This window comes from Haemaphysalis longicornis, unplaced genomic scaffold, assembly GCF_048455015.1.
Source record: "Haemaphysalis longicornis isolate Haplotype H1 unplaced genomic scaffold, Haemaphysalis longicornis Haplotype H1 scaffold_5, whole genome shotgun sequence".
Taxonomy (NCBI): Eukaryota; Metazoa; Arthropoda; class Arachnida; order Ixodida; family Ixodidae; genus Haemaphysalis; species Haemaphysalis longicornis.
This window is the reverse complement of record NW_027526385.1, coordinates 2,334,115-2,475,859: the sequence shown is the minus strand read 5'-3', so window position 1 is coordinate 2,475,859 and position 141,745 is coordinate 2,334,115. Positions and strand designations below refer to the sequence as shown.

Genomic DNA, 141,745 nt, shown 5'->3' with positions numbered 1-141,745 from the left:
TATGTGCAACAACGCTTTTATCAATTCGGTGTTGACAGGAGCTGTGGGCACAGTTTAAGTGGGAGACTATTGTTGGCGCTACATTTGCTGCCCTTACCAGCGTGTGGTACAGCGCTGTGCTCTCGCTGTTTATTAGTTACCAGCGCAATTTTTACAACGGTGTGTGAAGTTGGTGAAATGAAGTACAGTGTATCTCCTGGATTGGTCGGTGCTTCCTGCTTCGGCGTGATTCTTTCCAGGCCATCACTAACAAGGGTGGCAAAGTTGTGCTTGTGCCAGAAGCCAAATTTTTTGACACTTTGTGATCAGTACTTCTAGCACTGCAGTGTACCTTGTAACTATGGAAGCTCGGAAAAGTTGGTACAACATGACCAAATATACAGAGTTGTAGGCACGACGAAAAGAGGCATATTAACACGCGTTTACTCCAAACATCTTTTTGTCACATCCAATATAATTCAGGCCTCTTTTGTCCCAGCTGTGCTGATTTCACTCCCCAAAATAACGCACCTAGCTGCTGGTCTTTGTATGCACAGAAAGTATGGTGAGGTTTCAAAACATTTCAGGCTGCTGCGCCAAAACTATGCGGACAAAAACGCTGGTGTTCAGCGGCGCGTACTAGAGTGCACCAGAGTGGAAGATCAAGTGCACTGGGCACCAGTAATCTAGACCCAAGAGAACTCTTGTCAAATGAGGGCCTTCAAAGGTATTCCTTCGGCCTATTCTTCTCCCCACAAAAGCCACAGATTCTATGATCTAAATGGGAGCGCAAGCAGCCTTCGTGCAACAGTACTATTTAGACCTTTGCCGGCAGAGTCTTCAGCCAGTGCCCACGTTTGAGGACACAGACCCATTCTTCCCTATTGAGCCACAGCAGATCAAACCTGATATGGCGTGATATGGGGCGCGCACACACCTTCCAAAATAAAAAGAAAGTAAGAAGTGCGGTTACAAAAGCCGGCGAATTTAAACGTGCAACACAATCCTCCGAATCCTCCACTCGGAGTGGTTTTGCCTTGCCCGCAGGTGCGCCGTAGATAATACAACACCGAACGACAGCCGATGTACCAAGGAGGAGAGTTATCAGCCTGCGCTTACGGCGCGTACAAAAAGCGCGTGCTTTTCATCGTAAACAATGAAAAGCACAGCCGACCTAAACATGAGTGCCGCCGGCACGGCCGCTTTGCACGGCCGGCATGGTACTTCGTACTAGTTTCGGCGATCAACAACGACGACCAAATCCAAGAAATAATAACAAAAAACAGGTGACGTCACTTCCGTGGGGCGCTCCAGCCAGCCCGATCGGGCTAGGCTGGAGCATAGAGTTTCTTACAATATAACTAGAGGGGAAACTGGCGCTGCAATCGTACGCCTCAATGGGCGTGATGGGTAGTTGTGGATTTGGATTGGCGCTTGATAGCTCGTGGAACTTGCTATGGATTGCAGGCAGTTTCGTTTTCGTTTTGGATTTACATGAACGCATTTGCCTACGCGCGGTGTTGGGAGGAGTGATCAAAAATAAGTTTCTCCTTGAACTGCATGCTACGCGTGCCCTGACGCCGCCCTGAGCGGAATGTTTTAGAACCAGAGTTGCGAATTGGGTGGGTTATCAATGCATTGCCGCACAGCGAGCATGAAAACACAAATGACGGCGCTCTGTGCGGCGAAGTTGTCTGCTAATCAGGAGTTGCGGCGCTGCTCATTCGGCAGAGCAATGTATTGTCAAAGCTGACGACGGTTGCGAATCGCTTGGAACAGCCACACCTTTCGTGCGAACGCCGGCTCCTACGGCGTAGAACATGGTAGCACAGCAGCACCGGCGGCTGATAGGAACGCAGCTTGATGGATGTCACTAATTCAGGCAAGAATAACTTCTCCAAAGTTAATCGGTTTCTTTTTTCATGAGCACAAAACTTTTCACTTCCTATTACATACCACCAGCGCCGAAACTTTTACAAGTAGTTATTAAAGAAGTCCGCGTCCTGCTGTAGTTGGCGGAAAATGGCAAACCTGCTCCACAAACCTCCTCGACTCCGCGTCTGCTTTTTATTTAAACGCGCCGTTTTTTTTCGTACAAAACCGGTTTTTCGTCACTAACTTTCTTGTTTGCCATGTAATTTGTAAACGGAGAACCGGGCAATAACAGCTTTTTTGTCAAAAAACACAATTTGCGCAGCCATGAGCCCGTTTTGATCCTACGCAATCCGGTTCCAAAACTACCCATCATTCCCATTGAAGCGTAAGCGCCGCTGCCATGTTCCCGTTGACACTAGCGCCAGTTTCCCCTCTAGTTATTTGTATGAAACTCTATGGGCTGGAGCACCCCGGGGGAAAGGATCCCCGGGGTGCAGCAGCCTTTGCCAATATTTTTTTGAATAGCGGTAACATTTACAAATTTCAGTTTAGACGCATGGTTTCTAAAAATTTATTTAGTTAGCCACACAATGGGTATAAAAGTGAAACACACACTACTCGAGTCAGGGGGGTAAAGCGAGCTCCGAGACCGTACGAATCGTGGGCGCTGACATGATACAATTTTCATGGTTGCCAGATCAATTGTATTCAGTCTTCTAAAAAGTTGTTCCGTAATTATTTGACTAAACCAAAAAACTGAAGCAAAATAGTTACAAATAATCGCTTCAGTAATTAAAACTAGCTTTATAAAAAACTTCTAGTGTAACTAATCTCTTATTAGCGGAGAAAGAGTAAGTGTGTAGTTCAGTTTTGGTTTCGATTTTCTTTAAGTGTGCTAGGAAGTGGCGAGGCCCTTGCGCCTGACTGCATAGTGTGTGTGCAGTCTTCAGCTCAGATCTGCATGCGTGCAAAACGTGTACAACTGGTACAACTTGGATGCACGCGCTGAGCAAGTGCCTCCCCGGGCGCTTGCGAGGCTGTCATTCTTTCTTCACGTTAAGCACCCTATCTATCGACGCCGGAACAGCGATTCTGATCTGACCTTGACTACCGCAAGTTCACTACAGGCTACGGAGTGGCAGCCGGCGATCGTTCCCGTTGGAAGAGAAATAAAAGGAGCTTTTATAATCGTTCAGTTCCAGTTGTTTTATTCATGGAACTTCTTACAGCTCTTCGTGCTTCGAACGTTCGCGCAAACGTTCGTGAAGGTAGAACGAAAACATAGGTAACGAAATGCGGTTTCTTTTTTAATCAGTCAATGTTCTCTCCTCACGCCATCTGTGCGGTAAATTAATGCCCATTCAAGACTGCGCATTCAGCCCCGCAAACTTTCCCTTTGAAGTGGTGGAAAGCAGCTAGAACTTGACGAATACAGACAGAAAAGAAAACGGGACACGCCGCGGACTGTATTTCGCATACTCCCTTGGCATGCATTCTTCCACTCCATTGGCCTGCGATCGACCGCGCTCTTTCGTTCCTGTGCTTCAAAGCGCCGCGACTCACCGGCAATATCAGCGTTGGCCCATGCGATGTCTTTTTCGTGTGTCAATAAAGGTTTTACATTGAGCTAAAGCCACAGTCAGTTCACTACACTTCGTTTGAAAAGCATTGAGCGACTCGCAAAAGTCACAGAATGGCAGATAAAGCGGCACAGCGCAAAATGCACGGAGATCATACGGAGATTCATTTCTGTGCGCCCAGTACGGATCAGCTGACTCCTTGGCGTCCTCGCGCATGCGATCAGTCGCATTCGAGCTTGCGCGCAAGTGTTGCGTGAGCGTTGCCACATCTTGCTCAAATAGTCTCAGTACATACAAGTCGCACGTACGCTAAACCAAAAACACGTCGGTTACCTACCCACAGGAGATAAACTACGCAATGCTGTTGACGCCGCCTACACAAAATCCGCCTGGCCGGCCTGGCCAGCGGTCCGCCATGTTACAATTTCTCCCGGCATGCTTCGCTAGCCGGACGCGGAAACGCCACAGTAGCACGTTGCCAGATTACAACCCATCGCTTTCGTCGTTTTTAGTAAGCAAAAGCTCAGCTGGCAACCTTCAAATCGTTGTATCATGTCTGCTACCATGTGTCGTACGGTTCCAATGCATTGGCTCAGCGGCGCGCTTTCCCTCTAGAGTATATTATCTCTATGACTCGAGTGCAGCGCCAGTACTAACTCTATGGCAGCGCCGTTAAGTGCACTTGTTTGTTGCTTAATGCTCACATTTAAATCCATAAAAAGCTTACTTTCGCAAAAAACTTTAAAGCAAAAAATTATTTTGAACGTTATAAACGTAGCACTATATTTTTAAGTGTCTGAAAGCAAACATGGTGATTACAATAAAAGGTCGCTGCGGTCGACTAGCGTGCGGTTTTTACGCGCGGTTTCATCTCTGCGACAACGCGCCGTTGTATTGGATTTGAACGGCACACTAGCTGCATTTCGAGGTATTTAGTCGATCGGCGCTATTCGGTAGGATTTAGTTGCTGTGCTGCTAAACTGGTCGTGTGCGTGAGCTTGTGTTTATTCGAGCTGAAAATTTGGTGAATTTCCGCAGAAACTTTTCAAGATGGGACGAAGATCAATCAATACCACAAAAAGTGGGAAATATATGAACCCCACAGATCAAGCAAGTGAGTATGAGCCCCAAGGATATCGATGCGTCTGCTCTATGTAGTCCTGCTACGGAGCCCCGGTTGAACATTTTCTCTTGCTCTGATATTTATTTATCTAGTCAGATCGTTTGATGCTATCAGAAACCTTTATTCACGTACAGGCCAACGATTGAGTTTATTTTCTGTAGTATCGGTGGTCTGCATCAAACGAGGCGTTGTTTTGTTGGGGCCCCGTCGATCACCGCTCGATCGTTAACAAGCAAAGCTGGTGCTGGGTTTATATCTCACTGGAAACGGGAGGAAAGCAGTGAGTTCTAATGCTAATCATCAGACACCGGTGGTTTCTTCTCATGGTCTTATTGAACGGCCATCGCGCTTGTTGATCATGCGATTCACGCATTAGCGTCGCATGCCCTCATCAAGTCTCCGTTTTCGGTTTATTGTATTTCAGGAAAAGAAGCTAGGAAAAGAGAACTCAAGAAGGTAAGGCCGTTTTCGAAGTAACTGCCAGTGTGTGTGCTCTTGTTGAAACAAGACCCCTGCGCCACTAAAGCACACGAACTACTACTGCTACCACTGCTAGATACAACTACTGCTACTACTACTTGTTGTGTTACAAGCAAGGAACCAAGAATCTGACATAACTGAAACAAGAAACCCTACTCTGCGAGCTTTTGCAATACAAATGCGTGCTGTGGCTAGCAAAAAAAAAGTTATTTTAGCCGTCTGTTTAATAGTACCAAGGAAGCTCAGGAAGTGTACTTGGTACATAGTTTGTCCATGGTTCGTATTAACTATGAACTGACAGGACAGGGTGACAACAAGCGCAAACTTCCAAACAATATTTAGAAGCATTTTGAGCTCGAACGAAATTGAAAAAAACTTTCTTAGGACCAATGATGGGCCTTTATGGCCACTTCAAAGCACAAAACACTAGTTTCTGTCGTTCCTAAGAATTTAAGTACAGAGATACTTAATCATCACTATAATCTGGCTAGTTGCATATGTCACCTGCAGAGGAACGGTCGAGGTTATATGGAAGGGGTGTGTGGGGTGCATTGTGTACATTGTACGAGACAAAGTGTGCAGTCTTACACGGCATCTCTGGATGTATTTCACTGTGACGTATTCTCCATGGAGGGGGTGGTGGTAAAAAAAAAATATGTTTTTTACCACCCCCCACCCCCATGAGAGTGTAAATTAGTTTGTCGTAACGTAGGCTTCACTTCTTAATCACGTTGGATTCAACGCCTACCAAGCAGCATGCCTGTGATGGCAAATGTTGCTTCCCATGGCTCACAGAGCGGCAGGTGCTGCTGTGTGAGGGGCTTTGTAGGGATGCGTAGTTGTGTGATGGGTGTGCAGGATAAAAGGGTCCTGTGTGACCACCACCATTGGGTCCACTGCAGACAGCTGGTTTTGGCTGGTCAGGGGAGACTGGCATGGCCTTCTTTGAACGTAAATTACGGCGTTGTGGTGGCTACTGGAGGAGATCGGAATGCTGGTGGAGGAAAAGGAGAGGGGGGGGATGCAGCATAGCAGGGCCACCACCTGTTATGAACAGAATTTAGCTTAACCCTGAGGCTAATAGTAGCTTCAAAAATTGGAAGGCATTATTAATGCAGGAGCATTCTTTGTTAGATCCTCCCAGAAATCTCTCTATCTGTCCATAATGCATGAAACAAGTAGGCTTTCCACCTCCCCCCCCCCCCTCCCCCAAGAAGAAAAAAAAAACTAGTAGGTGGGTAAGGGCAAATATGGCGTCAAATGGAAAAAGGCATTTAGGCAACACCTATTAAGCCCACAGTTTAGGCCCCCGTTCTTGTTGTTATCTCCGTCAGGAACCCATGACAAGTGCAAAGCCGCAAATTTGCATATTGTTTTTTTTATTCAGCAAGACATGAGCCTACATGCACACAATGAACGTACAGACTCCGGAAGACCACGAAATAGAGTTCTGTTAAGGCACTGATAAAGAAAAAGTAACAGTAAATTTCTGCTAGGCACTTGTGTTGTGTACATTTCATGTATGCAGCACTCATCAACAACAATAGCACATGTAGCCTGAACCACTGGTGACTTTCCATTTCTCCATTACTTTACACTACCGCTTGCTTCCACTCAATGCAGTGAGTCTATTTAATTAAGCACGTCAGCCTCTCACCCCCCCCAATGTGTAGTGTGTCCCAGCAACTGCAAGGATCACTGCTGTGTTTGTGATGCGCAGCCGTCACCTCCAACGCTTTGCACACAAACATGGAACTGCCTGCTTCCATTGCGCAGTGGACAGTATGCTCGCTTAAAAATCAAAAGAGCCAGTTTATGTGTAAACAAACCATGAAGGAAGACATTCGTGGTTTGTTTATAAACTGGCTGGAGATAGCAAAGGTCTTTCTGTCAACTGTTCGGCTCCCTTCTCCAGTAGGATGAGCCGTGGATGGACGACAGGGAGAGAAATCACCTTGCAAGTAGCTGGAGAACATTTCATGTGAAAACTAGCAAATGTCTACCACTTTTGGTGTTGGAAGTGGCAACCAGCAGCATGTGCAGAGAACTGGCCACGCCGGTTGAAAACCGGTTGGGTGTCAATTTTATACACAATATTAAAAGGCCCCATAATTTTATAAAACGTTCTTTAATAGAGGACCCCAGGGCAAATGTGTGCAGAGGCGTATGTGCCAATACCCCTGGAAAGAACACCTGCAGACTCTCTCTTGGGAGTTTCCACAAATTTCTTCAATGTGAATGTATCAGAGGCTGTGGCAACGTGGCACGTGCCATCACCCCAATGCAAAGGGGAGGCCAAACGCAGTCAGTCAATCAATCAACGAGTGCATGAACAACTGTGTTTCCACCCAGTGGTGCTGCACCAAGTGGGCTTTGTTGAGTGTTGTTGCCTGTGCCCCGTTGTCTCCACCAGAACAAGAAGCAGCGTCAAATGGTGCGGGCGGCCGTGCTGAAAGGAAAAGACCCCCAGCAGCTGATCTCGGACCTGCAGAGAATCGATGAGATGGGTGAGCACCGAGGCTGTTCTTCTCTCTCTCAACCAGAGGAAGCAGCAGTAAGGTGGTTGGCTGGGCAAGTTGGCACGAGTTGGTGGTGTAAATTCAGCGCGAAGGACGGGACACCAAAGGGAGGATAAGCAAGATGAGCGCTGACTCTCAACTGAAATTTCCAGCACAAATTCTCAGCTGAGAGTTTGTGCTCGTCTCGTCTTCCTTCTGTGCCTCCTCCTTCACACTGGATTTGCACCACGAGTAAACAGGGTGAAGTGCCGCAACCACAAGTTTGCCTAAAAGTAGTGTGGTGCTGTGCCATTTTCTTTGCTGCCTTTCTTTTCCCTTCTGAAATACTGTGCATAGTTCAGCTCAGCATATTATGTAGCATTGCATTACTGTTAGCATTAGTGGGGCCTAGCTTAAGCTTGACACTGAAGCTAGTACTGTGTGTGCGTAAATTTCCCAAATATAGGACAGGGATCTATCGACTGCAGCTCAGACATTGCTGTAATCCTTTGCAGTTTCTTTACTTGAGGACTTCTTCCTGTATTGACGTATCCTTCGGTGTACAATAATAAGAAAGAGAAACCTGTGTTTCCTCTCGCTGCGTTAAGAGCGAGTAGATCAGTTGCCCAAAAGGAAAACCCAATGATCCGGTAAGCCTAAGTGCCGCAGTGAAATCCCATGAAGCTGTACCTGGCAGGAAGGCAGAATACTTTATTTGAAGTGGTAGTACGCAGCTTAAATGAACCAATCACAACAGTAGCCACAGTTGCCGTGGGAACCGTTGCCTCCCTTGCCCCACTGCCAACATTGGACAAGCGGCGCCAAGAAATGAAGTGGCCACGCACCGTTCTTCGTTTGGGTGCAAGTTAGAAACACTGCAATAGCTCATGCAGTGTATCGGTCCACCGAAGTGACGACTCAGATGTCAACCTGGGTGCACGTTTTGAAAGAAGATTGCGCTTATTTCGTGATGTTGTCTGCTTTTTCTCACTTTGTTTTTTGGTTGGCGGTGCAGTAATTCATTGGCAGATCAAGTCTGAAAAATCGCAAGAACAACCTCTGTCACGTTCAGAATACAACCTGCGTGAAGCACCACTTACACTGTGTGGTGGAACAGCTGGCTGTGGGGGCGAGGCGCAGGGGCAACTTCTGTTGTCGCTTTAAAGCGAACCTTTCAGTGCCTCACTGATGGAGAGGTTGCCCCAAAATGCGCTGGAGAAAAGCCAGCTTTCTCTGATGATGATGATGATAATGATGGGTGAAGTGGTAGATGGTTGAAATGCGAAGCTTTCTATGGTTTAAAGCCAATTACTGAAAAGTCCGAAATCCAAATCGTTACGCCCGAAGTGCACTGCCGGAAAGCTATCTTTGCACAATGGGAAGGCCCCCAAAAAAGGAAGAACACTTCCTGCCATGGTTGGCATTGATCCCTCGTCTCATGAAGCCAATGCCTATTTGATTTTGCCATTCCAACGGGGTTGAAGCAGTTTGGATTTTGGTCTTTGACTCAGGTGGCATGGGAGAAAGCTCTGTGCTTTAACCATTCTTCTCCTAAGAGAGGGGCTTTGATTTTTTAAGTTGTACCTGAGTGTAGCTGAATACACTCTGGTTGCATTAACAGTTAGAGCTGTCTTTTTTTTCTTTTTTTGACGTTGTGCTCTACACAATTGAAGTGGGGATGTGACACAACCAGGGTAATTTCTGCTGTCGTTGTAAAAGGGCAGGGGCCTTGCTATGCGGTGATCTTTGGGGGAAGGGCTCTGCAAACACTGTTGATGTGGCAGCGATGATGACGGGGTACTCCTTTTGTTGTTTCGCAGAGTACAACGTGTCCAACCCGCCGGTGCTGAGCGAGAAGGTCCTCCGGGACAAGCGCAAGAAGCTCAGGGAGACGTGGGACCGTGTCTTGCGACTTTACGTAAGTGCCTGCTGGGGGGGACAGCGGGGGCTTTTTCGTTGTTGTTGTTGACGCACCTGGGTAAAAGGAGGCCTGCAGCGGCCACCCAGTGTGAGCTGATGAGAGGGGAGGGGTTCATGGAACCAAGCTTGCATTGCCTGACCAGCAAGATGGAAGCAGCGTAGCACATTGTAAACATTTTGTGAGCTGTAAATCCGTGTTGCCCGTGTGCCTGTGTTGGGGTCCCAAGCTTGTCTTGGGCCAGCTCCTTTATGCTCGCATTGCGGGCATAGCAACTGAAGCTCCCAGTCTATGTCAGGTGAAAGGAGGCAACCAGGGCTATGCAGGATGGCCCACTGTGCTGTGTTTTAACGGCGAGGCTGTCTGGGGGCTCGCAATGTGTGCCGGTTGCTGGGCTAACAGATGGGGCCACCGCCTCGATGTGCACCACGTGCCAGGGGGTGGCGAGGGGGAGGAAAGGAGACTGTCAGAGATAGCGCAGCCATCAGACAGGCTCTGTTTCATCAGATTTCACAAGTGTGAAACTGGCTTCAATTTTGTCACTTGGTGTCCTGACGGTTTTCCCCTCCTGCATTTAGTATATTCCAACTTGCCAGATTTTTATGGCTGACCGCAGCTGTGCGTTTCCTTCAGGGTACCCTCCCTCTCTCTCTCTCTTCCTTTCTCATTGCTATGGCATTGTGCTGCTGAGCACAAGGTTGCAGATGCAGTGTACTATAAGGTAGAGGTGCGTCGTGTGGGGGGAAAAGCAATGAAGAGCACAGGTCTCTTTTGCAGTGAAAAAATTGTATGGAGTCCTGTTGCAGCCCGCACCACCTCAAAGTTTTTCAACCAAACTCAACAGTTGTGTGAGGGGATTTATAACACTTTATGCCATAAAGGGAGAAATAAGACCATTTAGAGCAATAAATAAGGATTCATTTAACAGACAAAACTTCCGAAGCCAACTGTTAAGCAGTGGCTGCCAGAGGCGCTGTGTACAACAGCAGCTCTCCAGCAGAAATTTTCATTGCAAAATGGCCCCCCCCCCCCCTCTGATCGGCCCCGGACGACACACCTCTCTCTTCTAGTACACTGCAGCGCAGGTTCTACCTTGGCCGCAGCAGCAGCAGGCATCTTTCTGGCAGAGGCAAGAAATAAGGACACCCGCGTGTCAAGATCCTTATCCCTGGATTAATCCTCAGCCCTGCACTGTATACAGTGTGTCTCACAGACATCACAGCTTTGGCAGGTCAAACTCTTCGAAACTTTAGCTTTGTTCGTATAAAGGAGGATGCACTATGTGCAGTGTAAGTGCAGCTTTGAGAGCAGCGTTCAGTTTCTGTAAAAAAAATTGATGCAGGTCATACCTAAAGGTATATGGAAGTTGTGCTTCTATGTGGAAGAAGCAAAAAAAGAAAAATCAGGGGTTGGTTGTTTAGGCAGTCTGTGCTTAAGTGCCAATCAATAGGCGCTAAATGCTGAAGGCTGGTAGAGTGTATCAATGGACTGCCCACTTTGGCACACCCCGCACTGCAGGTGTTTCTCCAGCAGTGCTCAGTGAAACCCAGATGGGGAGCAGCGTTCATTGAAGTGCTTTTCTTTTACGCTCCCCGCCTGCTGGCCTTGCCCTGGTGCAGCAAAAGGAAGACCCCGAGCACTTCTCTGAGCTGAAGAAGATGGAGCTGGAGTATGAGGACAAGCGCAACACGCTCATCAAGTACTACGGTGAGGGGGCGCAGGGGGCACAGTCAGGGGCCGTGCCCCGTGCACTGCAGTGCACTGCAGTGCACACCGTCAGGGGCTCGGGATATGTAGCTCCGATCTCCGAGGGGCTCATCACACCTGGCACCCATTTTAATGGGACGAACGTCACGGGTTGGGGGCCGGTCGAGTTCCAAGTTAGAACGTGCACACCAGGGTGTCGCTACATTAAAAACAAACAAACAAAAAACTAAAAACGGCTGCAATTTATAAAATAGAATATCTGTTAACATTACAGTGGTGTGTACCTGATGTATGAAAATTTCATCTATGGCTCTTGGTCTGCGAGCTCAGTGTGTGTTGAATGCAGGAAGAATTTTGGTTGTAGAAAATTTGGTGGGTAATACGTAGTTGGTTAGCTGAGCATAATAAGAAACGAACAAGTAACAAGAATGCTTGTTTCCAAGGGTGCTTTCTTGCATGTAGAGTATTTCACTGTCGATTTGCTTGAGTAGTGGCAGTGTGCCCCAAGGGTTGCTTGTGAAGCAGTGTGGCTGTACCAAGATAGATGCCGGGCTTGAAGCTGTGGTATCAGTGGTGGCCCTGTACCACTACCCTGTTTTACTTCGGCCTCTCAGTGCTGCTGCAGGCTCATTTCTGTGTGCATTTTGTTGGTCCTTCAGTTTGTCCTCAAAGCCTGTGTCTGGATCGCTCACCAGATGACTGAGTTCTCATAATTCACAAAGCTTGTGAAGGTTGAGACACCACCATAGCATTAGAATCGAAGGAAATCTGGGTGGCAAAGTGTGTGTGTATGTCCCCATTTTTGGCTTCTACTCGGAGGCTGTTTTTAGGTGGCCAGTTGAGCGTAGGGTTGGTTGCGCCTTGTGCTTACACCTTTGCAGAGTGCTACTCCATGTAAAACGCTGGGAAATGTGCAGTGGTAAAAACAAAAGCAGGGGACTGTGTCGAGTGTGTGCGGGAACGAGGGACTGGCCAGTTGTTGTCCCGTCCTTGTCAGCGGGGGTTTGTCTTTACCCCGTTTGCCTTGTGCTCCTCGCTTGCAGAGTCTGTGAAGTTTGCCCAGCAAGTGGAGATTGACCAGATTCCCCTGCCAAGCGCACCCAGCACCCCGCAAGTGGGTGAGTTCGCCATCCTGTCGGCCATCGTGCGGGAGAGGAAAACACAACGAGCAGTGGTGACCCCAAAAAGAGCACCAGCTAAGGTGGCCATAGTGTCCTCTTTGCAAAAGTTTCTGTCCCTGTATAAGCGCACATCTTTGCCTCTGGTGTTCACCCTTCCGTCAATGCAATGCGTGTAGTGTTTTGCTTTCTTTGGCTCGTTTATGCTAAAGTAAAGAAATGCGAGTCCTGGTTCAACCCTTCGTAGCTACACATCTCCCAGGGAACGACTCCATGTTATAGCCATTTTGAACACCTAGGGCATTGAGGAATGAGCTTAGCTATCCTTAACCCTCTGAGTGGCCAGATGCTCCTTTCTTCAATTTCCGTCCAGTGTGCCATTGTGGGGTTGCCTAAGGGCAGTTCCGGGGCTGTCCTGGGGCAGGCATTGCTGCAGCCATGGTTATGGGAAATGAGTGCCGGGCAGCCTTTCAGGCGTAGTGGGAGGTGCTGTCCTGGTGTAGAGCAGGGGCACTCGTCTCTGTTGCAGCCCCCTCGCTGATACCCCTGCCCCTGGACATACCGGCATCCATCCTGAAGAAGCCCCCCCTGTAAGTGCTGCTGGCCGGGTGGCTTTCTCTCATCCGCTTGCTCTGTTGAACTCTCACATCACTGTGCAGCCATTATGAACCATGCATTGGTTGCCCTCTGGCGACAGCTTTCACATGTGGCTGCTCAAGGGAGCCATGCGACAGTTTTTTTTCTAGCCGGTACCCATCAAGTGTCACTTTAGTTCGTGGTGCAGCTTAGATGAAAAAATTTTTGCCAAAGTAACTACATAAATAAATAAATAATTAAGATAAATAAAATGGTGTACTCCCCACATGCCACAGTGCTGTGGTATTAATGCAACCTAAAAGTGTGAGGGTTCCGGCTAGTTCGTAAACCATTAGCAACACAGCGCGAAAAAAGAGACCAAGAACGAGACGAAGACGACAAACAAGCGCTGTCAGCGCTTGTTTGTCGTCTTCGTCTCGTCCTTGGTCTCTTTTTTCGCGCTGTGTTACTAAAGGTATTAATGCACAAAATATTTAAGAGCGATGCTGCAAATTTGGGTTTTGGAAGTTGTAAGCCTGTGGCAGTGCTGTCGCTGTTGTGCCAAATGCAGCAACTTGTGTTCTGTGGCATTTTGTGCACTATCCTGATGAAAATAAACATCATTTTGCACCCAGGTGCTCCAAAAGTAGGGCCTGCACAAATAGTGACGAGTGAACAGTTTACAACAGGCACGTGCCGAATACTGGTTTTCTTTTTGCCTTTGCATACTCCCGTGAAATTATACACTATCCAATATTCTGTTTGATCAGAATTCCACCGTTTTCAAAATTTCAAATTTTTTGGCACTAAGGTTAGGCTGGTCTTTTTTTTTTTTTTTTAATTAAAAACATGACCCGTGTTGGGTGCACTCTCTGCACGAGGACAGTGCAAGCCCTCTTACTTTTATTGTGTTGGTGATGTTCACCTTGCCCCTCTTTGGCAAGCTGGCACTTGGTTGCTGGACATAGTGTGGTTGAAGTGCAGCCATGAACAGCTCTGGGATACAGCGCAGCATTGAGTAAAATCCTGCGGTTGGAAACATAACCGTGTACTGCATCCCGTGGTTGGGGCCCCTCTTGCATAGCCTCTGTTTTCGCGGTGCCTCCTGTGCCAATTTGCCACGTGAAGGTCAGGCTCTGCCGTAACTGAAACTCGGTAGACATGACTGCTTCCCCTGTTCCCCGCAGCCAAGAACTGCCCTTTGGCTGCGTAAATACCTGGGAGATTTTCGCTCGCTCGGGCTGGGGTTTGTCACGGGCCACAGGTGGCTCCCGGGTCACGCCTTCCCCCTCGGGGAGTGAGACTGGGTGACGCCCCCCCTCTCCCCCTGTACAGGGACCCCCTGGCCAAGGCACCAGGCGTTCCCCCTGGGCCGCCCCCCGAGCTTTCAGACGACGAGGAGATGGAGGAGAACGGTGGGTGCTTCTTCCCTCTCGCCGTGCTCACGGCGCTCTAGCTTGTGTTGCACGATAGAGAAGCAGAGAGGTTGACTTGGTGGTCACATATGCGGCACCGCTAAGGGCAATGGTACAGGGCACCCACTACTGGACGGTCTGTCAGAAATTTGCAGGGGGGGGGGTTGCAGGTGGACATGTTGAAGTTACATCTGAGTTAAGAGGTGTGTTGTAGTGGAAGGCTCTGGATCCATGTGAAAGGACCAATCCTGGTGAGTGGCTGGAGCTCACCCAATGACCACTGCTGCCTTCAGAAATCTCGTGTAGGTGACAGGCGGGCGACACACGGTGGGGCAGCTTGCCGTGCAGTTGACTGAGACGCCTGTGGTGACTTGGCAGATTGCAGGTTGCGATGCATGGGTGTTACGCAACGAGTGGCCCCTTTTGGGTGCGGCTGACAGCAGCGCGTGTCTTTTCCACACGGCCCCCACTCAGCCTGGCTCCCGTGAACCGCTTCTTGCGTCCTTTTTCCCTTCTTCAGCTGCTGTAGCTGCTGAGCAGGCTTGTCATTCTTGCACCGCCGTTTTGCTGGCCTAAGATTCGTGACAGGACAAGGCAGCAGGTGTGCAAGTGGGGTCGGGGGGGTCGGGGACCTAGTTATCGGCGGCCTCGAACAGCGTGGCCTCGAAGCTCGACTCATGCAAGGGCCCTCGAGTCACTCCACTCAGCCCTTTGTCCCACATCCGGACAGACATGAGGAAACAGAGACAGCTCTCTGGTTTCAGTGTTGACTTCTTGCAGCCCTCCTCTTCACCCGTGCCTCTTTTCTCTGGCCCACGCTGTGGTGGGTTTCAGCGGCAGCAGCTCTGCCCCACCGTGCCTGCTGGTATGTGAATCGGAAATTGTTGTGGCCAAACAGCGTAGTGCCACGGCCCGACAGTGCGTGAACAGCGAGGACAGGCCTCCGGTTGTGGGAGCATGTGTCATTTGTGTGTTCTGCTGTTTTGTAGCCGCCACTTGCCCCCCCCCCCCTTCGAGTGGGGCCTGGGCTTTGCGGGGCCCTTTTAACGGCTGCTGCTTCTTGGCTGCTGCCTTTCAGAGCCACCTGCCACCAACACGGAAAAGGCAAAGCCCACAGAAGACGACGATCGCTCAGGTGACCACTCACTTCTACAGAGTTTCATAGCACTATAAAGTACGTCTGATTACAGCCAGAGATTCGTGGTGACAGCAGTTAACTTGGAGACCATTGGGTTTACGAAAAGAAATCTAAACTTTGACAAAAACTTGTCTGGTCGGGTACAAGATTCATAGTTATAAGCATGTGATTGCCGACCACAGGTTTATTTAAAAATGTAAAGAGATGGAAGCCTTATTCACTGAGCACTGGGTTTACAGCCTGGTACGGTTGGGACAAAATGGGTGTGATGATTGTTGGCCTGTGCTCCTGTGCCTATCTTGGGGAAAAATTGGTGGGTTGGCATTGGGATTCTTTTTTAGCTTGTTAGCTTGCGATCATAGGGTAGATTTAGAATTATATGCCGTAATGTGTAGCTAAAAATAATTTGCAGCTATATGTATTAAATATGTATGAGCTTTTCTCAGGTAATGCAGTTAACAGAAAACATTTAGGGTGACAAAATTTTAATTGCGCCGCAGTAGTGTGGCGTTATCAAGTACTTGTCTAGTGATGCAATGCAGCTGTTTATTCCCCATTTTTCAGACTTTGTCTATAGTTCAATATTTTTTCAGCTTCTGTCAGGCTGGAAAAATGCATTGCCTTCTGTGTATATGGTACCAGAGTACTTGGTGAAACACCACAAAATGGAAGTTACAGACGCAAAAATTATTTTTGTTGGTACAGGGACGTTCTTAATGGACATGGTACACAGATGTCTACTGCCAGGGAAGCAAAATAAGTTCCACCTGCATTGCACCCTTAGTCACCTGCCAGTGTAACAGATGTGCAAAAAGGGCTCCTGTAATAAGTGTCACTGAGCAGGTCTATGGTACAAGTTAGTGGGTTCATAATCCTGAAGCAAATTTTAACAGTGTGGAAATAAACAAGACAGCACCTATCCGTGTCTCTCTGTGTCATCCCATTTCTTTTTTCAGAGCTGGTAAAATTTGCTTCAATAACTTTGCACTTTTCTTTTTAGCCACTTGCTATTGTAATATCATTGAGCCATGCTGCAAGTGCTACAGTGGGTGCATGCAGGTGTACCATTCAACAATGTTTTTGTTTTATCACGTTGTCTTTGTATTTTTTTTAATAATACTCTTTGCTCTGCCTGATTCGCCAACAGAGTACTATTAGATGCATTTGTTTTTCCCATTTCCTCAACATTAGTGGGGCATGTGCGAGGAGTGCTCCCATGTTGGCTCCTGTGCAGCTGCAGTGTTAGCAAGAGCCCGCTTGAATGAGTGTCGCTTCCCTGTAGCACAACTGGCAATGCTTCTCCCACCAGATCCTTTGTCCGATTCCGGTGGGTCTCACGGGGTATTTCGGTTGTAAAAACGCTCTCTCGACACATCTATGTTTCCTGTGACGTCTCAGAAAACTGGCATGGGGCACCGTTGTTGTCCAGAATTTGCAGGAGGCTGCAGTGGTTTGCGTTAGGGGAAGCTTTGGTGTAAAACAGCCTGCCAGGTTCGTTACAAACTTACCTGTGTTGAAGGCCACAGACATGCCACAGCATATTATCTGTACTGGTGCACTCTTTAAAAGCCTGCAAAATTGTGTGTGTGGGTTGTTAAACCCAGCATAAACAACCTGCACAATCTGCCCTTGTTTTTTAGAGCCCTGGCTCTCTTGAGGCCTCGGTGAACGTGCCCGGAACCCCGGCTTTGCCTTTATTGAATGGGAGTGCTAGGGTGGGAGTGTGCTTCACACCCGTGGCTTCCCTTGCAGCTCCTCCAGCCAAGCCAAGAAAGATCCGCTTTGCCGACGAGGGTCCCGAAAGACCCCCTGGTGTGGACGACGACTCGGACGTCACAGAGTTCCTCAAAGAAGTGAGCACTGGCTCTGTCTCTCTCGTTTCAGAGCGAGCCCTATTGGCGCATTTGAACAGTGGTGCCTGGCGAGCGCCTCTGCCTGCCTTGGGAGCAGTGGTTGCGGGACGCCTGTTGAGCGTGTGTGGCTGTGGGAGAGGGTGTCAGAAGAGTCGGCTGCACTGGCCTGGAAGGGGCTGGCATTGTGCCATTGAGGTGTGCTGGCCACCCACCCGTGCTTGTTCACCCGTGACACGGGACTTGGCACTGCCCGCCCCGAATCACTGCATGGTGCGGAATCGGTGCCAGCACGTGTACAAGGGCGGGAACCGTGACACCACTGCCATTTGGGTTGGCAGTCGAAGGAAAGGGGAAGGGAGGGGAGCAGCGACTGAGGTGCTAGTCCTTCTCGAAGGCACGTGCAAACAGTTGACCGTTGTTGCTCCCTGTTCATGTTTACTGTTCTTCCACATGCACATTGCTTGTGCTTTGGCTGTCCCACCGCTAAGCTGTGCCGGAAACCGAGTTGTGGGGAGCTGCGGCTTAGCACCGTAGCAGGGGCACTAAAGGACAACAGCCCAGCAGGGCTGCATGGTCAAAGGGGAGACCGTGGGCAAGTTTAAATGTCGTACCAGAGTCGCAGTTGTAGTTCCTGTGATGCAGACCTCTGACAGGCTGGGTAGAGTACGGAGAGCACTCAAAAGAGGGCTGACTCACCACCTGCTTCCTCGCACGTGCCCTCACAGGGACCAGTCTGTGTGACTGCAGGCTTCCAACAAAAGTTGCTCAAAGTAAAGATGGGCGTGCAACTGTGCGGATGCCCAAAGTTCTGTCTGGGAACACTGCTTGAGTTCTAACAGGGAGATAACGCACTGGGGCATTTCGATTATCCGCTGCCAAGGTGGAGGCTGCTTGTTAAATGCAAGCGTTGGCATCCTCGCAAATGCAGCCCATTCGAATGGGAGACAGTTTGCCTCTTGCAGTGATGTGTTGGTTCAGCGGCTAGTGTGAGCTGCTGCCAGCCATATTGTTTTGCGAGCATCAGCTGGTTCATGTTTCTATTTGTCCTTACATAGGCATGCGAATGACCAGCAGAATAAATTTGTCATCCAGGTTGCACACCTAATCTGCAGTGCTCTTGCAAAAGATTTGAGCGAATGGGAAGAGTGACCTGTGAGGGCCAGGTGTCACACCCCGCATCGTAGCGCTGCTTGTGGAGTGGTGGCGCACTTAATGTCCCCCCCCCCCCCCCTCCCAGGTGGAGAAGACCCACCGGGAGGCGGCCAGCATGGCGCCCCCGATGCCTCCCCCGCTGATGTTCCGGCACCCTCCCCCCGGCCTGCCGCCCCCCTCGCTGCCCCCGATGGGGCCCCCCCCGCCGATGCGCATGGGGCCTCCCCCGCACCGGCCGCCCCCGCCGCCCATGCTGCGGCCACCCGTGGTGGCCCCCTCGGTGCTGTCGGCCCCGCCCAGCCTGATCCAGCGGCTGCCCCCGGAGGAGCAGCGGGGGGGCCCCCTGGCCCAGCAGCAGCAGCAGGCCACCATCGAGGCCAAGCCCCAGCTGCGCAACCTGAGCGCCGACATCATGCGCTTCACGCCCACCTCCCTGCGCGTCAAGCGTGAGCCCGGCAGGAGGGCCGCCAAAGGCAAGCTCTGCTCCCTCTGCCGGGGGTGGGGGGCAGCAAGGGAGCCGTTTAGGGGGACTAGCAACTGAACCTGCTGAACACCAACTTAATCTCAGGACTCCGTAAAGTGAAGCTTGAGTTTCAGAGTGGGAGGCACTAGTAAAGTAGGCAGTGTTTGTATTTCCATGGTTTTTCTTTCGCAAATTGCAGCAGCAGTCGCTGGCTAGTCAACTGGCCCCACGGTTGCCCAGTGCACCCCCTGCTCAGATGGCCAGTTGTGGTCTGGTTTTTGATACATGCAGCCTATGGGGAGTTTCTCAGCTGGTGTGCATGGCTGCTACTAGCTGTGCGGTGCAGGGGAGGCTGGGGGGAACTGCGGGGCACAGCTTCCGCCTGTGGTTAGATGGATACAGTGGCACGATTGCCGTCGGACAGTAGGAGAGGCAGTTTCCTTGTAAGCCGATGTGCGCAGTTCACTTGCAGTATTTATACCGAGCTCAGTGTTTAACCTTGGCAGAAATGATATCCACAATGGGGGCGACGGTGACAGCTAAGTCCATTCTTCGCCTCCGAATATTTCATCCGTCCATCAAGGTACTGTGTTTGTTCCCCCACCTCTAGTCCCATCACCAGCCGAGGTCCATTTCTTTCTCTTAGTTTGAGCCACGATGTCTTTTCAAGTCTGTCTCCTGATCTTGGACGCTTGTTTCCTTCCCTTCGCCAAGCATCACTCCTGTCATCCCTTGCTCCATGGCTTGTTGGGCTAACCTAAGCTCTGTGGCCAGGTGTTTGGCAGGGCACCAAGTTTCTGCCCCACAAGTCTCCACCAGCAGAATGCACTGGTTCGGTACCACTCATTTCGGTGACAGAGGAAGCCCACTGTTCACCATTTGAGGTTGCTGGCCAAGTGCACCTTAGCCCATTCCAATTCTTCGAGGAATATATTTGTCATAGTTGAGATCTGCCCTGAAGACCTGTCCAAAGTAGTTATATTCATTCACTCCCTCAAGCATTTCGCTACCTGCAGTAGCAAAATGTTTGAGCGAAAAGCGAGCGAAAAGCACTGTGGTATCTTCCACTGAGCTAAGTTTAGGAAGGACGTGTAGTGAAGGGCATACTTGGAATAAGGCCATATGTAATTCACAAATGTCAAGTGGCTCAGATATTCTCCATTTACCCATAACACTGATCTCATCCAGTTGAACATTTTGAATATCCCTTCCAGACAAGCTGGTGTAAACAGTTATGGCGAGATGGTGTCTCCCTGTGACGTGCCCTTCTTGATTTTGTGAAGGATTATCCTGCATCCCTTGTGTGGGTCCCACAAGAGTTCTGTGTAATGTGGTCTTTTTCTTTTTTGATTATGTGATTTGGACCGCTATTGTGTTGCTGTTAAGAAAAATGGGAAGGGGCCACGTGTCACAAAATTTGGGATGCCACGTCACGCTGTTTAATTGAGCCGGTTCTCTTCTTAATTTAAGGGTGTCATGTTGTGCACGCTCCATGGTTTTCCCCCTTTGGCCTGTGTGCAGAGATCTCCTCGGCGCCCACCGTGTCGTCTGTGACGGCCCCCACCAAGGACGACGCCTACGAGGTCTTCATGAAGGAGATGGAGAACCTGCTCTGAGGCCCAGCATCCCCAGCCCTGTAAATAAACGCCTTCACCCCACCCCTGCCGACTGTCGCTCTGCTCTGTCGGGCCCACCCCCGCTGGAAGAACAGGGAGAGCACCAGTAAGCGGGGTCAGGGGGGTCCTGACCCCTCCATTGTACACAACATTTCTTGAAAGTATGAAAACGAAATGGCCGCCAATTCAAGATGCGTGCCACCCTATTAATTTCTCTGGATTTACGCCACTGCCAGTAAGGGTGTGCTGGTTACATGCGAGGACCTTTAGACTTTGGGCCTAGCAGGTGCGGTTCCATTTCAAAACAGAACTATCCCCTGGGAGGGAAGCTTGGTTCTGACTGAGGGGGAGGTGAATACTGCACAAGCATGGATGTGGATTGCAGGGGAGAGACACCGTGTGCCGCCTGCGTGTGCTCTCGTTGCTTTGTGGCTTGTGTCTTTACTTGTGCTGGGCTCGTGCAGCAGGTTTTCCTTGGAGAACAAGCAAGGATGGTGGTCCTTCCGAGACGAGGTTGCACGTTCCTCTTGGTTCCCATTGTTGGGGCATCGATCACAGGCTCCTATAAGTTGTCTCGATGTGGAAGAATAACCCTGGGACAGAACCTAGGTGCAAGTCTACTAGCATCTTTTGGCAACTAATCTAATGGCAACTTCATGCTCAGGTATTTCTGTGCCCTGCCTTCTGTTTTGCATGGAAGTAGTTTGCAGCCCCCATAGGAAAATTCGCACAGCTTGTAATGATTTCGGCTTTTGTGTAACTGTCAAGGAGGGCACCTACGAGGACCTTGTGAAGGAAACGGGGAACCTGCTCTGAGCAGCACAGCTTAGTCCGCAGTGAGATTGGTGATTTCCGCAGATGTTTTGGATCGTATGGGCTCAACTGCTTTGAAGTGGGGTGTCTTGCCAAAGCGAAATTTCTGAAGGTGGCTCGGGATGTTGCGTGCACTGCAGCGTTGCTTAGCTCCGCGTGCTTGCTCCCTCTGCTGGGTTACTCACCTGCACGCGTGACTGCGGCTTACTGGTGCTAAGCAGATGTAGCTGGCGAGCTGCGGCTGCCAGCCACCTCACTAACCCCCTTGGCTGCTCAAGGCACCATGGGTGGATTGGTGGCACCGTCCTGTTGTGGCTGCCACCACAAACTTGGAGGAGCACACACCCGCTTATCTGGGTGCCTCTTTGGTGAATGCCTCTACACGAAATGATTGGTCCAGTCAAGGGGAAGTGATGCCCCTGTACAATAATGCCAGTGTAATGAAAGGGTTCAGTGCCCTGTCTTGTTTTACCACTGCAAGAAAAGTGCCTGACAAGCTCTCAGTGCCGAATAGAATTGAGGAGCTGCTTTTCTTGTGCTGCGGTGGAGGCTGCAGTCTCCCTGCAGTCATCTTCCCTTCCCAACTCGTTTACTAAGCACCGCACGGGACGTCACCTTCCGAGGACAATGACAGAACAGAGTGGGCAGCATTAAATTGCTTCAAGGTGCACGAGAACACAGCGGCAAACAAGGGCTGTGCAAACAAGTTGTGTTGGTGCACAAAGTACCATAGGCTTTTGGATCACCGTTTCCTGCCTCTCAACCTCGGGGCATCAGGCTTCTGGAGGCATTTCCCGGCACGCACAGAACTTGAGCAAAAGTGCCACCCGGGTGTTTAGGCCTGTTGTGTGTTGTGGTCACCGTAGTGAAGTCGTCTCCATGACAGACCACGTGGTCAGGGATTCAACTGTTATAGCGGGGCTGTTGTGCATAAAATAAATGAACTGTACTACCCCTTAACACTATAAGTGCTAAATCCTAAAATTTGTTCTCATCAATGTTTGCGTGCGTTTTTCTTTTTTGCCACAAGGTCCCTGGATAGCACACCAACTTGCTATACAGTATGTTTAGTGTAATTGAAATGTTAAACGTATGAGTGTTTATTTTTTAGCGCCACAGTAGCGTAATCATTTAGGTTTGCACAGAATATTTAAATTCCTACATTTTATGCTTTTTTAGCGAGTGAACCTAACCAAGAATTTTGTATTGCAAAATTGTGAAGCATGTGAGCATACCCATTGGTTAAGTTTGTATAGGAAGTCCTTGAACGGAAGAGAGTCTATGGCGTACTGATGGAATGAAAACACTGTGGCCATATGATGCAAAATTGCAGCCAGCTCAATGGTGGCTGTGTACTTATTCTGCAGTCCGGAAAGCAAGATCAGCCATAAGAGGCTTCAGTACGCTCAACCAACTGGCGGTTTAAGTTTTGTGTGCGTTCTTTAAAGCACAGAAGAAACTGGCTTCACTGAGATATCTATGAGAGCTGTTGATGCTTTCAGTGCCCACAGCTTTGTGACTGAAAATTTTTCGGTTCACGCAGTGAGAAGTCTTTCTTTTTATCTCAAATAATTTCTTAGCCAAAACAGAAAAAAGTTGGCCGAGATATGGCACACGGTGTGATTGTCACTTTCTGTGTTGCTAGAAAATCCAGAATTTGTAATTTTAACTCCTGGTCCAAGCTATGGGAAACAAGCTGTATAACAAGCATCGTTTATCACTTGAGATAGTGATTGGAGCTCGTGTTCCTCCATAAAATAAAAAGAAATATAATTTTGGCACTCCTGTTAGAGAGTATAGAAAGTTTCCATCTGATGTGGCTGAAATGGCAGGCAGTTTTTTTGGGACATAGGAGCTGTGCCGTTTGGTGGTGGTGGTACACTGCATGTAGGTATTTTGGGGTCGGACACTGTGTTGTGCACCAGCACATTATGGGGCCAGGGGAGCAAGGGGAGAAGCTTGAACGAGTAGGGAAAGGTCCGAGAATAGATGACTTTATTCTAGCAGGGAGGCCGAGCAAGGGTAGGGGAACATGGTTGAAATAACGCCTGTTCACGGCACCTGGAGCGTTCATGCCTGTTGGTATACCACGCGCACAAGTGGCGGAGACACTGAGTGAGTCGTACAGCAACTGCAGAGGGCACAAGATGTTTGGGGAACACAAAGGGTGCACTTCATCTACACAAGGGGCGACCAAACCCCGTTTTTTCTGTAATGTTTGAGGATGGTCCGTGATGCGCTGTTGTGCAGAAGTCGTTGGGCTTACTGAGCTTGTGAGGATCGTCGCAGCTTGTTGAGTAGGCTGCACACGTGTATGCCCACATCACGTGAGAAAGGGTGGGTGTGCTAAATTGCTGCCACAGTAGGGGCACCCCGGACCAGTAGGTTGCCGAGGGGTTGTCCATTTGGAGGTGCATAGGCTTTACTGGCGAACTCTCCTGTTCCTGGTAGGGGCTGCAGAGAAGCGAGGCTACAGCAAGCTCTGGCCGATGAAGGTCTCAAATTGACCGTGGGAGAGTTGTGCAGACACTCCCGGGCAGCATTATGTGCCAACCAGTTTCCGTCTGCTCCATATGTGTGTGCATTAGGAGTACAGACCACGTCTCGCATTTTGAAGAGAACGTTGGTGGCCATAGAAATTCTCGCCGAGTGACATGGCTCAGTGCTGATGCAGAACTCGGGCCAAGGGCGTCCGCAGAACTTTTTGCAAGGGGGGGGCATCCATCAGCAGGGGGGGGGGTGTACGGTTGGATAGCACCAAAAAGGCATTATTTGTGGTTACAAAAATTACAAACAGCTAATTAGAACCAGACTTGGAGAATATACATTGGATTTTATTACCAAACAAAGAAATAAAGTTAATAAAGGAAATGCGAAAAGTTACTGTCACTTTGTAAAGGAGAGTGGTCAGTCTCGCTGTGAGAGGGTTCTCAACTCGCGCCAATTGCACACAGCACAATACGTTCACATACACACAACTGCACTCCGTCAATCTTCCTTGAATAGCAGCTGCAGACGCCTTGGGTTTTTCTGGGCAAATTGCAAAATGACGTGTGATGAAGTCTGTTGAAATGGCTCACAGGATAAAGATACTACTGGCCTCCCTGACTTTTAATGCAGTACAGGCATACAAGCATTTTGAGGGGCTGATGTATAGGTTTGTTTTGGGGCTTGGGTGGTGCCGACATTTCGCTATTTCGGAGGAAAGGGTGTACTAGGTGATGGGATGGCACAGGAGGATGTTACACTTTCCCTACTAAGTGTAACGGTGAAGATTTTTTGCTAGATATAGCTGCAAATTTGTCCAAAAACTGAAGTTCTTAATTGTGGTCAGACTGCATAAATCTAAAAATCTAAAGTTTAGAAAAAAAAAAAGTCAAACTTTCCAGAATTGTTCGCTATCTTCAATAGCCAGCACAGGCAGTCTGTTTCACCACCGTCATATGACCGGCAATGTTAGTCAGTGCCTAAAGTGCAATGTTGACCGCAGTGCTGAAGGGCGTTCCATACGGATACGCAGGACCTGAGTGTGCTAATCATTTGAGTAGCGTGGATAGTTGCGCTAGTTGGTTCGCGTACATAATTGAAAAAAATTTGCGCTAAAGGATGAGACAAAGGAGGGAACGTCGGTGTCGTTTTCCAATTCCCTTCCGTCCTTCAGGGCAAAGTTATTTTAATTATAGGCCAACCAAGCTGTGCAGCTTTTTTGTAGTGCATAAAAATATCCGGGGGCGGGGAGGGGGGGGAGGGGGGGGGGGGGCAGTTGCCCCTTTGCCCCCCCTTCCGGACGCCCATGTCGGGGGCACATTTGGTACGGCTTGAATAGAGCAGGGCATGCCGAAGAGCTGGACTTTTCAGTGAGACCATATGCTTTGGCGAGAGCCATCAGGCTGGGGGATGTCAGGCAGGCCCGTGCAGCCGCTGCTGCTGTGCCACTGAATGCAGCTGCGTCGTGTTGAACATGCCACTTCCATCAACGGGTTTGCCATTGGCCAGACTGCGAGCACATTGTTCCTGTGCAGCCTGGTAATGGTGAGAGTCACCGTCTGAGATGACTGTTGCACCCGGGGTGGGACATTTATTTGTGCAGAAGTGCCAGCACTAAAGCTACTGCTTAACATATCCCACTTCAAAATACATTGCCCTCGAGGTACATAATCAAGATTGTAACAATAGCTTTGTCATCATCTGGAACTGGCCAGACGAATACACAGTGACAACACTGCTTGGCCAAACCTTAACTAGAACCAGAGGCGGTATTCCGAGTTGTGTCCGTTTCGAAAATGTCCATTTCGCACCCTTCTTGAGTCTTGACATAGTTGCTCTTGCGAGGCCTCTGATCAATGGATATACAGGGTAGTAGGACGATAATTGGAACACTTTAAACTTCTTGCCTGGGTGAACCGCCGCTCTCTTCGCGCTCGAACTTCACAAGAAGGTCGCATTTTGTGGTCTATTTTGTTTGACAGCGGAAACGACGACGGTGCTTACCTGTTTATTCTGAAAATAAATAGAAAGCATTTTCACCTATGGGAAAACGGCGGCCGATTTGAACGTGCAAACCAGTGCAGGCTGATCTTGGAATGACAGCGCCACCTCGGGTATGCAGAGCGAAATGGACGATGGGGATTTACGCTCTACTTCCACGGCAGGAAGGAGCCAAATGGGTAGCAGACGAGTTACTTCGAAGAGCTCTGCAGAAAATGTGAAAGCAGGTTTCCCGATTGTCTGCTGTCTCATTTGGCTCCTTCCAGGAGAGGTAGCAGACGATCAGAAAATGTGAAAGCAGGTGAGGGAACAAATTATCGACAACGATGAACCATGGGAACATTTTTTTGTGATTGGTATCAGGTGTTATCCAACTATTTTGGGATCATTGTAAACTAGGGACGTAGGTTTTCTGATCGTCTGCTGCCTCATTTGGCTCCTGCCTACCGTGAAACCCCATCGTCCGTTTCGCTCTGCATACCCCAGGAGGCGCGGCCGTTCCAAGATGAGCTTGCACTGGCTCGCACGCTTTCCTCCATGCTAGCACGTTCAAATCGGCCGCCATTTTCCCATAGGCGAAAATGTTTATTTCGTAGTGCCTAGACTCTAGGAGTGCCGTCCGACGGCGCTGCAAGCGTATATCCCGTGCCGTCCGGCCGGTCCGGCGTTTGAGAGGCTCTCAGCACAGCATGCCAGCACGAAAGAAAAGAAAAGTGCTCAGTTCCTTATGACGCATCAGCCAGCTCAACATCGGACGCTCGCGGGCGGTTGCATAAGCCGTTGTGTGAGCAAGCGAGCCATGTCCGCGTACTCATTCCCACTGGCGACTTAGCCCGCCACGTCGCAAAGCGATGAGGCGGCCTCCGCTATGCTTCGCTTTTAGTCGATTTGCGACAGCGGAGGCGATCGCTCGTCCCTCGCCGCGCGACGACATCGCAAAACCGGATAGTAAATCAGGCTGCAGAGTCACCTGACGTAGTCGGTAAAAAACGTTTGTTTACATCCGCAATGGCAAACGGTGGCGAGCCACCGCCCGGGCCCGGCCCGCCAAGGGGGGCCCGCTCGGCCGGCAAGCAGCATCCCGTGCTCACCGGCTCTTTGGCCAGTGGCTTTAGCCACTTTAGCGCCGTCGGACGGCACTGCAAGGCCCCGCTAAAGAGCCGTCGGACGGCACTCTAGACACTGCGTTTTTATTTATTTTCAGAATAGTCAGGTTAGTACCGTCGTTGTTCCCGGTGTCAAACAAAATAGGACCCAAAATGTGACCTTCGTGGGCAGTTTGAGCGTGAAACGAGCAGCGGTTCGCTCAGGAAGTCTTCGGTCGTCTGCTCACAGAACAGGGAGGTCTGCTTTCAGCCAATCAGGGCTCACTTGAAACGGTACTTTGAAACGGATATGAAATAGACAAAACAACCACGAATGAGGCCTGGCCTACTAGTGTCACTAAATAAGGTTTTAATGACTCTAAGGCCTACCATTCACGCAGCTGTCGGTAAAATTTGGGGGTGGAATTCAGGAATCGACCGCGGTGAAAGAGGGAACATGCTGGGCTGGGCAGGTATGGGTAGGGCTGCCGGGGAAAGAACAAGGATTTTGCAGGTTAGAAGCTAATGGATCAGCCATGAGAAACTTGAGTAAAACCACCAGAAATTGCGAGTAAAGAGAGGCTGGAGCGTTCGCGTACTAATTTATTAAATCATGAGAGTGATTTCAAGAGTTGTAGTTTGCACAGGAACTCTGGGTTTGCACGACAAGCGCGTTCTGCACACATCTGAGGAATCGTGCCGTTATTGGCTTTCCCACCATGGTAAGGACAAACAACCTAAACGAGGCTATGGGTAGTTTCAGTTTCGGTATTTTCTCATTTTGGTGACAGCTTACGTTCCGTTGTATCACGTCGCTGCAATCCAATCCAATCCACCAAGTTTGTTTTAAAAAGTTGTTGATTGCATATTTTAGTTTTAAATCGAAAAATTATTACGCCTCAAAATACGGCATATAAAAACTTGCATATAATACTGTTTGTGTACAGAAAACAAGACTTGTTTTCAAAATTTATTGGGTGTGCGTCCTCAGCTGACTGCGTTACTGCAATGGTGCGCAGGCTAATGGCGTCTCCGAATTGCCGTTTCGTGCTCGTCTGTTATCGTCACACTTCTGGCCGGCCCAGCTGAGCAATGTGACAGCGCCTCTTCGGCTGGAAGCGGTTTACAACGGCGGCGATCCAATGAGTGGGAGCCGTTGGTTCGTCAGCAAGTCCAAGGAGGCCCGCCGTGAGCGGGCCCGAAATCACAACGACGACGAGCGACGCGGCGGCGATGACTACGTCCCGTCGCACCGACGCGGTTCCGACCGGGCCCGCGAACGTTCTCGCGCGGCCCACACAACTTCAAGCCCCGACCGCAAGGACCCCGGAACCCGGACTACCAAGAACTCGGACGGCGGCCATACGCAGCTCGTCTTCCGACGCCAAGACCGCGTCAAAGTCAAACAGCGCACACCCGAAGGCTCGCCGCGCCGCGATGAGCTCAAGGCGCCCTCGTCCAAGTCGCGCAATCGAGATTCAAAGAAATCAGGTTAGTGCGACTAAATTGTGTGCACTCTGGATTCAATTTCGAGCCTACGCTTCGCGCGACGATAGTGGAACGAGACCGTTGTTTAGCGTACGCGTTGCGTCACGTTGTTTGGACGCCCACCCTCACTCAGTTCCGTACTATCTCCCGCTTTTGATGCTTGCGTTCATTATCTGTCCTCCGCCTAGATCGTCAACTTGTGGTGTCGATGCCTCTTTCGGCGCCTGTTCTGACGTCGCTGCTCGACGTTGTTTTCGACCAGCATCCCGATAGTAAACACGCGCCTCTCCATTTGCTTTGGGATGGGCGCAGCGCTGCGAGGAGGGATTGTGCGCGTTGGGATTCGGAGACAGTTTCCCTACGGCTAAACGCACCCGTCAGCGCTAGGCTCGGAGAACGTTGGACGTTCGCTCCACGTGGACGCATTCGAACGTTGGTCACGTCAAGAGCCGCCCGTAGTCAAATAGAAACCGTGATCGCAACGGCGTGCGCCTTCGCGCCGACTCCAGCTGCTACGAGCGTTTCAGAGTAGCGCGGAAAAACTTTTTGCTGTTTTCTTTTTAACGTCTGCGTTAACGCGGAAAGCGCTGAGCTGGCGTGCGCTACCGTCTCACGTCGTGGTAGTGACTTACCTTCTTGGCGTACCGTGAAAGAACAAGCTCTGGCAAAACTGCGTGTGCTAACGTTTATGGTGCATAATTATTTTGAAACGCTCGAGCGTTGACTGACGCGCAGCCGAAAAGCGCCGTCACGAGGTATTTTCGTAGTAGATACGTCAACAGCTGTGTGCGCTGCACCTGACGAAATATAATTTTTCGTTCGAATCGCGCCTGTGTTGTTGCGAATGTATTGAAACGTTGTTTTTAATAGTAATCGAGTGCCGTTGGCGTGAATAGAAAGGCCTCTTTCCCCCCTTCTCTCCTCCTGCCCCCCGAGAGCGCAGGCCGTGAGCTTTTATCCGTGGCCTGACACAGCCAATCAAAACACTAGAGCTCCCATCATGGGCTGAGTGATGCAGCCATTGTGGTAGCGACACTCCAACACTCGCCGCAGCCGTGAACACACACAGTGCGTGGCAGGGCTTCTGGGAGCCTCTATGCGTTTCTGGGGATGTGGCGACGAGGTAACTGCATTTGTGCTCTCTGCTGTCGCTGTCTCTGTTGGTTGTGCCTGTGTCCTTGGCAGCTACACCTGTTCAGTGGCCCCACCGTTGGACTCTTGCGTTCTCCTGCCATAATGACAACATCGCGGTGTAAATTGGGACAGTGAGTGTGCTTGCTGAAAGAAGGGCCTCAGTCAGAGGAAGGTTGTACTTTGCATTGGGATGCACAACATGTACAGCAGGGTGTCTGAGGACGCTTCTCTTAATGGTGTAATGCCGTTTTTTTTCTAATTGTTGTGAAAAAGTCATCATTTTTCGGGTATTTATTGTCATCCTGATTTTTCGAAGTCTGAGTGGGGAATTGAGCAGCATTTGAATGTAGGTGTTAGTTTCTAGATGCCTTCCTAGTGACACCAGTGTGTTGTTCCGAGGTGCTGTGGTTGTGAGGGTGAGGCATAGCAGGTAGCTCACTCAGCACAGGACATTTGGGGGTGGCAAGCAAGCACAAGGGACATTGCTGCTTCCGAACAGCTTTTTAGAGCGTGCTCTTTTTAAAAGCACCTGCACTTACCACACAATCTGCGCAAGTTTTTTGTTATACCAGTGGGACAAGCAGCTGTGTGGTGCTAACACCACACATTTAGAGCTCTGCCTCTGGGTCATACCAAACAGTCTGATCTGTGTGCTGGGCTGGTGGCCTTGTACTGCGCATTTGTTTTGAAGGGAAGGGGCTGTCCGGGTGCGCTAATCCGACCAACCAGACACCAGAGCTAATGTGTTGGCCAAACAGAGCACTGAAGGAATATGTTTTCTGTTTTTATCAGTTTTTGGTGTACTACTCATAGACAGTAACAAAAAAAAAGTGCTTCATTGTGTAACCAAAATAAGAGTTTACGCAGGGAATAAGGTTTCTTTTTTCTTTTTCTTCCCTGAGACCGTATGGGTGCTGGGTAATGGATGTGAGTTCCCATAATTTTGGGCAATGGTCGAAGGGTGCATTTTGTCCGGGGGGCAAGACTGCATGTGTCCCCCCCCCCCGGAGTCATCCTTCTCCACACAAAGGGGCTACATGGGCAGCACAGAACAAAATGCAAAGCGTGCCCTGTTTGTGCTGCTGATTTGTTCCACACTGCTGATAGCAGCCTGCACAAGGGGATTTTGCATGATTGACGATCGTGCATGGGCCGGATTGCATTTTACCCCGTAGCAAAATTTGTGCTGCGGCCGCAAGCTAGGTTTCCAGTTTTTCTGCCACCAGAACCGATTTGGACCTAGAAAGACAACACGTGTGCGTGACACTGAGTCTCCACTGCAATCACTGAGCAGGTTGCTGGGGGAGGAAGGAACGTCAAAACTTTGCACAAAGCACAACCCGCCCACGAGGCTTGCGTGTGCAGATCGCAGCATTGTGTAGATGTCCGCAATTCATGAGCAGTGCCGTTGTTTGTAGTGCTTGCTGAAAACGACACATGGGCTGACGTTGGCAGTGCACAGGGCACCTGTTTCCTGCTAGCGGCCCCAGGTGGGCGATTTGAAAGCCCCCGCACTCTGGTATTTACTTCTGTGCCCGGCAGCTGGACAGTCGAAGGCAGACGATGGCAACAGCGCAACACAGAGGCAGGGCCTTGGGAACTACCGTATTTTCTGGTGTATAATTTACGTTTTTTTTTTCTGAAATTTTCTTTGGTGCGTCTTATCCACCGGTGCAACTTATGTATGGAATAAATCCGGTACGTGGTGGCTGCGCCTGGTCTGCACTCGAAAAGATGCCTGTGTGCTGCGTGATGTCAGTGCACGTTGAGACACAGCTCTGTGGTCTAAATGAATGAATTATTTGTGAGCGAGTTGGAAGAAGAAGGCTTTGATGGTTTTGCATAAATGCCATCTGTGTGTATCAATAAACCATTTTTGAGAAGTTACTTCTGTGTAGACTTTGGACCGTATATGCACATGCCTAGCTCTGCTTACCAGGGATGCGTTCAGAGTCGGCAGCCTCTGAATTCTTGTGCTTTGTATGGGCATTGTCAGGCATGACCTCTCATTTGTAGCCTCATTGGAATGACCGCTGTTTATTCGTAGCTGTGGGCTTGGCTGATGCGAGCTTCGGTAGACATTATTTTGCTTCTTTGAAGGTCTGCTTGGTAATTTTGCAAGTTTGCCCGTCTCCGCTAAGGGCACAGTAGTAGACAAGGGCACTGCCAGCTTTCGGCCGAGGTAGTGACGGTGCTCAGCAAAATGGGCACACTTCAGGTGGAGCAAGGGTTGCAGCTGAAGAAGAGCAAAATGTGAACGGTGGAAATGATGCAGTTGGATGCCGGAACTCTCTTAACCTTATCAGTAGCCAGGGAAAGGTGCTGAGGTGGAATTGGAAGTGGAGTGTGACAGTGCACGTCTCCACAGAGGACGGTGGAGAGACGTGCACAACACACTTCCAACTGTGTGCTCTGTTGGGTACGTCTCAGTTTTCCTTCTTCTAGGAGCGTGTGTCGTTCACAGTGTCGACATACCAACTGGGCCAACATGGTAGTGCCCTATTGGTTGACCTGAAGGATGAGATGGATGCTGTTTTAGTCAGGCCCTGAAAATGCACAGCTGTTGTGCTTGGGTAGACAGTTGACATGTGCAGACATGGTCCCAATGCAGACCCTTGTGACGCATCAGGAGGGAGGGGTAGGTTGTGATATAATACCCCTGATTGCTGCACGGGGTTGCCCTCCAGTGAAGCGAACTCTCCAGCGCTTGCCGATTGAGATAACTTCAACAAATGTGGGTTTTGTGGAACTGTACAGCATGGCTTTGTGATGTCCAGAAACGCTGTCTGCCTATCTATGTACCATTGTTCAAAACAAGGGCAACGGCACAGATATGAACTCCGTCAATTCACCCGAGTGAAGGCTGTACTGTAAAGTTGTGGGACTGCTGGTCGGAAGATGTTTCCTGAGGTTTCAATGTGCTGTACGTTTTGTAGCATGCATGTGTTAGGGAGCAGCCAGTAACGTGGCTGCTGTGTGTTGGCTTGGTGATTAATCCAAGGTTTTTCAGAAAGCCATTTTGCAAAAAGTGTTCTTGATGACACATGCTGCGTAGCCAGAGGAAGTTGTTTTTGCCCTCGTGTGATGAGGATGGGGATGATGAGGAGGTTGGGAGCTTTCCCTTAGCAGTGTGTTGATTGACTGGCACAACCTTTCCCTTCAGCGGTTATAATTTCCACCCGTGCCTAGCAGACCCTATCCCCTTCACCCTAAATTTCGTCTATGCAGGTGTGCGTACTGTCGGCAGGAATTCAGTGCTAGCACACCCCAGTGCGTGTTAGTTGATACTCCTGCTGACAGACAGCAGCACAGCACGCACACCATGGGGCGCATTGCGATACACAGGCCCCGTTCGGAGGAGCCTCGCGTCGTGCGTGCTGTCCCAGCAGCAGCTGTGTTTGCGAGCACCGCACGTCTCCCTGCAGGAGGAGGAGGAGGGGAGGAGGAGCTGTGGGGGGGCTCCCTGCACGTGTACAGCGAGGCCCCCGCGTGGGCCCTGCGGGAGCTGCGGGAGCGCATGACGGCCTCGTGGGTGGCCAAGCACCAGGGCCACGTGCGCCGGGTGCTCGAGGAGGGCCTCAGGCGCGCCCGCATGCCCCACGACGCCCGCCTCGAGCTCACCGCCTGCCTCGCCACCTGCGGCACCCTGCTGGCCGGGGACCGGGGCCGCGAGTGAGTGCTGCTGCTGCCGCCGCCACCGCCAGGGGGGGTGCCCACTGGGCTCAGTCGCACTGTTGGAAGCGCAGAGGACCTTTGTGGGGATGTAGCTAACAGGCTGTATGAGTAGACTCTCGTGTTTCCTGGCTTTCACTCGTTAAGCACAAGCTGTGTTGGGATTCAGCAGGCATTCGAGATCCCCAGCCTGAAATAATCCAGAGCCTTCCTTTGGGGCGCACCCCATAGGCCAGGTGGAGCTTTGGCATGTCGGGCCCCCCAAACATGACATTGGATGACACGTAGACAACACTGATGTGTTTAAACATTGCTCGAGCAAAGTGCTGCAACAAAAAGCTCCACAAGCGGAAGCATTGGCAATTGGCGGAGGATGGTACACCGCGGCTGTACTGAGCCAAATGGTGACAGAAACATGCCGTTTCTCTTGACGTCTTAAGACTGCCAAATTTACTGCATATGCAGGCAGCGCTTGCTTGACAGTATGCTCTTGACCCACCTGGTGCAGGCCGGTGGAATTTACTGACGTGGTGCACTTTTGTGTGCATGAGCTGTTCTTCCTTTCTGCCTTTTGGTCAAGAACTGACACAAAGCAATCAATTTCTAACAAAATAAAAACACTGAATATGTTATAATAGCAAACAATACAAACCCAGTCATTTGGCCTAGAACTGAGTTTGTGGGAAGTCTTTTTTAGTGTGTGTGTGTGTGTGTATTTTCTCTGGTTGTGGCCGGAGGGCTGACGTTGTGCGTGCCTCCTGTTTTGACTTGCAGCTTTGTGGAGTGGCTGCTCAACCTGTACGACACAAACATACCAGACGAATCCCGGATTTGCCTACTCAAGGCCCTGCTGGAGGTGAGGGGCTTTGCCTTGCGCTCTGAATGCTGCCCAATGGTGTGGCAGGCTTGCTGAATCGATGCTCTTGAATAAAGCAGAAAGGTTTGGACCTCGCACCGGCGGTTTGTGAGTACGTCTGGCGCTGGTGTCTGCAGTCGTGACGAGAAGCTCTTGTGAGGGTTGTCTGGTGTGCGTGTCCCCTGCACTCATTTGTGGACGGCAGCCTGGACCAGATCAAGAGCCCTGTTGGGTTTTCCTGCCTACTGTCACCCCCTGCACTTGATTGAGCCCTGCTTGCATTAAAGGAGTACTGGGTTCCTCTTAAGTAAGAAGTGCGCCACCACAGCTGCCTTGCCAGAAGGGGACACGGGAGCACGTTGTTTGCTTCCCTCCAATAGCTGTGCAGTTGTTCTGTGTCCAGCCTTCGTAACCATGCGCGCACGTCTCTGGGGGCCCTTGCACCCGTGCATACCACATTCCACGTGCTCTCTGTGTGGGCCATCTCTTCTGTGCGCACAAACGAGGGACGTCTTCTTTCCCTCTGCTTTGTGTTGATATGCACGAGTAGTGCTGCCGTAGTGTTCAAGCAATGGTGAGTGCTATCTAAGCGAGTGCCTGCAGCTCTAGGGTGTCTCTCAGGAAAAAAGTAAACTTAAAGGAGCCATGAAGACAAAATACAAGTTGGGTTTATTAAAAAGACAGCTTATTCCCGATAACAATAATACCAATATCATCGCAATCTTCGAACAAATAACAGAGATATTAAAGAAAACGTGTGAAGCGTTGCGACCCCCTAGCCAATTTCCTGCAACTTTTCTACAACGTCACGGAACCTTGTTTGTGCGATTGGCGGCCGCCAAACTGACCTGTTGCGACGACTTATGACTGGACGTCTGTAATGGGGCCTCTAGTTCCATTTGACCGCATCACTTGAATGCTAACATGCTGTTAACACACTGAAAATTATGTTTTGTTGGCCCGTATGACGTCATTCTTGCTCATAACACGTCGCTGTGGTGCAAATTTGAAAGTTTGTAAATACTTTTTGCTTTTTTTTTCCGTTAAAAAACATCTTTTGTGGCTGTAATGGAGCTGAGTGAGATACTGAATCCTAGTTCTTTCAAATTAAACGAAGGTGTATTTTGTCTTCATGGCTCCTTTAAAAGCGGAAGGTGGTGGTATTGATCTCTGTTTTCATCCTCCCAGGGAAGAGCTCACGGCAGCATTTTTGCGTGCCTTACTCCCAGCTGGGATCTGTTGACGTTGACACTCGTGTGTCCTGCCTCAACTTGCAGGTGCTCAAGGGAGACCCTCAAGTGGCTGCTGACATGCTGCAGGTGAGAGGCTCCCTTCTCCTCGCCCGTCTGTTCTTGCCACGGGGAAGCAGGCAACGCCAGGTTGCTTACTTCCTTGGGGGGGGGGCATTGAGTGCAGAGGATTTCTTCCCACGTCACCTCGGCCGAAGTATTCTGTGCTTGGGCTGTCAGTTGGTGAGATGCCTGCTGGGAACAGAACTCCCGCTGTAGAGATGGAAGCATTATTTAGGGCTACACACCTGTCATCGTTCCTACAAGAGGCTAGCAGCAAGCAAGGCTCTCATGATTTGGAGCGCAACAAAAAACACGGCAGAAGAAACAGAGTGGACGAGACAGGCGCTAACTTCCAACTATTTCCAATCCAGAAAGAACTGCTGCCCTACGGATCGACGCATTCAAAAGCAGTAAAAAGGGCCATCGCTTCGCTCACCTCGGAATCTGCGTTGCAAAAATCGTGGGCTCACGAGATGCAGGACAGTTTTATCAATCACATTGGCAGGCTTCACTCGGCCGGTTTCCCTGGCACTGTCGTCGTCGCTGTGGCAAAGACGTTGCTCAAAAAAGTGAAAAGAGAGAAGAGGGCCAAAGATATATCCTGTCCGCAAAAAACGGATGTCATGCCGTACATGCACAGAGTGTCTCGCAACATGAAGAAGGTCGCCGAAAGATACGGGATCACCCTTGCGTTCTCTGCCCCGTGTAAACTTGCGTGCCTGTGCTCGCGCATACCGGGTGAACGCAGGAAGAAGGCATGTGGAAAAAAAACACTCAAATCGCTACGTGGATTGTGCTGTTGGCATTGTCTACGAAATTCCGCTATCTTGCGGAGAGTTTTACGTTGTCCAAACGAACCGTTGCGTCAACGAGAGAGCCAGGAAACATGAATTGTCGCTTGGAAAGGATAACGGAGCACATTTGCCACCCACTCTCGTGCCTGCATTTGTGAGCCACGGTTCAAGGAGATAAAAATACTAAACAAAAGCAAGAACAGGGAGGCGAGGGAATCAGCGAAGTGTATCATATCAGGGAAAGAGCCGATGACTGTGTAAGTGATACCTTGATTGCTCTGTGCAATAGCGAAATGGGCTTTCTGAAAAATGTGCTGTAAACATGTCTGTCTTTGTTTCATCTGTGTATGTGTACGATCCTTCTCTCTCCCCCTCTCATTTCCTAGGGAATATAAGCACGTGCGTAGCTGAATAAAATGGTTGGAAGTTAGCGCCTGTCTCATCTACTCTGTTTCTTCGTCAGTGTTTTTTGTTGCGCTCCAAATTGTGGCAACTATTCACCAAATAGCCCATCAAGAAGTTCTTCCAAGCAATACTCTATTTGCAACTACGTATTTGGTTTAGCAACCAACCTACTTGTGTTGAATCAAGACTGGATCTAGTGAGATGTACTTTATTGAAGTTCACCTAAAGAGTAGACACACTTTGATTGTCTTTACGCACACTGCTTGAGAACACATGTTCCATTGTTCTGGTCAGCCGCTGGTTTTCACTGTTTGGGAGCGCACTGGTGCCAAGCCTTTGACAAGAGCACGCTCGCCTCTTAGTGCTACTGAGGCTGCTGGGAATGGGTGAACGTAGGCCCTACATCCAAGGCAGGCGCAGAGGCAAGGCCTAGTTGCATCTACTATGGCCGTAAATGCAGTGCAAAAAACGTGCTTGCACATTTCAAGCGTGCAGTGTAGACCATTTATAAACGTAACCGCTTATAGTGCGGGACCGGATATAACGCGGGTTTTTGTGACTACCGGTTTGCCTCCCATAGAACTCAATGCATAAGCATACCGCTTAAGATGCAGTTGGCCGAAGCACAATACCGTTTATAGTGCAGTTTTTCGGCGGGTCTGCTGATCGACCGTTGCAGCTGGGGCATCGTTTTAGGTTAGCAAAAGAAAAAAAAAAAAGATGAAATCGGCCATCTGACGCAGCACGCACCCCTTGCTCTCCTCTAACTTCGACACAGAAGAAAAAAATAGGCACCCTTTAGTTCGCGCGTACGTGATAACCACAGCTGTCCTTGCTTGATGCACTTCGGAAGATAGCGACCGACTCCCCGTCCACGCGTGGCAAGTTGTTTCTATTAATCGTGAACCGCATGGCCCATTTTCGCACACGAATTGTGCACATCGGCGTTGCGCGTGCGTTTTTTTCATGCTCGCGTCTACGATTCCGCGCTCGCGGTGGCTTCTTCGCGGGGCAGTGGGAGGAGCCTGACGACTTGCACCAATGGAAAGACGCGCACCTAATGGCGGGAGATTCGAAGCGCTCCGAGCCGGCTAGCCGCGCCAGAGGTGTTTAGGCTAAAGTCCCTCGATCAGATGAAGGCTTACCACCGCGGTATTTTTTGATGGGCACTTTCACAAGCAGCGTATGCGGTCACATTATCAGCTCTTTTCTTGGATGAGCATCTTCGCTTGCGCCTCGTGTGGCATTTAAGCGAACGGTTAGAAGTGGTCGCTGGAGCTGCCTGCACCGCTTAACGGCCAGTGCCGACGCCATGTTGCCGCCTCTTACCGCACCGCACACATTACGCCAGTTGTATCCGCGCTGACGTCGCCGCGCTTGCGGCGTGCGCTGCACGTTTTCGCGAGAAATCGCTCCATGCGGTTCACGCTTTAGAACGTTGTGCAGATAAGCCACCGCTCTTTCCGAACAAGCGAGCCGCGCGAAGATTTCCACCACCAGTACGTTGCGCTGATAAGCAGCCGCCTTCGGCATCGTGAACACCAGGTGGGGTAAAAAAAAAAATCCCACTGGCCTTTTTTATCATGTCCTGCGGCATCTTCATAGACGCAGAAAACGCAGCCGTGGTCTTTCAAAACACAAACACAATGGAAGTTAAAGCCGCACTCGCCGTTTGTAAGACCGCGCTTTTGCGATGTGTGAGACCCTGCAGCAGCCTCTGATGTTAAAAATAATACGAAATAAGGACCCTGCCTTCGTTTTTAGGTGCTGTGTGTTTGGGTGATAAAAAATTTAGTATGACTTGGGAGGTAGGTGGCAATGTGGCTGATTTCGCGCACGTTTTGGTTATAGTGCGGTACCGCTTATAGTGTGGATTTTTGCGGCTCCCGCGACATATGTTATAAGGTTGCCCAATGTTCGTGAGTGGGCTCCGATCCCCTGAGAGTTTCCAGCTGACCAACGTGCAGGGGTCGCAGTAAGTGGTGCCCCCCTTTGCTGGTGCAGACGGTGATGGGGCGGGCGCAGAGCATGCTGGAGTCGGCCGAGGAGTGCGAGCTGCTGCTGGCGGCGTGCGCGCTGTCCCTGTGGTCAGCCGAGCAGGACCCGGAAGCCTTTGCGGCAGCGCACTTCCACGACGCCGTGGACATCCTGGTGGGCTGGCACATCGACGCCCCCTCGGAGAGCCTGGCCCGCCGCACGGGCAAGGCCCTGCGCCAGCTGGGGCCCTTCTGGGCCGCCGACCCGCCCTTCTGCGCCACCCTGCTGGGCCAGTTCATCGAGGACCTCGAGGCGTACGCCGAGGACCTGGCCAGCGTGAGCACTGCTGGGGTTTGAGTCTCGCCAGGGCTTGGCCCGCTAGCCGAAGGAGCGCCTGCACTGTACCACGCTGCTTCGGTTTAACCTCGTTTGAACGGGGCTGGCTTGCTTGCCAATCGCTGCACCAGAACCGCTGCCCACAATCGCGAGGGGGCCGTGCACTGCTCGCAGGGAATCTTGGCCAGTCAGGTGAACGAGCGTCGGCGTAATGCACCGTTGCGTGGGTTTACCCCGCTCCTCACATTGCGGAGAGTTCAACTGTGTAAAACTGGGTGAGTTGACGGGCCTTCGTGGTGACAACAACAGTGCCAGAGAAAGAGGAGACTCTGTTCTTGGCTTTCGTAGCCTTCGCCTCCTCTTGGGCTGTTGTCGCCACGGAGGGAGTGTGGCCAAGTGGTGTGGCGCCACTGCTGAGGCTGCGCACCACATGGGTGCTTCTCAAGATGAGCGCCGGAGAAGATAGCACACCCTGGCTCAGCCGTAGCTAGGCAACCGTGTGTGTACCCTGGAAGGGGTTCAGTTGCTGTAACCAGTTTGACTAGAGGCATCGGCACCGGGCTTTCCCACAGGGAGGTGTCAGCAGGCTCTGGGGCGGTTGAGCAGCTGGGGTGCAGCCCAAGTTTGGCTGCGTGGGCAGCTGAGACGGCACGCATCCTTGGTTGCCGTGTGTGGCTAGCCTTGTGTAGGATGCGCCCGCAGCAGAGTCCTGGTTCCTTGGTGTCGCAGAATCCTTGTCTGTCCCATCCTGCTGCACTGTGTAGTCCAGCATGTTGTGGGCATGCAGTAGGGAGTGTCCATTGTGCCTAGAGCTGTTGCAGGGGCAGTGGGAGGCATTCTGGGGAACTGGCTCCAAATACCCGGTATAGCGCCTTAGCTTTCTCAGGTTCAAATTATGGTGTCTTACTGGTTCCTGTACCGTGGTTAAGATTACTGTGAGAGCTGTGGACGATGATGCCTCATTCCAGTATAGAGTTCAACCAACATCAATGGGCTGGTGAAAAAAGGCTGCTTAAATGGGCACTGGAGTCAAAATACAAGTTTCCCCAGTTCGATAGATTAGCCCACCAAGAACACGAATATATCACTCTCACAAGTAGCCTTTTTTTTTTTTTTTTTTTTAACTAGGGTATAAAATAGCAATGCTATAATAGCAATATACCGTATTAACTCGCGTAATCCTCGCACTCGTGTAATCCTCGCACCCCTAATGTGAGCCACCAAAACTTGGATTTTTTTGGTTCCTCGCATAATCCTCGCACCCCCAACTTTGAAGCGGCGAAAGTTGCTTGCTCGCGAAACCCGCATGGTGCACGCGCTCCTCAACGCGCGCCCTCCGCCGGCGCCTCTCCGTTCGGCGGAGAGCGCTGTGTATCCAAGGCCATCCAGGCGCCCTAACAACCTGCATGGTTACTCCCTGACAGGCGCCCTAACACGCTACTCACACTGTCCTTGAGCCGGTTTCGCGTGCGCGCAACTAGACGGTGTTCGCGCTGCCCACTGTCGTGTCGTCGTGTCGCCGTCGTGGTCCCGTCGTTGAGCGGAGTCAGTGAGTCACTCGCGTCAGTGGTGGATAGCTCGCTGCCATTTTGAGAACTTTTTGATCTCTTTGTTGGGAAGAACGCCAGCTACACTGCCGCTTTCAAATTGAAAGCGATAGAGTACGCGATCGAACACAGCAACCGCGCCGCTGGCAGGCACTTCGGCATCACCGACTTCAACGTGCGTTACTGGAGTAGGGCACGCGCATGACGACGACGAGATAGGGCGCGCGCGAGAAAGCAAAGGCGGCAATTTCATGATCGCTGATCGACGGGAGACTGTTTACGTTGGAAATAATAAAATAAAAAGAAATAGCTGCTGTTGGCAACACTGAGCTTACATATACAAAAAAACGACCGCTACATTTAGCGGGACTGGCAGAAGGCAAATTGGCAACACTCTGCACTGATTTTTTTTTTTTTTTTTCCCCGCATAATTCTCGCACCCCTATCTTCGCATTGACTTTTCCGAAAAAAAAAGTGCGAGAATTATGCGAGTAAATACGGTAATAGGAAATAGCAATAGCAGTGGCAGGCACTGCTGCCACTGACTATACCATGCAACGTGCACCAGGAGTGCTTAGATTGTCTGCCGTGTGCAATGTTTTTCCTGGCTGCCGTTGGATGGAGCTACGTGTCCATACTTGGGGTGGTGGTACCGCTTTTCGGGCAAGCGTGAGAGCTTCCTCGAAAGGTTGGTTCCACACCAACATTAGCGTGGCCTCAAAAGGACATTGTTTTTCTTCAGCAAAGCATCAGTACTGATCCCATTTCCCATGAAGGAACACTTTGCCTAGTGGTCCAGAGCTGCAAAAGACGTGGGAGTTGTGGGAAGCATGACTGATTTGACAGAAAGAAACTGATCAAACTGCTTGGCACGGGTTAGTGTTATATTTGGTTGCTTCGACACCGCTATACATCGCTGCTGCCTTGCTTGCTTCCAGTTTATTGTAAGGCAAACAGAGCCTGCAGTTGCTGCTTGCATCACATTTGATCAGCGTTTGATTAGGGATTTCTCAGCAGTAAGGGCATCTTGTGGCACTGAATCAGCGCTGAAATGGCTATGGGAAGGTGGGACATTTGTTTTAAACGAACCTCCTGGTTGCCTTCAGTGTCCCTGTAACTGGAACTGTCCAGTGAGCACCAGAAGAAAACAGTTCTAGAAGGCCAGTGTTAACTTGCCACATTGAAATGCAATTTGCAGCGTTTCTTTGTGTCGTGAATTGACTTAAGTGTTCTTCATGTTTTAGCACTGTGAAGAAAGTGCGGTTGTTTGCCGGCTTTTTGGGTGGTGTGCAGCAGCCAGCCAGGAGATTTGGAACCCTCTCCCGATTTGTACTGCTTGTCATTTGGGAGCCGTTTCGCATAATGTGATCGTGTTGGGGACGTAAGCAAGGGCAGGCGTACTGTGTGTGGGCTCTTTGGTTTTGCCACAAGCTGGGCCAACTGCAGCCATAGCAGGGGGAGACTACATTAGAGACTACGCTTACAGCTGAACTACAGGGAAATTCGCATTGCATTGACAAAACTGCATTGAAACTTGGAAGCTACAAATTAAAATCTGGAAGAAAAACTGGGAGAGGTTTGCTTAAGCTGCGCAGAAAAATTGAGAGAGCCTTTTACCAATCATGGAGAAAAAGAAGGTTATTAAAGCCAAGACCTCTGTGTAAAAAAAACTTGTTTGGCAGAAGCATATTTGCATTGGGAACAGCACCTTGTCGGTGTGTGATTCCAGAGCTGTTCATCTAGCTGAAGTGTGTGCTCCAGCGAAGTTCATTTTGATGCACGGTTAGTGTACCGCCCTCTTGATGCTGATCTGAGGCAGGCTGAAGAGAGCCGTGCCGTGTGTTATGTTTCAGCTTTCCCCAGACACACAGCCAACCTTGCACGCGAGGGTGGTGGGCACAATTTTTTCCCCCTAGCATTTTGCCTTCCTCACGTAAGTGACTGCACTGCTGCCTGCCCTGCATTTTGTTGACTGCTGCAGCAGTGACCCGTCGTACTAGCACTCTCCCCTCCCCCTTACGCTTGCTTGCACGCATGTTTGACGTCGCCACCCCCCTGAGGTGCTGGTGCTTGACCTGAGCCTGGGTGGCGGCTGTTTTGCCTTCTGTGTTGCCCCCGTAGCACAAGAGGAGGCTTTCCCGGCACCCGTCCCGCCCGCCCATCCTGAGCGTGAGTGTGCATGTCCGCCTCTTCTCTCGGCTCGCGTGCTGGCGCCGGCATTTTCCTCTCCCCTGGCTCAGCCAGCCGCTGAGGGGGCCACGCATGTTTCCTGTGGAGTGCCTGTCGGGGGCTGCGACTTGGGCTGTGAGGGGTTTCTATGGGGCTGGCACAGCCTGTGGGTGGCTGCGCTCCTCGAGGGATGCATTGGAGCAGTTTGAGGCTGGCTACGCTAGATGGTGGAAGGCACTTGTGAGCACCCCTGCGCTGCATGTTTATTTATTTATTTATTTATTAACATACCTACATTCGCCAAAGGGCATTGTTGTAGGGGGGTGTGATACAGGAAAATAAACACAAAGAATCACACGCACGGCATAATGGTAACAAGGAAAAAAAAAACAAATAAAAACCAGCGCAAACAGAAGACAACAGTGACACAATAAAAAAAAACAAAGAAAGGTTTTAGATAATATGGCCATGCTAAAGTGCTGCCAGGGCTTCGCATACCGAGATTACACCGGACACAATGGATAAATACAGATAACAGCAGTACACTAAAAAGAGCAAAAAAATACCCATTCAAGTCATGTTGTGCTCGTGTGCAAGTGCTGCCAAAGTGCAGCGGGAAACAGTTCAGTGGGGGCGGCAACAACGTTCCATTCTTTAATCGACCGGGGGAAAAATGACGCTTGGAATGTAGATGTGCAGCCCAGGGGCAACGTTACTAGAATAAACTCAGTTTCGGAGCTCCGCATCTCCGCCAGCGGAGGAGGGTGGGCCAAATGGCGGTCGCGAGAACTAGCGGCGCTGCAGTCAAGTCTTGCGCTACTCTCGGGGCGTCGTCTGCTACTGCGGCGGCGGCGGCGGCGGCGGCGGCATGCCGCGGTGGACTGCCGCGGAGTTGCTCGCGGCGGCTTTCTAGTAGTGCTATGGCCAAACTTAAACAATTATCATCCTTGCAGTCGACAAACTGCAAAATTAGTCATCCTTCCAGCTGACACCCCACATCACATTTGCGCACTGTTTACGTAGATATGCATACGGTCGTCTCTATGCATTGACTTGCGTGCGTTGCTCATTGGTTGGCTGATTCGACGGTGGGCCTATATTTGAGCTGTGTAGATTGCGTGCAACTTCCATATACGGGAGTTTCTTAGCGAGTGAGCATTTTCAGCGTAGTTCCGATAACTACTGAGCTGTCTTATCTCGACCAAAACCGACCCAACACGTTTGTAAGATAGTGACTTTATGTTTATTTTACTTTATATATAATTTATTTCACACACCTTTTGTTCGTTGCTTCGTCGTAAAAACTCTCGAAAATCCACTGCTTTGAAGGCAGCGTGACAGTTGACAATTTATCGTTAGTGTGACACCAGGGCAACTCTGAGTCACGGCAGCGTTGCTAATAACCGCTTGCCTTTCGTCTTGCTGTTCTACTTCCGGCGGCTCCTCCGCCGAAGAACTAGGCACTGGACTTTTGCGGGACACCGTGCGTTTTTGGGCTGATTTGCGCCTTGATCCCGAAAGTTTCGGCTTCGTTATATGGGGTGGAAGTGCTGGGAACAAACGCGGAATGGGACCGGGCGCAGCTCCCACTTTCCGCGTGCTATCAAAATTTCTTGTCCGGCAACAACATGATGGTAGTGCTTTACAATGCCGTCATTTTCAAAATGAATGTCACAGACTTTGCATTCCGCAGTTAGCCTTTTATCTTTGTGATGTAAAGCTTGCTCCCACCTTTTGAATTCCGTAGGACCTTTGGTGGCCCGAAGAAGTGGCGTGAAGTGGAGTAGCCATTGCGGTAGCCGCTCTTGCACCACGGCGCAAAGCAAGTCGGCATGCCGAACCGTGGATGAATCTCTTACTCCTCACTACGCTTTGTACATGACGTACGTGTCTTCGTGCAAGCTCCTTCGCATGGCCGAAAAGTTCCAAAAATGACCGACGAGCAAAGCGTACACACTCGCTGCCAACGTTACTAGTAATGTTGGTCGCTGCAAAGCACGCGCACTTGCACCGACGATCTTAATGAAAACCTTCTGGAGTGAAGGAGGCGCCCGCTATTGACGCCGATGCTCGCCAGGCAAAACAACACGTGTTTTGCCTGGCTTCAGGCAAAACACGTGAGGGTGGTCGTTTCGGCCCGCATGGCAGTACGACAGTTTTTGTGAACCTCATCAGTGGGAGGTCCCGTTAACCAACTTTCGGTGTAGAGTTCCTGTGCTGAATTCTTATGTGCGCCGGGCTGGTCTCACCTTCTACGGCCTTTCGAATTAATTCCGGGTGAATAAAAATCATACACCCCTTTGTTGCTTCCACCAAGTACATGACTTTTGGAATGTTTCAAGCGAATATGCATTACGCCCGCGAACGGCTGAATGCATATTGGATCATATTTAATCGCATACGGCTAATATGAAATTGCTTAAACAACTGCCTTATGCAGCTCCTTTGGAAGGTAGTAGGGTTGTTATTTTTTGACACCCCTTTCCTTTTACGCAACCAAAAAATGCTTTCAGGTGGTTATGAGACATCTTGTGCGTGAGCAAATTCTACAGCTTCCCTGTTTCCACAAGCCTGTCAAAAGTTGCCATGACACTTTTCATACGTATGGGGAGTCCTAAAAATATGGTTTTCTTGAGGCCCTCAATTGCTGATTTTCCTTGTGCATCCTGGAGTCCTGTTATGTACAATTCAGCCTTTAAAAAAGTCCTCATTTAATCCTCATTCGCCTTTCGCAGAGGTGCCTTGTACGATCAGGTGGAGGGATTTCTTGAGTTAAAAACATAAAAAAGGTGGTCAAAGATCCTTATGAACTTAGGCGTAGAATCCGCACCTTTAAATTGTGGATTAAAGCTTTAACGTGATTTCGCAAAAGTCAAGTGCATCTGCGAGAGATGAACTGAGCGTCAGAACTGTAGGTGAACTTTCATATTCGGTGATCTAATGTCTTCTATGCACCACAAACAGCGCTGAGGCCGGAGGAGGTGAGACGAGCCCGGCGCATATAAAAGTTGAGAATAAGAACTCTACATCGGAAGCTGGTTAACGGAACCTCGCACTGACGAGATTCACAAAACTGTCGTGTTGCTGCACAGGCATAAAGGTGCGGCTTTTACAAACGTGTTGGGTCATTTTTCGTCGAGATAAGACAGCTCAGTACTTATCGAAGCTACGCTGGAAATGCTCACTCGCTAAGAAACTCCCGTATATGGAAGTTAAACGCAATCTGCACAGCTCAAACATAGGCCCACCGTCGATTCTTAGCCAGCCAATGAGCAACGCATGCAAGTCAATGCGCATACAGACGATCGTATGCATATCTACTCAAACAGTGCACAAATGGGATGCGGTAACGTCGACTGGAGGGATGAAGATGTTTAAGCTTGTCGACTGGGAAGATGATATATGTTTAAGTTTAGCAATAGCAGTACTAGAAAGCCGCCGCGGTACGTCGGGGCGGCGGCCCGCCGCGGACGGCTGCTGCGGCGGCCCGCCGCAGTAGCAGACGACGCGCCGAGAGTAGCGCAAGACTCGACTACAGCGCCACTAGTTCTCGCGCCCGCCACGCGGCCCGCCTCTCCGGCGGAGCTTTCAAACTGAGTTTATTCTAGTAACGTTGGCCCAGGGGCAGGGGGGAAGTGCCCGACCGCAGCATTGCTCCTGATGTGTGGCGACCAGTGCATTGGTTGGCGTAAACTGGGAGCCAGCCAGAGGGAATGCCACTGGCAGTTGTGGAGGGGCATGGGAGGACCGCCGTCTTCTGCAGCAGTGTCCCCAGATCAGGCCATGAGCGGGGAGGACAGGCTCCCACCGGAAGGGTTCCCCCCTGCATGCTGTTGTGGTGCCTGTGTGCACGTGCAGCTGCAGTGGCCCTAGGTGCTGATGCTGCTGTCGTGCGTGTGTCCCCCAGGAGGACCCGAACGAGTGCCTGGACAAGATGGCCTCCCTGCTGCGCGTCTACGGCACGGTGGTGCACAGCCTGGGGGACCAGGCCATCCAGGTCATCACCTGGGAGGTGCTCAGCGACGTGAGTGCAATGGGGGGTCTTAGCGCCATCAAGGGATGCAGCACAGGGCAAACAACGCGTTAGAGCAGCCTGCTGGGGTGGCAGACGTTTTGGGGCAATCATGGGCTCGGCTGGTGCAGGACGGATGAAGCTGAGGGCGGGGACATGTTTTATACCTAGAAGTTGCGAGAATGCAGGCTCGCTGGCATTGTTGGCCCCATCTGCCCCACAGGAGCCTTGTTGCTCTGGGCAAGCGGCACTGTATTGAGGGGCCCATTTCCTGCATTTGTCCCCCATTGGGATAGCCTAGCGCCAGTGGCTGGTGTCCAAATCATGGCCGTCTTCTCACGCCATACGGTGGCGCAGACGTTCCCGAGGATGTGCGAGTCGAATGGCGTGGTGTGTTTGACCCATTAGGGCCCTCCCCTTTTTGAGAAATGCTGCCGCCAAGCGTGCAAGTTCTGCCGGAGTAGACGGTGCCACCATCCTTGCGCTTTTGGGCAGCAATTGTGCAGTATGTAGAGGAAGAGGCTTGGTTCGTGGTACCGGAGCCTTGCTCTAATGCCTCCCTCCCCCCACCCCCTTCCCTTTGTGTGCAGAACCTGCACGCCCTGGCCCAGTGCGTGCTGCAGGCAACGGAGTTCTCCCCGCGCAACTCGCTGCTGGTGTCGGCCAACCAGACGGTGGTGCTGGTGTGCAACCTGACCGGCCAGTGCCCCCCGTCCCTGGTGGAGCTGCTGCGGCTGCAGGCCACCCTGGCCCTCTCCGAGGCGCACCTGCTCTCCCTGCTGCGCCTGCTCGGCTCGCTCGTGCAGCACCTCGGCCCGCAGGTGGGACCGGCAGTGCGTTGGCGTAAAGGGAAGCAGCAGCAGCCCGCTTTGGAAACCCTTGGGGCCCCGCTGTCGGGCCCTGCCCAGAAACGCAACACGGCCGGAGTGGTCCACTGTCAGGTTCTGCCCGACTTGGGTGTCCAAGGTTTCATACTAATATATACTAGAGGGAAATCTGGCGCTGCGATCGTGGGCTGCCGTGGGCCGCACCATTGCAGCTAGCGATGTTCCTCGCCTACTTGGCTTAGCTAGCCCTATGGCTTCTTTTTTGTCTCGAAGCCATAAAGGTGACTTTTTTTTTCTTCTGCATTGTGCATAAAGCTTCTAAATGATTACTGACAAATAAATCTTTCTGGAAGCTCAATGTTATAATAGCAAAACCAATTTCAACAATCTTTTAGAGTAATATTATTACATTTTTGCAGCCAGAGGCAACTTTTCAGCCTGTTCATGAGCCATGCCAAGGACAAGTGGAACGTGCCTGGCCGGTACATGGCGGAACGCTCACTGAAGCGCGGCTCCCCTAGACAGTGTCGCCAGATTTCCCTCTAGTATATATTAGCATGAAACTCTATGGACTTGGGTGTCCAAGCTTGAATTTTGCAGTTTTTCTCACTGCGATGTGCTCGCATTCTTTGTTACATGATGCGCCATCTCTTGAGTGAACTTTGTTGAAGTTTGCTTCTTTTTGCACGAGGGTGCAGCACAATGTTCAGCATGGAGCTTCTGGGTCCCCGAGCGTTTTCACGTGTGTGCTGTTTGCTGAGAAGCATGGCTGCTTTCCTTTCGCATGTGTGGTACGGTGGTGCACTTCGCGAAAGTGGTGATGACTTCAGTGAGGAAGAGAATTATGTGCCTCCATGAGATGTGCTGTTTGTAGCGATAGGAAAACAAGAGGAGGCAGGAGGAAAACATGTTTTCTGCAAAACCTGCAGTAACGACCCTGGTCTCCACCCAGGAGAATGCGTCGAGTGTTTTCATGTGCTGCTCGAATAATGGAGGAGGAGGAGGAGGCAGCCTTTATTGTGGCAGGAAGACTCTACGTCAAGTGGGGGAAAGGGGAGTAGAAGAGGGGGGGTTGTAACTTGGGGCTGCTTAAATGCGCACAGTTGGACCCAAAACAGGTGGGCCCCTTGAGAAGGCTGGAGAGGCCGCATGGGGCAAGGAGAGCGGGCTCACAGACTGCTCGCGCTGGACTAGAGCCTGCATGGAGGGTTCCAGTGTTTGAGGGTCGATGTAAAGAGAGGTTGCATTTGGAGGAGGCTTGAAGGTTCTGCAGCGCGCGAACTTCGGGCAGTGCCAAATTAGGTGCTGGAGATTGGCAGGCATGGGGGAGGCGCAGAAGGGACATCGAGGCGGTAGAGACGAGGTGTACCATTTACGGAAGGTCTCGGGGGTAAGGCTAGCATTGGCAAAATATTTATGAAAATTTTGGCTGATCTTGGGAGCATTCGCATTGACTGGTCACCAGGGCACGAGGAGTAATCACCAGGGAACCAGGCAGCCCACTCAGCTGCGCGGGAGTGTATAACCTCTAGTCCTCCGCTGCTACCCGACTTGGCTCCTCTACCTACTGAGACATTATCACCAGCGATACAGCTTGTACGTTACAAAAAGGAAAAAAAAGACCGCCTCAAGGCCCTGACTCCAACCGGCTTTTTATCCACCCTGCTCCCAAGATCAGCCGAAATATTCAAAAACAAGTATTTTGCTAATGCTAGCCTTACCCCTGAGACCTTCCGTAAATGGTACACCCTGTCTCTACCGCCGCGATAGTTGCAAGCAGAATGCAAGAGAAAAAATCAATATCCTGCGAGTTTTTTTTTGCATACTTTGTAGCATACCTTGCGTCCCAGAAATTGGCAAAACAGTTTCAGGCCAGGACAGCCAGAAAGTGGGTAACAGCTTCGAACTGAAAGCGGTTAGCTTGGTGCGAAGCCTTGTCTCTGTAATGATGCACATGAGGGAAGCCTGCTCGTAAACAGAGAGTTCTTCCTGAGGTGGTTGGGGGCGGTGTTCCAGATCCCCCTCCCGCTGGTGTCGGTGGCCTTTGAGAGCCGGTGGCAGCGCTGCCCGCGGCCCCGGGTGCAGGCCCAGCTGCTGGCGGTGCAGCACGCCATGCTGCGCCTGAAGAGCGTGGCCGTGGTGGAGGAGGCGTACCGCTGCCTGGCCCACGCCCTGGCCGCCTCGCGCCTCTCCCCCGCCGCCCTGGCCCCGCTGTGCGCCCTCAGCCAAGTGGCCAACGCCCGCCACTCCATCATCGGGGTGAGTTCCCGAGGGTGGAGCATTGCTGCAGGCACACCCTGGACGTGACACACGAGTCGGTTCTGTCATTCTTCGCATTGGATCTACTTGTAAGAAAAAGCAGACGATGTGACATGTTGAGCGCCATCTCCTTTCGAAAGGTGCGTGCGTGTTGACATCACTTTGGCACAGTGATGCACTTGTGCACTCGACTTGTGCCCAAGTCTAGTAGCGAGTGCGTGCCCTGCGAAGAGCAGTGTCTGTGCAACAGATGCAGCCCAGAATCACAGCCCGAGCCTGATATGGAGAGGCAGAAAGGCCAGAGCTGTGTCACGGAGTGATGGTTGCTGCTCTGTGCGATACTCCTCTCCTCTGGAGAGTGTCGTCCACCTTGTTCAGTGATGCGTTTTGCAGACACAGGTGTTGGCAAGCTGTAGGCGGCATGCGCCCTGTGGAAGGTAGCAGCAGAAAGATGGGGGAGAAGGGCGTGTGTAGCCCATGTAGCCTTTACAAGATGAAGCTTGGGCAACAGTGCTGAGAAGAATGGGGGGGTGTGCCTCGTGTCCTTATACGCCTCACCAAGGTGGCAAGCAACACTCTGCAGTGGCATCTCTTCTCCCCCATCAGCAACTGAGCGCGGTGCTTGGTTTTTGTTTAAGGCACCGGCTTGGTAATGTGCAGCTAAATGTTTGCTGTGCCTCGGGTGCAGTTCCGATTTTTGGGCCGGAGGCCGGACTTTTGTGTCGCAGGTGGGCCCCTTGTTGCCTAGGCGGGGGCTCACATTGGTGCGTATGCGTGTCCTGCATTGTTGCCTTGTCTTGATTTTGCTTGCGGTGTGTCCTTAGCCCCTTGAGGGTCGAATTTTTTCGGCAAATGCGACCCCGCTCCCCCTTCTTGATTTTTGTTTGTTTTGCTGGTTTAAATTCTTCGAATGAATCTATTTTGAGAAAAAATTATCGTAATTTTTTTAGGGTGACCATAAAGTGACAAAAAAATTGTTAGTGTTGTTACATACATGTGGTTTATTCACGAGTAGCGCAAGAAAAAATATAAAATAAAACTAGAGAGTAACAAGCCGGTACCTTTTGAGTTAATCAAAATCAGATAGACATCAGTTTCGCGGGTGCAAAAAGCGGGAAGTGCCTGGAGGACAATACTGGAACTAGCTGCTGTGCGTACGCACGCTCGGCCGGATGTGCGAGCGATAGACGGCGCACCGCTCCTATAAAATACAAAAAGAAAAAGGAGAAAGAGCCTCATCAGTTTCGCAGGTGCCCTTGGTCTGTGGCAGGCGCAAGAAGCGAGAGGCGCCCGGTGGGCGATGCCCAGCACACCCCCTCGTTACCGGATGCGCAAGCGATAGCTGGCGCGCCACTGAAGTAAATCAAAAAGAAAAAAAAAGAAAAAGAAAAGCCATCGGCGCAAGAAAATAATTTGACGTATTTCGGCAGTGTGGCAGTACATGCCAAGCAAGAGAAGTTGGCGAAAAAAGCGCGCTTTTTTAACATACAAGCAATGACATACATATATGTTGTTATTGACCATTTTGAAGGTGTTTGCAGAGGACGTGTATGTACGTCCGTGCCCCTGAAAGGGTTAGTGATGCCCCAACACTCGCGTGTGCACAAGAGCAGAGGCTTCTCCAGCTGACGAGAGTGCTGATTTGGGCAGTCCTTCTTCAGCACACGTGCAGTGCAGGCTGTCGCGTTCAGTGGGGGGCAGTGTTTTCAGTGCGGGAGCCCGTGTTCATACACAGCTGCATGTGAGGACATCGCAGTCGTTTAGCATCGTGCATTTGCTGCCTCACCAATATTTTAAATTTGCCGTTTCTGTGGCGGCATTGTGCGATAGCTTGAACGATTTGCTTGCCTCAGGCTGCTAGGGCCTCTGTGCATGCTTGCTGCATCCGGCAGTGGTGTTGCTCGGTTTTGAGCATGCAAAGCTTGCGTGCCTATAGTTTGGGCGAAGAAGGGCCTCGCTGCGTGTTTCGCGAGCGTTGTGCCGAGCGTGCTTTAAAGGGGCCACGCATTGTTTCTCCGTATTTGTCAAGCCCCTGGAGCCAGGTGCTTCTCTGTCTTTGTAAAATGCAAGCTCCGTTATTTTTGCCCCCTCTGTGTTGAGAGCCACCGCACGTAGCTGTCACATTTTCTACGATCATAACCAGGGCGGGCCGTGCCGTATGAGGTCTGCCACATGACCCGAGTCGCCTGATGCCTCGATATCAGAGTGTAAAGCACCTCAGCAGTAATGTGCCATTGTAGCCAATTTGAAGTTACTGGCTTTCGTTTGTTTCAGCGGAACAACGCAAGTATTGCCACTAATGTGGCCTTTGATGTTCTGCACTCGCGTTCTTTTCCACGGCGAACTAGTACACAACGCAGGAACAGAGGGCTCCTGCACGTAAACGCTTTTGCTCTCAAAGTAGTGGTGCGGAAGAAGAAGTTGGCATTTCGAAATGGCTGCTCGCTTGGTGTGGCCAGCTTTGTCGTGTTCTCCGGCTTTAGAGGGGCCAGGAAGGCAGAATACAACTTTGCAGTCTTGGGCAGTGGCTAGTTACTAGTGATGCATAACTGTAACTGCTTACTGATACGTTAGGGGAACTTGTAACTGTAACAGTGTTACTTTTTACGCAGTAACTGTAACGGGAAATGCCGTTACAGTTACTTCCTTTGTTATAAAAATTGATGCAACCGCAACACTCGTTAACTCTTTCCTTACGGCGCCATAGGCCATCGGACACGGAGTTCTGATGATTTCAAACGTCCCACGAAAGCTAAAAACGGCGCCTGGCGTACAACTAACGCCATCTGGCGTATTTATTGACGACTCATTTTTCGATTTTATTATGTTTTGTTGATATTTCCCGTGCAGAGACTGCGCCAAGAGTGAAATTTGAACCCGCGATAGTGGCGAGTTGTGTGAAAATGGCGTCTGTGTTATTTGGGCTGTATTTATAAACAAAACGGGCTTCCTATGTGACTACTGTGACTTTACACATTGATGTGTAGGGTCTGGACAACCTACGGTGGAGATATTTTGCCAAATGCGCTGCGTCATATCGCGTTATCACCTTCATGATAGCCTGGCACTCGTGTCAGATTACTGCTACGGAGCGATGCGCGACACTTCTCAAGACCGCTGGATTTTTTTTTCTGGTTTTTTACCACTAAAGTGAAAAGGATTTTGTGTCAGAACACAAAAAAGTGTGCTTGGATGCATGACCGACTTACACTCGAGTGGCTTCGAGGAGGGGCACAGCCGTCAGTTCCGCTGGGTTGATGGGCCCACAAAAATAGAAAACTTGGTGTACGGCGTTGATGTATATATTGAATCATAGCCAAGAAATGTAGGAACAATTTGTATATCTTAGAATTCGTAAAATAATTTTTACGCTCATTACAATTGCCTGTATACGTTGCATGTATACTTTTTTGTGCATTTTTTTTTCTGATTATTTGACTAATAAACTGTAAGTAATTGTACCTTTCACAAAACTGCTGTTATGAGTTTGTAAGAGCAATCTATAAGCTACAATTCTATGCATAGCAATGCTAAATGTGTCCACTAGCTCAAGAGAAAGAAATAGTTTTGTGGAAGCACTCAAAATCGTCCGTTTTCCGCCGTAACGAAAGAGTTAAAGGCTGATATACATTCCTCTTTTCCGGAATTTCTTCTTCCCCATGCCCTCTCCAGCTTTCACATTTTCACAATATGGCACCCTCGCAGTTGCATAACTTCATTGTTTCCCCCCACCATTCTTAATGGCTATGAAGTGAGCATGCATTACGCTTAAAAGCCAACTGCAACGAAAATTTACCTGCCCTAAATTGTGCTTCAATGTGTGGTATGCACCTCTAAAGTCCCATGTGACCCAATTTTAAGCTCCACAAACGCGCAGTTTCTTTATTAAAACCATTCGAAAACACGCCACTTTAGCCGACGCAGCACCTAGCGGAGTGTCGCCGCAACTAGTCACCACTGCGGCGAATTTCCGGATGTGACGTGCCGGTCAGGACTCCCGAGCGGCCGTCGCCTCTCCTCTGTAGTCCTTTTACGTGCGGCCTCACGCGAGTGAGCAGTGTAATTCGTGCCTCTTGCATGAATAATTGGTTTCCGTAATGCGAGAAGCTGAAGAAACTCTGGGTTGCCGATACTTATAAAGAGCAAATACGGCAGTAGCACAGTGACCGATTTTGTGGTCGCGACGGCGGCAGCATGCTCTCGGTCGACTCGATGAGCACGCGAAACGCGTGTACGGCCTATGTGAGGCGATACGCTGTTCACGCGGCTGGTCGGTGCGGCGGCGGTCGAACGACTACGGCAGCTGTGCGGCGCACTGCAAGCTCGCGGCCGGGCATCTTTACGAGTGCGCAATACGTAGAACGGCCGACGCGAGACGATACGCTGTTGTCGCGGCCGCTCGGTGCATCGGCGCACGAACGACTACGGCGGCTGTGCGGCGCGCTGCAAGCTCGCGGCCGGGCGTCTCTACGAACAGAACGGCCGGCGCGAAACGATACGCTGTTGTCGCGGCCGGTCGGGGCGTGAACGAGTACGGCAGCTAGCTGTGCGGCCCACTGCGCGATTGGCCGGTCGACTTTTCGAGAGCGCGAGTACGCCAACGGCATCGAAGAGCTCTGCACCGACGCGAGGTTATACGCTGTTGTCAATTCATCGCGCCGGTCGGAGTGCGGACGAGTACAGCACGCGGCGCACTACACGGAATCGATTCAGCTCAACCTACTTCGTCAAAAAACAAATAAATACTTGCTGCTGTTGGCAATATTTCTCTCGCCAGTTATAAAAACAAAAAACGAGGCCACATTTCGCAGTACTGAGCCTCGGGGAAGGTCACTGCTTCATGAGCGAAGACACTACAGTGCTTTCGTCGCTGCATGGCATCAGTGTCTAAAGATTTGGCGCAGGCACCCTGCTAACAGGAACAAAACTGCCCGCGTAAACAAAAATAATAAAATTCTGGATTTGAACTTTCACAACATGCGCTGAAACCTACACCCTAGCCGGCATGTTTCTACACTTCCCTTTCACGGTAGCTTTTTTTTTTTTTTTTTTTGCTTTTCTCTCACAAACACAGGATGGTTCGATCGGCACAGGGCATATTAGTTGTGCCGGCGCCCATCTAGTGCTAAACCACTGCCTTTTGTGCACCCAGCTTCGCCACGACGTCTCGCGATGCCTGTGTTTTCGTTTTACCGAACGACTACAGGCGCGTCTCAGCAGCTCACAACGAAGTAATATTGGTTGCACGAACTTCCCAACCCCTTTTCCCGCATGTTTTAAATCTCTGAAGCAACACATGACCCGAAACACATCGAATGCGCGCCGTCTTCTCAGAGGCAGCTGTGGGAAAATCTGCCGGCTGTGCCCACTCGATTCCCGAGTGTAACGTCACTTCCGCCCGTCCGTAATGGCCGCCCCTTTTTTTCCAGTTTCGGTTTGAAAAGAGCGTTTTTGATCTCAGTTTACGATGCAGCGAAGCACATTTGGGCCTCCAAATTTTGCAGGTAGCAACTTTTAAGGTTATACTACCGGAAAATAGTGCATTTACGGAGCCGAAAATTTCGTTGCAGTTGGTCTTTAAGCACAAATGGCTCATTCTGCAAGCTTGTAAGCACTGCCTCACTTGGGTTTGCCTTAGCCGGCCTCAGCCAATCACATGGCTGCGTATGCATGACAGGAAATGAGGTAGTGAGTCGCGTAGCCACTCCCTTTTTTCCTAATGATATGTATAGCTTACGTTAGAAGGGGTGTCAGTGTTACTCGAACGAGGCAGTGCTTGCATGGCCCCTTTAAAGACGAATGACCCTTTGTAGGATGTTCTACTGCTGAAGCCCAGAGAGATCTCCTGCAAGCAAGCCCTCGTGCAAGTGGGGCAGACGAATGTGCCGGAAGCAGCGCTTGAATTGTTTATGCGCTGAGCAGGCAGACTGGGTTGTAGAAACTGTTGCCGCTGTTGTTTGTGGCTGCTGAGGAGACTTCCTTCCCCCCCCCCTTGGCCAGATGTGGGCCCTGAAGCCCCCCTTCTTCGACCTGCTCCTGGAGTACCTGATGCCGCTGGACAGCTGGCAGGGGTCGCCCAGTGCCCAGTACGCCATGCTCTACCTGCTGCACTCGCACTGCCAGAGGTGAGCGAGCGGAACCCGGTTGCCTGCAACTGGGCCACTTGCTGGGCCCGGTCGGTGGGGTCCCATTGGAGGCGCACCCGGAAGCAGTAGCCATTCAGTTACTGGTCAGCGTAACACTGCATGACCCACTCATCCTCCTGTAACACACAGAGAAACCGGGAATCAGCCGGTGTAATGTTCTATACTGATGTGTGGGAAATTTGGCACCAGAGTCTGCGCTAGTCGCGCTTAGCGAGCGGGCGTCAGATCGTTGTCCTTGGCATGGCTCATGATCAGGCAGCAGAGACAGCAACATTATCGCAAAAGATCACTTAGCTTTTGTTTCGTCAGTGGAAAAGCCAAGCTCCAAAAAACCTGTTTATCTGGGGATGTCTGGAATGCAAGATAAATGCGACAAGAAATGTCGCCCCTGTCTGTTGATTTTGGCTGTGAGGGTGAAAAGAAGTGGTGCGGCTAGCTAGGCCCAGTAGTAGAGGAGCACTGCTGGGGCAGCACCCACAATGGCACACGGTTGCAGCCATGGATTTCCCTCCGGTATATGCTGGCATGGGATTGTTCACCTGGCTAGTCACCATTGCGGCAGCCTGCTGTGCCCAGCCCGGCGGCACATGGATGCAGCCGGCCTCTGAAGGGCGTTCTGTCGTGTGTGACCCGGGGCTGTTCCCCCTCCCCCTGCAGGCACGGCCACTTCATCTCGTCCAGCAGCCTGGTGATCGGCAGCGACGACACGACCAGTGTGCCCCGCAGCCTCTACCTCTCTCGCACCCTGGCCCTCCTCACCGCTGTGCTCACTTCGAGCACCGTCTCCGACGATGCCAGGTGGGGGCCTGCGCTGGGTTTGTCGGGAGCGGGACCTGGGCTACGAGGGGCACTGTGGTCCAGGGCTCCGGACTGTCGTCGACGACCAGAATCTCGACACGCGGCTGTTCTTGCTTTTGGCCTCCATCTGAAGGAAAGCCAGCTCAGCCGGGACGGAGCCCCGTGTCCTTAGCCACCACTGAGCCACCACGGCGGGTGCACTCTGTCAGAGCCCTGGGTTTGACCCCCATGGGGCATCTGGGTGGGGTGCTCTGGTAAATGGGTTTACGCTCGGAATGGGCAAATGGGGAATTTGAGGTTCGAAGCGAATTCGAAGCAAATGGGGAAGCAAAATTATTTCGAATCGAATAGTTTGAATAGCACACCCAACAAATTAAAAAAAGAAATGAGCAAGTTGTGACCCGACCAAGAATTGGAACACACGTATGCGCAGCATTTTGTGAAACTACTACCAGTTGAGCATTTATTGTCAAGTTTTTTGTGAAGGAATACTAGTTGCTTCACATGCTTCGGGAGAAGCAGCTCCCGCCGGCTACTGACCACATTTCCTGCTGCTGAGAACGGCCTCTCACTCCTTGCCTGTGTGGCAGGAATTGAGAGGCACTTTAGCGCCACCGTGGCCAGAAGTGGGTAAAGCTGGCTGCCATGGTTTCTGCACCTCTCCGGAGGGTTTTCAGACCGTGGGAGCACGGGGGCGCCCAAGGAGTCTGTCACTGCTCCCGCAGTGAGCTGCCGTGTTTGCTAGATGCTAACTTACCACATTCTAAGTGGATACGGACATGACGTAAATACAAAAGTGATAGGTCCACTGAGATTAGAAGATTTGTGTTGAAGCGCAATTAATAGTCACCAAAATAGAAAAGTGACACACACTTGGCTCCAGAGCTTTTAGTAGCGCCACTAAACAAAGGCTTCTAGAGTATCGGCATTCTTTTCATTGGCATGTGCCACCAGGATTTGCATTGGTCGGCCGGCACCACGTGATATTTGTTTACATATGGGCGCGGCCATGTTGTTTCTGGGTGCCCCCCCTCTCTCTCTCTCTGCTGCGCGGACGCTAGAGCGGCTGGTCACACTCTAGCTCTCACAACCAGCGGAGGTTTTGTTGGGAGAGATCTCAACACTGTAAGCCAGGAACAAAATGGCCCCCAGACACTTCCGAGTGCACGAGGTGGTGGTCTGTTAAGCGTAGCTTATTTAGTGACGCTAGTTTTTAGCGCCACCTAAAATCTCTGCTAAAAAGAAAGAATATCGTAGCCACAAGTGTGCACAGCCGTAGCTAACCAAAGCAGGCCACCAGTTGGAACAGTTTTCCGCTACTGTATCGAATCGGCAGTAAAAGTGCACTGGCTTGGTGCCGCTATGTCGGCAGCGGTGTAATTTCATGCCGCCTTTGAACGGAAGGTGTGATGGCGGCCAGGAGCTCATCGAACCTCTAGAAAAGGCGCCAACTTGGCACTGATGGTAGGAATGTCCACATTTGCGGGCTCTTGCCTGCGAATAACAAGTAGAGAGCAATTCAATTGAATATTTGACAGCACCGAATGGTCACCCATGCCTAGTTTACGCAACAAGGCTGCAAGTTTGTGCGAGCTCTTAGGCTGAGCATGTTTGCTAAGAAGTGGTGAGCGAGAGAATGTAACAGGCATTTTGTGGGAACTTGCGGTAAAAGTGGTTGGCGGGTGGTGCAAAGTAATCAGTGGTGTGAACAAGGTGTGGCTGTCCTCTGGTGTGCCTCGTTGGAGGACGCATTGCTAGCCACTGTAAGGAAGGTGCACCGAAATTTTCTTGGTGCCTTTAGCGTAGCCTCCGTTTTGTTGGCCTCGCAGTGCACGGGGGCCAGGGTTCATTCAGAGTGAAGGGACAAGGGGAAGGCCAATGTGACAGTGGGGAGGTTTTCGTTCTCCCCTCCCCGTGGAGGCAGGCAGTGCAGTGTGGTGGTGCTCCTCCAGCATGGCTCCCCCCCTCGCTGGCTGTGCAGGCGGCTGTGCCAGCGGTGGAGCCTGCAGCTGGTGGAGGCCCTGCAGCTGCACCTGCCCCACCTGGCGCGGGCGGCCGACTTCCTGGCCCTGGTGGACGCCACCGTGGACTGCGGCTACAGCCGCCACCCGGAGCTGGCCCTGGGGGCCTGCCAGGTGCTGCAGCGCCTGGTCGACGCCATCAGCACCCTGCTGCCCGAGGACCTGCTCCAGAGGTGGGGGACTGCTTGAGCGCCTTGGGCTCGGGCTGCACAGCGGCCGCTTCGTGCAGCAGCCCCACGTCAACAACGGTATCTGTGCAACTCGTATTGTTGCGTGCCAGCAGAACAGACACGCGTTGTGGGTCATGGGTGGACAGTGCTCTGTGGGGCTGTGAGACGCCACCGATGACGAGGAGGAGGTGGCTGGCGAGCAGCCTGGGCAGGCCCTGTCGTGGCCCCCATGTACGTACCGTCAGGGAGTTGGTGGTCGCATCACGTCACCGTCAACCACGGCTGTTCTGCTGCCACGTAACAATCTCCTCCTCCCCCTCCCTCTTTCTCGCTGTCTCTCTCTCTGTCTGTCTCCTGTCTCTGTCTCCCCCTTCCACCAACAAGTTCGATAAAAGACTGCGACTTCCTGCTTCAGCTGGCACTCATTTTCGATTGAGTTTGCGTTAAACCCAGCAAGTGTTTTTCATTTTCTACGCGAGAGCAGCGTTCCGAAGTTATACGGAAACGTACATGTGTTTGTATGTTAGGGTAAGTGTTTTTCCCACGAACATAGGCTGTCCGTACGTGAAGATGAATGTTTCCGTTTGTGCCCCTGCAAACTGTGCCTGGTGCTCTTCAAAAAATGGCGGCACAAGAAAGCACATCACAAGGACACTAAATTTGGTTTCAGGGGTACGTCTTCTTTTCAACTGATGCGTGCAGTTACTCAAAAAACACCCCAGGAAAAGAGTCAAACCAAGCGGAAGGTGTGGGCGGTTTTAGAGAAAAGCATACTGACGTCTTCTCAAGGACCATGATGACTTTGCTAGTCGAAAAGGAATGGGTGCCCAGCAACAGCAAAGGGCTGCTAAAGTGAGTCGCTGTCACTGCGTCGTGCTTGCATTCGCTTCGGGAAGAGGATCATCCATATTCAGTGTGCCGATGAAACATAGATGGCAACAGCAGCTATACAACAGTTTGTGAAGGGGACCGCAGCAGGTGATATGAAATAAGTTGGTTGATGTGTCTTTCATAGGGATCGGTAAAACACAAGTAAAACTTCACAGGAGAATTTATTGGGCATCCATATGAACTTGCACATCGCTATTTATACTATGTTGGCATGGCAGCGTTAGACGCATCAACGTTAGACACTGGATTGCACGCGCCGGAACATTGTGTAAATCCGACTGAAACCACAGCCCCTTGAAAACTGTGCAATCAAAACGGAACCGAAACCAAAACCGAAAGCAGTAGGTGGTGGAGGGTGCCTGTATTTTCCCGCATCCATGAAGACGCTGGCATCGAGTTGCCAACTGTCGGCACTCATTAGTGTCATGATGAAGTACTTCACTTCTCCTAGACAGCAGCATCTCCTAGACGGCACCTGAATGAAGAAAGTAGTGGGAAAGATATAAGGCGCTTTCGTAGACCTACCGTACTTACCGATTCTAACGCACACCCGATTTTTCTGGCAAAAAAAAAAAAAAAAAAAAGAAAAAACTTGCACCTTTGATTGTAACATTGCACGGAACTTTGTAACCCAGAAAAACGAATGTGAGAGAAATGGGAAATTTATTTCCCGAAGTAATCTCACTCATCTTACTCCTTGTCGCTCTCCGAGAGCTCCTTGCTGCTTTCCGCTGACCACAACATCTCGTCCTCGGTGCCGTCAAGCGCATTCGCGATGCCACACTTCTGAATGGACGTTCAAACATGGTCGATGGAATCGTGGGTCACGCCTCGCATGCCCATCCCGCGAGTTTCTCCAGAGGTGCACACTTCAGCTGACCACTCGTTTTGAACGCGTGAGTGCCCCTCTTAAGTCACTCGTGGAGGCGGCGGACCGTCGTTGCCACTGCTGCCATTGCTGTTATCAAGCGTGCAAGTGGAACGATTTGATGATTTGTGTGAACGACGATATAAAACCCTAGGCGCCTAGGCTTCCTGCATCCGGAAGATATTTGTTTTAAGCTTTGGCGCCATCTTGAGATGGCAATGGCAATAAGTGGGACGAAATTTCCACTGTTTCGGCAGTTTCGGTTTTGTATCCAATTCTAATGCGCATGCGATTTTTCTGCCTATTTTTCCAGAAAAAAAGTGCGCGTTAGAATCAGGTAAGTACAGTACTTGCGCTTGAATTGGTAGTGCAGTGGGCAGAGAGCTGTCTACCTCCCGTTGCGGCGAGAGAGTTCGTGGCTCAAATCCGGGTGAAGCAGCGCCAATAGAACTTCTTCTGGCGACGTCATTTTCGGGATAGTTAGGACACTGCTCAGATCTTTGTGTACCCGGGCAAAGAACACTTTCGTGTTAAAGAGGTTGCTGCGTTCAGTGCCCGTTGCGGCTGGCCTGGTCCTAGATTTTTCAGTTTCCGGTAAACACCGAGGCGCTTCAGCTGCGTAACCATGACACCTCTTCCTGCCCGAGAGCAAGCTTCTGGCAGCCCGCTGGCTGCCAGAACACCTGTAAATTGAACAGGCCCAATATTTGCACGAGGCACCGTGGTTGGCGTGCAGCACATTTTTGGCAACACCTTTGGAAAGGTGGTGTTGCAGACCCCTCTCCCCTTTTCTTTTCTTTGGCAGTGCCGCTTTCAGTTGTGCACGCCTCTTGCTTCTTCCTTGCTGCTCAGGTGCTACAACCTTTGTGTGGTGAAGGCGGGCAGTGTCATCCCGACTGAGAGGGCAAAGTTCATCGGCCTCATGACCTTGCTGCCCATCGACCTCATCACCAGGTGAGTGCGTCTTCTTCCACGTGAGAACCCCCGCACGTGACGACTCGGGAGGAAGGCACAGCACGATGTTTAAGGGGGAACACTGGTCTTAAAGCAGCGCCTTTTAATTTTCAAGTAACTCTGTGAAACTTGCCAGTCTTGCTGCTTTCTTCCCACTGATTTCAAATATGGCATTACAGTAGAATCTCGATGATACGAATCTCGTGGGACCGCGAAAAATATTCGTATCATCCGAAATTCGTATGAACCAACACAGACCAAAAAATTGAGCGCTGAAAAAAGTTTTTGTTTATTTCTTTTCTTACTTTCGCGTGAACAAATCCGTGATTTTTTCTGCTTTTTTTAAACCCCCACGTCACAAAGCAGTCCTTTCTGGAGCGCGTAACGCTTCGCCTAGCTTCGCGCTTGTCTCCTCACTCCCGGTGTCCAAGCTCGCTACACGCCGCAACAGTCAAGCGTGAACCGCATGGTGCCTTTTTGCACGCGATTCGCACGCCTCGGCTTTGCGTGCGCTGTATTTTCGCGGCCGCATTGACGATTTCGCGCCCGCGGTATCTCCTACCTCGGTCAGAAAAAGACGCTGACGACTTGCGAAACGATCGAGACAGCCCGCTGGCTCCGCCCGAGATGTTTAGGCTTAGCACTCCGGCAGATATTTTATGGGCGCTTTCACTAGCGGCGTGGATGGTGTTTTATAGTACCGTCTTCGCCAACGTTATCAGCTCCTTTACTGCACAAGAAACTTCGTGTCTGCCTTGAGCGGCATTTTAAAGAGCGGCTAGAAGCAGTCGCTCAAGTGGCCGTGCCACTTCGCGGCCGAAGCCGCCGCCATGTTGCCGCCACCGGCCGCGGTGCGCGCAGCGTGCGAGAGGTTTCGCGGCGCGCATGGGGCGTGCGGTGCGCGTTTTCGCGAGCAGAAAACAACAGCCCGGCCGTTTCTGGAGAAAGAAGAGGGACAAATGGGGAGAGAGAGCTGTCACTTGCTTGTTCGGCAGTTGGGCGCCTCGCCGGCTCGTTCGTATCATCCGCCGGGCCGCGCAGGTCCGTTCGTAACAGCCGAAATTTTTTCCATTGCAAACAATGCAATTTTGCCGGGACTTTTCAGAAATTCGTATCATCCTGAAATTCGTATCACCCAGAATCGTATCATCGAGATTCTACTGTATTTTCTGAGTCACTCAATCAGTTCCCAAGACAATTAGAGATAATTAGTCATTTTTGGAGGGACAACAGACAAAACAGTGTTGGTCGTACAACTGTAATCTTATATTTTCAAATACTTTGAACCCTGGTGAATGCAATTAGAGAATCGGTTTTTTGATGCACCGCTTGGAACTAATTTTACAGCTCGTTGAACCTTGGTGTTTGAAATGGGCATTCGAAATGGTTCCTTGCCACTGGTGCCACCAAAGTTCACTGAGCTGTAAAATTAAGTTTCGAGTGGTGCATCAAAAAACCGATTCTCTTATTGCATTCACTGGGGTTCAATGTATTTGAAAATGTAAAGATTACAGCTTTATGAGCAGCACTGTTTTCTCTGTTGAAAATTTGGGGGCTCAGAGGCACCTTTGGGCTGGGCTGGCAAAGTTCATGTTAATGTTGCTTTCTTGCCTAGACGTCATTCAGCACTCTCTGCCAACATTACTAGTTGGTCGTCCTGTCTTTTGGGAGATTGGAGTCGTATGCATGCACGAGTAAACATGAAAATTGTACATTGTAGTCCGGGTGTCCGACCGTGTGACACTCCAAGGACACTGATGAGGCACTTTGCACGAGCTGCTTTCTTTTTCAAATTTGGCTCGGATGGGGGGGGTGTCTGCTGTGCAAGCTTGCCTCCTCTTCCTGCTGGGAACTGGGGTGGTGCCAGGCTAGGCTGCTGTTCTCAGGTGCAGAGTGGAAAGAAACGGACAGGCTTTCACGTCCCCTGTGCTGTGGGTGCTCGTTTCTAGCGTTTCTGTGAAGACGCTGTGTGTGGTAGAGTGGCTGCTGACGGAGCTGAGTGGGCGAAGGAAGGGGGAACTTGGACCAGTGGGGAGGCCCTTGGGGCTGGTGCCGCTTGTTCCCTGCACTGCTCCGACAGTGGGTCCGATCCAGAGGGACCCGCCGCGGTGGCTCTCCCCCTGCACTAAAGCGAGGCCACAGTGGGGCCTAGTGGTGCTTGCCCCCCCCTGAGCGATGCCCTTTCCCTGCAGCGAGTCCCTGCTGAGCTCGGCCGAGCTGCAGGAGCAGGAGGCCCAGCGCCTGGCCATCCTGTCCAACCCGGTGACCACGCTCACTGCCCAGGGGTTCCGCACCATCATGTCTGCGCTGCTGCTGCCCCGCGATGGCGGCGACGCCTGGAGCAGTGCCTGCGAGGTGAGGGGGCCCTGCTGCAGCCTGGGAGGGGGGGGGGGAGGACGTGCACAAACCTCCTGGGCCTGGCCACACGAGCTCGTGCAGTGTGTCGCTCCGCCAAAGCGACAGACCCGGATGTTGGTGCACGGGTGCATTTTGATGGGAGATTGCACTCGATGCGCTACATGGGCTGCCTTCTCTCACGCATTGCTGCAGTAGTTTGTAAGCAGGTTAGTTTAAGTCTGAAGAGCCACTGAAACGACCTGTGTCACTTTCGGAATACTTGCAGTAGCAGACTCTTTGCACTGTGCGGGGCCTAGTGGTACAGCCAGCTGTGGTGACGAGGCACATGGGCAGCTTCCGTTGTTGTCATTCTTAACACTTTCGTGACCGCGTAAAAATCGGTTGTTTTTGGGAGTTCCAGGAAATTTTTTTTTTTTTTGCCGCAGAAAATGATTGATGCTGCCGTGTAAGATATGAAATGATAGAGAAAGAATAGGGCAGTCTAACAGTAATAATTTCAAACAACGGATGTATTACGAATTTTATTTAAAAATTGGGAAAACGAAACAAGTAGCCAGAAGAAAAAAAATTGACATTAACCTCAATATTTTCCAGTCTATAAGTCGCACCAGTGTATAAGTGTGTAAAAAACGCACTTGTTACCGTATTTTCCGGTGTATAAGTCGCACCAGTGTATAAGTGTGTAAAAAACGCACTTGTTACCGTATTTTCCGGTGTATAAGTCGCGGTTTTTTTTCTGAAATTTTCGGTGGTGCGTCTTATCCACCGGTGCGACTTATGTATGAAATAAATTCGGTTCGCGGCGGCCGCGCGTGGCCAGTGCACGTTAAGAGACAGCTCTATGGTCTAAATGAATCCGAAGACCACCGCTATGGGGTTTCTCATACCCCATATGTTGCTCCGGGAAGTTAAACCAAAGAATTTGCAGCTTTTTCTAGTCAAAAACAATGATAATGGCCTGCGACAACTGCGCGCCACTTTCTGCCATGCGCAGTGACTACAGTTCAGAATAAATTCACAGTAATATCAAACTGGGTTACAAAAATAAAATGCAGCTTATAAATTATTACAGAGGGTTACTCTGAAGGAGGTGAACGTGCTGCTAATTTTTAAAATGACAGCTTGCTGATAAGTTTCGATTTTCGGGCCGCTTCCGGTCGCATCACTTCCGTCCGCCATGACACCTTTATTGCGCTGATTTACGACAGCGCGCAAGAGACGCGCGACGTTTGGAGAGGTGGCCAAATGGGTCTCACACTCGTGGGACTCCCATTTCTGCAAAAACAGTTGTAGCCGGGTTCATAAAGGCTGTAGGGATGGGCGAATATTCGGTATTGTCGAATATTCGATCGAATAGCTCTCTATTCGTTATTCGCTTCGATCCGAATGCAGGTATTCGATATTTTCGAATTATTCGATGCTCCCGAATAGGCAGCTAAAAGCCAAGCTTTTCGGTCAAGCTTTCCGAGAGTTACCCCAGGCTTGGCTCAAGACCCACCGACGCGGAAATTTCTATTATCAGTGCCGGCACTGCCGAGTTGCTGCCTTGCCTAGAGGTTCGACGAAGCTCTCGGCCGCCAGTGCACTATAGGTTAAAAAAAAAAGGCGGCACTGAAACGACACCGCTCCGAACATAGCGGCACCAAGCCAGCAGACTTGTACAGGCCGCCATTTTGAATAGGCATGCCGCCATTTTGAATAGGCTCGCACAGCGCGGCAGTACGCCGCACTAAGCAAGCCTATTCAAAATGGCGGCCAGCCACTTGCGCTTTGCTTGGCTACGGCCGAGGATACTAGTGGCTACAAGACTTCTTTTTTTTAGCGGAGCTTCTAGGCGGCGCTTAACTCTGCGAGTTTCTAGGCGGCGCTTAATTAAACTTGTGAATGAGCAGCCGGCGGAAACTGCTGCACCTAGAGCATGTGGCGCAACAGGCTTTCTTCATGAAAACTTGTGAATATAGCAAAGGAAAGCTGTGTGTAAGATTTTGCAATAAATTTTCAACTGGTAATAGTTTTACACAATGCTGTGCCTACGTGAGTTCTAATTATTAGAAAAAATTGTGTACATTAGTCAGGTCACAAGTTGCTCATTTGTCTTTGTGATTTGCAATGTGTACTATTCGAACTATTCGATTCGAAATTATTCGACCAAATCACTATTCGCTTCGAACCTCAAAATCTATATTCGCCCATCCCTAAAAGGCTGGAATGATCCATTCCGCGAGGGGTGACGATGTTGACGATGTTGAGTCGGAGGACGACAGCAATGTGCAGGCGGAACTCCCACTTGAAGTTGCTGAATTGTTTGTTAGCGAGTCGGAGGAAGAAGACTTCGATGGTTTTGCCTAAACGCCGTCTGTAAGTACCTGCCATCTGTGTGTATCAATAAACCATTTTTGAGAAGTTGGTTCTGTCTAGACTTTGGACGGTATATGCACGTGTCTAGCCCTCCCTTCCGGGCGATGCGTTGATAGGCGGCGGCCCCCGCAACCATGTACTTTCGCCGCTCTTTCTAATGATCTGGTTCACTATGAGTTTACCTAATTAACAAGTGCGTCTTGTACACCGGTGCGTCTTATACACCGGTGCGACTTATATACGTTTTTTTTTTTCAGGAAAACTGTCATTTTGAGGGGGTGCGACTTATACAAAGGTGCGACCGGAAAATACGGTAATCACGTAAACCCATAGATTATCAATTCGTTAAAAAGTGCAGCGAAAGTACATGGTTGCGGCAGCCGGTGCCTCTGAACGCATTCCTTGGTAAGCAGTGCTAGACATGTGCATATATGGTCCAAAGTCTACACAGAACTAACTTCTCAAAGATGGTTTATTGATACACACAGATGGCACGTGCTTATAGACGGTGTTTAGGCGAAACCATCAAAGCCTTCTTCCTGCTACTTGCTAACGGATAATCTAACAGATAATCCATTCATTTAGACCATAGAGCTTTGTCTCTTAATGTGCGCTGACATCACGCAGCGCACAGGCACCTTTTCGAGTGCGGACCACGTGCAGCCGCCGTGTACCAAATTAATTCCATACATAAGTCGCACCGGTAGATAAGACACACCAATGAAAATTTCAGAACAAAACTCCAAGTTATATGCTGGAAATTACAGTACTTTACACACAGTAGTCATGAAAACAATTTTAAATGTACAGTTTGAACACAAAACGCTTATAATACTGCAAATATGAGCGGTGTAAGTACAAAAGTTATTTACATACAAAAATAAATATAAATATTAACACGAACAGCTGCAGGTCAACCCCGGATGTCTCGTGAAGAAAACTCGACTCTCTGTGCAGCCAGTGCCAAACGGTCTCACCTTAACGAAGTCGACACCCTGCAGACAAGAGCTCTGGCCTTTAGAACAAGGCCGGATCTGTTTACAACAACGCACACCCATAATAGAGCGACCGGAGAAGAAAGCGAAACTCATCGGCACACACCTGGTGATTGTCTGGGGTGACTGAACGCACGTTTGCTGTCCATACTAAAGTCTGACAAATCAAAGTGGTCTTCCGTGCCTGTGCTGCTACCGTCACACGCAGGTTTCAAGCTCAGTTACATTGGAATCCGTCGAAATTCACCATTCTCACGAAACATTGGCGAGCAACAGCGATGCCATAACTGAAACCACGTGGGCTTGTCTCCCTACTGGTGAATCACCCCCCGCAGCAGAAAAGTGAAACTTGGAAGCGAAACTGGCAAAATACTCCCTCCTTTACCATTTGGATGGCATTAGCAGTGCAGAAGTGATTGGAGTGCACCAAAATTTGAATTTGTATTCATCGGTAGCATACTGTTGATAGGAATAAGTGCAGTCACAAAAGTGTTAAGTTGTACTGGAATGTTGTGCCTCTTGCCTGAGCACCTTCTTGGGTTCAATGCCTTTTGAGGGGAGTTGTTAGCGCGGCTCATTATGGGGATTTCTTTTGTTGAGCTCATTGCTGTTCTTTGGAAATGACTTTGCAGTAATGGTGTACTGTAGCAGGTTTCCTTGTGGTCAGGTGTTGCAATTGTGGAAATGGTGCTTGAGTGAAGGGTGGATGGCAGACATTGTACGCCGGGCAGTGCCAGCCTGAGTAGTGCCAGTGGCCAGGTGCGCCAAGGTTGCCCCCCTGTTGCGCATTGGCAGCGGCAGAGCAGTCACCAAACGGGCCGGTGGAGGGGGTGTGGCGTGCCAGCAGCGCAGTGCCCCGTGTGTGGCCTCCAAGAATGGGGAGGAGGGGCAGGTGCAGCAGCAGCGGTGGCAGGGTGGGTGGGCACAGTGTGCGGGGCCAGCGAAGGGAGGGAGGGCACTGCCGAGGACCGAGTGCTCTGAGGAGGCAACGTGGCGGTGGCCCGTGCGTGCAGGTGCGGCTGGAGCGGCTGGCGCCCAAGGAGCTGGCGAGTGGCCACCACGCGGGTGCCCTGTGGAGCTGGGCCCTGTGGGAGTGCGCGCAGGCGTGCGTGCAGCAGAAGCTGCGCACGGTGCTGGGCAAGCCCCAGGAGACCTTCACCTCGGTCGAGGGGGCCCTCAAGGCCCTGCTGCTGGTGCCCCCTCCCGCCAGCGCCCCTGCCGAGGGGCACAGGGACGAAGGGGAGGCCGCCCAGCACCAGGAGGCGGAGGGAGCAGGAGGGATCGCCTCCCTGCGCAGGTAGTGCCCCTGTCGATTCCCCTCCTCTGCCGCGGTGGTGTGGGACGGGTGTGGAACGGCGTGTCGATGGCCTTGTAGCGAGGGCCACTGCAGGGCCCCGGGGGGGGGCTCCTGCTGGTAGGCTGTCGGAAGAAGGTGGACCTCGCTTGCATACTTGAACATACTCGGTAAGAATGACCAAGGAGAAAAACGTGCAGAGAAGGCGAACCCGCCGGACGTTTGGGTGCGCACAACAACTAGCAATGAACAGTTTCTCGTAGTGTGAGAGCTGAGCTGTGAAGTTGCTGCAAGGTAAGGCTCGCAAAGTATTATAACCGAGTTTCGGAAATTAATTTTCAGTTTGGGGGTGGTTTTCCTGTCGCTTATGTTTATTCTTGCGGCAACGAAATTCCCGAAAAGGCAAATTATTTCGTTTTCCCCGGTGGTTTCGTTATTGTGGGGTTTGATTGTGTAACGAAGTTCTGCTTGGAGACAAAAGTTTTGTTAAATTGTACCTTTTCCCGCCATTGGGATTTATCATAGACCCCGAATTGAAACGCATCCTTTGTTATTTGTGCACGTTGTGAGCATGTTGCAAAGGGAGGCGCTGTGAGTACGTCTCCTTAGCAGTACTGTGTGTGCCCCGTAGGTTGGTCGACTTGGAACTATATTTGCTCTCCTGACACGGATTATATCTTCATTTTCACTCGTGGCTCGCTTACTCTATTTTGTAATTGTGGTTTTTCGAGCAAGCTGGTGAGTTGAGGTGAAGTTAACTGTAGGAGGGGTGCAGGGCACCCATGGTAGACGTTACGGGGCATTGTGACGCGTACGCTTTGTGGGCCCTACATCCCGCCTTCGCCTCTGTTGTTTGGCACGAGTGGTCCCGTTTGGAGTGCCCGGTCGGAGGTCTGCTGGGGCTGAGCGTCTCCTCCTCCTCTGTCCCTGTGCGTGCCAGGGCGCAGCTGCTGCTGGACTTCCTGGAGCAGCTGGACAAGAGCATGTACAATGCGTACGAGGGCAGCGCGGGCAGCCTCCCGCCGGCCCCCAAGGCGGTGCGCACCTTCTTCCGCACCAACCGGGCCACCTGCCTCGAGTGGCTGGCCCGGGTGCGGCCCCGGGCCGTGCGCCTGGCCCTGCGTGCGGGACGCCCCGCCGAGGCCCTGCGGCACGCGGGGGCCCTCCTGCTGGCGGCTGCCCCGTCCTCGGCCTCTGCCTCGGGCTCCCCCGCCTCCACCAGCACTGGCCAGGTGGGCACGGTGTGCGCTCTTTCTCTGTCGGGGTGGTGCAGGAAGGAGGCGCGGCATGCTGCGGGCACATTTGCGAGCAGGGGTCCCCCGCTGTAGGGGCGCAGTCCGGCTGTCCCACCTTTTGCGGCCAGCAGCGGAGTGGCCGGGCACTGTTCCCGGTGGGCAGAGGGAATCGGTGCTGCACTTGCCTGCTTCTCCTCCTCCCTCCCCGTCTTGTTTCTGTCCTCCTTGAAGGGGCACTTTGTCAGCCGGCACCCGCACGAGGAAACGAGGCTTGCGTCCTCGTTGATGGGTACTACTACAAGGAGAAACACTGATGAAGTGCTCATCATCTTGCAAAAGGAAATCATTTGTGTATATATATATATAAAGTTAGTAGAGACAGAGACACACGAGAAAGACGTCCTCTTCCTGAAACGTCAGTAAACTTATTTCTATTTTCTACGTCTTTCTCGTGTGTCTCTGTCTCTACTAACCTTATTTTTTCGCACTCTGTGTGAGTTTTTATCTTTCCAGACTATCTATCTATATATATATATATATATATATATATATATATATATATATATATATATATATATATAACATTAGAGTCACCACGAAAAACATAACAATATTTAATACGACGTTTCGGCTGGGAACCAGCCTTTTTCAAGTGAAGTACAAGGGTCGAATACAGGGTATATGTAGGCTCGCAGGGAGCGCTGTGAGCACGTGGACACATTATTTCAAAAGTGTACAAGAAGGAAGTACAGCAAGAAACAAGTGGAAAGAAACGTACTGCACGACTGGGCGCGCAGGTAATCCATCTCAATATACAACGCGGCAAAAAGCAAAAGCGAGGCACTTGGGAAGCGTGTTTCCTTCAGCCACCGCCCACCCACGCACAGCAATATTAAGAAAAGTAAACAAATAAGGAAGGGGTACTGGCATCTCACTCCAAAGGAGCGGAAACAACCTGCCGCATAAGGCGGTAGCGTAGAATCGACAATTAGTCATCCAGACACTGGGGAACGTAAAATGGCAGAAGGCGACGTTGAAGTTCAAGAATGCACGCGGGAGGATTAGCGAGGGGGCCGCGTCCTCAAAGGAAAATGCCGCCGCTTCCCGAGGAGACCAGATAATAGCCACAAATGGCTTGTCCGCGGCCCGCGTCTCAGGCACAAGGCGGACAATGACGACCCCTCGATAGGCGCCGACGCTGACAGAGGTGTGCGTGAGCCACCCAAGAAGAGCGCAGGTTGTGCGAGGATTTTGAGAAATGACACACAAGGCAGGAAATAAACAGAAACAGCACACAGAAAAAAAGCAGTTGAACTAGCCCCCGGCTCATGACATGAAATGGATAGATACAACAAATTGTTAGCTTACATTTGATATTTTTGCAAGTAACAAAGGTTTGCACATTATGAAAAAAGTAAAATAAAGATGTGACGCACGTACGAGAACAAATCTCCAGTGATCTAGAAAAAAAAAGACTTCGTAGCTAGTCATCAATGGCAGTATAGATTCGCACACAGCATTCTTTAAACCAACTGACAAACGAAAGAATACAAAGAATACACGTGTACAAATCGTAAAACATGGGGAACCATAGCAGTGAACAAAAATAGCTTACAAAGTGACATTTCGGGCAAAAGAGCAATGAAGCATACGGAGAAAATAAGTTATTCACAACACTAGACCGAATAGTGCTTGGAAAGTGTAATGATGGGATACAGCAAGATTTCGTGCAGGAGTAGCATTAAAGCATACGGAAAAGTAACCTGCTGGCAACGATGAACCATCCAACGGTTGAGAAGTGGTAACGTGCGATACGGGCCGCTACAAGGTCTAGGTTTGAAGGCACGACAGCCTTCCCTGAGACTCATTGATACCTCTTGTGAGAGTGTTATATTTGTGGATCAGATAAGATTCGCAGGCTTCCCTGTCGAAATGGGTTTTAAATCCTGATTGGAGCACTGTGGCCTTAAATTGGTCGAACGGGTGTTTCAAAGAGTTGATATGTTTTGGAAGGGGGAGATAAGGTTTTGTTTTTATTTATTTATTTATTTATTTATTTTTATTTACAGTATACTGCGGTCACGGAGGACCATGCAGGTGGGAACATGGTGATGCACATATACAATATATGTGGCACGGCAGTAGCCACATGGCGCACAAGCACCCTAAGTAACAAATAGTGAAGGAATAGACGTATCGGCATAACTAGAAACATGGAAAACGGTTTAACCCAGCCAAGGAACCAAATAACACACCTTACAGAAGGGTTCAATACACATCACGTGAAGAAGACACCATAGAGGTCTCCGAAAACAATGAAAGGTGTGCAGAATACTTTACTGCTAGCAACAGATAACAGGGCATCAATAAAACATCAGCATTTCAAAAGAGACAAAATACAAAGGAAATGTGACAAGGTCGTTAACTGGTTGACTGCGTTTCCAGATCAGTCAGCAGTGCACTCTCAAAAACACTTACAGATTCCGATGAAACAATTTTTTCAGACAACGAATTCCAATCAACAATAGTTCTAGGAAAAAATGAATATTTAAAAAGGTTCGTGCGAGTTTGATAAGGAAGGATGTTATGCGTATGCCGATTTCTGGATGTGCGACTCAAGAAAGGCTGAATATATGCGCGCGCATTTACGTTCAGTTTGTTGCAATAAAGTAAAAACAAAAATTTAAGTCGGGCTATTTTCCTACGCTGCTCCAGGGAAGGAATCTTATTTACCAGCATAAGGAATGACGAGGAATCTTTTCTCTTATATTTGTTAAATATAAAACGAACCGCCCGTCTCTGTACCATATCGAGTCTATGCTTATCTTTTTGATAGTAGGGGTCCCACACGACACTCGCGTATTCAATTTTAGGCAAAACAAAGGATCTATAGGCCAGAAGTTTTGCATTGGATGGCGCATTACGCAGTTTATGTCTAAGAAGTCCAAGTTTCCGAGTGGCTGCTGTACAAATGTTTTCAATGTGCGTAGACCATGTAAGTTTGTTCGTGATTGTTACACCTAAATATTTGTATTCTGTGGCTTCTGTTATGATATCGTTATTAATTTTGTACGTGAAGGAAAATGGTTGCTTTTTATTTGTTACGCGCAGAAGCACAGTTTTCTCAGAGTTCAGAGATATTGACCACGTTGTGCACCATTCGTGTATTCTCGCTAGGCTGGAGTTTAAAGAAATTTGATTGGCCTGGCATGTCACCTTTTTAAAAATCAAACAATCATCTGCAAACAATCTAATCTCAACATCAGGACATATAGCAGCACTGATATCGTTTACGTACATGAGAAAAAGTATTGGTCCTAAGACGCTTCCCTGGGGCATGCCAGACGTAACTGGTAAACGCCCGGAGAAGTGCCCATTCACATCCACAAACTGAGTTCGGTTGGACAAGTACTGCTTTATCCAATTGATTATAAAGGCATCGGATCTGTGATTATTGATGCGACTTCTAAAAGAATTTTCAGTCTGTCCAATATATTGCGCACCACAATCACCACATTCTAGGAGGTAAACTATATTTGCAGTGTCACAATTAAAGTTGCCCCTGATCTGCATGGAAAAGTCAGATTCCCTGCTCTGAGCGCTTGTTGTTGGTGTCATCATTGGACACAATTTGCACCGGGGTTTTCCACATGGTGTGGAACCTGTGAAACTACTTTCTCTTGATCGAGATGATGTTACAATGTCTCTGATGTTTCTTGCCTGGCGATACACCACGCGGGGTGGGTCTGGAATGACGTGCTTCATTCTTTCACTCTGGAGCAAGATGTTGTGGTGTCTTCTTAAAATTTCATTGACGTTTGGGCCAGATGCCGAATATGTCAGAATCAGATTGGTTTGTGACCTCGAAGTGGAGGTTTTATTGCCACTAATAAGGCTAGAACGCTCCTGTTCTGATGCCTTCCTGATTGAATCTTCAATGAGTGGTAGTGGGTATTTTTGTCGTGCGAGGTCAGTGTGGAGCTGATCACCATTAGAAGCGAAGTCATTTTGGTTAGAGCAAATTCTGTGGAAGCGTAGGGCTTGGCTGTATGGAATGGCCGTTTTGCAGTGTCTCACATGGCTGCTGTGAAAGTTCAAGTATTGATGTCGGTCGGTGGGTTTTCTGTACACCGAAGTATCCAGTCTGTGTCCGTTAGTTGTTATCTGCACGTCAAGGAAAAACTTCACCCTATATTCAAATAAATACGGTGCTACACAGAAATGTTTTCTGGCTTCCATTGCCTCTTTTGACAGCCAATATCAACTGTGTTGCCACGTGAAGCACGCATGAAACCTTGTTTTAGAACCGATTTCAAGTAAAAAATGCTCCACTACAATCTTCCCTTTCTCCTACATAGTTATAATTCCTTGGCATTTCAAGAAATGCGACAATAATTTGTAAACCTGTAAGTTGCCGTTTTATTTTTGTGTTTGTAGCTTGTGTAATATGATATGCTTTTGTTAACGGTACATCTTTGTGTGTTGCCTTTTTTGTTAGCGAGTAGTAGTACTTATGTGAAGAAGGCTGTTGTTACTTGGTTCTTGTTACCCTAGGGGTGCGTTAAAACCTGCTTTTGACGCGTGTACTGTTAGTTTGTGTTCTGTGGTTGATATGGTATGCATTGTTATTTGTTCTTTGTGTGTGGCTCTGCCGTTGCTGTCTTGTATTGGCTTTGGGGGCCCCGTCAAGCTGCGTGCAGCGGGCTTTAGCCCAAGAAGCCCTCTCGGGAACCAACGGGAAAATGAAGAACTGAAAGTGAATGCCCTCCCCCTTCCCCTGAACGGCAGCAGGGCCTGGGCGCTGTGGTCCGGGACGCGGCCACTGCCCTGGTGCAGCTGGGCTGCCCGGAGGCCATCTGGGGCCTGCACGCCTGGGCCAAGGAGGCCCTGGGCCAGCGGGTGCCCTGGCTCAAGGCGGCCGCCGCCCACGCCGCAGGCAGGTGAGCACCGCCAGGGGACAGGGCATGGGAGAGGCGGCACTGATTTGCGAAGCCTTGCAAATGTTTCCACGGTGTGTTGGAGTTTGATAGCACACCCCAAAGAACCTGTTGCTGTGTGCCGATGGATGCCTCGTGCTGCAGCTTGCATGGTCATTGAGTTGGGGGCATTCAGTGGCGGGAGATGTCTCTCGAATGGGAACACAGTGGTGGGAGGTGGCCAGCGGGTGTGGAGAGGGGTTCTGCACCTTGCAGCGTGCCGTGCTGGAAGCCACCCGTCCTCCCCAATGCAGGTACGAGTCTGCTGCGGAAGAGTATGCAGCCCTGCTGGAGGGCGATGACACAGAGGCCCTGAAGGACATGCGGCCCTTCCTGCTGAACCAGGCAAGGCAGTCCGAGTCTGGCACGGGCCGCTGGCAGGGCTCTGTTTTGGCAGCGTGGTTGCACTGCCGCTATGCTGCGTGGCCACTTCTGGGGGTTGTGGGTTCTGTGTATGTGTGTTGTGCGATGCAAGGTTGGCATCCCATTGGAAGCTCATTGAGGGGAGGGCAGTGGTCCCACTTCTGTCGGCGTCCGAGGATAAGGCAGGTGGGCTCCCTAGCCGTGTTGGCTTTTGCGCTAAGAACTGTGGCTGCAGTGCATGGGTGCAGCCCTGGCAGGTGGCAGCAAGAGCAGAGCTGCCTGTTCTTTTGTGCGGCTCTTGGGCCACCTTGACAGCGGGGGCGTGTAGGCAGTAACGGCAAGGCAGAGCGCCGCCCATGAAAGTCCGGTCGTGGTTCCTCTTTCCTGCTCCCCATTTTTCATCCGAGCACCCAGAGGCCGTTGCAACTGTGGGGAAAGAGAAGAGTGCAGGCGTGAATTGCGTGCGGGAGGCAGTGCCGCGGTTCCTCCGAAAGAGGCACTGCCCGCCCCCTGCAACGTGTTGTGTGGATGCTGCCCCCAGGTGGTGGACTGCCACATGAAGCTGGCGGACTGGGATGAGGCCCTCAAGTGGGCCGAGGACGCGCGACACGCCCCGGCCCCCGTCAACGGGTGCGTCCACAAGGTCACCAGCCACGCCTCTGCCGTTGCCCAGCACATCAGGTGGGCCCCCGCCCGTCCTGCCCTCCCAGTGGTGGGCAGCTAGGCAGTATTTGACAGGCTGACGGAGAGCAGGATGGCATTGTGTGCCTGTGTCCCATTTGGAAGGCGTCTGCTGCCACAAGATCTGACCTGCACTGCTCACTATTTCCGCATGCATGGACATTTGCAAGCATTGAAACTGGGATTGAAGCTAGCACTGAACAGGTCACTGGCACTACCATACTGTCAAATGCTATAAAAAGGTTCAGTAGCTCCTAACGTAGGGCGGAGCTCCTCGTTTGGTCTTGTTTTCGGTGGCCTGTTTCCCGTGGAGGGGGCTCCTCTGCAACTGTCAACTCGTGGCTGAGCAGTGGCTGTGACACCCGACTGCCTGCCTTCATCTGGATGTGTGCAAGGGTGGCAGACTGAAATTTCAGCGGAAGCAAGAATGTGGGGAAAGACTTGCCTCGCGTAATGAGCACACCCGCGAATGTGTGTCGGGAACTTTGGGTGCGCAAAAGAGCGGGTTCATTCGGCGAGTAGATGCGGGGCCTGCACGATTTACCAATCGTGGACGATTGGCGGGCAGTCCGAGGTCTGTGTTCGGACCGGAAGCCCCGTAGGTATACAGGGGGAAATAGAGCGCCGGATTGCGTCTCGGGCAGTCCGCAGCCGATGCGGGACTCATAATCGGGGAGGCCCAGTGTGGGGCTGCCGCCCAGCAACTGCTTTCCGGATGGGGAAGTGAGAGCGAGCAGGCTGCCAACCCCTCGCGTGTTGTTCCCAGGTGCCTGCTGAGCAGCGAGCCCACTGGCGGGGGCGGCGGAGGGGAGCAGCCCCCGGTGCCCGTGGGAGCGGGCGGCTGGGACGCGGAGCAGCAGGTGGCGCGGCTGCAGCGGCGGGCCCTGGTGCAGCCGCTGGTGTGTGGCGGGGACCCGACACTGCCGGAGGAGCCCCTGGCGGCCCTGGTGCAGCTGGGGGCCAGCCAGTGGCCACCCCAGGTGGAGCCCGCCCTGCTGGCCCTGGCCCGACAGGCCCCGCCCGTGGTCGGCACGGGCCGCCTCTCCCCAGCCACCCACGGCTGCAGCGCCGTGGCCGAGGCCCTCACCTGGAGCCACGCACAGCCCCACGAGGGGTGAGCGGGCTGGCCCGGGGAGGCCTTTGCACGGCCGTGCGAGACTCGACAGTTGCGTTGTTCTTCTGTTGTTGTTGTGTCCCCCCCTTCTGCTGCAAAGGTTCACACGATGCCCGCTTGTGGAAAGCCTAGCCTGGTAGCAGAACATGCTGGGAGCGTGCGGTTGCCTTTTAATGCCTGCTTAGGGACGTGGATCAGGGCGAGAAAATCCTAGGGAATTTCTTTTGCGGCGCTCTGTTCATTCCCTGCGAAAAATCGTGTCAGCCATTTCCAGGTCTATCCGAAAATGTGGCATGCTGTGGCAAAATGTGGAAAATGTGGACTTTAATGAAACAAACGGGACTGGGATCTGTTGTTGGGCAGCTGCCGTGCTTCGTCAAGAAGCGAGGCTCTCCCAAAAGCAGTTTTTGAAGGAAATGGCCCTCGGGAGTTTTACGAGCCATTTGCTATCCTCAAAGCGCCCCGTCAGCACAGCACTCTTGTTAGGTGCCCTCATTTGCAGGTGGCCCTTGAGGGGCCTCTGCTCCTTGAATGTGGGCAGGTGGGGGTGCAGTGCCTCCTTGGTTTCTCTTTGTCCAGCCTCCAGAGAGCATCAGCGTTATTTTTTTTCCCCTCATTCCAGCACCGTGTTAACAGGTAGCCTAGCTCGAACTTGGCAAGGAGAGAGGAAGGGAGCACCTCAGCTGTGCCCCCTCATTGGCCCCAGCTGCAGCTGTCATTGTGCACCAAGGAGAAGCCTTGGGGGAGCGTTAGGTTGCACTGTCATGGACAGGCGGGGTTTCTTTACTGACATGGGAGCCTGACCTGTTGGTTCAAAATCAACTTTTTTATTTCTTTGTGGATTTTGATGAAAATTGGCACAGCAACTGGAAATGCTTCTGTGATAACACCATAAAGATTTCAAAGTAATATTTTGAAAACTTTTTTATGTATGAAATTTTCTTTCTGTTCCGCTTGTACCGAGCTTGAGCGGCTTATAAAACACGATAGAAAACTTGTTCGAAGTGCTTTGCATTCCCAAATGAATGGGCGAGGTCGTGACAGTTTTAGAATTTTTTTTTTACAACACAATGTTTTCTAGTTTTCATTTTTTTAGAGGTTAATGTGCAACAGGCATGTCAACTGTGAACGATTATTTGATTAAAAAAATCACAAAAAAGAAATCTGGAAAACCAAAAGTGTCACGACCTGAACAGTTCATCAAGGAATGTAATGCAAGAAACGGAATCAAAATAGACCCAGCGGTCACGAAGAAATCCCTGGGACAAGCGACACAGGTGGCAAAAAAAAAACTGTTTTGAGAAAACGGCTTCCGAAGTTGCAACATAGGTTTCACATATCAAAAGTCATCACAGTTGTAGCCTTTCATGTCCTTTTGAACATGGGGCTTCTGGAAGGCCTTGCCTTGAAATTGTAGTGCCTTTTACAGCCTTTCTCTTTCCAGAAAACATCATTTTCAGCTCCTCCGTGAAGAGTACATACCCCCCTTTGCAAACCAAACGGAGGGGGAGATGGGTTTCAATGGGCTTTCAATGCAAAGTAGGTTAGCTGGTTGGCTGTATCGCACTGGACAACCTCCTTTTGCAGTGTTGTCACCATGGCAACAAGTTAAGCATTTTTTTTACTTAAATTTGAACATTTTTGGCTTTTTTTTATGTTTTATCTTGCCTGGCACAGTGACTTAGTACTCATACGTGCAGGTGTTCATTGCCAAAAGTTTGCATACCACAAGGATGAAAATGAGCTACTTTGAAGCTTGGTAGAGTATTCTGCATAACTCCCAACTTCAATGCAAGAGGATTTTTTACTACTTTTGACATTTGAGGCATCCAATATTTCTCGCAGCACATGTCAGTATGCCCTGAGCAATGGTATCAATAATTTCCCTAAAAAATCACTGTTAAATGCTGCCACAGTAACGTACATTTTTAACGCAGAGAGCATATTTTTATTCCTATATTACTAACTCAAACCTGTTTGCATGAAAATTACAAGTGCATGGGAAACGTTGCGCAAGAAAGGCGATATGGCTCGCGCGCATCGCAGCGCACGCTTACCGCGACATATCGAACTTTGATTATACCTGATATGGCTGGTCAGGTCGCTTTTAAGATTAAATCTAACGTCGCAGGCATTAATTACAACTACAGTTAAACCTCGATGTAACGAAGTCGGTAAAATTCGTAATTTACTTCGTTACATTGAAATTTCGCTACATAGAAATTCGCGGTTATAATGAAGTGTTCATCCCGTGAAGCGTTTCCTGAAAAAGAAAACGTGGCGCGCATACACGGCCGGCGCACTGTTTCTGTTTTATCGGTGCTTAATTGTCTACGCGGGCATCAGCGTGATCCGCATGGGGCGTTTTCTTCCCGCAAAAACGCGCCCCGCAAGCCACAGGCGCGCCGACGCAGCCGCGGAGACCACCCGCGCGATGCGGGTAGCTCCAGCGACCGATTCTAACCGCTCGATGAAACGCAACTCGAGGGGCAAACGAGAGGGGTATGCGAGAAAAAAAGCGGATAACGTGGGCGAAATTTTCACTGTAAAACGTCATACACGCCGCTTACGAGAGCGCCCATCAAATATCCTTCGCGGCGGCCTTATCGTCTAGCCAGCCAGCATCCCCGAGCGCTTCGAAGCTCCCGCCGTAGGGTGCGCGCCTCCCCATTGGCGAAACCATGGCGAAACTGGCCAGGCTCCTCCCACCACTGCGCGCAGCGCGAGTCACTTCTCGCCGCCGGCACGCAATCGCGGACGCCGGTGTGAAAAAAAACGCGCGTGCAAGGCTCATAAAGATTCACAAATGCTTGCTGGGACGACGAAACCCAACAAGCATGAGCGAACTCGAACGAAGTGCAAAGCGGCGGCTTGCGGCGGCGGCGGCGGCAACGCCAGTGGCGATTAGGCTTACCACCGCGGAGGATATTTGATGGGCGCTTTCGTAAGCGGCGCGTGTCACGTTTAACAATAAAAATTTCGCCCACGTTATCCGCTTTTTTTTCTCGCACGCCCCTCTCGTATGCCCCTCGAGTTGCGTTTCAGCGAGAGGTTAGAAGCGGTCGCTGGAGCTACCCGCATCGCGCGGGTGGTCTCCGCGGCTGCGTCAGCGCGCCTGTGGCTTGCGGGGCGCGTTTTGCGTTTTTGCAGGGAGAAAACGCTGCGTGCGGTTCACGCTGATGCCGATTAAGCCGTAGACGATTAGACTCCGACAGAAACAGTGCGCCAGCCGTGTATGCACGCCACGCAGTTTGTAGGCAAGGGACTTAATCGAAGACTCCGTGGCTGGCTGCATCCGCGGCATTGGGCGACCCGTGTCGCCGTTCGCGTTTTATTGGGACACCATTTCGGCGCTTGCGTCTCCCAAAATCTACTTCTACAACTTAAATATCGTGCCTCGTTCTCCATGAAACTTCGTTACATTGAAATTCCGGCAAACGGGACTTCGTTACACAGAGGGTGAAAATACATGGTGTGCATACACTTGAAGTTACAAAAAATTCAGTGGTTCGTTACATCGAGGGTTTCGTTACATTGAAGTTCGTTACATCGAGGTTTAACTGTACTGGCGTTCAATCGTAACCGGTTGCCCAGTCATGTGATGCTCCAATGCGCGTCGGCTATGCCGTGCGCGCCGCAGCGTTTGACGCGTCGACCGTTTCTTTCTCAAGGCTAGCGAGCCCACAGTCAAAACACAGCAATAAATAAGCGTGTAAACATCGCAAATCCGACTTAAAGTTCACTTCCCGAACCGCTATCGCAAGCGCGCACACCGCGTCACCCTCCGGGGTCTGGCGACGGTAGAGTCACGCGCACCACGAAGCGTTCGATGACCTCCGCCTTTCGAGCCACACAACTTCCCGTAATCTGGCTTGTTATTTCTGGCATTCCCATCGCGATAACGTCCGTGTTGAATACCACAGATTGAACAGAAACTCGGCCGAACGAAGCGGCGAAAATGAACTCAATCCGCTCGCTACGCAGCTCAGGCGGCCGCCATCTTGCGTTGCGCCCGCGACATCCAATCAGGAGGGTCGTTGTTCTGTGCCCCGACCGGAGGACCAATAGCGCTTCAGCATCTATTTCTAGCTTCGTTTGTGGGTCGTTTCTTTTCTACCGTTTGTGCGTTTGTGAATGAACGAAGACAAAAGAGACGAGCGTAACCGGAAAGACGATTGCTCGGCCGATCTAACCATATCAAAATGGCCGCGCCCAGTGGCACCGTTGCGGAGATAGAGCGCTCCGAAAATTGCCGTTTTTTTCGCCCTTTTGCGCTGATAGTTTGTCACCGCGCCTGACAAAAGTATTTTTTTTATGCCACTTTGCGACGCTTTTCAGCGTAAAAACTTTGCAGACGCACAGAATAGGAAACATAGAAGCCGAATATGTGGGTTTCAAAAAAACGATGTTTTGGTCATTTTTCCGAAGTTGAAAGCCGCGTCCCCCCTTAACAGACAAACCAGTGGAAGAACACTGCATGGAGAGGGGAAACATGTAACACGGGTACAGTCACTGGGCTTACTAAAGGGCAGTCACTGAAAGGTAAGTCCAGTGACTGCACTTGTGTTGCATGTTTCTCCCCCCCTTGCAGCATTCATCCACTGGTTTGTCTGTTAAAGGGGCCCTGAAAGGCGTTTTGAGCACACTAAATGAGGTAGCGCAATCGTTAGATTAGGTCGTCAAGGTCATCCGGGCCAAGTATTTCTCTTTTACGTGCAGCGGAAAGCTCACACTTTTGTTGCAAAGTTTGTCGTTTTTTTCTCACCCTTCCCTTCGTGTTTTTGGACGCCGCCATCTTCACATGTCTACGTCTTCAATTCCCAGATGTTCGTCATGAGCTAGACATCCTGCTATTGGGCGGCTTTTTCACGCACTTCCGGCAAAGAGATGAGTCGTCTGCTCAGCGTCGGCTCGCCGGCTGATCTGCCAGCGGAGTGCCGGAGTGCTTGGACATTTTACGACAAATGCAACAAGTGTAAACAAACGCTTAACCATTTGTATTGAATACGTACTTGAGTACGTTCCATAAAGAAAGCGTTGAAGCCCCGTGACACTTCTTTCTTGCAATCGCAGAGAACGCCCTGAGCCGAATGCCCGGGTTTGACGCATACATTTTTATTCAACGTCCAAACAATCCAGAGATGCGTTTCGAACGAACACAACGTCACAACATGCGTTGCAAGTCTGAACCGCGATTGACAGACGATGGGTTGCCTCCTCCTGCCCGTCGTAAATTCGGCACTCACCTCGCGCGCAAGCCGAGATGGCTTTTAGCCACGCACACTGCACATATCCCATGCGAGGTTGAGTCGTACGTCGCTCGAGAAAGATAATCCAGACCATGGGAAGCACTATCCACCCGCAGAAGCACGACGTCGCATTTCATCGCGAAACAAAGGCGCCCACAACACACACACTAGCGCCTCCTGTAATGCCAAATGCATCTCACACTTTTCAATGGGAGTGAGTGGTACGCCTGCAGTGCCCACATGTCGCGAGGTGGGGCCCCGAGCTGAACCGGGATCACGCAACCGTAACTGACTTCTGGGGCGGTTTGTGCCTTGTTGCCAAGCCAACCGATGTTTGAAATTGTCAAAGAAATGGCGCTCACTCCAGCGCTAGAAAGCTCAGAGCCCGGGAGCATGTTCTGCAGGAGCATGTTTTGCCAAAGTTGCCGCTCTCTACCACGCGTCGCCTCCAGCTGAACTGGTCACATGATTGAAGCGTTTTGTGCACGGGTTCTGTATCAGTTAATAATGTCTTTTTCACATGCCGCCGGCAGGAATTAACACCACCGCAAAATAAGACCCGGCACCAGGGGGGCCACATCTGATACGGCGCTTTTTGGATAAACAGTGCGCGGTGCATGAGGGGCATGAGGGACCGAGCGCACGATCGTCCCCGAGCGGCTGCGAGTTCGCCGCTGATTAAAAGTCATGTGCTGCCCTGCAGCAACGCACACCGCGAAAGGGCAAGGCCAGGCCGCCGCACAAATGCGGCCAGATTTTTCGTTCGCTTTTCCAGCCTTGAGCGGAGTGAGGGATTCAAGGTGTCAACAAAGCTTGCCTGTAGCAGACGGCAGTGTGAGCAGCGCGATAGCGGAAGTACGTCACCGCCGTGGAGCGCAGCATCACGGGAGGGAAGGCTGGCGCGCCGTCAACAGCGGAGAGTAAGTTGAAAGGAGGAGGAAACGCGGCGCGACGATAATGCGCGGTTTTTGATTTACGATTTCTCAGCTAATACTCATCGCTTTAACAAAATTCTTGCGGGAGGAGATTGCTAATACATTGTCTTATTTGGTTACATGTACATTCATGCATCTCGGCGGAAGGTATTTCAGGACCCCTTTAAGGGTTTCGGAAGCTGCCGTTATAGCAAAAAGAAGAAAAGTCGTGTGTGACGTGTTCCACTGACTGTGCATTGAGGGGGGGAAGTGCGAAGGTCGGATGGCACGAGAGAGAGAGAGAGACAGAGATGAGCCCCCGTGGTGCTGGCGTTGGTGCTGCAGGTTCCTGCTGGCGGGTGTGCGCGGCTGGCGCGCAAGCAGCACAACCTGCGGCTGTCCGAGCGGTGGCTGCTGCGGGAGGCCGGGTGCGGGGGCGAGGAGGAGGGCTCCAGCCTGGCCACCCTGGCGGACGAGGGGGCCCCCCTGGAGGTGCTGCGTGAGGCCGCCAAGCTGCTGCACGCACGCGGCCAGCTGGCCCAGGCCGCCCCGCACCATGGCCCGCGTGGCCTGCACGCACGCCGCCACCCTCGACGACTCGCAGCTGGTCGCCAGGTCAGGGGCAGGCTCAGGCTTGAATGGAAAATTTTCTAGGCCATGCCGGCCTGCAGTCGTGTGCTGCAGATTCTAAACTGTCTTTAAAACAAAAAGTTTGCTGATTGCTTTTTTAGGCTAGGTGAAAACAAAATAAAGCCAAGTGCAAAAGGTCCTTGGTGTGCCTCGAGTTCGAAGACTGTCACAAGTGAAGTGCATATTTCGTCGAGATTCTCGAAAGTGCATCTTTTAAGTCGGGATATTTATGTTGTTCAAAGCTCTGTCCAAGTTATTTAAATCCAATAAGCTTGCTCCGTGCATATGTCTTGACCCTAAACATGGCAAACTTTTTGGGGCTCATGTTTATGGTCCGACGGACTCGGGTTTATTTTATCAAACTCTGTTGGGCTCTTCTTTTTTTTTAAATTTTGCAAGGCTCAGGCCAGGCTTGGAAATTTATATGAATACTTTGTCTGGCTCAGGCTGGGCCTGCGCTGTCTCTCTACCGGGCCGGGTCTGGTCGGGCCCAGAAGTTGTAGCCCATGCAGTGCTCTACTCAGAAGTATTCTGGGCAGGCATATAACAGAGACTGTTTTGTTAATGATTGGGGGAGGGCTAAGGGTACATAGTGCAATGCAGTTGAGAATTGGGCCAGTTGGTACAGATTCATTGTGGTGCAACAGCATACGCACTGATGGGACACAGAGGAGTAAACAACTCAGATGGTCATTTCCTGCTCATTTCACGCTGTTGCTCTGCTACAAGTCTGTATACCAACTGGCCCAGTTCTCAACTCTCTTGCGCTTTATTACTTGTTCACATGAAGCTCCTTTTTTGTGTGTCATGCGCACTCGTGTTGTTGTTTTCTTCTCTGTGACCGGTCAGTCTGCAGTGTTGCACCACAGTGGGGCTAAGGTTCCTACAGCAACACGGCCTGCTCTCACGACCAGGTTGCAGTGCTGGCTGCACTGGACTGCACCGCGTGGCAGCCAAGTGGCACCACGGTAGAGAACAGCCAGAAACACGCACACGGCACACACATTTCCAACTGCAGTGGTGCTGGAACCCCAACTCGCTGGGTGCATCACTCAATCGCTGGCAAGGCCAAGTGGCCAGACCGGGAGAGGGGCAGACATACGTGCACCTGCTGCAGTCACCAGCTCACATCCAAGAGCGCCGTCCTCTCTGTCCGCGCAGTCAGGCAGCCTGTTGTGGAACTCCAGTAAGACCAGTGATGGGAGAGGGGAAGAGAGCCACGCCTTGGCAGCGGCCACTTGGCCCGCAGTGGGCGGCAGAAAGGGAGAGGGAGGTCTCTCCCCCTCCTTTTCTGTGATGTGGCACATTGCTGCATGTTTCACATTACCAAAGGACAATATTTTTTTGATCTGGGTAGATAGCAGCGGTCTGGTCAATCTGTCTTCGGTGGCAGTGCAGCGCTGCAGCTCCCTTCTTTACCCACGAGCCACTGGGGAGGACTCCACCTCTCCAGTGGTGGGTGGAACGGTTGGTGGCCGGAGGTGTGACGCCGTGGCCCGGTGGTCCCTGCGCAGGTCGCTGCTGACGCTGTCCAAGTGGCTGCAGGCCGAGCCGCCCACGGTGGAGCCCCTGCTGGGCGACCGGCTGTGCTCCTCGCCCTCCGCCAATGGCCTGCTGGCGCCCCTGGGCTTCTTCCCCCCGTCCTCCAGCGGCCGGCGGCGCCTCTCCCACCCGCAGCAGCTGTCGGCGCCGCCTCCCCCGCCCCTGCAGCCCCTGGACGGCCTGCTGGGCAGCGCCGAGATGGCCACGGGGGCCCTGCTGCGCCACGCCCTGGCCGTCTGCCCCACCTTGCCCAAGGCCTGGGCCACCTACGCAGGCTGGTGCTACCGCTGGGGACGCCGGGTCATCGACGCCCCCAGGTGGGGCCCTCAGGCGGGAGGGTTTCTCTCGTATTTGCTGCAAAACTGTCTGAAACACATTGCCTCATAAAGTGAAATAAAAGCTTTTTAGACTTGAATTGGTCTGCACACAAAGGGGCCTCTGAAAGGCGAACATCGTGACGCTCGCAAGCCATGTAGATGGCATTTCCAGGCATTGTGAACTTTGCAAGTGCTTTGGTTGATTGATTGATTGATTGATTGATTGATTGATTGATTGATTGATTGTAGGGTTTAAAGTGCAGATGCAACACAGGTGATGAGGCATGCCGTAGTGGAGGGCTCCGGATTAATTTTGACCACCTGGGGATCTCTAACGTGCGCCGAAATCTCGCACACACGGGCGCTTTTGCTTTTCGCTTCCATCAGAAAAGCGACCACCGCAGCCTTGAATCGAACCTGCATGCTTGTGCTCAGCAACACAATGCCTTAGCCACTGAGCCACCGCGCTGGGTGAACTTCGCAAGTGCGAATGTTCATTCTACAGAATTGACAGGTGAAAAATGCACCATGTAGAATGGGCTTTAGGGGGAAATTGCACTCTGCGCCGCTTTCACGCTGTTGAAAGGAACTTATCGGCTTACCGTTGCGTTCCACCTGCAGAGTGTTAGCCGAGCCAGATTGTGGGGGATGCCCAAAACATTCGCCAAAGTGCCACCCATCCGTGGTTGGCTTGAAACGTAGAAGGGGAGCTCTGCCAGGCCCGGGTCACAGGTGAAGCCAAAGCAGAAGGACGCCTGCCTAATGCCTAATGCACTGCTGGAATGGAAAAACATGGGTGTGCAGCAGGGTCACCGTTTGTGTCCTCCCTTGAGGGGCTGCCGTGCTGCAGCGTGGCTTGCCTGCTGGTGCAGTGAGGGCAAGCTGAGCCTGTCCAGCAAGGAGCACGAGCTGTCCTACCCACTGCCTGACTCGCTCACCGACGAGGAGAAGAGCACCGCCAGGCGCATCCTCAACCGGGTCCAGGTTGGTGCCCCCTCTCTCCTCTCATTGTCAACTTTGTTGCCAGAGATGTCTCGTCTTCATCATCTTCATCTTCAATGGACGGGCCACGTCCACTGCAGGACAGAGGCCACTCAATGTGCACCAGCTGCAAAACTTTCTGTGGTCCCCCCACATTAATATAGCCACTCGCGATTGGCCCCCCTGTGCTGGAAACATCGATTAAAAAATGGGGGCAAGTGGATTTGCCCACCATCTGCCGACAGAAAGAGGAAGCAGTATGCAGGTGCTTGCCGCCGCTAGTCAGACAGGAAATTTGCTCAAAACATTAGTAAGCACTGCGTGATATATTGTTTTCTTGCTTGAAAATCAAGTGTCATTTGAAATGTTTTGATTTTTAAAGTAGGTGCTTGGCAAAGTTCAGTGTTTGTCCCCTAGACACCACACCAGCGCTCTTTCCCCTCAGCCTCATCGGAGCAGGGGGGCTCCCGAGGCCCGGATTCTGGAGGGGAGTTTTGCAGCTGGTCCATGTTGAAGAACTCCGAGTGACTGCTCCTCTGCTGCGCTGCCCGCATCCATCCTTTGCCCCCAAATTTTCTTCTTTCAGCTTTCAGTCGAGTCAGTGGTCTTGCGTTTGGCATGACAACCGGTCTTGTAGCTTGGAACCTTGTGTTCCAATGGGGAACCACCTCCCCCACCACGGCCCTCCGCTTTCCAGTCCGTCTTGTGAGAGTGCACTTGTGCGGGCTGAGAAGTTGCCTCGTTTTCCATTGGAGTTTGATACTAACGTGCACTAGAGGGAAATCTGGCGTAGTGTCTGGGCGTGCTGTGCTTTGGTGAGTGTGCGCTCATCTTCCGGGTAGGAACGTTCCACTCGTCTTCAGCAGGGTTTATGAACAGGCTCAAAAGTTGCCTCTGTCTGCAAAAAAAACAATGTCCAAGTAAGCAATTATTCAATGTTGTTTCATGAATAGAAAAACTGAGCTCCAGAAGACGTACTTGTCAGGGATCGTTTGGGAGCCTCATGCAAGGCGAAAGAGAAAAGTGCCTTTTTGTGGAGGTTTTGGCTGCAAGAGTGCAAAGAAGCCGGGTGGCTAGGAGAGGCACATTGCCAGCTGCTGTGGCAGGCGATTGCAGCGACCGGTTTCCCTCTGTTAGTGCACGGACTAGTTCTGGGCTTCCTGTTCCAACTGGGGTGGCTGGACGACGACCCGCAGGCGCTGCCCCCCGAGTCGGAGTGCCGTCCTCCCCCTGGGGTGGGGGAGCCCGCAGGCGCGGGCTGGCTGGGGGAGCTGCGGCAGGAGCTGGAGGCGGCCTGCCCGAGCCTGGACCCCCGCACGGTGGACGCCCTGCTGGAGTCCCGCTCGGTGGTGCTCACCCGGGCCTACCACTACTACCAGGCGGCCGCCTCGGCCTACTTCAAGTACCTGCAGCTGCAGCACCAGGTGGGCCAGGGTCCCGAGGCGCCGTGGGGCTTTCCTCGGTAGTCGTGCACGGACAGTGTGGTCGCTCGAGTGCCACTGTGTGGCCAGCCTAATTGAGGGGGCAGGGAGCCCCTGAGCGTCACAATGGAGCCCGTCAGCATGCATCGGCATCAGGGGCAGAGGGCACTGTGAGGTGTGTGGCGGGACGGGGAATTGTGTGGAACAACTGTTCTGGGGAAACCATGTCAGTTCGACAAACGTTATGTCGCTACAGTATTGTACAGGTAATTAATTATAGGTGGTTTTCGTGAGCCCGCGATTTCAAGGGGCCGCAACAAATTTCTCGTTATTCTGAAAACAGCACTATAGTGAAAATCGCAAGATTTAAGACAACAAAAGATATTATGTACAATGACTAGAACGTCCTACGTTCACAACAGTGCGTCCTTGACCTCGTTGTACAGTCTACGCCTGTTACAATGGACCGTCTTAATCTGGAAAAAAACATCCGCTGTAGTCGAAGTATGCAGTATCCGACTGGGTTGGGGGGGTGGGGTGGTATGAACCCTAAAGTGGGTACTTTGGCCGATAATTGCATATACATAGTACGTACACTTTGTTCTTTCTACACGCCTGCAGCACCTCTGCACAGTGTTCGCGCGAGGGCAAAGAATCGAGTAAACACCGTTTCCAAAGCTTAGCACCAGCAGTTGGAAAAGGCCTAGCGCATGCGGTCAAGCGTGTAAAGACGCATGATAAGCTGAACAAATAAAGCAAGAGTATAACTGGGCACAATTATTAACTGGCTATAAAACATCAGCCGTGGCCATCAGAATTAGCTAGGCTTTTTTAAATCCCTTCACGACGAGGCAGGCTTTCCCGAAACCGTTCGTCAAACAGGTCGGATCGCTGCCTGACGTTCCCCCAAGGCAGCTTCTACATTTTTAACGACTTTAGTCTGGTCATTGAAACAGCTGTTATGAAATAACCTGATGACGGACAGCTGTGAAATTGAAAGTTAGACCAGTTGGACTTGCGCACAGTTACCGGCAGATTGCACACAATGGATGGGAACCATTGAGGCATTTCTTCCCGTTTTCACCGAACGGAACGGGAACAATGCATGCGTGGGAATAATAAAGACCAGACTCCACTGAACCGGAGTTTTTTATTACATAAAAGAATACTGCCGAGGGCAGACTGGCCTCCAGGTGCACCACTTTGCGTATTCGATAGTGCTGTTTTCAATCTCACCGGAGTCGCGTTTATCGGCAGCGGCCTTGTTTTTGACGGTAGAGCGGACCGTCTGCTTAGACAGGCCTGTAGTTCTGGCGATGTCGGCCTGTTTTTCGCCATGTTCGACAGCATTAATTACGCTAATTTATCCGACAGTGAAATCAGCTACTCTGCCACTCATGCCGCTGGTCGCACAAAACAAAACAAAAAAAAAGCCACTGGCACTAGCTTGACTTGGCTGCACCAACGACCCAGCTGCCAGCAATGTAGCCAGACATAACAGTTTTCTTGCCAAACTAAACAAAGAAAAAGCATATCGGGTGCCGGCCCCGCGGAAGTCCGCTATAAATATTCAGTCGAAACAACTTTCGCCTAAAATTTAGTCTGTTGTAGCCGACAGTCTGCTCTATCCGGGTCCGTTATGAGCGGAGTGGACTCCATTTAAAATGCATAAGGACCAGGCAAGCCAACAGAAATGGTCTGTTGTAACCTAAAGTCCGTTGTTGCCGGATCTGCTGTAACGAGCGTAGACTGTATTACAGAAAAATGCACAAGTGACCATGCGACAAGGCAATTTTGTTTGAAGTGGTGCATGAAGCACAAACTTTGTGGCACGAAGGACTGCAACTCATCCACCTTCCTGTGGTAGACTGACTCAGTTGCCATGTGTCTTTCCCGGAAACGTGCAGAGTGTCTGCGTGCTGTCCAACACATCTGCATTCGTCAGGGGCTCGCGACAGCACAGCCTTGAGTGCTGTCGCGGCACCCTCAGAGTCTGTGACATCGCCATTCATGCCATCCTCGCCGCCTTCCTTGTCCTGAACGCTCTGCAGAATGTCTGGTGTCCTTGTATCCTCGTCACCCATGTACATAATCGTCAAGCGTAACTGAATGTACAGGCAGTAGCTGGGCCTCCTCCCTCGCCCGTTGGGTGTTTTGTGGCTCCCTATCTGCCCTCACCAGGCCTGCTTTCTTCTTCCAGCAGTTCTGACTGGTTGACGACTTGACGCTCCACCATGTGCCGGTGTGCGTTTCTGCCGCTTCAGGCACAGGTTGGTCCTCACATGCTGGGCAGGGCGGTTGCGCAAGTGTGACCTGACACTCCTCGTTAGGCCTTGATCGAGGGGTTGGAGCGTCAGTGTGCGGTTCAGTGGCTGGTATTCGAGGCACACGTGTAAAACGCACATTGGCAATGTGCGCCGAGCAATTGTCGAGTCATCAAACTTTTTCGCCCCTCCTCTCTCATGTTCTTGTCCACATTCAGCAGCCACTCGGTAAAGAGCTCTCGAGTTATCCAGGCTCGTTTGGTCGCCCTGTATTCGCAGGGCAGGGACACTGCATTACTTGTGCGGTGAGGCTTTTGAAACCTCTCAGTGACGAGAGGCTCAAGTTTTTCTGTGCCAGTTACATTGCAGGAGCAGAGCGCCGTAACTGAGAGCTTTTGACTTCTTGCTGCCTTTGCACTCTTCCCCCTTGAAATGCAATGCCTGGGCAAGAAAAAGTCGGCAGAAGCAGGCCGTCTCGTCAGCGTTGAGAACGTCAGCCACGCGAAAGGCTCCACCACTTCCCAGAAATTCTCTTCCCGCCATGTGGCTGCTGCTGCTTCGTCTGCTGCCTTTTCCTCGCCAGACACAGTGTGCCAGGTTATCACATTTTTTCTGGCGATAACGGTGGAGTCAAGCAGAAGTCTCTTCAAAGCCAGGGACATTGAGAACTGTCGCAAGCTGCTGCGCCTTTTCGTCTATCAGTGGGCCGGACCTGGGCACGTTCTGTGCTCGGACGTCCTTCAGCACCACCGAGTCGACCTGCTAGAAATCGCCCAGCCGCAGTTGCTTGCTTCCCTGAGGGGGATCCACGCAACATGTCATCATTTTGCCTTGGTCCTTGACAGTTGTGGCAAGTGTTGACCGTGGCACTCCGTGTTTTTTCGCCATAACAGCTTGCTTTTTCCTGGCTTCTACTTTTCGAAGAACGTCTGCTTTCTCACTCAGCAAAACCTGCTTCTGCTTCTTTGCCGTAGGAAGGGATGAAGACATAGCAACATGAATGCTGTCGAGCTCACGAAAAACAAGATGGAGATGTCTAATGAGGCCTGGGCTGACAGCAGGTGCACAGCAGAAAAGGAGCAAGGAAAAGTTGATGCGCTGTAGGCATCGCTGCCTTGGCATTGAAAACGAAAGGCAAAAAAAAAAAAGTTCCATTCTGCATTTATGTTTTTCTCTTTGCACACTGTAACAGGTTTTCTGAGCCCACGCTCCCGTAACCTCTGCGCTCCATCAAATTTGTAAAACCTGAAGCACTGTTGCTTTTAAAGAAAAAGGAGAAGGGAAAAAGAGCAGTGCAGCCGGATCCAGCTGGCCACCCGAGCTGCGGCTCTTCGAACAGGGGAGGCTGCCCACCCTTCTTTTTCTATTTTCTCCTGCTCCTTTTTTCCCTTTCTCGTCGGCTTGTGTTTTTGACAGAGCAAGTTGCAAGGTGCCGCTTACTGCACTTTGCCGCGTCGCCTGCTAGCCTACCACTCCACTCTGCCCGGTTGCAGCGATGGTTGCACAGAAACTTAATTCCCGGACTTTAAAATACGAGTTCTTGTTACTGAGGCATTGTTTACATGGCACGGATTAGTCCCCCTCAATTACAGTTAAAAAAAAGACGAAAAAAAGAAAAAATCACAGAAAGTTCAAAAATCCAGGTCGACACGCAGCCTGCCCGTTCCCCAGTCCCCCCCCCCCCCCCACAAAAGTCCCCGCAATCGTTACACACACAATCCTACCTCACATCCCCCGGACTTTAAAATATTGATACTGAGGCACTGTTAACATGGCACGGAACTAAACAAAATTTTGGTTACAGTTGAACCTCGATATAACGAACCTATATATATAACGAAATTTGCGCTATAACGAATTTTTTCAAGTTTTCTACCAAAATTTTGCTAAATCCATGTATTTTTATCTCGATTTTACGAAGTAATTTCATGCGGCACTTTCGATTTAACGAAGTCATGCCGAGAAAGGAAGAACAAAATTCCGGTCGAGGCACATTTTATTTTGCCTCTCGGAGCCTACATTGAAAACATTCAGTACTTGCAGGGGTGAGACAGCTGCGCATATTGCGCAGTTCTGATACAAATATGTTTTCCTGCGCCGGGCTGCTCCAAAAGCTTAAAATACGCAAAAATTGCGCCAAGCTGCTCCAAAACAGTCTGAGAGCCAAGGATTTTAACGCTCCCGTCAGTTTCGGTGGGGAAAAATGCTTACTGACGGCATAATTTCCCAGCACCCCAAAGGTAATGTTTGTAAAGGTTTAATCGATTGATCATTTAATAAAAAACCAGCATAACTTTTCCCCGAGATAGTCTTTCTGAAAGTCACAGGGTCTATTCGTTTCACCTGCACCGCGTGAACCAGTTCAGGCGGTGCCGCACTTCGCCGTTCGTTTCAGCGGTGCAGCTCGCGGCACCTGAACCGCGCCGTTCGATTCACCGGTGGTGCCGACGGGTGCAGGACGGGTTCATGGCTTTGCCTGCACTCCCTGCCGAGGAGGTGCAGAAGCAGACGAAAAATGTGCAGATCTGGTTCCGCAAGAGGTGCAGGCTGAATCGAATAGAACCACAATTTGGAGTTGCACGTGTTATATTCTGTGAGATTTTAAAGTCTTCCCATCCAAAACCATTGCAAAGTCCTGTAGAAAAAATACTTATGTGCACTGAGGCGACAAACTATTCGTCCAAGTTGATGAAAAAACGGCAATTTTCGGAGCACCGGATCTCCGGAACGACATCACGGGGCGCCGCCATCTTGGTGTGGAGAAGATTAGGAAACATGGCCGCCGAGCGAAGCAGTTGCTCGCGGTTCAGGCAGAGTGCTCTTCGCCGATTTCTACCGTAGTTTTGGTTATGAAGGTGGCTGGGTTTACACTTAGTCGTTTGGTCTGTTGCGGGAGGGAAGTTGCGCGACTCGAAAGACGGGAGTTCCTCAGAAACGTGGTGCCCGTGAATTCGCCGAGTTTCGGCCTTGAGTGTGAGGCGCGGTGCGTGCTTCAAGTAAAATTTCGGTCTTATTGAGGTGTTATAAAACGCTGAGTTATTCTGCCCTTGACAGCAAGCTTGCGAGCGGCGGGAATGCGATGATCGACACTGCAGAAGTGGCGGCGCAGGCTACATCACCGCAAAATGTTCAAGCAGTGTCCGATAGTGGGACAGGCTATTATTACACGCTAGTAATAATAGTTCATCTATCTAAAGTGAAATTTAATGCCAAGAGGGAGGGGGCTAAATGTACCAACATTACTCAAATTACGATCGTAGTGAACGTGCACATTGGGGATTGAAATGGGAGGGCTGGTAGGGTGCGACGACTCTCGCCTCGCTCTGCGCAACTTTTGCCGTTTTTCTGTGCGTAAAGCCCAGTCTGGGATTAGAAAAATAATCATTTCTGCATTCATGTGATAATGAAAATGCTTTGCAATTGCTTAGTTTTTCAATTCAACATTTCCAACGGCGCTCCACGCTATCTATGCATAGAGCCTCACAATTTAAAAATGGTTTGTGAAAGGGTAGTGGAACAGAAAAAAACTTTATTAAAATGCTGTTTCCGTGTTATGTACGTTCAAAACCGATTAAAAAGTGCACTTTTCTCCCCGGAGTTACCAAAAATGTGATTTTTTAGGCCCCTATAAGGTGACCTAATAAATGTCGTTCTTCTGCTCCAAATCAAGGTTCTTCTGCTCCAAAATCGAGAATTCGCTGCTCCAAAAACTGCTCCCAAATCTGATTAAGCTGTCTCACCCCTGTACTTGCATTAACTCTTAAGGGGGGACGCGGCTTTCAACTTCGGAAAAATGACCAAAACATCGTTTTTTTGAAACCCACATATTCGGCTTCTATGTTTCCTATTCTGTGCGTCTGCAAAGTTTTTACGCTGAAAAGCGTCGCAAAGTGGCATAAAAAAATACTTTTGTCAGGCGCGGTGACAAACTATCAGCGCAAAAGGGCGAAAAAACGGCAATTTTCGGAGCGCTCTATCTCCGCAACGGTGCCACCGGGCGCGGCCATTTTGATATGGTTAGATCGGCCGAGCGATCGTCTTTCCCGTTCCGCTCGTCTCTTTTATCTTCGTTCATTCACAAACGCACAAACGGCAGAAAAGAAACGACGCACAAACGAAGCTAGAAATAGATGCTGAAGCGCTATTGGTCCTCCGGTCGGGGCACAGAACAGCGACCCTCCTGATTGGATGTCGCGGGCGCAACGCAAGATGGCGGCCGCCTGAGCTGCGTAGCGAGCGGATTGAGTTCATTTTCGCCGCTTCGCTCGGCCGAGTTTCTGTTCAATCTGTGGTATTCAACACGGACGTTATCGCGATGGGAATGCCAGAGATAACGAGCCAGATTACGGGAAGTTGTGTGGCTCGAAAGGCGGAGGTCATCGAACGTTTCGTGGTGCGCGTGGCTCTACCGTCGCCAGACCCCGGAGGGTGACGCGGTGTGCGCGCTTGGGATAGCGGTTCGTGAAGTGAACTTTTAGTCGGATTTGCGATGTTTACACGCTTAGTTATTGCTGTGTTTTGACTGTGGGCTCGCTAGCCTTGAGAAAGAAACGGTCGACGCGTCAAACGCGCTGGCGCGCACGGCATAGCCGACGCGCATTGGAGCAGCACATGACTGGGCAACCGGTTACGATTGAACGCCAGTAGTTGTAATTAATGCCTGCGACGTTAGATTTAATCTTAAAAGCGACCTGACCAGCCATATCAGGTATAATTAAAGTTCGATATGTCGCGGTAAGCGTGCGCTGCGATGCGCGCGAGCCATATCGCCTTTCTTGCGCAACGTTTCCCGTGCACTTGTAATTTTCATGCAAACAGGTTTTGAGTTAGTAATATAGGAATAAAAATATGCTCTCTGCGTTAAAAATGTACGTTACTGTGGCAGCATTTAACAGTGATTTTTTTAGGGAAATTATTGATACCATTGCTCAGGGCATACTAGCTGTGCTGCGAGAAATATTGGATGCCTTGAATGTCAAAAAAAAAATATGCTCTTGCATTGAAGTTGGGAGTTATGCAGAATACTCTACCAAGCTTCAAAGTAGCTCATTTTCAACCTTGTGGTATGCAAACGTTTGGCAATGAACACCTGCACTATGAGTACTAAGTTGCTGTGCCAGGCAAGAAAAACATGAAAAAAAAGCCAAAAATGTTCAAATTCAAGTTAAAAAAATGCTTAACTTGTTGCCATGGTGACAACACTGCAAAAGGAGGTTGTCCAGTGCGATACAGCCAACCAACTAACCTACTTTGCATTGAAAGCCCATTGAAACCCATCTCCCCTCCGTTTGGTTTGCAAAGGGGGGTATGTACTCTTCACGGAGGAGCTGAAAATGATGTTTTCTGGAAAGAGAAAGGCTGAAAAGGCACTCCAATTTCAAGGCAAGGCCTTCCAGAAGCCCCATGTTCAAAAAGACATGAAAGGCTACAACTGTGACGACTTTTGATATGTGAAACCTATGTTGCAACTTCGGAAGCCGTTTTCTCAAAACAGTTTTTTTTGCCACCTGTGTCGCTTGTCCCAGGGATTTCTTCGTGACCGCTGGGTCTATTTTGATTCCGTTTCTTGCATTACATTCCTTGATGAACTGTTCAGGTCGTGACACTTTTAGTTTTCCAGATTTGTTTTTTGTGATTTTTTTATTCAAATAATCGTTCACAGTTGACATGCCTGTTGCACATTAACCTCTAAAAAAATGAAAACTAAAAAACATTGTGTTGTAAAAAAAAAATTCTAAAACTGTCACGACCTCGTCCATTCATTTGGGAATGCAAAGCACTTCGAACAAGTTTTCTATCGTGTTTTATAAGCCGCTCAAGCTCGGTACAAGCGGAACAGAAAGAAAATTTCATACATAAAAAAGTTATCAAAATATTAACTTCAAATTTTTATGGTATTATCACAGAAGCATTTCCAGTTGCTGTGCCAATTTTCATCAAAATCCACAAAGAAATAAAAAAGTTGATTTTGAAAGCCACGTCCCCCCTTAAAAGGCGAATATCGAAGAAAAGCGGTGAATTATGCGGTTGACAACAATTAAAAGTGATGAAAGAAGCTGCTCAAAAACCGCTAGCGGTCATGGACGGTTTAATAATGCGGCCACCACTTTGACGTCTCCATGATGATGATGATGATGATTAAAGGCCTCCCCTTTGAATCGGGGTGATGGCGTGCGCCATCTAGCCTATCTTAGTAGTTTGAATTTAAATTTAGTCCCTCAACTCGGATTTCTTTTTACTTCTGCCCTGCCGCTACCCCTGGCTGCGATGTTATTTTATCGACTTCCCTGCTTTTTTTCCACCAATACTCTAGCCGCTGCTTAGTAATACCTACTGCTGACCAGTTAATGTTTCCATCTTTTGCGAAGCCCAGTGCCTCAGGAAGTAGGACTTTTCCCCCAATTCTATCCGGCTGAATCTTTTGGCATCCTATTACTATGTGGTCGATTGTTTCTTTATCCCTGCCACATACAACACATGTCTCATCCTGGGACGAATATTTGCTCATGTAAGTTCGAGTTCTCAAGCAGCCAGCCCGCGCCTCAAAGAGCAACGCACTACCTTTATTGTTGTCATAAAAGTTCTCTTTCCGGATCTCTTTTTTGCTTGCTTTGTAGATTCCCAGCTTTCCTACGTTTCCTACGCCAGCGCCCTCTATGCTTAGGCTGCCGAAGCCTACTTCAAGTGTTTTTTCCTACGCGTCCTTGTTCACAACCACATTAATATTTTGTTTGTCCATCATTAGATGAGTCTTATAAGCAGCATGCGCACTTCAAGGGAAAGAAAAGTGTTCTGAACAAGAGCCTGAGGAAGTGTCGGTGAAACTGAAGGCCACCGAAGTGATGGATGCCATCGACGTTCTGCGGAGGCACGCAGGTGCACGTGAATGTTTAAGAGCAAGCCTTGTTAACGCTGTCAGCATACGAGCGTCACGTAAAGCCCACCCTGGTCAAGAAACGCCAAGCACTGCTTTCGGACTTCTTCACTTCAACTTGAACATCGAGTGCTGGTGGCAATAAATTGCTCTCCGAACGTGGTCAAAATGTGTTCATTAGACAGCTGCGATGCGGAGAAATTGGTTTCTTTAGGGCTCAGCGGGCATAAAAGTAAGTGCTTAATCAAATTTGACCAGAAGATATTTAATGTAAGCTTTCTGCTCTAGCGGGAGCACGTAAGCGCTGCTCCACAAAGTGGAGCGGTCCGTGTGTACTCCGCTCAACTCTCAATCATGGCTTCATCTCGAGTGTCGTGGTTGCATCACACGCCCATACTGCAGAGCCTTTGTGCATGAAAAAAGTCTTTCGAAAGCTTTATAGCACCCTTCTGCTGGTGGCCCGCCGCACCCCTCAACGCCGCGCCTAAGCCTACCACTGAACAGACGAAAAGAGGCGTAACTTCGAACCAGCACCTCGCCGGGGTGAAGTCCACGGGGCATTGACACTGGTTCAATTGACTAATAGCGGCGTTTAGTAGTGACCGAAATGAAAAAAAGAAAAAGTGGAAACCTAGTCTGCTATCATATTTAATGCAGCGTTGCGGAAAAAGCATCGGTTTTACGACGACACATGAACTACCGTCGGCTGTCCGAATTCCAATTGCCTAAGTGTTGAAACTCTTAATGCACACAATTTTCCCGGCCAGTTTTAGTACAAATTTAGTACAGTTTTAGTACAAAGGCCAACTGCACTCAAATTTCACCCTGGCTAAATGCCTTCGAAATATGTAATAGGTACCATGAGAACTACTGCGACGCGACCGGTAGCTCTGTGCAATGCGCGGTTATCCAGTTTCAGGCACTCAAAATAACGCCCTTGCAGATGACAAAGCACCTGCCGGCGTGTCGCGCAAACAGCCATTTAGCGGAAGTGACATGCCAGCCGTCCAGGCCGATCGGCCTGCCTCGCAGCGGGAGAATCCAAGAAACTCGTATTTCGCGCCGGTACACCTGGCTTTCATGGCTACGAAGACGCCTCGTTAATCTATGGGTTCTCTCCTTTTCGAGTGTCGTCGCGACATCATGCCTATGCGGTTTGCTGCTGTCGGAGCGCACGAATAGTGTCGTGCTTGCGGGACAAGCGCTCGCTTTTCCGCGCACCTCCCACACCCCCGCACGCGCGCGCTCACACTCCTCCCGGCTGGCCGAGCCGGCCACGTCGGCCGGTCCGCACAGCTCGCGCCGCCAGGCCAGGCCGTCTGGCCGCTCGCGCCGACGGCTGATACGTCACTTCCGCCTGCCCGTAATGGCCGCGCTTTGCCCAGTTGCGTTTTCAAAATCGTCGATTTGTGCTGGTCGCTTGCAGCGTAATTACGCACATTTTAGGCATCATACTTCGTACATTACGGTCTTTTTAGTCATACTATGCAGGAACAGTGATTTTGCGCGGTAGAAATTTTGAGTGCAGTTGGCCTTTAAGTGGAGAGGTAACTACATAGCAGTTGTTTCTGGGTGATGGGCAAGGTTTTGAAACCTCAATTACTGGTTAAATGAACAGTAAAATCGAAACCTCGATTTTACGAAATTCTCGATTTAACGAAATTTTCGTCCGCAAGTACGACTTTGTTATATCGGGGTTTAACTGTATTTTGAAAAGTTAGCTATTCTGAAGTGCGCAGTAGTGAGATAATTTTATATCAAGCAGTTAGCGTGGGATTTCCTAAATGTTCGTTAATGTGAAAAGTTCGTTGTACCAAGACTTCACTGTAGTGATGATGGTGGCGATGCTTACCAGTGCTGTGTCCTCTCATCTGCGGGGTCTCAGCGGTGTGCCAGCACTGCCCGTTAGGGGCTGGGCTGCTTGTTCTGTTTACTTTTTTTCTGTGTGCTTTGATCAAGTTGGTGTATTTTTTTATCATTTCTGCTGCACTATATTATGTAGTGCACATTAGTGCACATATATTATGCTGCACAGGTATGCAGTGTCGTGACGGCATTCTTGTTGGTATGCACAGATATTCACAGACATTTCAGTGAGACTGTGCCATTGCAAGTTGCAGCCAGGAAAGCGCAATGGCAGCAGATGCATAAGCGGGGTTCTGCTGCTCCTGTCGGCAGCAGTGCGGGAAGCGTTCCATTCTTTCGCCGTGTCCCCCCGATGTGCAGGACGAGGACACGAATGTGACGGCCACGCTGCGCCTCCTGCGCCTGGTGGTGAAGCACGCCTCGGAGCTGCGCTCGGAGCTGGAGGAAGGGCTGACGGACACCCCGACGGCCCCCTGGCGCGGCATCATCCCGCAGCTGTTCTCGCGGCTCAACCACCCGGAGGCCTACGTGCGGCGCAGCGTGCAGAGGCTGCTGTCGCGCCTTGCCCGAGACTACCCGCACCTCATCGTCTTCCCGGCCGTGGTGGGGGCCCTGCCCGAGCCCCCGGGGGGCATCGGGGGCACCAGCGCGCTCTTCGGCGGGGCCACTGCGTCGCCCGCCAGCGACGGGGGCCAGGACGAGGGGCCCACCTCGGCGCTCATGCGGGAGAGCTACGTCGCCCTGGTCGACACGCTGGCAGCGGACGACGCCCACACCATCACCCAGGTGCGCTGAAAGGAGCTTTGGCTCGGCTTCATGGAGAGAAGCGTTGCTTTGAGCCTTTGTGCTCGTCCGCTATGCAATTCAGCTCTGTGGGCTGTCTTAAATTTACCTCTAAACAATGCGCACACATCTGCATGTACGTTGCGCAAGCTGCATCTGTCAGCCTTCACTGCCGTAAAATTCCGAACAAGCTCACCCCTCTCCCCTTCACTCCGCACCCCGAGATGCGTGCCCCGGCCAGTCTATAATCCAATCCAATCCAATCCTGGTTAGCAGCCCGACAGCCCCTCTGCGCGCTATTTCTCGTTTCTCTCGTGGCGGTGTCGGTGTCTTTTGGCGGCGGCCTGTGCTCGATCTTGTTGCCGAGGGTGCCGTGGCACAGTCCTTGAGGGGCTGTGGCATAAGGTGTGACACCTGCCGGCCGCATCGGAAGGCAGCGTCAAAGCCGAGAGGAGGCAGAGCGAGTCTGTGCGGTGCGCAGCTGCGGTAGTTTGGATGCCCCTGGAGGCCTTGGTAGCAAAGCGAGTTCGTGTGTGTCCGAGTGCCACAGTTGCGTCTCGGGCACTTGCTGGCCCGCCTCGCCCCTCACAAAGGAACCCGCTGGATCACTCGCAGGAAGGAGTGCGGATGTTGGCGTCGGGGCACGAGGAGACCGGGGTGGGCTTCAAGAAGAATGTTGCTGACTTTTTGAGGGACTGACGCAGAGGAGCCTCCTTTTTTTGCTTTCCAATCAATTCTGATGAGAATTCATCACGGGCACGTTCAGTTCTTTTAGCTGATTTGAAATAGTCACATAGTTTTGATGTTTCCAAGATAAAAGTCTTCCCTCCTGTTCTTGAGAACAATAGAAAAAAAACTATTCATAGAAGCATTACCAGCAAGGCATGAACAGATACTAGATAGAAGTTGTGGAGCATGAAATGTTGGGAGCAGCTTTTTTTTTTTCCTAGCAGTCACATGCATGTTTACATCAATTATAACTCGTAGGTTTAACTCTTTCTTTGTGGTGAACGCAGTTCCGCCATCGGACGCGGAGTTCTGATGACTTCAAACGTCCCATGAAAGCTAGAAACAGCGCCTTGTGGACAATAATGCCACCTGGTGTGTTTAGTGAGAATTCGTTTTTCGATTTTATCACCTCTTGTGGCCAAATTCGCTTGCACAGGCGGCACCGACAGGGAAATTTTAAACCGTGGTAACGGCAAGTTGCGTGAAAATAGTGTCCACTTCACGGCACCCTCCGCAAAAGCGGACAGCTGAGGCAGGGACTTTGGCAGCTGCTGCTGCTTATTACTCCCGCCACGATGTGGGTTTGTCAGATGTTAATTCTGATAAAGATGCTCCCATTCAGCAGCCTCAGGCTTCAACTGGTGCTGCCAGGTTGGATTTTTTTTGACATTGCGCTCTATTTATAAACAAGCGTGTTTCCTATCTGATGGCTGCAGTTTTGCTTTCATGTGTGAAGTTTAGACAACATGCAGTGACGATGCTGTGCCAAATGCACCGCACCATATCGCGTTATCACCCACAAGATAGCTCAGCACTCGTGTCAGATTAGGGCTACGGAGCATCGCCACTGCTTCTCGGGAGTGCTGAATTTTTTTCTTGTTTTTACCACTGAAGTGATAAGGATTTTGTGTGAGAACACAAGCTAGTATGCTTGGATGCATATTTTAGAGACATTGACTTACTCTCGAAGGGCTTCGCGGAGTGGCACAGCCATCAGTTCTGCTAGGTTGACAGACCCGCTAAAATCAAAAACTTGGTGTACAGCAAATATGCATATAATGAATCATAGCTTAGGAACGTAGGAACAACTGGCATATCTTAGAGTTCCTAAAATAATTTTTAGGCTCAGTACAATCGCCTGTATGTATTGTGTGTATACTGTTTTTCTGCATTTTTTTCTGTTTTTTTTTACCAATAAACTGTAAATAATTGCACCTTTCACAAAACTGCTGTTATATGTTTTAAGAGCAATCTATACGCCACAATTTCATTCACAGCAATGCTAAATGGGGCCAATAGCTTAAGAGAGGAAAAAAGTGTTGTTTTCTTTTTAAGGTTTAAACATTGAGTTCCGTGCTAAAAAGCAATGGTCTTCTTAGGTGCAGCATATGCTGGGATGTACCTCGCGATAATTTTGTATTGCTGCAATACCGCTCGTGGCGCAGAAATGGGGGATTATGGACAAACTCCCGGGCCATCTCCACTAACGTGAAACCTGGGGAGGAGCGAAGCCTGCAGTGTATCAGTGTATTCTTGGTGCCCTGGCATTTTTGCCAACGGAGATGAAACCGTTTTGAGGTAGAGGTATACAGCTTTGCTGTAAAATTCTTGTGTCCTTGAAGCACGAAGCTTTCTAGCACGAGGCATTGGAAAACGAATGTCTCCGTGTGTTCTTTTAGTATGTGCTTTGTTTTAGTGCAACACATTGGAAAACAAGTGTCTCGGTGTTTTAGTACCGTGACGAAAAGCATGACGACAGTGGCAGGATACGCCGACAGCCCGAGCCCCTAAGGCGTTTCACCCCTAAAATTGTTATTTTGGTGTCATAATCTTGACGAAATCGAGCCTGTATGGCTTTTATAAGTGGGTGCTAGCTCGGCAAGCCAAGAGACAAAGACCTGTTCATTTCAAAAGTGATACCTAAAAAGGAAGCTTTTTTGAGCAGTTTGTCTCTCCCAAAGACCCATGTGCCCCCATAAATTTGTATTTTTGTGCATTCATCGTGGGGATACAGAACTGTTGCAATACGCAGGTAATGCAAAAGAATGGAATTCAATGCAGGACGTCTTCTGTGTCGGAAAGTCTTCATGAGGTTGTGACCTCACGAAGGGGCCTTCATGAAAAAACAAACTTTGTTCACATTGAAAGAACCAGTCTTTGGTTACCCACTCAGCTCTATGTTTGCCGCCGAAAATGTTTATTTTTTAATAATAAAGAAAAGCCAGAAACTTTGAAAAACTTTCACAGTTTGCAACACTATGACGTGGTAATGGGGCTACACTAAAAACAATTATCAGGTGGACATCCTCGAGAAACCAGTCCTGTGGGCAATCCGTGGACTGCCTTTAGACTGGGCGCCTCATAGAAATACGCAGGAAAATTGAGCGCTGGACCATGTCCCAGGCAGGGCCGAGTGCGTTGACGGAGTGTGTCTGCATTCAACTGACACGATCAGGTGGGAAACTGAGGGCCCACCTCGATTCTACAGTCATGCCTCTTAGCGGTGGCTGAGGTGCTGCCAAGTTGCTCGATTGAGGTCTGGTGGCGTCACAGAGAAATCGCCGTAACTTAGCTGGGGAGTCGCCACTGCTCCACCGGTTTTCCTCAGTGTCTGCACTGTTTGTTTTGCGGCAAAGCTGGTATCGTTGTTGTCGGGACAGCGCAGTGCCTTTTAACGAAGCAGGCTTGCGTCTTGCCCTGGCGGCCCGTCCTGCAAGCGCCAAGGGGGGCAGAGGCGGCGGCGGCAGCCTGTTTGTTGCGCAGCCACCGACGATGGCCCGGCCGTGGCGCAGGTGCGGCTGCTGGTGGGGGAGCTCCGGCGCATCACCCTTCTCTGGGACGAGCTGTGGCTGGGGGCCCTGAATGCGCACAGCAGCGAGGCCCACCGGCGCATCCGCACCCTGGAGGAGGAGGTGGGCCGCGTCCGGGCCAACAGCGGCCTCAGCGCCGCCCAGAAGGACACCCTCATCCGCGACAAGCATGCCCTCTTCCTCTGCCCCGTGAGTCCGCCCGTTCGGAGGCGTCCGCACACTGCGCTGCTTGGGTTGCTTATGGTAGCCCTGAGCCAGTAACAAAGGGTAGTGCATTATTCCCTGCCCTGACGCCACTAAATTACAGTACCCACTAATCATATGAGGAATACAATTACACCTCCAGCCGTACCCGCCGTGTACATTGCAGTACAACTCTCCACACACATTGGTAACATTGGTAACTACATTGGTTCAAGTTCAACTACATTGGTTCAACAAGGCACCCGTATGGGAGCCGAAACATATTTTTTGGATTTTAAACATTCTTGGTCAGTGCCAGTTTTTATAGTCATGTGCCTGGCCAGATGGGTTTCCGTCCACCCCTCGATTTCATTTTTTCAAGTTCTCTAGCAAGCGATTTCTGGTGCTATATTCTGGCGATTTCTGGCGCTATCTGACGCTATATCAAAGGGTTGATTGTACTTTCAAATGCTGTATGCACCGACATCTTCGAGCACAGCAAGTGATCGAAAGGCAAAATGTGTCACTTTTTGAAATAGTGGTGGCTGGGTTCATAATAACTGCAGTGGTTTATAACTTTCAGTGATTGTTCTTGCAGTTGCATGAGGTTTTGTACATTCTTCCCCAAAATACAATACTGTAAGAAATAGAGAACCTCTGGATGAAGGCATGTGCTATGAAGCATAGTTTGGTCAAAATAATTTTCTGCTTGAAGCAGAACTTGGCAATTTGTTTTGGCTCGCAAATGAAGGGAACAGGCTCAAAAGGGCAGGTACAAATGCGAGGCTTCATTACTTGAGCAGAGCAAGCGACTATGTAGGTAGTTGTGCACATGGGGCATGGTAATCACAATATACCATGTGTGGCTTCCTGACTGGCAGCTATCAACATCAGGAGGGTTGCTAGGATGGCTGCTGGCGAGGTGGCCCCAGTTCGGTGGCCATCTCAGGGTTGTTGGCCCTTGCGATGGTTACTGCTGCACTGACCATCGGGGCAGGATGTCCTCTCTGCAAAGCGTCCCCTGTTCGCCCCCAACGTGCCGGCACATGGCGATGAAGTGGCAGGTGCCTTCACCTGTGCGGAACGAGGTGGAAGGGAATCCATGGGACGCGCTTTAATGGGGCCGTAGTGGCTGGCAAAGGAGCGGGCCAGAGGAGACAGGATTTCCCAAAGGTATTGCGTTTGAAGGAGCGTGACGTCCCCCCTCCTCCCATTGCAGACGCTGCGGCTGCTGGAGCAGCTGCAGGCGGTGGTGACTGCGCGGGAGCCCGAGACCCCCCACGAGCAGTGGTTCCGGGAGGTGCTGGGCCCGCAGGTGGTGGACACGCTGAACGCGCTGCGCAACCCGGCCGACCCCTGGCGCCCGCAGGCCAGCTGGGCAGCCCTGCGGCGGCTGCACCTGCGCCTGCAGCGGCGCCCCCACGAGGAGGGGCCCCAGCTGCTCATGGAGCGCGTCTCCCCCGCACTGGCCACCGCCCTGCGCGACTCGCGGGTGAGCCCCGGGGGGGGGGGGCACAGCTTGAAGGACTATACGTAGGCCTCAGCCCTGGCAGCGGCAGGCTCTGCTGTTTCAGCTTCACTCCCGCTGACCTGCCACCAGCATGGTCAGAAGATGCATTGCAGGCAGGTGGACGCAAGGGCCTTCTGTACTTGCTGAGCGCGTACTTGCAACAGCCAGGGGCATGCGAGACGGCCATTGTGTGCATGCAGCAGTCGCACGCGCACTCCTTTACCCCTGCTCCCAGGTGGCAGTGCCTGCTTGGAAAGCTTCACCGGGGTCCGCCTGCAGAGGGAAGGGCTTTGACGACAGGCTTGGCCCGGATGCCATCGTACTGAGATCGCATAAAAATAAACAACCACTTTCTGCTTGGCTTCTGATATTTGCAACACAAGCGAATGCCAGTGAGGAAAGGCTTTTCGAACAATGGCATTGGTTGAGTATAATTTTGCCTCAACTCGCTCGAGGTGCTTTGTGATATGCTCTTAATGTCATTACAAAAAAAGAAAAAAGAAATAGCACAGCTTGCACTAGTGGGGCAAGATTTAAGAAAGAGCAGAGCTGGCGGCCCCTTTCCCTTCGTCGGAGACCTAGCTGGTGCACCTCGCACGGATTGCCAGACTTGTCACGCTGAAAGTGCCCCATGACTGGCAGGCCCGGATCGTTTAGTCCACAGGCTTTCATGTCTCTCCCAAAGGGGACCACGTTAGCACGCACCAGAACCCGCGGCAGCCGGCTTCTAGAACTCAGCGTCGGTAGCGGGAACTTGGTGTCTGCTCCTCACTGTAGGTGTGCACGCTCGCGAACTGGTGAGAAAAAGAGCACGCAGGAGATCACACCACTAACGCTGGGCAGAGTGTGCTCGAAGACAGGGTCGGCTGACGGCGGGCACTCCTCACGAGGGGCACGCTCCCGTGCACTCTGTGTTTGTTTGTTTGTTTGTTTGTTTGTTTGTTTGTTTATGTATGTATGCATCTGCGAGCCCTTTTTGCGAACGCCACTGGACCGAGCTCTAGCTTAAACAGCTCAGCTGTTAAAAATGGAAGGGAAATGGCCGAGAGGAACTCCAGCTTTGTTTCCAAGCAAACAAGGCACTGTTGTTCATCGAGGGCTACGACACGCGTGACGTTTCAGTTGAGACGAGAAGCTGTTCAGCCTCCTGTGGCTCGTTGGGTGGAGCCGCTCGGGGCCTCGTGGGTGAGAGCAGCCTGAAGGAGAGCGCACGCAGTGTGCAGACCCGCTTGTCCACACATCTCGCGCGATTCACTTGCTTGGGGCAGTCTCAAGTGGCCCCACTGTGCGAAACTTGGACAAGCACTTTAAGCAGCATTCTTCCAAGGGGCATTGGCTGTGGTTGTGCGAGGCCACACGAGGCTGCAGTTATTTGTAGTTCAGAAGCAAAGAGGAAAAAGAGAACCGGGAGGTAGTCACACTGACTACCACCTGCAGTTTCGGGCGTGTGTAACGTATGGCTTCGAGCCACCTGACACAACGTGCACTTCCTCGTCAACACGTCACGTAAACCTGTAGATCAGTGATTGGGAACTACGAAATGTTTCCCTTGTGGTGAGTGCACTCCTTTTGTGACTGACATGGCTGGCAAGCATGGAAGTTGGTGAGACCAAAGCAGTGGCCGTAATGAAGTGAATTCTGCTCCCCTTTCAGCTTAGTTGAATGGAGGATGCACCTAGAATTGCCACGGTAGTTAGTCTAGAGAAGCAAAGAAGGAAGCGTGGGACCAAACTGTAGTGGGAAATTCCCGGCAGGAAAGGGTGGCAAGTTCAACGGCCGAGGCTCCCATCGAAGCGGAGTGACCCCGCCCCCTGCTGCCGTGCCTCGCTCGCAGGTTCCCATGCCGGGCTGCTCTGGAAACGTGCGCATTGCGGCTGTCCAGTCGTCCATTGCCGTGCTGCCCACCAAGACGAAGCCCAAGAAGCTGGGCTTTCAGGTGGGCCCCCTTCTTTTTCGAGGGGCTCGGCCACGTGGGGGTCGCCAGAGGCAGTGCCGCGAGCGTGCTCCCTCCTGGTACGCTGCAGGGCTCGGACGGGGGCCGGTACACGTTCCTGTTCAAGGGCATGGAGGACCTGCACCTGGACGAGCGCATCATGCAGCTGCTCAGCATCTGCAACGGCCTGCTGGCCCGCGGGGGCGGAGGGTCGTGCCCCCGTGCGCGCCACTACGCAGTGACCCCGCTGGGCTCCCGGTCGGGGCTCATCCAGTGGCTGGACGGGGTGACCCCGCTGTTCGCCCTGTACAAGCGGTGGCAGCAGCGCGAGGCTGCCCCGGCCCTGCGGCCCTCCGAGCTCTTCTACGGCAAGCTGGCCCCGCTGCTCAAGGAGCAGGTGGGTGCCCCGTGGCAGGGCAGGCTGGGGCCTGCGACAGGAAAATGGGAAATTAGCGCGAATCATTGGGAAATTGACACGCTGGCAATTTGAGCCCCGACATCGAGTTACTTCAGCTGGTCCTTTTTTGTTTCAATTGCTTAACCTGAGCAGTAGTGCATCACCGCTTCGTACCAAACCCTCGGAAATGGCGCACCAACAGACTCTTTGGTGCTCTTGCCTTTCCCTGGGTGATACGTGGGTGGCCGCGCTTTCCGTTGCCAGAGAATGGCGAGGGGCGGACAGTGTCGCAGTTATGCAGAAGGCCCTTTTCTTGCTGCCTCCCTTTTCTAGCTCTCCCCTTCCTCCATGCCCAAACTCAAAGTAAGTACGACCCTCCCAGCAGCAGCCCCCCCAGGGCCCCCGAGGCTCTGGCTCCCTCCCACTGCTCACGCCTCCGTACGGCACTTGGCGCAGGGCATCCACAGCTTGGAGAGCCGGCGGGAGTGGCCCGTGGCGGTGCTGGTGCGCACCCTGGAGGCCCTGATGGCCGAGACCCCCCGGGACCTGGTGGCCCGGGAGCTGTGGTGTGCGGCGGCCAGCGCCCCGCACTGGTGGCGGGTGACATGCGCCTTCAACCGCTCCACGGCCGTCATGTCCACTATCGGATACGTCATCGGCCTCGGCGACCGCCACCTCGACAACGTGCTGCTCGACCTGCGCACGGGCGAGGTGCGTGCCTGTCAAGGGGGGGCAGGGACACTTGGGAAGAACAAGCGGATGACACAAGCACAGATCAAGTGTGCAGTCTGCGCCAGTGTCGTTCGTTCCTTCTTCCAAAGTGAACTCATGCCAACTCGCTCAGTTTGCTGTTCTGCTAAGCTACCTGTAGCACTACGACCCTCTGTCTAGCCACCTAGTCTACTGACTTGCTTCAGTCCAATTTGCCTGGTTGTCTAACTTGATCTTGTCTAATTTGTCAGTCGTTCTGCCCTTCAACTCAATCCAGTCCAATGTAATATTTCATTAGATGTGTATTGTTCCTTGATTGCATGCCGGCAGGTCACCATTGCAGCAGGTAGAACAGCAGCCGCTGTGTCCTTGCATTACACACAAGTTTGCAAGTTCCAGTATCAGCCAGGACAGCTGTTATTCACCGACAGAGGCCTAGCGCAATGCCAAAAACAAGGAAGTTAGCGCCAATGTCCACGTTCCCTCTTAATTGATTATGAGGATTGACGTGCTGATGCTACACAGGCAATGAGGTGCGCCGTAGTGGAGGGCATGTGCTGAGATCTCAAACGCACGGGCATTTTCAGTTTTCGCCTCCATGGGAAAAGTGGCTGCCACGGCCGGAAAACAAACCCGCCATGTCCTTGGGCTCAGCAGCGCAATGCCTGGGCAACTGAGCCACCGCGGTGGGTCCTCCCCTCTTAGTTAACTCTGAGTCGGCATTGTCCACTGCTGTCCAGACAAAACTGAAGACAGGAAACGTGGCTGCTGTTGAATGGGACCTAAGGTTGCGGCTTTCTTCTGTCGGGCCCATTGTGGCAGCCTTGCTCTGTGTAGCTGTCAACAGGACACTGATCTATAATTGCCAGCGTGCAGTCAGTTGAGTAGAGAAAAAAGAGCGGGAGCGAGAGCAGAGTTGAGACAAACCAAAATAATCAGTACTTCCTTGGCATGTTTTTCTGTGCTTATTCAACTGCAACACCGGTATCAGTTGGTTCCGTAAGCTATGGGTAAAAAATTTGGGAACCACCAGGGTAGAGCATACCGACAGCTGTTGTGGTACCAATAACGTGGAGTTTAAGTGCCAGTGTGCCATTTCCCTGTCCATTGGTGCTTGTGGCACCTGCTGGCATTTAAATAGGTGGCTGGAATGCTATCAAGGTGCCGGAACAACTGCTATCATGCAGAATGATTTGGGTGCGAGTGCATTTTGTCCCTTTTCCGTCTTTGGGCATTACAGCGAGCCGATTTGGAAGAGCCCTTGATTTTGAAGGAAGGGGGGGATAATGAAGAGTAATTCTGGCATGCCTTTTGGTTCTCATCGATGGCAAGAGAATAATCCGAGGAGGGTGCCCTCTGGTGTCCTGCTGCCGCAGGTGGTGCACATTGACTACAACGTGTGCTTCGAGAAGGGCAAGAACCTGCGGGTGCCCGAGAAGGTGCCCTTCCGCATGACGCCCAACATCGAGACCGCCCTCGGGGTCACCGGCGTCGAGGGGCAGTTCCGGCTCGCCTGCGAACAGGTCGGTCGGCCTCCATCCTGCCCCACTCGGGCACCGCCGCTGCTCCTCTGTGCGTAGCACGCGCGGTGGGGCACAGTTGTGTTGCCACTACCACTACTAGCTTTGCTGGACCACCAGGCTTAATCGCCATGATCGCGACTGCAGCATGAGGGATGCAAGAACCAGAAAGGGGCCACACACAGTGCTGTTTTTGTTCGTTGTCGTTCCTGCGTCTGCTTTTCTGCGCTTCTAGTCGGAACCACGTTGAACCAACGAGCAATCGGGCTCGCCAAACTTAATTCACTGTGTTGGAATATTGTGGTGCTTAAGAAGCACAATTTCCACGTCAGTAACGTAGCACAACAGCCAAAATTACGTACCTTTGTGGCAGGTGCGTATGATAGAAGCATTGCTTTCTTGCTTGCCCTGAATTTCAGTGCACGTCCGTCACTTTTACTTGGGTGCAGTTGTGGGAAACCTCTCGCTGGTGCCGGTCAATACTCGAGGCACTGCGTGGGTGAAGCCAGGGCATTTGAGGTGGAGCTCGAGAGCTGCTGTGCTGTCAGGGCAGTCACCTGTGCTGGAACCTTTGCAGCCACCTTGTTTGCTGTACTGTTGGCATGCTCTTCGACAGCAAGTGTAAACAGTCTGAAGTTAAGCAGCCCCTTGCTCCTGATCCAAGTGGGGGGGCAACTGGCAGACGAGGGTCTTGTCAGTGACGCTGCTACCGCAACACGAGCTGTCTTTAGATGCCTGTTGGCAACACTCGTCATATGCGAACCTAGAAGGCAAAAGTTGTGCTCTAAGGGGTTTGTTATGGTGGTGAGTTGGGTTTTTTTTTTTTTTTTTTTAAGCACCCTTTCAATTTGCAGTTATTTTCAGACAAGAAAAGTGCATGTGAAGGTAGTGTTTCCATCCTCCGTGAAAATTTGGTTGTGCTGGCCATTACACCACACACTGGCAAGTCTGGAGGGCTAAATGTAATGAATTGCTAGCATGTACAACCTGTACACTACCAAACAAAAAGTTAGTGTTTACTGTGAAACAAAGGAAAATAAAGGTTCTGAAAGCCAAGGTAGCACGAAAACACAATGCGAACCAACGTTGTTACAGTAGTTGGTGCGGTGGAACTGCACACAGTGGGACTGCTTTGCTGCACTGGTGCAAGCAGTGCAGCCTACATACATTTTTTCTCGAATGCAGCTTCAGTAGCACTCTGTGCTGGTTTGCACGACAGTGCAACTATCCGCACTAGTCTGGGCTAAAAAAAGATGTCCCCAGTGTTTTCCATCCCGCGCCAATTGAAGGTGCCGATTTGCAGTCCACCAGTAAGAGCGGCAGGAGTGGCGAGGCTCACGGTGCGAGTGTGCGTGCTGCGCAGGTGCTGAAGGTGCTGCGGCGTGGCCGGGAGACCCTGCTGACGCTGCTGGAGGCGTTTGTGTACGACCCCCTGGTGGACTGGGAGGGGGCGGGCGGGGGCTGCTCGCCGGCCTCGCGCCTGGAGCGGGACATGGCCGCGGCCCTGCTGGCCATCCGCATCCGGGAGGCCGCCCAGCCCTGGGCCCACAACCACCGCCTGCTGCGGGAGGCCCTGGACACGGCCGCCGCGCTGCTGCTCCAGTGGCAGCAGGCACAGGTAGTACCTCTCTCACTGGGCGCATCGCCCCACACCCACACCCACATTCGTCTCCCCCCTCCCGGTTGCCGAACAGCAGCAGGGCCGGCTTGTGCATTCCACAGCTGCTGGTGCTGCAAGAGAGAGGGGGACGGGGGCACGACAAGGCTGGGCACAGAGCATAAAGCGAGTTCCACGGGCGCCTGTTCTTGGGGCCGTCCTGTGGCCGTCCTGTGCCCTCCAAGGTGAAGGGGAGCAGAAAGGCTAGTGGTGGCAGAGCCCAGTGGAAGGTGCAGGGGTGGGCATCGGGGTGTCTCGGATGCACAGCGTACATTTGCAAAGGTCACGAGCACAACGGGCCGTCAGTAGACGGAGCGTAAGCAGGAAACGGGGGCTGAAAAACGTGTAACTGGGTAGACGCTGTCTGCTGTTGCACGCCCCAAAGCGGAGCGAGCGTGCAAGGATAGAAAAGTGTGGTCTAGTGTGCGCCCCGGGTTGTCTATCCGTGCCAACCAACCGGCCACCCACCTGCCAGGGGTGCGTGCACGGAGCGGAGCAGCGCCTGGGCGAGGCATGTGCCCTGCAGACCCTGCTGGAGGAGGCCCTGGCTTCGGAGGGCAAGGACCACCCGCTCTTCTCCCTGCCTGCCCGGTACCGCGACTGGGCCCGCGTCCAGGGCTCCCGGGACGCCGCCATGGACGCCCTCAAGGTACCCGGGCACAGGGGCTTTGGCCCGCTTGTCTGTCACTCGACGATTTAGCCGCCTGGCCAGAGGGAAAGAGTTCTCACAGATCTGCACACATAGGCAGGTCTAGTCCAAACTACCGCATCTGCTGGCACAGCTTGCACTGCAAAGGAAGGCCAAGTCGTACGTTTATCAGCGGTCGTTCAGTTTCTCTACGCTTTTGGGGTGCACCAAATGAACTTTGCAGAAGCGACGGAACCTTTGTTTGGGAACTTATTCACGATCGTTTCTGCGCATGACATCGCACTTTAGCCCCAACACTTTCCTCTGTAAGAAGGAAAAGTATGCAGAAGGTGCAAAAGAAAAGGTGGATTCTTTTTAGCTAAGCAATGCTCTCTTTTTGTGGCGGCCTGGAGTGCTTTAGTCATGGCCCGCCGCGGTGGCTCAGTGGCACAGGGTGTTGTGCAGCTGACCCCAAGGATGCGGTTTTGGTCCCGGCCGCGGTGGCTGCTTTTCTGATGGAGGGGTTGAAAAGGGAGATATTGGCACACATTAATTAAAGGGACACTAGAGGCCGAATGAAATTTTGTTTTAACTGAAAGATTGCACGTTTTGTAGCTCACTCAGCTTTTGCTCGACGAGCAACGATGCGATATTTGCTGAGAAGTAAGTAAGTGAGGCTAGCGCTTCTCTCACCTTCATCTGCAAAAAAGGAGCCAAGCCAGTGAAGCCCCGTCACTGTCTAGAGCGCAAGCGCTGGCATCAGTAGCTTTTGCGTCTCAAGCCGTGGCCGACTGCGGTAACGTTTTTCTGGCCAAGGAAGCTGGCTTAGACTTTAATGATTTTGGAATACATAGAGTGTCACTCCTCCTCCTCCTCCTCTCCCACATGCAGAGAACGCTAGGTTAGAAAATCAGGCGTGCTGCTTGACCAGCCGCAGTGCATCTTGTTCCCTTTGCCGCTTCTAATGAAGGTACTTTAGCTGCTTCCGGTCGGGGTGACTGCTTGCAGGAGCTCGGGCGCTCACCGTCGCAGGTTGTTGGCTGTGCTGGTTGCGCACCAGTGCTTTTCCAAAACGAAACTGAAAGCTGGCTGAGTAGTGCGCTAAGCAGTCTGCTGCCTCGCAGTGTACAAAAGCTGCAGTCTGTGTTCTTTAGATACGATCAGCTCGTGGAAAGCTTTGATGTACGTTTATTTCTCATGCTCAACCACTCGGGAACTGTTTATTTCAGCAAAACATTTATATAGATGCTTGTCCAGTGGGCTATTGCCGTTCACTACTTTTGTGATGTCACAATCCGTAGTACCCAAATGCGTACGGGACGTCGTTCCCTGTTTTCACGTTTTTGGCATTTTTTGCCTCGTTAAACAACTGCTAGTTGTGAGAATGGTGTATTTAGATTCTCAGCACCAGAGTCCATCGATACAGACCAACTTGTTTCCACCCTTTAGTGTCCCTCTAAAGAGACGCTCATAGAGGTACCCTTGCGCCAATAAACACAAACAAAGCAAGATCCCCGGGTGGTTGAAGATAATCTGCAGCCCTTCACTACGGCGTGCCTCATAGCCCAGGTCTAAGTTGGGAGAGTTAAGCCTCCAGTGTTTGAGAAATGCGAACGTAGTGCCCCCTCCCCCCGCAGGAGAAGCTGGAGGAGTGCCGCCACTGGGGCGCGCTGCACGTGGCGGCCCTGTCGGCGCTGTCCTCGGGGGCCACGTCGGAGCGCTGGCGGGCGGCCCTGTCGTCGGAGTCGGCGCCCGAGTCGGTGGCCGCCCTGGAGCCCCTGGTGGACTTTCTGCAGAGCTCGGGGCAGCTGCAGCTGCTCCAGCAGGTGGGTGGGTGCCCCTGGCGCGTGGCACGGACGGGTGGACAGGGCAGGGGCTTGCCTCTGGAACCTGCGCAGTGCGAGGAGAGCGAGGGGGAGCTGGCGGGGGTGCTGCAGCGGCTGCGGCCCACGCTGCAGACGACGCTGGAGCTGCTGGGCACGTACGGGGCCATCGTGGTGCAGGCGCCCAACTGGCACCAGCCCAACCACCGCCTGCAGCACTGGCAGCAGTGGCTCCAGGGGCTGCAGCAGGACTTCACCCTGGCCAAGTGAGGGCCCCGCTATTCCCCCTCCCCCTTCACTGCGGGCCTTGGCCTGTTCTTCTCGCAACTGGCGGTAGATGGGGATGAGTCACATGGGGCAGGTGTGCGTCACAGGGAGCGTTCTCTCTTGCGGCCAGGTGCCAGGAGGTGATATCGGAGTTCCACCACCACTACGGGGTGGGCACGGAGATCACCTATGCCCAGACTGCCCTGGCCCAGCACTACGAACTGCAGTCGGCCGTGGCGGACTGCAACTCGCACATCGTGGCGGTGAGTTGGGCCCCCCCCCCTCCCCCTGGTCTTGTGGCTGCACTGTGCCGCCAGAGTTTGAGCGGGGATGGGAAGAAGAGACGAGAGGTGGTGCCTGCGCTTGCTCAGGTGTGGGTCACTGGGACAAGGGACAGTCGGTGCTTGGCTGCGGGGAGAAGAGGGGTGCAGCCGCCCTTCACCGGGGTCCCCACCACCGTGCCAAGTGTGGCTGTCCAGCTGGGCAGCTGCTGCTTCCACGGGGAACAGCGGCACAGGGTCACGAGCTCCCACGAGTCTCTGGTCCACAGTAGAAGTGCACACTTTGGCAGCACCTTAGGGGTGTGTTGATTGACTTTCTGGGCTGTGTGGTGCCAGCTTCTTGCAGCGCTCGAGTGAGCACTGTGCTCTTCCTGCGGCGGCCTTCTCTGGCCCCCTTGCCAGCAGTTGGTCCGCTGGGCCCCGAGGGCCGGTTGGCTGACCGAGGGTCCTCCGTGCTGCATGCAGGTGCTGGAGCGCAAGCAGGCGGAAGGCCCCGACTACGTGCCGGACGCCATGGCTGCCCTCCTGGCCCTATCCCAGGGTGAGCCCCCTAACCCACCCAGCCACTGGACCAGTCGGGGGCAGCAAGCGTTGATCGGGGTGGCACCTAGGCAGCGGGGCAGGGAACGGCACGAGTGCCGCCTGTTCCCTTCCTCTTGTGCCTGTGCTGCAAGTTGCACTGTCCACTCACCCAGCTGTCCGTACTGCAGTAAGGGTTGATTGAGAGTTTGAGGGACGCCTGTGAGGACAGCGAAGGGAGTGAGCGAGTGGGAAAGGAACAGGATGGAGCAGTGCGCTGCATGGAGAGTGCTGACCGACGCGACGTGCCCCGTGCAGGGCCAGGCCAGCGGGTGGAGATGGTGGGGGCCCTGCTGGGCGCCCTGTGCCCCTGTGCCCAGAACCTGGTGGTGATGGAGACGGCGGCGGCCGCCTCGGGGGACCGGCTGGCCGACCTGCAGTTCTGGGCAGCCGACTGGTTCCTCCAGGACCTGTACGCGCAGGCCTCGGTGGCACACCAGCTCGCCCAGGCCCTGGCACAGCTGGTGAGGAACGCTGGCGGGGGGCAACTGCTGCTGTCAGCTTTCCTCACGGAGGGGGCGAGAAGGGAAGGCGCCTGTGTGTCAAGGTTTCGGCACACATTTAAGATCCACCCCGGGTGGCCACAGATAATCCGGAGCCCTCCACAGTGGCACGCCTCATGGCCCAGGTGCAGCTTCGATGCATTGGACCCCACAATCAGTCGAGCAGCTGCAGCTGGGCACTGCCGCAAACACGTCGTGTTTATCCTTGGTTACCAGCGCCTGGTCGTGCCTGGCTCTCTTATCCCGGGTTCGTTTGGGAATCCTGCACGTTGTGTGGATGCGGGGTGGAAGGCCACTCGGCTTTGACGGCCATCTGCTGTGCCAGGGTGGCTGGAAAAGTGGCATTCGCAGCAGGCTCTGCATGGTGGAACAGTGTGTGGTCGCCTGGACTCACTGAGTCACAGTTAGGCTGGGCTGGGCGCCACTTGTGGCCCTGGACATAAGGATGGGGTGGGAGATGGTTGTTTGACCAGCCTGTGCGAAAAAAGAAGACAAGCTCCTCCCGGTTGTTTGTGTGCAGCCACGGTAAGCAGCAGTGATAGTTTGCCTAGATGGCTTGCTGGTGGGCCCTGTGTGGCAATTCAGAGGCTTCCCTCTCCGTCTCTCTCTGAAGAACCTGCTCTGGTTCCTCTTTTGAAGACCCATGCCCTTCGTCGTCTCTGGCACTAACGAGCTCTCTCACATGACATGCTTGATTGCCTTTGAGGGAGAGGGGCCTGGGAGAGGTGTCCTTTCTCAGCGGACGTTCTTCTCCCTCTGTCCCACCGGTGCAGGATCCTCCGAACGAGATGCTGCAGCTGTGCTCTGCTGCAGAGGCCATCCACAACGTGTTTGCGGCCCTCCTGGTGAGTGCCATGGGGTCCCCCTCGCGTTGCGGGCCTGGCATGGGGGCTGCCTGTGGGCGCTGCCCGCCACGCCTCCTTACTGGCTGGAGATTCCCCAAGGGGGCAGCAGCACGCGGGCAGCAGAATGCCGCCAGTGGCGGACTGCTGCCCCTCCCTGGCGAGCACCCCGTGTGGAGAGGGGAGGGCCCCAGCGGGCTTTCTGCGTGGCGGGTGGTGGCGTGCCCCGTGGGTGACCCTTGCCCCCACCCGCGTGTGCACAGGACCTGACGGTGCAGTTCCAGACGGTGATCCTGCCGGAGGCCCTGAAGCGGTCGGCCGACCCCACCGTGGTGGCCCTGGTGTCCCAGCTGCACCAGGGGCCCCTGGGCCAGGGGTTGCACGAGGAGGCCCTGGCCCAGGGCGAGCGCGCCCTCGGGGAGCTCTTCGAGGGGCTGCGCGGCCGCATGCTGGACGGACAGCCGGTGAGGGCCCCGACAGTCGCTGCCGGTTTTTGGGCCGAGGCCCAAGTGGAGTGGAGCTAGCGGTTGGGGGCTGGTTACTCCTGGCTTAGGGATGCAGCGTGTGTTGTCTCTACCCCAGGATCGTCCCCCCTCCCACATCATTACGTCTTGTTGGACAGGGCTAGACTAGGAATGTCCCTGGTGGAAATCTCGTCCCAATCTCTGTTTGCAGTACACACCAACGCCGGAAATCCAAGACATGAAAGCTGCCTTTGCACGGGCCATGGAGTCAGAGGACAGGAGGGGTGAGTGCTTTCCCACAAACCGGGTGAAATTTCCCTCGGCAGCTCTTGACAAGTGGCCAAGATTGGCGGAGCTGGCCTCTTTTGCTGCTGCTGGTTGTGCTACGAGGTACGAGTTGTACTACAGTTAAACCTCCATATAACGAAGTCGTTGCGGCCGAAAATTTCGTTAAATCGAGAATTTCGTAAAATCGAGGTTTCGATTTTACAGTTAATTTAACCAGTTATTGAGGTTTCAAAACCTTGCCCATCACTCAGAAACAACTGCTATGTGGTTACCTCTCCACTTAAACCGAAATTTGTACTAAATCTTGCCGCAAAAATTGTGTGAATTAAAGGCATTGGAATTCAGATAGCCGACAGTAGTTCATGTGTCGTCGTAAAACCGATGCTTTTTCCGCAACGCTGCATTAAATATGATAGCAGACTAGGTTTCCACTTTTTCTTTTTTTCATTTCGGTCACTACTAAACGCCGCTGTTAGTCAATTGAACCCGCATCCACGCCCCGTGAACTTCACCCCGGCGAGGTGCTGGTTCGAAGTTACACCTCTTTTCGTCTGTTCAGTGGTAGGCTTAGGCGCGGCGTTGAGGGGTGTGGCGGGAAAACAGTGGAAGGGTGCTATAAAGCTTTCGAAAGACTTTTTTCATGCACAAAGGCTCTGCAGTATGGGTGTGTGATGCAACCACGACACTCGAGATAAAGCCATGATTGAGAGTTGAGCGGAGTACACATGGACCGCTCCACTTTGTGGAGCAGCGCTTACGTGCTCCCGCTAGAGCAGAAAGCTTACATTAAATATCTTCTGGTCAAATTTGATTAAGCACTTACTTTTATGCCCGCTGAGCCTTAAAGAAACCAATTTCTCCGCATTGCAGCTGTCTAATGAACACGTTTTGACCACGTTCGGAGAGCAATTTATTGCCACCAGCACTCGATAATCAAGCCGTAGTGAAGAAGTCCGTAAGCAGTGCTTGGCGTTTCATGACCAGGGTGGGTTTTTTGTGACGCTCGTATGCTGACAGTGCTAACAAGGCTTGCTCTTAAACATTCACGTGCACCTGCGTGCCTCCGCAACGTCGATGGCATCCATCACTTCAATGGCCTTCGGTTTCACCGACACTTCCTCAGGCTCTTGTTCGGAACACTTTTCTTTCCCTTGGAGTGCTCATGCTGCTTATAAGACTCATCTAATGATGGACTAGCAAAATATTAATGTGGTTATCAGTGAGCACAACCTAGAGCAGCAGCACCGTGAGCAAGGACGCGTACAAAAAAAACAAAATTCCCCCGCATTTCCCCGAGGGGGAGAATGTGAAAGTGCGAATGCACGGTTGTCGGCCCGCTTGCGGCGCTTGCGCTCGGCCCCCGCAGCCCACCGCCTCGCCGCCTTCTCTTCCATCTCTTCCATCGGGTTTGTAGTATCACGTGTACACCACGCAGTTATCAAGCCGCTATAACGCCGCTGAGTCGCCAACGCACGCCGCTGACGACGTAGTTTGAATGCGTTAAAGATATAAGGCGCGTCACTAACGCTGATATCACGTCGCGTCCATGGCTTGGTCGGTAGAGCGTCGCGCTGCGGCCGCAAAGTCCGCGGATCGAAACCTGGCGCCGGATGCTGTTTCTTTATAGAGGAGCACTGCGGACGCCGACGCCGCCGACGCCGGCGGTGGATGGTTTGGGGTCGCTTATAAAGTGCATTCGCACTTAAAACACTAGAAGTAGGCTACGGCCTTCGGCAGCCTAAGCATAGAGGGCACTGGCGTAGGAATGGTGGCCGCACTATTAAACCGTCAATGACCGCTAGCGGTTTTTGAGCAGCTTCCTTCATCGCTTTTAATTGTTGTCAACCGCATAATTCACCGCTTTTATTTCATTTTAGCCTTTTAAAAGTTAATGCGAGTACTGAATGTTTTCAATGTAGGCTCTGAGAGGTAAAATGAAACGTGCCTTGACCGGAATTTCGTTCTTCCTTTCTCGCCATGACTTCGTTAAATCGAAAGCGCCGCACGAAATTACTGCGTAAAATCGAGATAAAAATACATGGATTTAGCAAAATTTTGATAGAAAACTTGAAAAAATTCGTTATATCGCGAATTTCGTTAAATCGAGGTTCGTTATATCGAGGTTCAACTGTATCACCACACAGCACTACTGAGTTGTGGCACTCGGATGCAAGGGGAGCTCGGGTGCCCAGGGTGCCGTTCTCAGCCCATTCCTGAGGCACGCCATCTGCTTCCTGACCACGGGTGGCTAGCAAGCAGTTTACCAAATGGACAAGTGTCTGCACAATGCGGTCTTGTGCCCCTTGGCTTGCACAGTAGAACCGCGTTGATACGTTCACAGTTCGTACGATTTCCCGGTTACTACGCTCTCAATTGTGAACACTAAAAATGCCCCATAATGTTACGGTGCTTTTTTCCTGTTTACTACGGTCCTGGATTACACGATTTCCTGGCAAGCACGTTCAAATCCAACTACGATCAGATGATACGTTTTACGGTGGACTAAAAACGTGCTGACGTGCGGGCGGACTGCGCCTCAGCGCACGCAGCGCAATGAGCAGGTGAAGAGCTGCAGTCTGGCCGCCTGGGTCACTGTGGCGGCTTTCCTGCAGTGCTGGGCTTGCCGGACTCACTTGGTAACACCGCTGCCTACAACCAACGTCACCTGTATAACAGCGCCCCAATGTGTGAAACGCTGACCTTGGAAGAAATTTTGGCTGAATGATGCCATGCAGCAGCGCTGGTGCTGGATGAAGCCTCCAAGAAAGATGGCGGTGGCGACGGGGAAGAAGAGGTGGCGCGTCTCCGGCGGCCACATATGCTCGGGCTGTAGTCAGCTTGCAAGTGGTGCGGAGTTACTTTCGTGCAAAGGACAATCCCACTGCATACAAAAGTCTTCGATGTTTACAAAAGGAGCTCTTGTTGCTAAGGGGCCACAGCAAGCACCAGCAGACATTGACAGACGTGTACAAGTGAAAAAGACCAATAAAGCTCATGTTCGTGTCTCGATTACTTTTTTTTTTTTTTTTCGCTGCGGCGGATCATGCGTTTTCGTCCTTGTTTTTTAAACGTATCAACGAGGTTCTACTGTGTGCCTAGCAGTGCAGTGTTGTTCAGAAACCTGCAGTGCCATCGCAAGCGTGCACAATTGAAACAGAAGGGATGGAATGCAATGTGTGGGCCAGCTTCACTTTTGGGCGAGAGCCACAGGTGGGCTGACATGAGGAGTGACAGCGTACACTTCAGCACGGGTGACGTGGAACACAGCCCGTTTGTGGCAGCAGTGCAAGTCTCTCCCTGAAAGGGGCTGTCCTTGCTCTCCTGTCCTCAGCGGCCTCCCTGGGACCGACGCCCGGGCAGATGCTGCTGCAGGGCTTCCACGGCCTGTTCCTCAAGATCTCCACCGAGCTGGCCAACCTGTACGACCTGATCGAGGGCGTCGACTTGCGCTGGAAGTGCGTGGACGTGATCTGGAGCGCCTCCTCGCTCTGTGTGAGTGCGCGCTCCCCACAGAGGGGCTCCTCTGGGGAAGGAGGGGCAGGCCGCTGGGAGAGGCACGCGCTCAAGTGTGGGATGCCAGTTGAGCAGCAAGCAGTTGGCCACTTGCCAGCCGCTCCAGTCCGTTTCTTTGACACTGCGCAAGAACATGCTGGGGAGTGCTGGTTTCAGAGGCTGCTGTGCTTGCCCGAGTCTCTCAACAATGTTTTGGCAATGACTGTCCAAATCGTTCCCCCGGGGTTAGTGCAGGACTTAGACTCCCTCTTTGCCCTCCACGGCTTTTCGGTCCCTGCAAACGCCAGAGTGGTTGCTGCTTTGGCCAGGCAGCTTGTGCGTGGAGTGGCGCCTTTCCTCACCGTCCAGAGGGGCAGAGGGGACCTGCCTTGGGTCCCCCACATCACTCACCAGCCGCTCCATGGCATCCCGAATGTGTCGCTGCGCCCTTAACACAGGAACCCGCAGCGGGGCTCTTCAGGTGGCAGGAATGATTTGAAGCGGCCGCTTTTTGCAGAACTGCAACTGTCGGCTAGTCCGGCCTTGGTACAGCATCCCTGTCCCCCCAGTGTAAGCCCACCAGGAGACTGCGAAAAAGCATTTGTTTGGCCAGTTTGGAGCTGGGGAGGGGCCTATATGTGTTTAGAAATAGAGCGCAGAGTATGTTTTTGTGCTGACAGCCAGTAACCATAGCTATGAGCAGCCACAGACCTGTGGCAAAATAAACGAAACACGTTACTAGCAATTTCCCATGTCTCGCATCTCAGGAGCAGGCATAGTAATAGCTGAGTATTGCCCTCTTTTGAGATTGGAAAACATCTTTGAGCCACGAAAATTTCCTCACGTCAACATCTTGATTGATGGCGCTCAGTTTCCGTCAGGCTGGATGCAGACGTCTGGCCGGCATTTGTGCAAAATGTAGAAGCATTTGCAAAGGTGGTGCGCACTGGCATGCTTTACATTGGCCGCAGATTGCTTTGTCGAACAGCAGTTTCCAGAGTGTGATGCAGCAGTGCATCGCACTGTGAACTGACAGCCAGAGGGGCAGGAAGAGCGCACATTTGTCAGTGGCCAAAGTGAGGCTGTGCCTTGTGAAGGTTGACCTTTGCCTCACTGTCTTTTCTGTGGTGCCCTACGGGTGCACGTTTTGATGGTGCATCCAGCGTGATGTGGTACCGCGTGTCACTGTTTGGCCCTGGTGTGGCCCCCGAGGCAGCTGGGCTGGTGCCAGTGGTGCCTGCTCACGGTGACCCCCCCCTCTTCCCCGTGGTGGTGCGCAGCCGCAGCAGCTGGAGTGGCTGTCCCCCTACGCCGAGGACCTGCTGTTCCTGCAGTCGCTGCTGTGCATGCAGCACTTCTTCTCGCCCCAGCTGCTCGGGGGCATCGGCAGCGAGGAGCAGGCCTTCCTGCCCATCAAGCACTGCGTCACCACCGTCTACCGCACACAGGTGGGGGCACGGGGGGCGCTGTAGGGACGTCCTGGCCATGACGCGACCACCAGTGGGGGGGGCATGGTTTGGCTCTGGTGCTGGCACACTGCTCCGCACCTGTGAGCACTTGGCAGTGGTTCCTTCTTGGGTGCAGCTAGTGTCTTGCTGCTGACAAAGGCTGCTGCCCGGGGGTGCCGCCCGTTCTCGGGGCTCAGTGCTGGCCAGGTTTGTGTGTCGAGCGTTCTGTGCATTGCACGCGCTGCCTGCATTGCTCAGTGCCCGCTACGAGCAGACAGTGTGTGAACCCTCTGGGCAGCCACCACAGGAGGAGGTCCCTGAAGCAAAAGTGGCGGGGCCGGGGGGGCAGGCGTGTGAGGGTGTCTTGCTCCTTCGAAGGCAGCTCCAAGCAGCCCTTCTCTCTCCCGGTGGCAGGTGCTGGGCCTGCCCTCGCTGTGCCTGGGGGCCCTCCTGTGCGGGGCCCTGTCCTCCTCCCCGCAGCAGCAGCCCTTCCCGTGCCCGGGGGGCGGGGGCCCCAGGCGCAGCCTGGAGTCCCTGCTGGTGGCCGGGGGCTGGGCGGTGGGCGGGGAGAGCCTGTCGGCCGTGGCCTCCCTGGAGGCGGCCAGCCGCCACCGGGACCTGCTGCGGCGGCTGGAGCAGGCCGAGGGGGCCCTGCGGGTGCGCCTGCACCGCTGCCAGCTGCGCCTCGCCTCCCACCACTGGCTGCACCAGGAGCAGCTGCCCAACCCGGGGGGACAGTCGCTGCCCCCCAGGTGATGACCGTCAATTTGAGAGTGATAAATGTTCGCACTGTGCATAACATGCGAGGGTGACGCGATATACGGGTAGATTAAATCGAGAACGTGCTTATCCCACCTAGCCAAGCGCATGCACGTCGCAGAACAATGTGGTGCATTCTGTTCCCAGCCCCTTCGTAGCAGCTCGTTTCGTGCTATGCAAATCGCCCTGGAGCCCATTTGATTGCAATGAACGAAACAGTAACGTGACAAAATTTACAGCTGTGGTGCACGATCGGCACCTCAGTCTTGGTCGCCAAAGAGAGACGGCGCGCTGCCAACAGTGCAAAATTGAAGCAACGTTCTGGCTTTGCTTTTGTTCAGTTTTTCTGCCATGTACCATCTGTATACAGAGGATTTCATATTTTTCCCATCAATTGATTTCAGCAAACTTGTTATGCTCGTGTTGAGCGAAAAGCAAGCGACATTGTAAATGGTTTCTTTTTTTTTTACATGCTCTATAGCTAAAACTGTCACTTCTAGTAAAACTTCAGCTGCAATTTTCTCAGCTTCCCTTTTTTTGCATATGTGCCTAGCCTTACAGATGTTTTCAGGTTTTTTTTTTTCAAAGGATTTCTACAAACATTATACCGCTGAATTCGGGATAAAAAGAACTGCATGCTGATGCTATTTTAATTGGCTCAGTGTGCTTCAAATAAATGTTATGCGCAATAATATGAGCTTATTAAGTTTTCTGAAAACTGTACTTGGCATAATTAGACTAATTTTATCTAATCAACTATCTTTACAGGAATATAAATACCGTATTTACACGATTGTAAGACGACTCGAATGTAAGACGACCCCCCCAAAATCGCATCTCAAAAAAAAAAAAAAAAAAAAAAAACGTGCGCATTTTACACAAGGGAAATTTATTCACGTGGTTGCGGAGGAGGATTACTCATCGTCGCTGGAGTCGTCCTCGCTGGTGCTGCTGCCGTCATCGCTGCTGCAGTCCCACAGCACGTCGTCGTCAAGTGTGAGTCCACACTTCGCGAACGACCGCACCACGGCATCGCGTGGTACGGCCGCCCATGCGGAGAGGACCCACCCGCACACAGTAGCCAGGGAGGCTCTCCTCACACGCCCGCTTAAATGACGCGCCCGCTTAGAAAATTGTATCACAAAGAGAAGCTCTTCCGTCAACTACCAATACCCCCCTACGGCGGCTCTTCCATCGATTATCGGTGCTCCCTCAAGAGCCCTGCGCTCGTCATAAAGGCACTCGTAATGCGCGCAGTAGATGCTAAAAAAAGAAAAGCTTTTGTATAAGCACGCGGAAAACTATGCGCTTTGGGTTTAGCGGGAAACTATTCGAGATGACAATCGAAGCAACCGGCAGCAGCCACGCGCGATCGTGATTAAAACAACATGGCGGCTGACGGAAGCAGCCGCTCGCAATTTCCGTGAGCGCGTTACTCGCTTTCACGAAGCATTTTGTTCGTCTCTAACACGACCGGCTTTATCGTCGGGGTCTCTAATAAACAAAATGAGTATTAGCGAATCCCTTTATTCAATGCACGGTGCAAACGTAGCCACTATCATATCACGTTGCTTAGTACACTTCCGAACGCGATAGTGGGAGTTTAGTCGCTCTAGGTCCAACTTACAAAAGGTGCATCATTTTTATTGACGCCAGAATGTATGAAATGAGCGTGCAAAGCCGTTCACACCTCGAAGCACCCCTGATTTCTTGTCACTCTTGTCGTTGCAAGCGGTACATGGTTCGATTTCGATTCTAAGACGACCCCCCAACATTGGATTGTCAAATTTGAAAAAAAGGGTCGTCTTACAATCGTGTAAATACGGTACTATCAGCATGCATAGCAGGTCTTAAGCTACACACCCATACCATTTATTTTTAATGAATTTGAACAAAAAGCCCCTTAACGGACCATAAGGAATTAACTTAATTAGGCTCCAGTATTTTCTGTATAAATCAAAAAATAATTATGTCGCTTGAAAAGTAATTACATATTTGAAATGCGGAAGACGAAACACGTGCACAGTGATTTTCATGATCACAGAGGAATTAGTAAAAAAGTTTACTTTAAGACCATCGTCTCCCCTCAAACGCCCCTCCCGTTCTATGTGAACCTGTAAAGGAGGCGGACAGCTGCTGTTCACTGGCACATGCCCAGTGGGCCAGTGGTGCTGCAGTTAGTTGTGTGTGGCAGCCAGTTGCCTTCACTTGCCTGCCCATCTCTGACGCAGAGGGGGGCCCCTCTTCCCTTCGTGGCTGTACGGTGGGGTGGAAGGGACGCAGTGCTCCTGGGCTGTTTGCAAGCGCACGGGGAGGAAGCAGGGGTGGTTGTGGCTGCTGGGTGCCACGTATCGGCATCGTGCTTTCCTCCAGGCTCAGCCTGCACTGAGGGGGCCTTGTCCATGTCTGGCTCCCGTGTTCTGATGCCTTAAGTTAGCGGGGACTCGGCAGCTTGTCGACAGGCGACCACCGTACCCAGCACGGTGGGGCCCCTTTTCCTTGCTGTGGGCTGACCCGTGCTGCCCCCCCCCCCCCCCCCCCCCCCCCCCCCCCCCTCCCTGGCCCAGGACGGCCCTGCTGTCGGAGATGCGCAAGGCGGCGCAGGCGTGCAGCTCGGTGGAGGCGGCCCTGCGCGAGGCCTGGGAGGCCCACGTGGCCCTGGCGGGGGCCGTGGAGCAGCGCCTCAAGTGGGCCGGGGGCGCCAACCCGGCCCTGGCCGACACCCGCCACCACTTCGACCAGCTGCTCGACCAGTGGACCAGCATCACCCAGGTATAGCATTTGGGAAGGGCGCACAGAGCTGGCAGGGTCCACGAGGCCAAACGGTGCTCGCACGGGCATGCATCGGGCACGGGGCAGGGGGAAGACGTGCGCTGTGCGCCATCCACAACCACGCACCAGTTCGGAGCTGTTCGGTGGCAACTCACCAGCCTAATTCTTGCTCCATGGCCACAGCAGCATGCGCGGGTGGCGCGATAACGGGGCACGAGGAGGACATTGAGTGTCGGCCACAGCACAGCGGGTGACGCTTGTGGCACACTGCCACCATTTGCGTGCTGTTGTGCGGAGACTGCGTTGCCTCCTGGCCCCCGGGAAGCCAGCGCGTGCAGCTGCTGCTTGACTGCGTGCAGGTGCTGGGCGAGGTGTGCCTGGAGGTGTGCGAGGCGTGCGAGGCGCTGCTGCTGGGGGAGGCCCTGCGCACGCGCTCCAACGAGGCCGTCTCCTGGGACTCCAACCTGCTGGCCCTGCTCAACCGCTGCCAGGAGAGCTGCATGCTGGCCGAGGGGGAGGCGGGGGGAGGGCAGGACGGGGGCTCCTCCCCCCCGCCGCCTCCGCTGTCGCCCCTCGAGAGGCAGCTGCTGCAGCTTCCCCCGCAGGGCAGGGGGCCCCCTGGGGTGCCCGTGCCCCAGGAGGCCACGCCCGAGTGGTTCCGCTCGCTCCTCGACAAGGTGCGGGTCTCTCTCTCTCTCTTGGTATTGGGTCACCAAGCAGGGTGCCTTTGCCCTTTGGGGAGATCGGTCCTGCTCCTGAAGTCGGAAGACCGCAGCCAGTCTGCTGCCTTGTGGGACTCCCCAGTCTCGTACTAGCACTCGCACTGTAAACTGTACTGCCCAGCACAGGTTCGAGCGAGCCAAGCCGTGGTGCAGGGTCAGCTTTGGCCATACGTGTGCAGTCACTCTGAGCGGACGAGATAGTGCTGCAGAATGGCATTTAATGTGTGGGAGGCCACAGTACAGCACCAGCCCTGGTAAACACAGGCCTGGGCATCACGGCTGCCAACAGGAAAGGCCAACAGCTCAACCACCCGTTGCGGACAGAGTCGGGTCGAGGCTAGAAGGGCAGCGGAGGCCCCCTTGCTGCAACTTTCCCAGCCAGCTCCAGGTTAAGTCACCCCATTGGCTGGCCGGTCACATGACCCAGTACGGGGAGACAACACACACGGCCGCCAAGCGTAGCTGACAAAGAGGACGAGTGCTTCTTTGCTGGGCCACACTCGTGTGCATTGTTGGAACGCAAGATTTTTTCATTGCCTTCCTCACAAAATGCCGCTGAAAGGCATGCTTGTTTTACGGGGCACTTGCTCTCCGTGTGGTGTGTTCCTGCTTCTGTTGCTGGCATGCTTTCTGTCGGATGATCACATCGATGGCATGATCATTTGAGGTGGGGAGAAGGGCTGGCCTGCAACGAAGATGGCACGACTCCGTGTATTACAAGCCTGAGAAAACCGCACATAGTCCATATTGTAGGGGATGCAAGCTGGACTTGTCTCGCGTTGCAAAGTGGACCTATTGTGTGGCCAGCTCAGGAGAGTGGCAACTTGGGCTGGGTGGTACACGGCTCCGAAAGTAAACAGCAGTGCAACAGACGGGACACGAAGTGGACAAACACTTGCGCTTCTAAAGGCAAAGCGCAAGTGCTTGTCTACATCTCGTCCCGTCCCGTTTGTTGCACTGCTGCTTCCTTTGGGAGTTGCATGCGCCGTTAGGGAAGAGGTGGGTGCATGTTTCCTCAGCCTTTCAAAAATGCATGCTTGGTGAAGGAAAAGGGGCAGAACATGTAAGAGACCTCTGCAGGTACACGTAGAGAGAATGAATGTGCATATCCTTTGCATATTTGGGCTTGTTTAGTTTGCATCTGGTGGCCCAAACATTGGGTGATGCAGGGGTGGAACAGCTGCGCCATTGGCACCATCGAGCACCTAACTTGTTTACCTGTGCCGAACCGCCCCTGTTGCGCCAAACTCAATTATCAGCGCCGTCCTACGCCGCAGCGCATGAATTGAGCCACAAGATGGGACCTGCCATGAAGCCCAGCGCCCGAAAACTTGGCTGGAGCATTGTGATTTCGGTTTCATCAAGGCGTTTATGGTTTCGGTTTCATCAAGGCTATGAGCAGCTATGGGACTTGGCTTTGGCTTAGCCGTAAGGCTGCAGGCACTACGTGCCACCTGTTTTGAATTTCTGTGTGTTGCATTTGCATGGTTTTGTTTGCCGGTGTCAGCTGCTGCGCCACAATCAATGGAAAATGACCAAAAGTAATATGTTTTTGTGTCTCATCGCAAATGCATAGAACAGTATCCGCATGAAAAGTTGTACTTTATTGGATGTGAGCATCAATTTAGTCGCCCATTTTTGGCGATTCTATCTTTGTTGGCTGCAACTTTCCATTGCTGCATGCATTGAACTAACAGCTTCTTGGACGCTTTGCCCCCACTTGTTAATTCGGCGTGCTTTTGTTTTGAGGTAATTACTCATTTTTACCCATGAACTTGAAACGGAAATGAACTTGAAACTTGAAATGAACTTGAAACTTGAAATGAACTCCCGGTGAAATGGAGGGAAGGCTCGTCACCTTTTGCTTTCCCTCCGTTTTTATGTATTGGGAAATAAAGAAGTAAACTCCAATTTTAATTCAATTAACTTTGGGGTTACCTTTGCTTAGTGGAGGATTGTCCAACATTAATTGTGCCTTCTGACACGCTCTCGCTACGTAGTGTGCGCCGCAAGTTCGTCGACTGTAGCAACCCCATGACGGGTGAAGACAAAGCTAAGTTCAGCTTCGCACGCACTGAAGCCACTCTTGTAAAGGAAATTATGGCCAGCCGCCATGGGTTGTCATAAACGCTGCTGCACCAAGCAAGGCCTCCTATCTGGTCTCCCTCGACTCTGCATGGGAGGTTTGACCTTCAAACGGTAATGGGTAACGCGGCACGCTCGCTGGGGCCGAAAGTAGATAACTACGCATTTTCGCAGCCTCTAGATGTAGTAGTACACGAACGGCGTTCCTAGTTTAGAGGAGGTTCTAGTGCATGGTAGAACGCCTGAGATAGCAGTCAGATGAAAGGTATACTTGGCAGAGGGCTTGCACAGCGGCATGAGGGAGATTAGGGAGGTGCCATCACGTTGTGAAATGGTGTTACAGCTGCTCCCAACCTGCTCCAGAAGGCACTTTTGCCTGCTCCCAGGCCTGTTTCCGAACACATGGGCCCTGTTCCACCCCCCAGGGAGCAGAGAACGTTCGTTGTCACCAAGTTCTAGTGAAGTATGTACGCCGGGGGTTTGTGTGCGCTCACGCTGGGTGCCCCCTCGCAGGTGGCCCTGGGCGCCTGCCGGGAGCAGCTGGACCAGGCCAAGTCGACCCGCGATGCCTGCAAGGAGGCCCTGCAAGCTCACGTGAGTGCAGCCGGCCACTGCCGCCGCAAGGCAGCTGGGGACGGGGGTAGCACTCGCCTGTTCCGGTGCTTCCACTACCCGAGTGCGTGCCGTCTCTCTCTCTCTCTCTGGCATCTCTCCCCCACGGGCACCAGCCCTTGTCCGTTTACCTGCGTAGCTGTGAGCCAGGGAACCCTAGACGAGCCCTGCTTGCTTATACCAGCGCTTCACAAAAGCTGTCAGTGGTTGGCTGCTCGCAAGTGCGCCTGATAGGTAGGCAGGGCACCACTCAACGACCCTTAACAGGCACAGGCAATGGAAATAAGTCTTGTCTGCTGTGCACTCCCGACTGTGAGACGTCTCAGGTGTGAAGCAGCTTGTATGCTAGGGTAGGAAGGGTATCTGAACTGGCAGAAAGGGACAAGGCATTTTGGTGGCGAACATCTGCAAAGTAAATTGAAAGGACAAATTGGAAAATGCACAAATGGAAGATATGACGAGTACAACACGTGCAGTCCTATGAAAAAAGCCTTCACCACTAACGTTCAGACTCGTGTGTGGAGTCGATGGCTTTCGGTACTCTGGCTCGGTGCAATGGCCATTGGTGCTGTCGTGGCCGAGAGATGACTTGCCGCTCGCGGAAGAAGGCTGGGGCGAGGACGTTGCAGAGACGGCGTTGGCGGCCTTGGGTGCCAGGCGGAGGGAAAGGTGGCTCAGCTCCGAGGCCTCCTTTGCATCCAGCAGGGAACACTCATCCCTCCTGCTCCCCTCCGCCTCTTTTTCCCCAGGCTCTTCACCGACCACGGCACGAGCACTTGTTTATCGCTCAGTGGGGAGATGCTTCTCGAAACAACTTTTTTTATTATTTGCCCTACAAGTTTGAAAATTCAGACAGCAATAGATTTTTTCATGCAGATTTCAAATATGCTGTTAGTTTTTGTGTGGCTGTAATAGATTTTGAGTTATTTCATAGACAACAACAAATTGTGCTAATTTTTGTGGAAACTTTTACATATAGCAAATATTCCCGAAAGGCATCTTGCTGTAGCTCATTTAATCCTTTGGATACCACAGGGTGCAGTTATCTAAATAAAAACTGCGTGAAAAAACTGGAAATACACAAAAAAAAATTACGAAAATACAGCTAATTTTTTTCGCAGTACCCTGGAACATTCACCTGGCGCTTTCATATTTTATTTTGCGAAATATCTTAATTTCAAATACGTAACTGCACTCTACACATCTTCAACTATACGTGTGCCAAATTTCGTGTTTGTAAATCAATTTTAAGTTTCCAAGAAACTTTCCACAAAACGGGAAAGTTACCGAAAATTTGAAAATGAGAAAATGGGTTTGAAAGTTTGATACATTTTTATTCACGGAAATGCAATTGTCACCGCACAAAACTGTGTCACGGTGAAGAGAACCTTTTGTACAAAACATAGCAAGTCATTAGAACCCTCCATCACTGTAATTTGGCCGTTCACGGCACGAATTTCAGATCAGAGTTGATATCGCAACCACGGTCACTGTGATCAGCGGCAGCATTAGGCCTAGCAGCCGTGGGAGTGTCAAGGACGGCGGCCGTTCCGATCGCTTTCTAAAGCGCATTTTGCCGCCTTCCTCGGTACTTGCGTATAGTTCTATATTTCCAGGCCTCGAAATCACGCTTTTTCGGCCTGGCCATCACGCGAAAATGCGGGAAAGTCTTTGCAAAATGATCGAACAGCACTACTCGTGGATACGCGCGGCCATTGGATCGGACCGCCGTCAGGTGCCGTCGAATGGCAGCCATGCATTCCGTGGCGCGTGATTCAAAATGCTCGACATACATGTTCTTTTTCTTGTTTTTCTTTTATTTTGTGCGGAAATATGAGACTACGGACGGTGGAAAACGGAAAAGACGGCCACCACCGCACATGGCAGGCGATGCCGCGCTCCCGTATAGGACGGCCGCGAGCAGGGTGCACTTTTTCGCGACTTTTGGCTACCGTATGTACACGATTGTAAGTCGACTCGAATGTAGGTCGACCCCCCCAAAATTGCACCTCTCAAAAAAAAAAAATGCGAACGCCGCCTAGAAAATCGTATCACAAAGAGCTCTTCCGTCCCACATGGCGGCTCATGCTCCCACAGGAGCCGTGCGCTCGCGGCATGCGCGGTAGATGTTAAAAAAGAAAAGCTTGTGTATAAGCACCCGGAATAACCATGCGCTTCGGTTGAGCGGGAAGAACACATTCGCTGCGAGATGACAACCATCGAAGCAACCGGCAGCGGCCACTGCCGTGCGATACCAAAACAAACAACATGGCGGCTGACGGAAGCGACCGCACGCGATTTACTTTTGAGCGACTAACCTCCCACCATCGCATTCGGAAGTGTACTGAACAATGTACTATATTTGTGGCTACGTTAGCACCGCGCATTGAATCAATGGATTCGCTAATACTTTAGAGACGAATAAAACGCTTCTTCACGCGTTTTTGCACGCGATTCGTGCGCGTCGGCGTTGCGCGGGCGATTTTTTCACGCCCGTGTCAATGATTCCGTGCACGCGGCAGGTTCTGCTTCTAAGTTCTACTGGTTCTACCTTGGTATGACGCGTGACAAGCGTGGCAGTGGGAGAAGCCTGACGACTTGCGGCACTTTTAAAGCGCTCGGGACTGCCGGCTGGCGCCGCCGGAGATGTTTAGGAACCACGGTGGCGGATATTTGATTGGCGCTTTCCCTAGCAGCACAAATGATGCTTTATAGGGTTGTTTTCAAACATTATAAGCTCCTTTCCTGCACAACCGTCTTGTATTGTGCCTTCAGTGATATCTTAAAGAGCGGTTCGCTACGCGCACCTCTTAGCGGCTGGTGACGCCGCCATGTTGCTGTCCCTGATCGCGTAGCGCGCGGCACGCAGGTGGTATTCGCGGCAGCGTCAGCGCGGCTGTGTCGTGTGCGGCGCGTTTTTACGAGCAGAAAACACCTCGTGCGGTTCACACTTTAGACCATAACCATGGAAACGAGGGTGCAAAGCTGTCCCCACCTCGCAGCACCTCCGATTTCTCGTTTCTCTTTCCGTTACTAATGGTAGACGGTTCGATTTCGATTCTGAGTCGACCCCCCAACATTGGATTGTCAAATTTGAAAAAAAAGGGTCGAGCTACAATCGTGTAAATACGGTATTTCTCGCGCCACCGCTGTCCACATGCGAACATTTTTACCTAATTTCTCGTGCGAATTTCGACCTGCTCTTTTCAGAAATAAAAGTTTATAGACCAAAAATGACGATGCAACACAAAACTTTTTTTTTTTTCCCCTTCTCAAAAAGTCGCCATTTTTCGACCCTTAAGTGCCGCGACAAGCGCCTCCTCACACCGGGGTTTCTGGGACCCGGCAGTGTGTAACAGGAGGATGTGCAGCTCTCCCATGCGTGCACAGCAGAGAGCGTGACCTAGCACCAGGCTCTATGGAAATAAAACAGGGTTCGGGGGCATGGGGTGCAGGGTGGTCGTCAGTGGGAGCAGCCAGTTTTCAGCCAGTGCCCCGTCAATCGTGGTGTGTGGGTGTCTTACTGTTCTAGCGCCCTCTCACTCAACTGAACCGACCAACAGTCAACCCTTTATTCCATGTGCTCCAGCCCTCACCTCCCTCTTGCACCACTCCTCCCTGTCTTCCCTCCACCCCAGTGATGTCATCACTTGGCGCCGCCCCCTCCGTGCACTCACTGTCTTCGGCACTGCACCACCCAGACAGTATAATGCACTTTTATGGAAGAGAAATTGTGCTGAATTTGCGACAAACAATTCTCTTCTTGGGGGCTAGGCAATACGGAACCGTGCCATTTATTGAACGAATTGAGACGCTTGAAGCAGGCTATACACCATTTTCCTTTTGAGATGTGGGCACTGCCTCGAGTGGTGGCAGGCGGCGCAGCGATCGCGAAGCTCGAGGCGGGTAGGTGGAGTCTGCATCGAAGGCATCTTGATGCAGGCAGCTGGTCGTAGAACTTGCTCTTGCAGAAGCAGCTCTCACACTCTTGTTCTTCGCCAATGACAGGCGGGGCATGGTCCATCGAAGTGTTCCGTTCACGGACGACCACACAGACATGTCTTGTGTTTCAGTGCTCTGGCAGAAATTTGCTTTCTTTGGTGACGTTCCGCCCCCACGGTGTGCCGAGTTACTTTTCCTCCGTCGTTCGCAGCCTTTGCAGGTTTCGCGGTGTGTGTGTTGTGGGGAAACCTTGTTTGTGGCCCGTGCAGGTGTCCTCGCTGCGTGCGGACGTGCTGGGCAAGCACCACGAGCTGCTGTCGGAGCTGCGGTCCCTGCTCAAGTCCCTGGCGCGGCAGGAGGACACGGCCGTGCAGGAGTACCTGGCCACCTACCGACAGGTGGGCCGCTCGCTCCCCGGCCTGCCTGCCCCGGCTGGCCGGAAGCACACATTTGTCTCAGTGTAGCTTGGCTCCGGCTTCACACTTGGCTCTGGCTTGACCTTTACCAGTTGATGGCAACGTAGTGATGCTCTCAACAATGGCGCCCTCTGTCAGAGTGGGGTGGGAGGCTGTGCGGCATGCAAGTTTGCTTGATGGGGGGGGGACACAGCTTTCAACTTAGGAAAAATGACCAAAACATTTTTTTTTTTAAGCCACATATTCTGCTTCTGTGTTTTCTATTCTGTGCATTTGCAAAGTGTTTCCACCGAAAACCATTGCGACGTGACATAAAAAATAGTTTTGGCAGCCGCGGTGACAAGATATCCGCGCAAAATGCCGAAAAAAACGGCAATATTCAGAGTGCTGTATCTCTGCAACGGTGCCACTGGGCGCGGCCATTTTGGCATTGTTAGATCGGCCAAGCGATCCTCCTTCCCGTTCAGTCCGTCTCTTTTATCTTCATTCATTCACAAATGCACGAACGGTAGAAAAAGGATGACGCACAAACGAAGCCAGAATTAATTCTGAAGCACGATTGGTTCTCCGATCGGCAAGTGCTGAGACAGCCCTCCTGATTGGGCGTCGCTGCGGCAACGCAAGATGGCGTGCTGCCTAAACTGCATAGTGCGCATTTCTGAGTTCATTTTCGTTGCTTCGCTCGGCCAAGTTTCTGTTCAGTCATATTATCTGCTGTGGTATTCAACACGGACATTATCGCGATGGGAATGCCTGAGATCACGATCCTGATTGCAAGAAGTTCCATGGCTCAAAAGGCGGAGGTCATCGAATGCTTCGTGGTGTGCGTGACTTTACTTCGGAGGGTGAGATGCGGTGTGCGTGCTTGTGATAAGGGCTCACAAAGTGAACTTTTTATCTGGTTTGCAATGTTTACATGCTTAGTTATTGCTATATTTGGCAGTAGGCTCGCTAGCCTTGAGAAAGAAACGGCTGACGCGTCAAAATCTACCGCGTGCACAGAATAGCTGCTATGAGTGAGAGCATTGCCTGACTGCGCAACCGGTTACAATTGGACATCAGTAGTTGTAATTAATGCCTGCGACGTTAGATTTAATCTTCAAGGGGCCCTAAACAGGGTTCCAAGGGTTGCGCTTTTACGTGCGCAATCGTTGGAGTACTATTCAAAGTACGTCCTGCCGCAAAAATCGTTTTAAAGGCGTTGAGGATTATAGCCGAGTTGTCGCTCATTAAAAAGGGCCCGCAACAAGGCCTGGTGCCTTCCCTCTTTCACCGCACCTCCAAAGCACTGTGGAAGTGGGGACGTCACCGACCAGTCGCAAGACCACCTAGAGAAACAGAGTTGGTTCGAGATGCGCGGAGCCATTGGCTCCGCTCGGCGGTACGTCACGCTTCTTTTTTTTAGCAGACGCATCCAAGGTCCGCCTACTACATCCGCTACCGCTCGTCGGGGTCGGTCGGTGGCCGGCCTGCATTGAACGGCTCCTCTCGCCGGCCGTGGCCGCGTCGACACGTCAGTTTTATGATAGCGGAAATGAGCGTTTGAAGGCCAGATAGGGGCCTGCGTTTCGGCATGCGGCGCTGTCACGGTGGACTGGTCCCACCAAGGTCTGGGAAAAGGTTTAGCATTGCCGCAGTTATCCAGACACTGCTTTGCTAGGCCGCGACGACGACGATCCCCCACGCAATCTTTCACTGCACTATCACCCCCTTTCACGTATTTGCAAACTGATTTTGAGCAATAGTCCCGCTCTGGTGGGCAGTGACAAGTTTCAGCTGCTGCGGTGTATGCCGTATTGTGCATACACCGCACAGTGGGCTGCTTGTCGACCGTGCAGGCAGATGCTTGCTGCGGTCGCGCGTGTAGCGGGCGTTTGCGCCCACAGAGATGCTCCGTGTTTTTCAGCGTTGTTCATACCTTGTAAACGACGCGCTGTATCTAAAAACTCAGCTAAGCTCGTGTCACGGATGGCGACAATCTACATTCGTCCGTGCCACCGGTGCTGAACCGGTGCAGGACCGTGCTGCCGGTGCAGAAGCGCCGCACGCAACCGTGTTTCCCCCAGAGCCGGGAACGCTGATTGGCCGCAGCATTTAACGGGGCCCACCAATAGCGCAGCCGTGCTGTTCAGAGCTTCGTGCGTCACAGGGTGCGTCACAAGCAGTCTGTCGCACATCAGAGCGCGGCAGTGTGGTGGCAAGGAAAGAAAGAAAGGATCTTTGTTGCGTGCTTGTGCGGCCCCTGCTTTACGCAGAGGTGTAATATTTGGTTTACATTGTCGTGAACGGGTACTCTAGCGACTTCGCGATTGAAATGGCGACCTTCAGAAGCCTTTTTAGGGCCCCTTTAAAAGCGACCTGACGAGCCATGTCAGAGATAATCAAAAAACAGTATGCTGCGGTGAATGTGTGCCGCGATGCGGGCGAGCCATATAGCCGTTTTTGTGCAATGTTTGCTGTGCACTTCTAGTAATCATGCAAACAGGTTTGAGTTAGTGATAAAAATTTGTTCTCTGCGTAAAAAATGTACTTTACGGTCGCAGCATTTAACAGGTAATTTTTAGGGAAGTTATTATACCGATGCGTACATCTATGGTGTAGGGAATATTGGCTGTGCTGTGAGGAATATTGGATGCCTTGAATGTCAAGGATACTAAAAAAAATGTACATGCATTGAAGTTGGAGTTATTATACTTATACCAAGCTTCAAAGTAGCTCATTTGTATCCTTATGACATATAAACTTTTGGCAGTGAACACCTGCCCATATGAATTCAAAGTTGCTGCTCCAGGCAAGGTTATAAAACATAAAAGAAGCCAAAAGTCAGTTTTTAACTTCAAGTAAAAAGAAAAGAGTGCTTCACTTGTTGCCATGGTGACAGCGCTGCATAGGGAAGTTGTCCAGTGCAATACAGGCAACCAGCTAACCTGCTTTGCATTGAAAGCCATCTCCCCGGGGACATTTGGTCTGAAAACTGGACTATGTGCTCTTCACAGAGGAGCTGAAAATGATGTTTTGTGGAAAGGAAAATCTGCAAAAAGTACTCAGATTTCAAGGCAAAGCATTCCAGAGGCCCCATATTCAAAAGGACACGAAAGGCTACCACCCTAGTGACTCTTGATGAATGAAATCTATGTTGCAACTTCGGAAGCCGTTTTATCAAAACAGTATTTTTTGCCACCTACGTCGCTTGTTCCAGTGACTTTTCATCACCACTAGGTCTATTTTGATTCCGTTTCTTGCATTTCATTTCTTGATAAACAGTTCAGGTCGTGACGCTTCAAGTTTTCCTGGTTTACTTCTTGTGAATTTTTTATTCAAATAGTCGTTCACGGTCTACATGCTTGTTCTACATTCACCTTTAAAAAACTGAAAACTAAAACAAATTTTGTTGTAACAAAAAAAAAAATCAGACTGTCACAACCTCGTCTATTCATTTGGGAATGCAAAGCACTTCGAACAAGTTTTCTGTGATGTTTTAAAAGCTGCTCAAGCTCGGGACAAGCTGAACTGAAAGAAAGTGTTATAAACATGAAAGTTTTGAAAATATTACTCTGAAATTTTTATGGTATTATCACAGAAGCATTCCAGTTGGTGTGCCAATTTTCATCAAAATCTGCAAAGAAAAAAAAAGTTGATTTTGAAAGCCACGGGGGGAGGCTGGTCTTAGACAAAACTTTTTAATTTTTTAAGCTATTGAGATGAAAACTTCCAAACAGATGTATTTCAGCATTCTGATTTCAAATATCAATTTAGATATTGGATATCACAAGTAGTTCTAATTTCATACAGATTTAATTGTTAAAAGCCTATCCCCAATTTTTAAAAAAAATCTGCTTTAATGATGCTTCTAAACTGCACTTCATTGCATTGTTTAGCAACCAGGGAGTGCAATAACAGTATTGACTTATGGGTCCCTTTAACCCGGGGGGGGGGGTGTGCCGGTTTTGCTATAGTGACTCTGTGCACATGTCAGTTATATTACAAATGTACACTTTGGGGGTTTTAGCTAGCAAAAAAGAAGGAAATTGGAATTTTATTTGTTTTGGGGGGGTTTTACTTGGAATTTAAGAATGTGCATTGTCTCGCAAAGCATGTACCCGTGAACTTCCACAGGTTCCAAAAGACTGGAATTTGACACTTTTGTGACCGTTGGTAGTCCAGAAAATATTTTTTTCTTGCCTCAGGAAATTGTTGATTCTAAAGCGTAAGGTATGAAATGATAGTGGAAGGATAGGTCTTTCCACCAGTAATAATTCCAAACAACAGATTTGTTACGAATTTTATCAAAAAATTGTGAAAACAAAACAGTAACAAAAGAAAAAAAAGGATGAAAACATCAGTGCTACTTTGCACAGGGTACACAAAACAAAATTGAAATATACAATTTGAACATCACACCCTTATAGATTAGTAGTGCCAATATGAACTGTGTAAGTACGAAAGTTATTTACATACATACAAAAATACGGTCTTTCCGTCATTTCGCCCGGTATGCGGAAAGAAAAAAATAAACTTCAAACCTCAAATATAAACACTAGTGCCTCTCATGCCACCGCACAAAACAGGTTCTCAATGTGGTGAAACGGGTTGGCTTTTTGTTTCTGCTCAACCTTCCTTTGCTCAACCTTCTGCTCAACACAGTGGTTTGCATTGGAGAAAAATATTAGAGGCGCATGGAATACAAAGAAGCTAGCAATTGAGAAATGCAGAAGCAGCGTTTGGTTTGGTGAGGTTCAACTGTTGGAATCTCGATCCGTCTTGGTGAGCCTGGCACTTGTCCTTGGGGCTGCCGAGCCCGCTGCGTCATTGTGCTGGAAGTGCGCTTGCTCTGGCGCGAACGCAGTTCTCGGAGCGGGCCTCGGAGCTGGTTCGGACCCTGCTGGCCGAGGACGCCCTGCCAGACGACAGCACGCAGCGAGCGCTGGCTGAGCTCACCGACATGGTTCCCCGGGTCTACCAGGGGCTCACCGACCTGGCTGATGCTCAGGGTGAGGTTGGAGGTCGTGGTTTCATACCTTCTCCCCGCCTCACCTCACAGCCAATGACTTTAGCTCGGCCGCTGAGCCCTTTCCACAATATTGTTGGGGAGGACTGAGCTGAGGCTGTCTCTCTTGCAGGCTGAGAGAGGTGTTGCAGTGGAGTTTGTGTGTGATTGGTGTTTAGTGGTGGGAAATTGGGAAGCCCAGATGGCGAGGGCTGAATGATCTCTGCCCAGCACTGCTTCATCCCTGTCGTCGTTTTGGAACGTATCCCCAACAAGGAAATAGCACTCTTTGAGGTGGCCATAGCAGTGGCTCAGTCGTGTCCATGAGCTACATTACGACATGTGTATGTGGGGCGAATGATCCTTTCTTAGTGCGAACGAGGGATGGGGGCTGGATATTGAGAAGCTGTCCCACAAAATGCCTCTTCTCGGCTTTTCCCAGCTGGGGTGGAAAGTCGGCCCTGCGTGCAGGGTCGACCTGCATCTTGCTTTGTAGGGTCACTGCAGCCATGCAGCCAGGGCAGCAGCGCTCGTGCATTGGGCCGGGGGGTCGAGTTCTCGCGGACAGACAGGCTGGGCTGGGGTGCGGAAAGGGCTCATGCGTGCACGCCCAGACGGATAAGCCTGGCCCAGTAATGGGGGCATGTGCGCTTTTCCCCACAGACGACCAACCGAGGAGCGTGGCTGCGAGCAAGAGCGTCGAGCAGACACCCGACAAGAAGGTCACCAAGGACCCCAGGACAGGAAAAGGTGGGGCCCCGTCAGCTGGAAACCAGTGCGGGGCCGGCACGTGACGCTCTCTCGTTTGTGCTGCAGCCCTGCAGGAGCGCAACAGCTACGCGGTGGGGGTCTGGCGCCGGGTGAAGATGAAGCTGGATGGCCGCGACCCGGACAGCACCAAGCGTTCCAGCGTGGCCGAGCAGGTCAGGGGGCTCGCCCCGTGCCACTCTGGGTGGGGGGGAGATCGCTCCGCTGAGCTGTAGCGTGCAATGTGTGCGCACCAGGGCTGTGACGGCTTTGCCTGGCATCGCACGTCAGGCCAAGGGAACAGTGGGAGAGCTGCACGTGGGCAGCAGGGCAGGGTGCTTTCTGCGCGGTGTCACTAAGGGGGGGAACGAATCCTTTGCCAGGGATGAGGGGGTGGCCCGCTGCGGCCAGCTTGTGCCAATTGCCACGTAGAGGATGAGACAGAGCCTGAAACTCTGGTACATGCAAGTAGGCAGGATGCAAAGGCCCATTCAAAATCCAAGGGAACACAAAATAGCGGGCGCAAGTTTGGCAGCCACTGTAACTGCGTTGTTCTCTCAGGCAGGTTAGTTGCGTGTGCGATGGAACGTTGTTGCTTCAGTGCGTGCGGTGAGGGTTGTGTGGCGTGTGCGCCACAAGTGCGCGTGGCCCCCGTGGGTGTGTGAACGGCTGCCGCCTCTGCTCCTCCTCCCAGGTGGAGTACATAATCAGCGAGGCCACCCGCCTGGAGAACTTGGCCCTGCTGTACGAAGGCTGGACGCCTTGGGTTTGAGCTTCCGCCGCCATCGGCCCCCCCTGGGAGTGGGGGGCTCTCCGAATTCCTGGCTCTAGCAGCAGCAGCAGCAGACGAGGCCACCGGGCAGCAGACGACGACGACGGCGACACCACCCAAGAACAACAGCGGAAAACACATGGCACCCCACCCCCCCGATGTCCACACAAACATACCAGCTGAGGAAAGCGAGCGGAAGGAAAGAAAAATGGGCAGCGTGGCGAGGGTCCGGTGCATGCCGCCCCGCAGTGACGTCGTCGCCACGGGCAAGAAACGCCACCCCCCCACTTACGTCGACTTCTAAGCAGAACGCTCTCCCCAAGTCTCTCTGTTCGACGCGACAAAAACGACCGGGCCGGGCGCCTCTTGGGTAACCGGCAGCCATCTTTCCCCCTTCCTCCCGCCCACCTCCCGTCTGCAGCCAGCCGCCGAAAGGGACGCAGCACCCGTTGCACCGGCACTCTGTAGCAGGCGGCTTTTTCGGTTCCCCCCGGGGAGGGCCATGCTTGCTTTTACCGAGGTTTAGAAGGGATGCACGAGGCTGAGGTTGCAGACCAACGCGTTCCACCGGCAGGGCAGCTGCACGGGGAAGGGGCATTGCCGGTGGACGCCACCAGGCGGCACCACCGGCGGGGGGTTCCAAGGGTGGCGCCACCCGGCGTTTTCTTGAGTTTGACACCGCCAGTGGGAGCTGCCCCTTCACTGTGACGAAGGGCGGTTGAATTTCTTCTCGGCAAGGGAATCTAGCCAGAATATCAGAAGCAGCAGCTGTAGCTTGCGCTCTTCTCCACGCTATTTCCTGGGAAGCTTTTGACGAGGGCACAGCGTGTGCTCGGGACTCTCATGACTTTTCCTTTCTCTTTCTTGTTCTGTTGCCTCAGGTTTCTTTTAAATGTTGTTACTGTTGTTTAAATCGGTAGTGCTGCAGCCCCCTGCTAGCATTGTTCTCTCTCCCCGTATTTGTGTGCCCCCCCCCCCTTTTTTTTTTGTTTTCAGGAATGCATAATTTGTGTGTTGGGAGTTTGTGTGCCATGGTTAATGGCGGTGGTTAATGCAGAGACTTGGAGAGCTATGTAGCTTGCTGGCGTGATGTGTGTTTCTTTTAACATGGCCGCCGTTCTTCCTAACCTGCCATTCCTGTCTCCTTTTCTAGGCGCATTTAGAAAGACAGTTTGCATCCTCGGCAGATATCTTTTCCATTATTGGGCTCCTGTTCTCGATTTATGTTGGGCCACCACTTTTTTTTCTTCTCCTCCCATTGTACAAGATCGCATCAATAAAGATGGTCTCAAACCCCTCGCTTGCGCTTCGGTGACCACGTTATTCTTCTTTGGCAAAGCTCGGCAGCTGGGTACCTCGGCAGAGGGGCAACCGAGCTGATGTACCCATGCCAGAGGTGTGACCGCACAACAAAGGTCCACCAGCAGCACTCGCCCATTCAAGTTACTGCCTCAGGTCTGGTACAGTGCACAAATGACCAGAAGGGTGGTGCGGCAATGCGAGCTGTGTGGCAGTCTCCTCGCACCTGCTGTGTTTCTGAAATACATGCTGCGAATAGATGGCGAAGGGTGGTGGGTACGAATCGGCCACCTGGGCCCAGGCAGCCACGGAGGGCTCCGATGACGCACGCTGCATTCGCCACAGTAGCCAGCCACTCTCTGGTGTAGTGGTGTGGTTGTGTAGGGTTGTGTGGGCAGTCGCGCAGGAGGTGGTCTTGGCTGGACCGTGAAGAGAGGCAGCAGGGGCAGGGGGCTCTGGCGTGCATTGGAATAAGTGCAGCCGAGTGGGGGTGTGCAGTGCACATGTTTGTGCCTGCTGCTCGAGACGGGTGAGCTTGGCTTGCTGTTTAACGGAAGCAGGCCAAGGTTGGGCCTCGACAAGTAGGCCCTCGTGGTACCCTGGAGTCGCTTCTGATGCAGGTGCATTAAATGCTCCCATACGCACGAGTCCAGTGTGACCGAGTGATGGTTCCAGAAATGATCGGTGGTGCATAGCGAATGAAAGGAAAGTGGAAGAACTTGGGGCTAGATCTGAAACCCAGGGCCTACGCATGCGGGTGAAGCACTGCTGACCCTTGGCTCTACCTGACCAAAGGTGGACCTGGTCAATGCACCATGGCCTTCGATTTAGGGACGTGGTACAGACGTGCATTGATGCC

At 51.7% G+C, this 141,745-nt stretch overlaps 2 protein-coding genes across 2 annotated transcripts; both read left to right on the top strand.

Moving 5' to 3' along the window:
* Positions 1-4,340: 4,340 nt before the first annotated feature.
* On the top strand, positions 4,341-20,538 carry LOC144137791 (uncharacterized). The gene is made up of 12 exons (XM_077669771.1): positions 4,341-4,548; positions 4,982-5,013; positions 7,451-7,544; positions 9,356-9,453; positions 11,073-11,160; positions 12,204-12,278; positions 12,808-12,868; positions 14,190-14,269; positions 15,348-15,404; positions 17,160-17,260; positions 18,498-18,885; positions 20,397-20,538. Exons 1-12 carry the CDS (start codon positions 4,485-4,487, stop codon positions 20,489-20,491), a joined length of 1,233 nt encoding a protein of 410 aa, XP_077525897.1. The 5' UTR covers positions 4,341-4,484; the 3' UTR covers positions 20,492-20,538.
* A 7,356-nt stretch (positions 20,539-27,894) lies between these two features.
* Nonc (serine/threonine-protein kinase Smg1) lies at positions 27,895-140,887 on the top strand. The gene is given in 54 exon segments (XM_077669770.1): positions 27,895-28,368; positions 32,925-33,171; positions 33,946-34,027; positions 35,305-35,346; positions 38,523-38,831; positions 42,500-42,547; positions 46,455-46,571; positions 47,150-47,380; positions 49,403-49,645; positions 55,646-55,770; positions 56,449-56,589; positions 58,571-58,783; positions 61,392-61,493; positions 63,686-63,848; positions 68,218-68,501; positions 69,439-69,730; positions 74,522-74,673; positions 74,964-75,054; positions 75,614-75,753; positions 76,520-76,867; positions 83,376-83,391; positions 83,394-83,579; positions 83,581-83,645; positions 85,175-85,519; positions 86,392-86,503; positions 87,697-87,924; positions 99,286-99,711; positions 103,230-103,436; positions 104,650-104,922; positions 106,775-106,876; positions 106,965-107,270; positions 107,727-107,981; positions 109,358-109,504; positions 110,865-111,119; positions 111,634-111,807; positions 113,424-113,612; positions 113,685-113,875; positions 114,007-114,139; positions 114,623-114,698; positions 114,995-115,200; positions 116,013-116,084; positions 116,345-116,545; positions 116,757-116,829; positions 120,165-120,325; positions 121,606-121,773; positions 122,188-122,525; positions 125,100-125,304; positions 125,664-125,981; positions 128,625-128,705; positions 132,935-133,063; positions 137,928-138,072; positions 138,732-138,818; positions 138,885-138,991; positions 139,510-140,887. Coding segments are annotated over 54 exon segments (9,774 nt in total). The 5' UTR covers positions 27,895-28,019; the 3' UTR covers positions 139,588-140,887.
* Positions 140,888-141,745: the final 858 nt, after the last annotated feature.

Coding starts and splice junctions, on each gene's coding strand:
- LOC144137791 (XM_077669771.1), top strand. CDS start 4,485: ATGGGACGAAGATCAATCAATACCACAAAAAGTGGGAAATATATGAAC. Junction 4,549..4,981: donor GAACCCCACAGATCAAGCAA/GTGAGTATGAGC, acceptor ATTGTATTTCAG/GAAAAGAAGCTAGGAAAAGA. Junction 15,405..17,159: donor AGAAGACGACGATCGCTCAG/GTGACCACTCAC, acceptor CTTCCCTTGCAG/CTCCTCCAGCCAAGCCAAGA.